The sequence below is a fragment of the Mesoplodon mirus genome, assembly GCF_964341445.2.
Source record: "Mesoplodon mirus genome assembly, chromosome: 14".
In the NCBI taxonomy this organism is placed as follows: domain Eukaryota; kingdom Metazoa; phylum Chordata; class Mammalia; order Artiodactyla; family Ziphiidae; genus Mesoplodon; species Mesoplodon mirus.
Window position 1 is genome coordinate 29788656 of NC_138990.1, and position 144179 is coordinate 29932834.

Genomic DNA, 144179 nt, shown 5'->3' on the forward strand with positions numbered 1-144179 from the left:
TCCAAAGCAGCAATTGGCAGCTAAGCCATTAGGATTTCTGCTCTTCACGTAAACCTCAATTTCCCCTTATTTGGTCTACAACTATGGGATATGGTTTTATGTTTTTCTCTAAAACTACTCAAGTAGGGGATTGCGACTCGGTTCCTCCATTTGGGTTTGGAGAACTTTTCCTTTTGGCTGGCATGATGTTGTGTTTCAGGTCTTTGAATAGATATTAGATCAATATCCTCTCTTTCATTCTTTTCATCATCCCTTACTTCTCCCAGGACTCATTTAGCACCTGCCTAATTCTTTTAACGATGCATAGGGTGATTGTGAGCACTGATGGGGAAACAGACATCATCAGCTAGGTGCTGGGAAAGAAAAGGAAGTAGCCACCAGTAAGTGGGAGGAGGGGTTGAAGCCAATGTGACTGTCAACTCCATTCAGCCCCATGTCTCTCTCTATGTAATATAAAGCATTTTGACATCTAACATCTCATTTTATCCTTGTAATGATAGGTGAGGTAGAATTTTCTATTGTCCCCATTGTACTGATGGAGAAACTGAGGCCCAGAGAGGGTAAGGAACTTAAGTAAAGGCAGACATCCAGGAAGCACTGGATTTGAGAGTTGTATGTTCTCTGGGGTCTCACTCTTGTCCTTCCTGCTCCATGTTGCACCTAATGGACTCAGTAGCAGAGACAGTGGTGTTGGGAGATTACTACTGATATTTCCACATCACCAATTTTGTGCAAAACACTCTCCTGGGCACTTTTTACTTCTGCAGTGTCAGTCAATCCTCACCAAAATATGGTCTATTTCTCCCCCCGCCCCTGTTTACAGACGTGGAGATATAAGACTCAGAAGGTAAAAGCAACTCATCTAAGGGTATATTGTAGGGTTAGGGACAAGACAGCCCCAGGCCTGCCTCACACTTTACCCCGTACCACCTGCCCAGTTGGGTTCAATGCCCCAGGGAGTGGTTCTGAGTGGAAGGGCTGCAGGAGACGGAGTCCCTCACTCCCCCCAGGGGCAGACTGAGCAGCGTCCCAGAGCAAATGGGGTGGACCCTGGCAGCCATCCAGCTCTGACAAATACATCTCCCGGGGGGTCAGTGTTGGAGAGAATGAGCACAATCACGCCTTATTTCCTCTGTCGGACGACTGCAAGAACAAGGTCTCCCAAACAGATTTCACCTAGGGCCTCAAGCACTCGACAGGAAGAATGAGTGCCTTGAGGGGCGTGCCTGTCACTGTCCTTAGGGCAGGGGTGGACATGCCTGCCCTCAGCTCACCGCCTTCAGAGGCAGTCCCGACTGAAACCCAGATCTGGCTGACAGCTCCCCAGAGCAAACGGCGCTCCTAATATTAAAGGTACTGATGTTAATTAATTAAGTCAGAAGGAGTCTTAAAGAACCCTGCCCCCCTGCCCCCCTCTCCCCACCTCCTCCCATCACCATAACATGTCATTCACTTCCTAGTGGCTCCTGAGTCACCACACTGACTCTCTGATTCACAAAAATCGTGTGTTTAATACAGCGGCAGCGATACCTATAATGGAGGGGGGGCGGGGAGACTGCACATTTCACCATTTCCATCTAGATGAGGAGCAAACAAAGAGATAATTATAAACTGTTTCTCTTATTGTTGCACTTGCATTAGACATGTGCATCTCTCTCTCTCTCCCTCTCCCTCTCTCTCCTTTTTTTTTTTTTTTTTTTTCCTCCACAGAAAAGTAATTCTGTTGTGGAGATGGTACCAGGTGCATGGGGTGACCTCACACACACCAAATCGGGAGCTGACATCCATCACACTTTGAAATTTTGGATTTCATCATTTCCTGATCTTTCTAAAGGGATCACAGCACCTGGCCCTCACAGCTGTAGTTCATTTAGAAAGCAATTTAAAAACCGAGAAAAAAGCAAATGACATCTTGCTGCCTCAGCCTTGTCATTAAGTATAGCAGAATGGCCTTCATTTATGAGGCACATGGCTAAGAATTAATATCTTTCAGGGCTTTCTCGAGGAGAGATTACAAAAGGTTTGAAAGACCACTAAATAATTAGTGGTATGACTGAGGCAAGCAAAAAAAAAAAAAAAAAAAAAAAAAGGGAAAGAAATCCCTCTTTTTCATTCTACAGAAGAAAATCGGAAATTACACTGACTTGAGTGTGTATCCTAACTTTGGGAGTCATCCTTGCAGCCCCCTTTAGGAACCACATTCTGTGCTTTCCTTTGCTTCTTTTGCCCTCCTAGGCATAATTGACACTCCCCAGGGATATGTTTTACTTCCCCAGATACTGTACATCCGTCAGAAGTAAAAAATTAATATTTTTTTCCAAATGCTTTGTTGTGATGGCTGAGCACCCCCTGAATGCAGACGCTCTAACCATGTTAAAGTCATCTGACAGATTTCCCCATTTCTTCCCTTCCTAGATCCCAAGCCCCTTTAGATCAGGGTGAGGAGGATCATCAGTCCTCTGCAGAGCCATGACAAAGTGGAATAGCACCAGGCAATGGTATCGGTGCTCCAGTTTTTCCAAAAATTTCACTCTTTAGCCACGTGAAATTTGGAAAACTGTTTCCCCGCTTTGGATCTCAATTTTCTTAGTCTGTAAAATCAACGTGTTAAAAGACATGATTTCTGGAATCCATTAGAAAGCTAAGATTCCAGTATACTGAGCTAGATTTCTGAGCACTACCCAGAAGTCAGCTCAAAAGTTTGGTTAGTACAACTCTAGGTGGTGGATCTTTGCCCCAGACTTCAGACACAAAGAGAATAAAGTGCTAACATGCTTTCAGACCTGGGCCCTGTTTTGAAAATTATTTGTGATTATTACAATATGGTACATGGTATAATTACATGATCTTAATCTTCCTTATCACTCTTCAAGGTGGGCATAACTATTCCCTTTTTGCAGTCATTGAAACTGAGGCTCCACCAGCTTCAATAACATGGCTAAGTGAGGAGGAGGTAAATTCCAACAGATTCTGTGGGTTCCGCTGGAGCAGTCGCCTTTTAGTAGCTTTGCAGGAGTCTATCTGGTTGAATTCCTAGGATGGTATCAATTTGGTGTGTCCCAAACCCTGGAGTTAGACAGCACCCCGACTCTCACTTGCACCCCACATTCACTCATACTTCTTTTACATGTTGGTTTTTAGCTCATCGATGTTGAATTGTCCTTCCAACTAGGTGTTTCCCACTGTTCATTAAAAACTTTTGGGCCCCTAAATGCATCAGAACATTGGCTGGAAGAGAAAAAGAATACATATTTTGCACACTGTTCTAGAAACATGAATGTGTTTAGATGCCATCCATGAATTATACCAATTTAATTCTCACAACAACAACATAGAGTGGGTTTTATAATTCATCTTTTAATTAGCAGAAGACAAAGCTGGGGTAGGTTAAATAGCTATCTAGCATAGACTGTACTGTCATTTCTGGCTGTTCATTGCCCTTCCTATGAGAAGAGTTGAGGTCCCAGTTCACTCTCGTGGGACTTGCAGTGCCTCCTGTGTAGGGGGGATGCATCCCTGACCCACAGGGGTTGCCCGTGGCCATGTGACTTCTTTGCCCAATGGAAGGTGAGCCAACATGTCCTATGCCTCATTCAAGACACAGCTTAAACCTATTTTGTGTTTCCCCCCATTCTCTCTTACTTTCTCTCTGCCAACAGATGGCCTGTTCCCTTGTGACTGCTCCTCAAGCCTGGGTCCCCAAACAAGGTGTGCAGAGTGGAATGCAGGCAAGCCACAGAGGTCATCCAGCAATGTAAGCATGAAGTAACTATTTAATTTTTCAAGGGAGATTCCTGGTGGACTTGTGGTTAGGATTCCGGGCTTTCGCTGCTGGGGTCTGGGTTCGATCCCTGATTGGGGAACTGAGATCCCACAAGCTGTGCTGTGCGGCCAAGAAAACAAAACAAAACAAGTAATTTTTCATAAGCCACATGCATATTTTTTTTTATTACCGCAACAAAACCCAGTGAAAGCTAGCTAGTATGTTTGCTCATTGTCTTAAGGCAGTGGCTGCTTCTGCTCTGATGTTATTCAAAGTACACGTTAAGTTCTGACTGGCCTGTGGTTCTATACAAAACTACAGCCAGACATTGTCAGCAAATTAAAAAAAAAAAGTATAAAATAAAATACAAGGATTGCTAGATCACATGGTAGGTGACTCCTAGCTCTACACACAAGGCATAAAGTGATCATTCATCCAGAAAGCAGATTTATCTTAACTTTTATGTGAACAAGAGGCATAGCCACAACTTTAAGAGATGCACAGATATGTGATAGCTTCTTAAACAGAGAGAGAGAAGATTGGCACTAATTCATCTCCAGCTTAGAGACTGCAGTCAACTCAGACTTTAAATACCTACTACACAGAGAGCTCTTGTTCTTTCCTTCTTATTTATTCATCTATGTATTTATTTATGTTTAAGGAATCAGCTGGTTAGTTTTAAGATCACCATGAAGAGATGTCAACAAAAGAGCCACTGGTTATGAGGACGCTTCTTATAGAGTCTATATATGCATTAGTTTAGTCAAAAGTATATCCAGTTTTAAAAGGGCAAAACCTTGTGTATAGGGTGACCAGCTACATCTGTTTACCTAGGAATGAGGGGTGTCTTGGAATGTGAGATTTTCCATGATTTAACCAGGAGAGTTCCTGGCAAACAGGAATGTATGGTCACCATGTGTGGTGTACAAATCTTTAGACTGGCATATTCTCCTTAGATGTATCAGTGGGTTTTTATATCACTGGATCTTTATATCTTCTATAAAGCTCAAACACTTCCTCATCTGTGAAGACTTCCCTACTCTGACCATATTCCAGAATTGTAGTGAATTTGTTCTCAAAATGGAGAAAAGCACTCAGAATCCCATCATTCATTCAAAGGTTAGTATTTGCATTCTATTTTATTCTTTTCTTTGTGTCATTTATCATTTTTACTAGCAATCTCCTTAGTGATACAGAATAAGAGGATTCTGAGTTATTAGCTCAGTATCTGGCCGTTAGAATCTCCTGGTAAACTTGAAGGAGCATTTATCCCCAGACTCATCTCTGATCAATTAAGTCAGGATCTCTAGGGATAGAGCTGGGGCCTTGACTTCATTGTTTTGTTGTTTTGGTGTTTGTTGGTTGTTTTGTCTTGTTTTGTTTTGTTTTAAGATTTGCAGGTGATTCTATGTACCTAGAGTTAAGAAATACTAATATGGCACAACTCCCTAATTAAAAATGACAACAACAAACAAAACAAACTTAAACAGAAGTTAACTATCTCATGCCAGATTTTTACAAATTGCTAGCAGCATTTTTAGATGAGATGAAAATCAAGAAATCAAACTGTCTAATCCCTACTCTTCTGGCATAATTTTTAAAATAGATCTATGCATCTATCCATCCATTTCAGCTCATGTGCTGATGGTATTTCCATTTCTCCTTTCTACTTCCCTCTTGTTGACTCTCTCCCCAAACTAGGGAGTATCCGTGGGAAAAGAATGGCTTGTCATGAACAATAGGATTGTTGCAAGTTGCTGAGTCTGATGGGCTGTGTATACTTTGGTAGAGCCTCTTTTTACTTCTAAAACTGTCATAACCACATCTGCTACAATGGACTATGATCACAGTTTAGGTCCAACAAATCATACAGAACTTCTCACTGTGTGTGCCATGACTGTCTATGGATAAGCCAAGGTATTGATTCCCTTAGCTCTCTGGCAGGCCAGGCAGGGTGTGGCAGGGGAGCAGCCCCTGTCTATCAGCAGGCTTCCTTTGTGCTGTAAAAAGATGGTCACTTTCTACATATACCATGATGTGAAACATTTTGCAATACACTGAAAATAGTCTTTATTCTCTTCCTCATTGTTTTTCTCTTCCTGCCAGTAATGTTAACCTTCATAATATTAATGCTTTTTTGGAGAACCTAGACTTCCAACACTGAAGATAGTGCTTTCCCTTACAATATTTTACATTATTTTATTTAATTTTCAAAGAAGCCCTGCTGGATTCATTTTAGAGATTAGAAAAGAGAAAATCAGAGAACTTGAGTACTGGCCCCAAATGACACAATTAGTAAGGTAGATATGTTATTTAAAGCTGTCTAACTGTTTTTGTTTGTTTATTTTTTTTTAACCTATCACATCACTTCTAAATTTGCCTTGTTATCACTTTCATGGCCAAACCAATGACTTGGACTTGAAACAGATGGGGTTTTTCTGGACTTAGGTTTGATTTTTCAGTCTATATTCCTCCCTTGAAAGTCAGAATTAACATCTAGAGAAAAGAATTTAAAGAATCAAATATCTGATGTGTGCAGTAAGGAATAATGTGGCAGGCCTGGGTTTCCCAAACCCTGCACATTCTAAAGAATTTCAAGACTGACCCTTGACCAGTTCCTGGGAGATAGCTCCCAGTCCTTGGAATATCCTGCCTGCTAAGAGTGTCTTTGTATACCTGAGATTTGGGGCCATGCCAGGTAATTTATGCTAACAGAGGGATTTGTGGTGGATGACAATGCTTGTATGCCTGAGGTTTTGAGCCATGCTGTGTCAGTTTGACATCTGAGGGGCTGGGGTCTGAGTAACTAAAGTCAGTTATATAGCACTGCATACCTACACAGCTGACCCCAATAAAAACCTTAGACAGCAAGGCTTGGGTCAGCTTCCCTGGTTGGCCACACTTCACTTGTGTTGTCAGACATAGTAGTTGGAAGAATTAAATGCCATCCATGCAACTCCACTGGAAGAGTATAACTGGAAACGTGTGCCTGCATTCTCCTAGACTCTGCCATATGTATCATTTTCTTTTGCTCATGTTAATCTGTATTCTTTCACTGTAATAGACCATAACCATGAGAATAACATCTTTTCTGAGTTCTGTGAGTCTTTCTGGCAAATCATCCAACCTGAGAGTAGTCTTGGGCATCTCCAACACATAGTGCTATTTGGAAACATATATGTTGAGAAAGCCTGAGGATTTACATGTGTCTGCTACTGCCCTCCATGCTAAGAGCAGGGTCAAATATCAGCTACAGCTCCAACTAAGGACTTTATAAATAAGCTCCTTAAAAAAGAAAGGGAAAAAATGACATTCTGTAAAAAGCTAGAAGAAAATGCTGAGTGTATAATCAAGTGCTTAATTGTGTGGTAGTATCTACCATTGCTGTAGCATTACAAGAAAATACTGAGAAATATGGTGGTCAAGTCATGTCTCTCTTACCATTAATACCCTTGGACTAATACAATCTCGTCAAGGGCATTTGCTCAGGAGTAGATTGACGTTCACATGCCTGGAAGATAAATTGGGCTACTGACATACTCTTATTAGTTTTTTCTTTTTCTTAACAGCCACAAAAATCTGCCAATTTCATAGAACTAAGAGGTTTTTCTTAGAAAAGATAGTTCTTAAAATCAAACCATTCTTGCTAATCAGTCTTTTCCCTTTTTACTTTGTTTAAAGAAGGAAAATGTGTCATAAAAACATCCATGTCTTTCTCTGTTCACAAAGCAGCACACTTCATGGGTTGATGACATCTTAATTCTAGCTTTTTAAGATTTACATTTCAGAATGAATTTTTACAATCTATCGGCGATCTTCAAAAATAAATGAGATGTATATCATAAGAAGGCAGTAAATGGCTGACCTAACAATATTAATGATGACTTAAAAAATCTTTTTCAATTATATTTTATTTCTCAAAAAAGAATGTAGATCTAAGAAATAGTACAGAATTTGAATACTGTCCTTTTATTTTTACCCACAAGCTTTATTCATCATAAAAATAAACATTACCCCAGGTTCACAAATACTTTAAATGAAAATACAGCAGACAGGAAATAAGGAAATGGGCCTGCAGAGAAATTAAGCCTTTGTTCTTTTATGATTTTGTTTTGTTTTGTTTTGTTTTCAGGGAAGTCTTTCTTGAAAGGGAAAAGAGAAAAATCTTTCCCATAATGCACATGTCCAAAGACACATCAGAAAAAAATAGTAGGGTCTGGGGATATCTAATGAATGTGACTTCATTCATGGACTGGATGGAAGCTGAAACTGCATATTTTCAAACAGATTGTCTCCACAGTCTAAGATAATAGCTAGTAGAGGGCTGTGTTGATGCAGGGGTTAGAGATGTGAAGCAAGTGGAGGACTAAAGGCATCAGACACATGGGCCACAGGATGGCATCCAGGCACATGGACCATGGGATGGCAGCCTTATCAAGATCCACGTAGGGAGAGGGTGATGTGTGACATTCACCAAGGCAACTTTCTCAAAACCATTCAGTCAGTTGCTTCTTAGCATTTTAAAGAGTAGAAAAATTTCAGAATTGTGTTTACTTTAAATGGGGTGTGTGCTGATTTCACTTTCATTCCTCAGGGTGTTGTGTTCTTCTGATGTAGCAACAGACACCCCTGATGGTCAATGGTGGGAGACCCACATCATCATGGTTACCTACAGGGCTCCTTTCTTTGAAAAAACAATCAACACACTCCTGGGAACCTCATATTGAATCTAGCTAAGGAGAGGAAACTATTCATAGCATTTTTTACTATCCTGAGTTGTACATTGTATGCTTTTGAATACCTCGGAAATAGTATTATACTACAACTTGGAATTGAGTTGAACTGTAACATTTGGGAGGCAGAAAATGTTAAATGTTTGAATAGATGCCTTGTATTGTCTACTTCCTCTTATTTACATCTTTTCATTCATATTAACCTTTGATGATATGATATATTCAAAGTGGGATCTAAGAACTCTTCAAATGCTTGTAGGGATTAACAGTTGTTGTGACTTTTTAATTTAATTTAATTTTTTACTGAAATATAGTTGATTTACAATGTTGTACTAATTTCTGCTGTACAACAAAGTGATTAAGTTATACATATATATATATACATTCTTTTTATATTCTTTTCTATTATGTTTTATCTCGTTATTGAATATAGTTCCATGCACTGTACAGTAGGACCTTGTTTATCCATTCTATATGTAATAGTTTGCATCTGCTAACCCCAAACTCCTAATCCCTCCCTCTCCCACTCCATCCCCCTTGCAACCACAAGTCTGTTCTCTATGTCTGTAAGTCTGCTTCTGTTTTGTAGATAGGTCCATTTGTGTCATATTTTAAATTCCACATGTAAGTGATGTTTATGTTTATGTCTTGATAGAGGTCCAGATCTTGGTAGTGATTTTATCATTTTCTCTCTGTACTAGGACACCTGTTTCTTCACACTCTCTGAAGGTGTACATGTGCTTTCCTCTTCGTGCCATTGTCATGTGTGAATGTCTTCTCTTTTTACCCCATTTTGTAATTTTTGATAGAAGAACTATTTTGTAAATTATATTAGTGTCCCTCCCAATGTGTCTAATTCAATGCCTTTTATATAATGGGCATTCAATAATTATTTATAGACTAAGTGATTAACTGAATAATATCAATGATGTCATCAGTGAATAGAAAGGTCTATTCCATTAACTTTGATATATTTCAGCAAGTGATTCATATTTACTGAGACAAAAATGTGATTGATAGTCACATGTTTAGAAGGGATTAATTCTGGTGACTTTTTCAAATGGAAATTTTCTAAGTGCCAGTAAATAGCATTTACATTATTTGTTGTGCTCTACAATCTCATCAAGATAATAAAATATTGTTTCGATATAAAAAAGATTGGACAAAACTAGCCTGGGTGGTGTCCAAACCATCTGTTTAGGTCCAAAAAAACACTTGTAGGGAATAAATATGTCTATAATGAGCTTGTGACTTTTAGATTTGAAATCTTAAGTGCAGAACTCAATAAGAGTCCTCAAATGGCAGCTCTCAGAGACATCTACCAAGGAAGAAAACAGGCAAGTTACCATTGCTAGTCAGATGTATTTGCCAAGAAAACCAAAACATTGAAATATAGGCCACAGATGGAATCCCAGTCTTTCATGGGTACAGCATCCTAACCACAAATCTGTAATCGTCACCTAATGCAGATCCTGATGAGATCAGCACCGAAGTTCCTCTTCAAGGGGTTGAGCCCACCCTCAAGCATGGCCTTCTCCTCTCTAAAGGATGAGCAGGAAAGATTTTCTTAATCCTCGCTTGATCAGATATTGTCAGCATCTCCCACTGTGTAAGTTATCAGTGATATAGCAGTAAACCAGAAAACTTATTTCCTCAGTGGAGATTTTTGTAGAATAAGCATAGCCTTTGGAATCGAATCTAGATTTGAACCTGATGACTTCTACCTAAGATCTGAGCAAATAGATAGGCTCTGAGAGAAATCAATAAAGCACTTATATCAGAGAGAATAATGCAATCCAAACAGCAGAATTTATATAATCTCTGCTGAAAGGATGCTGCTAGGATGCAGGCAAGGTTAAGAATATGTGTGGTGAAAGAGGAGAGAAAAATGTGATAAACATCACAGCCACATAGATGGTGAGCAGACATAATTACTCACTGTAATTAATTTGCTTAGGTCCTCTGAAGAATGAAAATGGCCCTTTACCTATTCAAAGACAAGGAAATATATGATCTCAGTCCTATTAAAATAAATGCAAGAAAAACTTCAATAGTTTCTAAAACGTTTTTTTTTTGGCAATGAAAATTAACCCCCAATTCAGAACCTTCCAGCTATATACAGATGAATTGTATTCTAAATGTGGTTTTAAAATTCTCCACACAAATAAAAACTTAAAAAAAGAAATATTGCTGTGCAATCAAACTGAAAAAAACAAAACAAAACATGGCTTTTCTTGTGGATTTTAACTTCTTAGCTCTTGTAAAAAGTTTTGAGAGCAAAGACAAGAGGGCAAGCCACGTTAATCTAGGTTTGGTCTTTCCACTAACAGGAATCAGAGGAGAGTTATTCTATTCAGGCTACAGATGACCACAGTTATCAGATTGATGTCAGACAATTTTTTGAACCATGCTGACATGCTCTTTGAAGTATTCCCTCCTGGTAATTCAATAATCATTACAGAACGCCTACAGCCTGCAAACGAGTGAGCTCTTCTAGACTTCGAATGCCAGACAGAACGAGGTACATATGGCTCTGCCCTCATGGGGCTTCCAGTCAAGAGGGGCAAAGAGAATAAGCAGTTAATAGGGTTCTTTTTAAGAAATATTTTATAGGAACCAAATGGGGGATATGAGAGCCAGAAACTAAATGGAACAAGCTTCTTCCTGCAGGACAAAATGCAGGGGCAAATCCCCAACAGACTGATCCCTTTGATGATATACAAAACACATTAATTACAAGTAAGAAAAAGGAGAGAGAATCAACAAGATTCAAGACAGAATTCACTTACCTGATCAATCTGGGCTTTCATAGAGCTCTCTGCAACACTTTAGAGTAAGGTTTGGCAACAAGAGTCCTGCAGGTACATGTGAATTGAAACGTTTCTAATCTACTTTCTACCACAGAATCATTGAAAATAATAGAACAAAATAAAAACAAACTATAATTTTCTGACATAACATTAAATGAAGACAGTATATAAATTTTCAAATATAGTATAATTTAGTGCAAAGAAAAAATTTCATGTCAGTAAAAATTCTGGAAAGAAATAAAAGAATATGCTTATAGTTCTATTGTCCTATTAGAGGAGTGAACCATTTCCTTAAATGATCTTTCCCTTTTAAAAATTAATTAATAGTTAATTAATTTAAATATTTATTCATTTAAATATTTTTTCTTGTAAGTAAAGGCACAATATTCATTAACTGTAATCATTGGTTTATGACACCACCATTTGTTTATGCATTGCTCTTCTCTGTTTGTTTAGTTTGTTTGAATAAGATAAAACACACCCAATACTCCAATTTTAGTATTGTTGACTTAATTAATCTTTGTTTAATAGGCAACCTATTTTGCTTTGTTTCAGACCAGGATATCTAAATAGTACTAACCTACACATTTTACTAATAATTAAAAGAATTTTTCTCTGTTAGTGAAAATAGCATTTCATACCTCTGAAATTAAATTTTGTTTATTGTGTGAAGATACTCAGTTTCATCTCTTTTTTACAATTTAATGTATTGACCAAATTCTTCTTTCCCAATAATCTCAGACACTACCTCTTTCATATATAAATTTCCATAAATGTATAAGCCTCTTAATGGACTCTCTGATTGATACACTGGTCAAATTGACATCAGTACATTGACATATAATTTTTCACAAATATTTTAGAGTTAAATTTTTAAAGTCTAAAAAGAAAATTCTTCTGGGATTTTGATTGAGAATGTAAGGAGAATTGACATCAGCAGTACTGAGGCTTTAAATACATGAATATATCTATTTATTTAATATATATTTAATTTCTTCAGTTATGTTTAATAGATTTTAAGTATAACTTGCACTTATTTTTAAAATTTGTCCCTAAGTGTCTCATATTTTTATTCTATTGTAAATGGTATTGCTTTTAAAAAATTCCATTTCTAACTGTATGTTGCTAGTATATACAATGACAATTGATTTCTGTATAGTGTCCTTATCTTGTATAATCTCACTAGTTCATTTACTAGGTCTAGTACGTTTTTTTTTTTTTTTTGTAGATTTTGCATAATTTGGCAAGTTAACTCAGATGGGTTTGTTGCTGTTTGTTTGTTTTACATAGATGATTATGTTAACTACAAATAAAAATTGTTTTACTTTTCCTTTTCTAATTTCCAGTACAATATCAAATAGAAGTGGGGAGAGTAAAAAACATTGTTATCGGGCTTCCCTGGTGGCGCAGTGGTTGAGAGTCTGCCTGCCGATGCAGGGGACATGGGTCCGTGCCCCGGTCCGGGAAGATCCCACATGCTGCGGAGCGGCTGGGCCTGTGAGCCATGGATGCTGAGCCTGTGTGTCCGGAGCCTGTGCGTCCGGAGCCTGTGCTCCACAACGGGAGAGGCCACAACGGTGAGAGGCCCGCGTTCTCACAGCTAGTAAGCAGGACCTTTGGGCCCTTAATTCAGTGTTATTTCCATCAACAACGAGTTTAGATGATTTCAACCTAGCTACAAAGCAAGGTGCAAGGTCAGAGGAAGATAAAAAGCTGACATGAAACTTACAGTTTTCTGAAACATTTCCAGTTGACAAGTTTAACACATCTTTAAATTCCCGGATGTAATCAGACTTGACCTGATGGTCCTTTAAATGGAGGACTTCATGTTTTGTACCACCTGGTGACCTACCTACTCAACCAGCACAAAAGACATAGAAGGTTCTCTAAATATTATTGTTTTAGTAAATTCTCAGTGACTTTGGATGCAACCAGTTGTCAGCACCTTCAAGTTATTGGTCCTTTTTTTAAAAAGAATTTTAAATCTGTGAAAGTAGATTGAAAGCGAAACTGAAGGAGGGAATCGCATTAACATTCATGAGTGGTCACGAGCTTTGAATGCATTAAACTAATTTCATCCACCAGCCCTGTCTGATAGTTCCCATTATCTTCATTTTACAGATGAGGGTCAGATTTTTTAAAAATGGTAGATTAATGATGTAATACTTAGTCACTTTGACACCATATTTGGATTATGTTTTTTTTTTCTTCTCAGATTTGTGTGGTAATGCACCACAGATGTTTTTAAAGAAAATATTTAATAAATAACAAAAATATCAGAAGCTTCCATCAAATTCTGCTCTTTTAGCACCACACTCAATAATGAACTGATTGAGCAAGAAGAATAAGAAAAAGTAGAAATAGCTGAAATTTAGCTACTTAAAACGTGCCAGGGACATTGCTAGAAGTTATACACATATTTATCATTAAATTCCTACTGAACTTTATGGAGAAGGTACTGATTTTATCTTCATCTTACAAATGAGAAACTGAGCTTTAGAGATTAAGTAAATTTTCCAAGATTGCGCAGCCAGCAGTAGCAGGGGCAGATTCAACCTAAAACCAGCTTACTCTTAAGCCTTTGTTTTCACACATGCATGTAAAAGACTGTACTGTGTGAGTGTAAAATAATCCTCAATACTCCAGCCTTCATAACAAAAATTTTAATCTAACTCTATTTCAACATGTGGAAATTCAGAGCACTGTGCTGCTTAGACTTCTGTTCTAGTGCAGCTCATATTTTAGTGAAGGAGAGATGGAAACATAAATAAATAAATACATGAATAAGATTTTCAGATAGTGGTAACAGCTCTTTACATAAAGCATGGTAATATGCCAGCTAGTAAGTGACTGAAGTTTTGACATATCAGCTGTGACCAGAATGACACAAGAGAGTCAGCTATGTGAAGGTCTGAGGACAGAGAGAGGAAATTAAGGGAATAGCAAGAGCAGAAACCCAACAATGGCATCACCAGAGCTTGGTGTGTATGAGGGAAACCAATGCACCAGACTGGCTGGAATCCAGAGCAAATTACAGAGTGAATAGTACAGAGTACAGAGAGACAGACAGAGTTTATGAAGACTCTTTCAGCCATGGTCAGGAGCTCAAAATTTATTCTAATAAGAAGGCTTTGGAAGGTTTGAAATGGGAGGAGTGTGAAAAATATAATTTTGCGTTTAAAAATATCAGTTTGTGTGCATATGGAGGATGGATTGTAGAGGGTCAAACATGGAAGCAGAAAGACCAGCTAATAGCATATACCACTAATCTGAGAAAGACATGATGGTGACTTGGACCAAGGTGGTGGAAGTGAAGAAAGGGAGGAGTGGATGGATTAGAAATTTTTTTTTTTAATAAATAGGCCTTACTGAGAGATGGGATATGGGGGAAAAAAAGAATTGGTTTCTCTTATAGTTTTGCTCGGCCAATTGGACATTTGTGCCGTTTCCTGAGATGGAGAATTTCAAACATTGGGACAGGGAGGGATATGGATTAGGGGAGAGGTAGGATCAAGTTTTGTGTTTGGGGCAGAGATTATTGACCACATGAAGTGTGAGACACCTCTGACACATCCTAGTAGAGATAGAAAGTATTTTACAAAATCTCTGCAGCAAGTCTTCAAGATAAAAAAAAAAAAGTTTCTGTTTTCCTGAATGTTTAGCGAGGCTTAGAGAGAACATGTAAAATTTCCAAAATCACAAAATGGGTAAATGCATAGCTGAGGGTCTCACCAGGTCTGAGGACTCGTGTGGCGCATCGTGAATCTCTGACCCTGATGTGCCTCCCTCCTCCCCACATGTCCAGATGGTGATGCAAACACACACACAGACTGTTGTGAAAGTTGAAGTATTGGAGTCCAGTGTGATTGCTGGACATGGAATTAGTCACTTACAAAGTATACAGGTGGAAGATTCATGGGCCCTCCTGGAGAGTAATCATTTCACAGATGAAGCACACAGGTGTATTGGGACTGGTCCATATCTGCACTGATTTCCCAGAGGAGCTCTTTCTCAAATTTTGAGTAGAGAAAGAGGACTTTAAGAGTGCTTCCAATTTAGAGTACCCAAAGGAGCACATCTCAGGCACACAAGTTACACAGCTCATTACTTAGGGCTCTGTCCACTCAAAACACCTTGGATAGCAACCACTTCATGGACTCTTCATACTGTTACCATAAGTCCTTGGCAGGAGAAAGAAACTTTGGGAATATTGAGATAGAAAGTGCTACTGGAGAGAGCTAGTCCAATATATTCCTTTTTTCAAGTGACTGCACAATAAGTCCACTGACTGTTTAAGAACCGAGAATGAGTACATGCAGTGCCAAGAATACAAAGATCTCCCGAGTCCCTGCCCAGCTCTTTCTGCCACCAGGATGCTTTTATGTCACTGTAATGACATACTTAACGTTCCCCAAATTAAACACTAGATTTCCCTTTTCTGTACAAAACACCCCCCATTTCACAACTGCATCCCTTGTGCCTGCTGGCCTCCTGTGCTCTTCCTCGCCACTCGATGGCCAGGCTCCTGGAAGCTGTAAACCTTGAGTGCTGCCACAGCCTGGTAAGCAGACTCAGACGCACTCCAAGTCAAGTTGCCTCCAGGGTACTTGGAGAGCTCGGGGAAGGAGACCGATGTGCACACAACGGGGGAAGCTCTCAGAGGATATTGGCAGCAATTCAGTTGCCAACCAGCTGCAAAAAGCTTTAAAGGACAGTATTGCATAAAAAATGAAAAATGTTGATTGAGGACATATTGCCCTTGATTGAATGCTGAAGGAAACCTGCTGGCAGAAAAATAGATATGGGAGAGAGAGAGGGGAAGGGAGGAGAGGGGGCAGGGAGAAACAGGTTTGCCCATTCTACCAGCTGTAGAGAAAGCTCTATGTGTCAATCCACAGCAAACATCATGGGGAGTGAAATTTTGTGTTGTCTACTAGAAATCCAATCCTAGGAAACAGTGGAGAGCTTGCCACATTTTGCTTCAGGACCGTCCAGTGCTAAGAACAGTTCTCAGCTCTTGTGAAAATGCCTGTGCCATGGGTCCCCATTATATCCCATCCTTGCCAACTTTGTCTAAAGTCCCCAGAAGGGTGGGGCAGGAAGAAGATGTATGTTTACAGCATTTGGAGCCAGGCTTTGGGGCTTTATAATCCACTGACCTCCAAAGAGGTAATTTGGTTATATTCTCAGGGGTGCTGGCATCTATTTCATTATTTATCCCTGTGAGGGGTTGGACTCACTACCAGCAAACAATGACGCTTTCTCTTTCTCCCCACAAGTTATGTGGTCAATGGTTTAAATGTGACTGTTCTGAGGACTCCCTTTTCCAAAGTACAGTCACTCATGGGTTATCACTGCCTAGGGAGGATAGATTGCTGAGGAATGTTCTGGATTTCTTGATTGTGGGAGGCTGTGCTGTGATCTGAGCAAGAAATAATTTTTATGTAAGATGACTCATGCCCACCATCCAGCACAATTGCACACCTCATCAGAGTTCCTGGCCCTACACTCGACAACTGACCTCATTTTCATAGAATCATGGAACATAGTCATAACAGGCAACTAGGGCATCAGCCACATCACAGATCAAAACAATGTGCATCCTTTGGCCCCAGGTAGGCACCACTGGGAGGGAGCCCATGCCAGGGATCCTAAGAAACTATTCTATCACAAGGAGGTATAGGGAGAATTTTCCAGTTTTGGGGATGGAGAGGCACAACATCCATTTACATATATTCCACTGCTTGATCTCGAAGACTGGATTTTTAAAAGTCATCCAATAAAATACTCACAGTGTTGATGAAGAGAAAGAGGGCCAAACACAATGGCTCTCAACTGTTAGAAAGTGGGTTTGTTGATAGCCTCCATCACTGCAGTATTTTAGTAATCAATACAATTGATATAAAAAGTACTCGATATAATGTTTCACCTTTCTGAAGTCTTGTGGAGTAGCTGTGCAGCACTGTTAATTAGAAAAGTGTGGGGTAATGGGTGTTGGTGAAGCTGAAAAATTATACAAATAATCCTTGATGATACATTCCCTCATTGTCCACTGGGGGAACAGAGGACCATATAACACCACTAATAAGCATTTGTTGGATTAACAACTTCAGAAGGAATACAACTTTTCTTGGGAGATATTACCAGGTCAAAATCTTTTGACCTATCAAATCTACTTTTAGGAAGATATCATAAAAAAAAGTGAGGATGGCCTTTAGACTTAGCAAAAATTATGTTCAACACAACATTGTCATAACAAGAAAAATTTCTAAGCAACCATAACGTTTAGCAACAAAAGCCTTGTTAAATAAATTTTGATCAACTATATAGTACAACACTATACAGACATAAAAAGTGATATTGTAGACGATAATTTATCCATGTAAAAAAACATTTTAAAATATTTGGTGAAAAAAGTCAAACAAATTTCTAAATTGTATGTAAAGTATGATCCATTTCAAGTAGTTGAAATATAATATACAGAAATATTTAAGATATATAAAATACAAATATTTGAAACATATGAACAGCAGTTTTTTTTTAATAAGAGGTGGTTTATTTTCTTCATTTAAGTTTTGAAATTATTCTAAAATGAACACATATTACTCTTGTAATAAAAAGTAATGAAAGAAATTTTAATAAAGAAAAAGCCTGCATAAGTTAGACATAATTTGTTAAAGAGAAACCACACGGTTTCTGCCCACCAGGCACTGTATGGGAGGAGAGGCAAAAACCCAAAGAAGAGAGCAGTCCTGCTCTGCAAGGACTCATGATTCTGGGTCACAGAATAGGACTACAGATGCAAAGGTTGAGACACCAAACTCCCCAAGAGCATCAGTTTTCTAAGGTGGCATTGTGGGGATGTCTCTGAGCCCTTGTGCCATTTTCCCTGTGTTTAATTGTTTCCGAATATATCTAGGCAGAAACTTACCAGCTGTCATCTACATATTGAGAAAGACAGTTTTAGGTGTGGCTCGTTATCTTTCCAGTGACCCACTGGAATCGGATCCCTCCAGGCAACTACTTCAAAGCATAAGCATTTTAAATCCTTCCTCCTGGGTCACACTTCCTCCTCCTAATATTCAGTAGTTGGTTGCCAATATATCTCACAGAGTTTTTGGGTCAGATATCTCTTATCAGAGAGGCCCCTCCTGACCATTCTGTCTAAAATAGCTGCAACCCACCCCCACCGCACAAGCACTCTTCATGTCTGCTTTGATTTTCTTCATAACATTTATCATCATCTGATGTTGTGGAAAGTGTGTCTGTGTGTGTGCGCATGTGTGCGTGTGTGTAAAGGGTTTATCTGCTTTGTGTTTGCTCTAGTTCAGTTGTCTACAACAAGTTGCCGTGGATAGGCACTTATGTCAATTTTGGGTGAATTAGTAAATAATTCTGATGTCCCAGGGTGAATTGAAGTATATATTCTAACACCAAGATTAGTTTTAGGCTCACATCTATGGTGTTGAGAAAGGCCTGGAGAGAAGAAAACTGTGAGAATTCCACCTCTGCCTGGAAGAGGATGAAATCACCTTTGACTTCAATAGTGCAGTAGACTAGGTATTGGTAACTCAGAGCACTGTGTTCACTAAGCTAGTGTTGTAAGTATAATTCCCATCTGGCATAGCTGAACGTCAGGCTGGTCTGGATCCGTTTTGTAGACCATAGCCCCAGGGGCTCTACATTTTGTCTGTTGTGCTCAGGGACCTGAAATTCCCTGAAAATCACTAAGTGAATGCCACTCCCCACCTCCCAGATCAGCACTGGGATGTTTGCCAGCAAGCTCAAGTGATAAACATGAAAATTTGGGAGAGTTTGAATGGTCAACAAAAGCCATCAGTACAACCATCAAAATAATTTAAATTCATGTCTCATTGGTCAAAGTTATCTTCATACACGGGGATGGGGGAAGATATGGTATAATTGATTTCAGTTGTCCAGCAGCCCTGGATTTGATGAGGCTCTTTCTAACCTTGAGTCTTCATCTCACCAAATAGCCTGTGTCATGATGTAGACCTTCCAAATTATGCAGCTCTTCTCCATGTTGAGTTTGAGCCACGCACTTTCCAACAAGTAACCTGTAAGGCACTCTTCCCAGAGAAGCAATGGTCTGATTGATTTATTATGTGACTTTAAGCAGTATGACTGCTTAGGGAATTTGCAGACGTCACAGCCAGAACTATTTCCTCTGGAAGAACAATATTTAGGGTGAGATCTTTGAGAGCAGAGATTCTTTCATTAATCTCTGCATCCACTCTATGTAGCAAAATGCTCTCAGCATAGGAGTCCGTTCAATAATATTGGCTGCTCTGTTAAATGATTGAATGACTGAGTGAGGGTTCTAGCCTTGAGGTTTGTCTCTTACACCTGCAGTGTCGGGATACTACCCAGGTTCCTACGTGGCCAAGGCACTTTCCAATACTTCAGATTCCATTTTAATGTCTCTTTAAGTTGTTTTATTGGTATCACCTACGAGTCATAAGTAACCCGTAGGGAGTCACGAGTAACTGAATGAGCTCCTGGGATACAACCTGATATTCGGGTTCTGGAAGTGATGATTTTCAGTGAAGCCCAAGGCTGATGGATTGGACAAGGAAAGGGGGTGAGGGGGTGAGAACTGCAGTCTGAGGTTCCAGTCCAGCCAGGAGAAATACCGAATTTGCGCCACAGCTCTGCTATGAATATTCTAACACAACTTCAAATACTGCAGTTGAGATGAGATATCAGTGGCCAGAATGCAGCAAAGTAACACAGTACAAAACAGAAATAGATAGTCAAAGAAATGTATTGACCCAGAGGCTGGTCTCTTCCAGGGATAAGACCTACCTTCCAGGGATAATCAGGTATCTATCTCGAGGCAAACTCTTATATTGAAACTTAGCTCACACCTCCCACTCTCTAAATGATACGGCCTTTGTCATGCCACTTAGCCTCAATTTCTGCCTAGGCAACAGGGTTGTGAAGATCAAGTGAATTAATGACTACAAACGGGTTTTATATGCTATACTGCACTCTACAGATGTGAGTTATTATGTTCTCAGTATGTGAAAAGAGTGAGTGGACCACTTTCACCAACATAATCAAAGCTGGTGCTTCCAATGCTTTATATATTAGGCATATAGGGGTAACATCAGTGGTGTGTCGGAACTGGTCCCCACTGGCTTCCAAGAGCTGATTGCATACATCTATTTTCAAGTCTCAATGTGGTTAATTTGAAATCAGACAAAGTTGGAGTATTTACCCCATGAAATTTGGCAAAAGCTATACATCAGGGCCTCTTTATCCCCACCCAAAAGACCACAATTAAAGTTTTACCAGCAACTAGATAAAATTTACAACTAGATAAAATTTGGGTTTTTTCACAGTTAATGTTGCTTTTATTTTTTCTCGTATCTAGCAAAGATGAGATTTTTCTATTTGTTTTGCACTGGCCCTTTCTGACACCGGCATTCCCATGGATTAGTAAAATAATCAGCATTTACAAGAGAGAGGGAGAAAAATCAAAGCTCTGAATCTGAAGCCTCTGTCCACCTTTCTCAGATGAATTTAAATTGCAAGGTCTATATATTCTTCAATTCCATATGGTACCATGAGGTCTCAGTAAGTATCATTCGACGGCTCTGATTTAGTAACAGTAACACGCATATGTATATTCAAGTCATCTGCCATCTGCTGGACTTTGTAAACGAGTCAGAAGTCCCAGTCAATGTAACAGTGTTCACAGATACTAACCTCCAACCTGATTGAGATGGTTCAAGTCGATAGTTTCTCTCTGATTGTTGAAAAATTAATAACATATTTATAGTCTTAGAAGTGGCACTAACCTATAAGTTGATGGGAAGACCAAGCTTTCCTGTCTGCTGGTCCCCACTCAAAGATGAGTCCCAATGCAGAAGAACTTCATGTACCTCCTAAGAATATGGGGGTGGGAAGTGTTGGAAATATTCTTTCATTCATATTGCTCTACATACACAGTAACTCTATCATGAACTTGACTCCCCTTTCAAGATTTGGTACCCCAAACACTAATACTCTCTTCAACCAAGGTCCTGAGACTAGTAAAGTATGGCTGTGCCCCAAGTCTGAAAGTTTGGTTTTCCACCATGAGGAAGATTTGCACCGGGAAACAAGCATAGTATAGAAAAAGCAAGACAGAAACCTGAAGACATTACAAGAATTTCAGGGTGATTTCTGACATGTTCACTTTCTGCCAGGGCATCCCAGGGTTTTTTTTGCCTTCTCAATTTTGAATAGCATCGCATTTAAACGATCATTTTTTCTGCCCACCCCCTGCTCCCCAATCGAAACAACAAAAGAAGGAATTTAACCTCATATCCTTGCTCTGAAATTAGCTCTATTGTCAAAAGATGACAGCTGTATCCTGATTTCAAGAATTTCATGTTGGAATAAAACAGCATTTTAAACCATTGTGTTACTTCAAACAGATCTGTAATGGTCCCTCAGCAAACCATTTTCAGAAGACGTGGGTAAGTAAGATAAAAAGACACCATTTCTAAAGAGTTGCTTTTATGGGCTAGGTCAGAGTGCTCTCTCCATGTTGTTCATTCCCAGTCGAATTTCCTAATAGTCTATCTCCTCAGCTAACAGATGCCCGGCCTCATGTCGGAACCAGATCGCGCCACCGCTGAGATGCTATCCAGCTCCTTTCTTATTGAGCCGTTTCCCTAGCAGATGGTGCAATGCTGCAGGCATACTCCTTCCTGTTAATTACCAGCCTTCGCTACAGATGGAAATGTCAGTCAGCCTCACAGGTCCTGGTTCCTGCCATTGCCTCAGCCCATAGCCCCTCTACCTAGGCAAGATGCTGCCAACACACACCATGTGTTTTGTGACTGCTGACTAGGCAGGCAACAAAAAACAACTTACTTCATGAATATTCATGGCGGAATGTTTAAAGTTCTGTTCATCTGCGATGCTTATAGATCTGCTTAAAGGGGGCTGCACCTTCCTAAGAACACTCTGCCCCTTGTTTATCTACACTGAAGAGATGTGAGTTACCAAAGTGAGTTGCCATGGTAACATAGAGAGGACCATTAAACACTGGCCATTTGGAGCATTCTGTAGGCACATCAATTTCTGACTAATGCTCTTCCCATACCTTTAAGTGTCACTTAATTATTCTTGTCCTGCCATAACAGACCAATAGTCACCAAGCTGAACTGATTAGTTAATAACAGTGGGTTTTTATTAAACCCTGATTATCTCATCTGCACAGACGTACCCAAAAATGAATTTCTTGATCTTTCCTGGTGTTTAAACATACTAAATGCAGATAAATGCATTTCAGCAGGCATTCCTTATTCATTAAGTCAAATTATTTTACCCTCTGTGGAAAACACTTTAGAAATAAAAAATGGGTATCTTTTCAGGTTTATAGAAGAAAGTTAGGAATCAGGTTTTGAGAGTAGAGAAAGGGAGGGGAGACCTGAATCAGGCACTTTATTGAAGGTAATTCAGATAAGACTTCCTCAATTAGTACCATCTCAGGGATGCTGTGTTTAAAGGTGAGACCATGTGGGTGACAGAGAATGCCACAGCAGCTCGGCACTGTGTCTTCCCAGCAGGCCTTCCTCTCTCCATGATTTAATACAGAGAAACCAACATTAAATGCCCCAAACACAGGCAAAAGAGCTTCAGGTGAAGAGAATCATTTTCCTCAGGATAAAGTAATCAGTATACTGGGATTGCAAGTGGGCAGCATGATGGGTGTATGAGTGAGAGGTAGAGAGTCCTGAAGGAATTTTTTTTTTATTATTAACAAAATGTGAATTGTTTTTCCTTACGTATCTCTTGTTCTGAAATGAAGTTCTACCCTATGTGATTTCTAGTGCAGAGGAGAGCTGCCAGAGAGAGTATGGGAGGTATGAGAATTCCCGAGCTGGAGAACTGTACATAGTAGGGCAAATCAGAAGATGCTGTTTGGGAGCTCCCCATGATAACTATGAAGCTTAAGTCTTCTTTCCTGTTTCTTTTTTAAGAAGATTTGACTTGTATGTTTTTCAGAAGAAAATGAAAGCATGGTTATATATTTTACAAACAAAAGAGAGAAAAGCTCATTCTGAATGGGGCATCCAAAAAAAAAAAAAAGACCTATGCCACATATATTTCATGAGGTACTAGGAAAAGATGCATCTCCATAGTGGGTATGAAGATGATGCCAGGAGCGTAGCCAGAGCTCTCCATTCCCTGGTTCAAAATTCACTATGATTGCATCTCTCAATGAATACATGCAATGGTGTACACATAAATGCTTAAAAGGCTCACCAAAAAATAATAATGTTGGTACATGTATATACATTGTATATAATTTCATTATAAACTTTACTCATATAAAGGATGTGTAGCACATCATATACAAATAGTAATAAAATATACAATACTCTTTATTATAGACTCTACATAAACAACTGATTCTTACAGAATGTTTTCATTAATTTTTGCCAACTCATATCTGTAGCCAATCTGTGGTTTCAATTCAACCATGATTTGAAATTTGAGTTGCATCCCTTTCTGATAGCTCTTTTCCCATTAAATTTATTATCATTGTCTGTTACGTGATCTATTGTTAAACAATTTCTCACTCTCACACCATTGTATTCATTAAACTGAAACCTCCTTCAGCTTCCTCACTGTGAATGTCAGAATTTCACTCATTGTTCAATGGTGTGAGTGACTTCTTTGCCTAATTGGATAACAATATTTAAATACTGAAGAATATTTCTTCAATTCTTTTGTGCTATTCACAAGGTAGTGATGACCTGTACAATGTACTTTTAAATTTAATAGGCATCACTTATATTTTCTCCATCACTTTCTTAAGCCTAGTCAGTCAACGATGCAATAAATCAAGCTTTTATTTATAGTGTTTGCTAATTTCTGTGGTATAAATAATCCAGCCACAGGCAATATCAAGCTACTGACATGATGTCACTGAATGCAAATTTGGGAAAAGATATATAGTAGAACATCTGATTTTTAGTAATGGCCACATTTAACAGCCAACTTACAAAGTTCCTGAAAATTCAGCAATAGACTCCTGCAGGCTAGTGTGAGTCAGCCCAACCACACAACGTTATAGTCTAATCTCTATGCTTTCTTCACCTCTCACCTCTTTCACAGGAATAAAATCATATTCCAAACATATGTATTACAAATTTGTAAAGTTACATAAATCTGTAAAGTTTTCTTTAGGAGGAACTTAATAAATCATTGAATAAATAGAATTGAATGGATGCAAACTTAATGAAGCGAGTTGAAAAGATGAAATGCAAACACATCGAAAGTTTAATGACGTTTGGCTGGTTTTTGCTTTGTGCCAAGGGAGCTTTCACAGGAAAATAAAACTTCAGAGGACAGCAAGACCTTTCTGTGTAGCCTGGTCAGGGCAGGGAGAGGACTTGACATGAGCTTAGAAAATAGTTAGGATTTGGACAGATGGAGAAGAAAAAAGGATATTTTAATAATTAATCCAAGGAATGCTTACTAATTGATTACTAGTCACCATACACATTATATTTTGTACTATGAAAAATCCTCAAAAGACACAACATGGTTCTAGAGAATGCCTCATCTTCTAAGCAATTGGAAGGACCCAAAATAAATCTCAAAAACTGGTTAAGTATTTAAATTACTAAGTTTACCTAAAACAGCTCCTAAAAATTAACCACTGTGTCTAAAAGGGAAGAATATACAATATATACAGTATCTTTGCAGTTTCTCTAGGAAGTAACAGCAATAAAAACTCATCAGTAAACCAAAATTTGAGCACAAGATCTTGTAGATAAATGAAAAGTCTGAATTTGGTCTTCACAGAGGAAAAGAGATGGAGCAGGTGTGAAATGACAGGTCAAAATGTTAAAAGCTTTGGCTACAATTAGTTTTCATTTGCAGATTGGGACTTGGAGGAATTTCCTACTTTACCAATGTCTGCCCCAAATGAGGGAGTAAAGCACTGGTTCCAAGGGTGACCATGAAGGGGAAGGAAAGTTAGCTCTTTTGTTTCTGGCAGTGGGAAGGAAGAAATTACAGACAGATCTATAGGGGAAAAGTGTAGACTTTTGCCATTAAATGAGAAAAGAGGTCTATAATTTTGAATATAGAAATATCTAAACCTTGAATGAATGAAAAATACAAATAACTCACAGAAAAGTAAATATTGGAAAAATGATCAAAATAATCAAAATTGAAAATTGTTTGATCTTGTCAGCAATGTAAAATAGTAAGATGAATTTTCTCCTTAAAAAATGAGCAAAGACCACAGAAGTTATTATATTGTTGCCTCTTCAGATACAATGAGATTGATGTGCTCACACTGCTATGAACTGCTGCTAATTTGTTTCTAGAACTCAATTTGACATCGGTATATAGAACCATAAATACATGCCTACTTTTAGCTAGCATTTCCTGAAGAAAGAATTACAAGTGTAATCTAAGAGTTGTTATTTGTGGAAGAAAATAAACCCCTAAATTTCTAAAAGAAGAATGGTTAAACATATCATGCTCCATCTATCCTTCTATCCTTCTATCTATCTATCTACCTATCTGTCTAATTAATGAACTACTTATCTAGGGAAATCATCCGAGAAAGAAAATATAATAAAATGTTAAGAGTGGCTATTACTAAGTAACAGATAAAGGGCGATTTGGGGACTCTGATTATGTTTTTCAAATTTCTACATTAAGCAAGTTTTGTTTATATAATCCATTCTGTTCCATCCAACAGAAATCAAAGTTAATTTAGAACAGAAATGTACTGCTTTCTAGGAGAACAAGGTTTGAATCCAAACAGACCTAGAATTATATCTTTGTTTGAATCTCTATTTTCTATGCAATATTGATTAAAATTATTTACTCTTAGGTCTCAGGTTTCATGTTTTTTAAAAGGAATAATAACAGGGTACTTAAAATGTTACCATGAGGATTATGTAGGCATACCTTAGAGTGCTTGACATAGGTATGGCCAGGTGCTTGATTTGTGCTAGTTTCCTTCCCCCAAATCAAGGCACTTCTGAATGGTGCTATCTCATGAAATCAAAGATCAAAAGAAGATCTTTTTCAATCTCATTAATTCTATCAAAAAGGCTCCTCCACATCGTGTCAACCTAGAGAGGGCCAAGCCCATGGAATGCTAATAAGCCTCTTGAACACAAGCCATCCTGGGTGAGCTTTTGGTGCTCTCCTAAGCATCTGCTAGGATGGGTCCTGCTCCTAAGTTTGCCAAAACTTCTATCATTCAGTTCATACTGTCTGCTCAAGATGTGTGGGCTGACCTGAAAACAGAAAGATAAAATTTTGGACAGCCATTCCTCAGAACTGTAACCCCAACAGATGTCAGTGTGGAGACCTGGAGCTTAGAGGGAGAAGTAAAACCACACCATTCAAAAGCATCACAGCATCTCTGCCTGAAAATTAGGTAGGAACTGAAGATGTGTCCCTGAGACAGAAAGCAAAATCAGAAGGTAGCAAAAATTCAGCATACATTTGAAAGAGGCAAAAGAGTGAAATCTGCTTCTGGCCATCAGAGGAGGCTGATGTAATCCAGGCTGACTCTGGGGACGGCAATGGTGCCAGCTATGGAGGCCACATGGCTTCTCATGAGGCCAGGCCCAGTTGCAGCTCACAAGACTGAGTGAGCAGCCAGGTTTCACCCAAGGACAGAACCAGCCTTAGCAGCTGGTGAGTGAATTAACTTAAGGCAAACCAAGTGGACCTACGTGGAGGGACATTTGAATCTTTCCCTTATGGGTAGAAAAAGAAGAAAACATCTTAGGGAACAGAGCCTCCATAGTCTCTTTTTTTTTTTCTTTTAATTTCTTCTGGCAGGCTCCTTTGGGGTACAAGAAGAAAAGGAGAGTAGAACAGAGATGCTTTGGGGCTTGAAGAATATGGATTAGTGACATATCAGAGTTGAAATCTAGTCGGGAGTCTGCGATTTTTCAATCACAATTCCACTTTTGTAAAAGGAGAGTTTACTAGGTCATGTGAACTCTTAAGAGCAGAGCACAGCTTTGTATCACCAGATTTTATAAAAATGTCAGACCGTAGTATTTGCACAGAAAATATTATTGACTTGTTACACAGTGCCTCTACTTCTGAGATTTACCTGGATGTAGAGCGGACTGTCCACATAATCTCCTGTCCCTGGATGTGCCCAAGCAGAAGCTTCAGGCTGATCCTGGAAGGATTCTTTTTTTTTTTTAATTAACTTTTATTGGAGTATGGTTGCTTTACAAAGTTGTGTTAGCCTCCACTGCACAACAAAGTGAATCAGCCATACACAAACAGATATCCTCTCCCTTCTGGACTTCCCTCCCATTTAGGTTACCTCAGTGTATTAGGTAGAGTTCCCTGTGCTATACAGTATGTTCCCATCAGTTGTCTATTTTATACATAGTATCAATAATGTATATGTGTCAATCCAAGTCTCCCTATTTCTCCCACTCCACCCCTTTCCCCCTTGGTATCCATACTTTTTTTTTCTATGTCTGTGTCTCTATTTCTGCTTTGCAAAGCAACTGACAAAGGATTAATCTCCAAAATATACAAGCAGCTCACACAGCTCAATATCAAAAACCAACCAGATCAAAAAATGGGCAGAAGATTTAAATAGACATTTCTCCAAAGAAGACATACGAATAAACACATGAAAAGATGTTCAACATCACTAATTATTAGAAAAATACACATCAAAACTACAATGCAGTATCACCTCACACCGGTCAGAATGGCCATCATCAAAAAAATCTACAAACAATAAATGCTGGAGAGGGTGTGGAGAAAAGGGAACCCTCTTGCACTGTTGGTGGGAATGTAAATTGATACAGAAGGGGCTCTTGAATTGAGTGGAAACCTGAACCACATCCAGTGGAATTCAGGGAAAGCCCACGACTGGCTGTTTGAACACTGTCCTGCCACCTGGTGGCTGGATCACTAAATTGCAAGGGCAGTTCTTAACTCTCCGCAAGCCTGTTAAGTGAATTTGCAAAACTGTCTCGAGGTGACACCATTTTGACAAATGCCAAAGAAAGATGTGAGCATTTCAGAAGGATGAATAGAAAAAAAAAAAAAAGCATATGTTGTGAGAGAAAATAACTTCCCTGATGAGAAAGAGACCAAATCACATGTGAGTGGACAGGCAGAAATAGAGGAAGCAAATACAGCATCCGGGGTGTGGGCAAGAGACCACGGCCATGACAAGTGCGTTATTCCAGGAAGATCTACCTCATTGCCAGGGGGAGGTTAACCATTCCTACGCAGCCCTAGGAGAGGGGTCTGGCAGCATTCTGTTACCCTGTCTCTGTGACATTCTACAACCCATATTTTAAAACCTTCCCAAGATGGCACAAAGTCCTTTGCTTTCTTAATCATCAGCATGCCTTATCTCTCTTTCTTTTCTTTCTCCCACTTATGTTTATTTCATTGTGCTCCTTTCTTTAGCCACCTTCTACATGTCACCAATTGCAATTGGTGTCTGGGATACACAGATAGCACGGGGAACACAGAGAAAACTGAGGGGGAAGAAAAATCAATCAGCAGTTACAGCCCAGAGAGCCACATGCAATGACAGGACCAGCCCTGGGGCTTACGAGAGAACAGAGGAGGGACCCCACCCCAGGAGGCCTGGGGCCAGGAGAGGCTTCTGAGCTGCAGAAATGTCCAGGTGATAGCCCAGGGTGCAGAGGAGTTCACAAGACAGAGAAAGGGGTTGGTGGGGAAGTGGTGTGGGAGATACTTCAAATAGAAGGAACAGGAGGTAAAAGGAGATTAAAAAAGAAATAGGCCCATGGTAATGCTAGAGAGACTCTTCCATGGGGAGATGGTGCTGCAGACACATTTAGAAGGCTTGCAAAGGACCAAACCATGAGACTCATCTGGTGGCTTCCATTTTACCCTGGCAATCTGGAATCATGCCAGAGGATTTGAGCAGTGGAGGAGAGGCCACCTGACAGATACAGGTAAACATTCTGGAAAGATCACTCACCTTGCAATAGGGAAGGAACAATTTTGGAGGCCAGGGCTGCTCGGGCCAAGGAGGCCTTTAGAAGGAGTGAAGCCCCTGAGGGTCAGTGTGGACAAAGGCAGATTCAAGAGCTATTTGGGACGCAGAACCGACTGGCCTTGGCATCTCACTTTCCCTGCAGGCCGCACAGGGGCCTAGGTTGGCTCCTGGGTTCGTTTTACCAGATGGCCTTTTTGGCATTCTCAGACTGAAAATACAGAATGGGAACCACTTTGGGGAGATGATCACATGAGGTTTGTACCTCTGGAATGTGCAGTCACTGTGTCCTTGGGCCCCTGGGTGCCAGGACCAGGGCCAAGAGCTGGAGATCGGCTGTTTCCTCTTGTCTTTTTTCCTCTCCTCTCCCTCCCCCTCCCCTCCTCTCCCCATTCCCCCTCCCCCTCCTCCTTCTCCCCTTCCTCCTCCTCCTCCTCCTCCTCTTCCTCTTCTCCATTCTAACCTGTCTTCACTCTTTCCTTTCTTTGTTCTTTAAAGAGAGACTTGTTTAGACTCAGACTCCAGAAAATAGTTTCAAAGGGGACATTGAATTGGTGTTTTAAGATGTCAACCAGAGGCCTGCTCTAAAAATGCCCAAATAGGTCCAAGGATGTGCTGAACCATCTGGCTATTTCCAGAAAATCATTTCACCCACACAGAAGCCTGGATGTCAGTCAAAACAGGCTGGAAAGTGATAAGAAAACACTTTTTCATGAAGTCAGGAGGGGTTCTGGCTTTGATCTCTGGAAGAATGTATGCAGAATTTTTCTTTAATGTATGTGCAGGCCTTAACTTTTGAGCCCAGCTAGATTTAGGAACTGTCCCATTTTTCAAACCAATCAATGGTTGATGACCAGGGAAATCTTTTACCTTGGGAATCTGACTTCTCCCACGGGTTAAAGAAGAAAGACTTCTTAATCCATTGATAGAATGACCAGGCTCTTCCAACCTGATCTCCTGCAAAAGTCCTACCTATGGCCAATGGACATCTTAAAAAAAAAAATACTCAGGATAGGTCCCACCCCTACTGAGAGCTAATCAATGAGTCCTTGATGAATATGTAGCATCACCAGCATGGCACCATACACCCTGACCCCTTGTCACTGCCCTCACCTCCACAAACTCTTTGCCTTCTCAAAATAAGAAAGAATGTGGGTAGGTCTTCCTAGTTCAAACAAAAGGATGACCTTCTTTACAACGGTGGAATATTCTTCCAGGAAGAATTCTTTTTCCCCAATGGGAAGGGACTAGAGAGTGTTTCTCCTAGGTGCAAGGAGAGCAGAGTGTTTGTTGAGGGATAAGTGAGCCCTTAAACCTCCATAGCCAGAGGAAGTTCTCCCTTTCAAGAATTCTTCTGGAAAGAGATCAGGTAGTATATTCAAAGCACTGGTTTAGAATCAGGAGAACTGGGTTTCAGGCCTGACTCAGATCCTTGCCAAGAGTGTGCCCTTGAATGAGTTATAGTGTCTCAAGCCTCTGTTATCTCATGTACAGTATTGAGCTGATGATGTGCACCTCACAGAATTTTGGGGAAGAACGATTAAGAGGGTATATATGAAAGTGGCCAGCTCACTTCCTAATTAGCCGTCACTTACTAATATTACTTGAATGTGATTCTGAAACTCCAGCTATAAAGGCAATTTCTCTGGCAAGGTTGTATCACCTTTCAACCCCAATTTTCACCCTGGAACTTCCATTTTTGTCCATGGATTTTGTAGTCCTGCCACTAGGTCATCCCTCCCTCACTCCCTCAATTCCTTTTTTTAATTATTTTTAATTATGTTAAACCTAAGAAATCCTCATGCTTTAGAGGATTTGCTTAAGGTGGTTTTACTGGAAAAATCAATTCTTTAACTAAAAACCGAGACTTTGCCAGAATGACAGACACACATAAGTAAGTGGTAGAAATATTAAAGTCATCCAATTTTGCAACATGGTCCACGGAATCGAATGTCGACTTTGCTGTGGAAGTGCCTGTTATTGTGTGTCTTCCTGGAACAAATCAGCTCCTACAGGGCTCTTCTGTGGGCTGAGATGGTCAATTCTGGCTACAGTACCCTTCCCTTACCTCCATTAGACGCCTGGACTGAGTTCTTTTGTGATTCTCTGTAATTTTAAAAGTGTGTCTTCAGCTGCAAAATATCAAGTGCCACTAGTCCTATTGGCTTTAATCAGTCTCCTGCCTTGAGTTTGGAGAAGGAAGTGGGAAAGTGTGAGCTCTTGGGTGGCAAGGTGTTCCCCAGATCCATTTTCCTATGTAGTGCTGTCACTGGCCATTTCTTTGTGGAGGGGGCTTTCATGGGCCTAATGGAGAACTCGCAATGGAAGCTGGAAACATGCTTGCTTTTATCTTTTATCTCTTTCTTTCTTCCTTTCTTGGATTGATGCCAAAATCATTTGACTGTTTTCTTTTTACAGTGACAGAATAGATAGAACATGTTCTTTCGATGTCATCTAAACTACCACATTCCAATAGAATGGAAAGCTCTGAAAGTCTATGAAAATGGTAGAAACACAATGTCCACAGCGGGAGCAAAGATGCTGAGATCCTGCTGGACATTGTAAACTTCCATGGCATCAAAGAAAGAGTCCAGACTCTGGGGTCAATGGCACTGATGTCCAAATCCCATCTCTACTTCTCCCAAGTTACTTATTCTTTTTGAGTTCTGATTTTCTAAATGGTCAAATGGGAATAAAAGTACCTACCTGTACTAGTCAGAGTTCTCCAGAGAAACAGAACCAGTAGGATATATATGTAGGTATATATAAGAGGAGCTTTATTATAGGGATTATCTCATGCAGTTATGGATGCTGAGAAGTCCCTAGATCTGCATTCGGCAAGCTGGAGAACCAAGAAAGACAGTGGTGTAATTCAAGTCCTAAGGCTGAGAATCAGGGGCCTGGCATGTAACCCAGGTCCAAGGTGGATGTCTCAGCTCGAACAGAGAGATAGGAGATTCACCCTTCTGCCTTTTTGCTCTATTCAGGCCCTCAATTGATTGGACGATGCCCACCCACATTGGTGAGAGTGATCTTCTTTACTCAGTCTACTGGTTCAAATGCTAATTTCTTTCCTGGACCTCCTTACAGACACACCCAGAAACAATGTTTCACCAGCTATCTGGGCATCCCTTAGCTTAGTCCAGTTGACACATGAAATTAACCATCATACTACCTTGTAGGATTTTCATGAGGACTAAGTGAGATGATAATAACTGGAAGAATCTTACCTCTTATGAATCCCCCCTCCTTCTCTTGCTGCAGCTAAGTTGCTTTTCTTTTATCAACGTGCCACAATTGATCAAAGAAATCAGGCCAATGCAGGGCATTCACATACACTGTAATCTTTGCCTAGCATATTCTTTTGTCCCCACTCTCCTATAGAACCCCTAAAGATTTCTCAGGTCTTAAAACCAGTGTCATCTTAGAAGTCTTCCACGACCTTCCAGAATGAGAGGTGTCCCCCAGTCATCTATACACATGGTTTTCTTGGCTTCTCTTTCTCCTACAGGATGTAACCAAAGGCCATAGCATGGCCACGAGGCCCTTGATGTGACCCTCCTGACTCTTTCTGGCTTGTCTCTCATCACTCCTGGTCCCTCTCAAACTTGCACCTCCTCCGTGGATGACTTAGGTCACTCTGACTTGAAATTCCAACTCTTCCCATGTGATTCCCTTAGCTGTCTCCTTCACTGGAGACTTTACCATTCTCCCAACTCTGGTCTCCCTGCTTCTGTGTCTCCTGTCAGAGAACTGATCCTGTTAGGTATGAACTATCTGCTCTCCCATCTATCTCATGAGGCTGGGAACTCCTGGAGGGCAGAGACTTTATCTTGTCCATTTCCATAACCTTATTTCCTATTTTCCTATTACAGTGTTTAATACACAACAGTGTGGATGTTAAAATAAATAAATGTGGCATATGCCCTGCCAGGCTGACACGTGGAATTACAAGCTCCCTTGTTAATTTTCTTCTATGGCTGATTACTGCCCTGACCTCACCTTTCCAGTCTCAACTGGGAGGTCAGAGGCTGACTTTCTTTTATATGACACAGTAGCCTTCACATTTGAAGGGGAATATCTTTAAACCAAGGAAAGTTTTATTACAAGAGGAAATACATATTTTCATTTGGCTAGCAATAGGGAAGAATTTGGGTGTACCTACTTTTGAAGGGTTTGTTAGGACAATATTTCTTGAGTTATTTGAATCATTGCAAGCGTCACAGATTCCTAGTACCCTTTGTAGACTGACAGCATCACAATCTCTGGAAATGTGTTGATGCACTTTTGGTAGTCTCCCTTCAGAACTCCTATGTAGTGATATATGAATTCACTATGCAGAGAGTAGAAGTAAGTGCCCAACTGGGCAGATGCACTGAAAATGCAAATTACCTAATTCTTCCTGGGTTGTGTGAAAATCAATGGGCGGTCTTTAGAAAATATGAGATGCAATTACCCCAGAGTTTAGTGTGTGCTGGTGAGATTTCAAGGAGGCATGGTGGAAAGAGCACAGATTTTGGAGTTAGAGATACTTATCTCTGAATCCTGGCTCTGGTCCCCACTGGTCATGTGTCTGTGGGCAAAATACTCCATCTCTATGAGCCTCTGTTTCTTTATTAACAAATACCAATCTTAGAGCAATCTATGAGAAGTCAATGAAATTATCTATCTATCTATCTATCTCTATCTATCTATCCATCCATCTCTTGATCAAGATAAAAATAAAGATTAGTCTAGCACCTGGCAAACAGTAGGCATTTAATAAATTATATTTTCTTTTTCACTGTATCCCTTTAATCTGAGACAAAGAGCTCAGACAATTACTCATCAACGTAAGAGTTAAAAGAATTGATGCCTCCAGTTAGACTGGAGGGTTCACTTTTCCCTCTCTCAACATTCAGGGAGATGGCGTAGAAACAAACTCATGTTTCTATCTTGAACCTGGATGCAGTCTCTGTGAAGTCAAGTCAGGACTTCATTTTCTGAGCACCTCCATCAGAGAGGAGGGGGCAGGTACTCAGAGCCATGGTGGGTTGGATTTCTCAGCACCCAGGTGGGAACAGGCTCTGAGACAGCTGCCATTTCATTTTTAAAAAGTGAAATTTGTAATTAGTACAATGCACGATGTATATATTAATTATCAGGTGTAGCATTATTGTCTCACTTCATTAAGGAAAAGTCTAAGGCTCGCAGGCAAGGGGACTCACCCGCAGCTTCTATGTGGTAGAAGCAGCTTCTAGGGGCTTTCTCTTACCACAACCTATGTTATTCTCACCATAACAGTGTATTCCAATGTTCAGTCATGTTTTTGCCATTCTTTATTTTATACTTACCTGTAAATTAAATCTAACTTGACTCATTTTCTTGATACAGAGATTGTGTCTGTATTACTTCTGATTTTCTAACGCTTTGGAAAAAATAATATGATGTTAGTGAAAAGAACATTTAAAAAAGAAAAATATGTGAAAAAAATTAGATTGGTTGGGTAATGTGGTCATTGTGGAATAAGCTATCATCAGATCAATCAACTGGATAGGTACATAGATACATAAATAGATACAGATAAATATTTGAAGGCACTGGAGAGCAAGCAAAGACAAGAAGATCTTACCCCTTGGAAGAAAGGAAGTGTACTGGGTGAGAATCACATGTAGAAGTCCCCTCCCCAGCCCTGGGTCCTCCCAAAGATGCTCCAAGGATTCCCAGTACAGGTGCTAGGGCTCAGGTACAAAGCTACTGTCTTTGTGGCTTGAGGTGTCTGAGGAATGGAGTTTTCTTCTGCCAGAGGGTTAGAAATTAAATGTATAATTAAAATCTGTGTATTTCACTATACACACATTATACCTCAATTTAAAAAAAAGATTTAAATCTGAATCTATGTGTAATTATATGATAAACATAAGCATACAATTTCACTGACCTTAGTTTCTTCATTTGAAATACATCACGGATGCTAGTTTTTGAAAACCTGCCTTGTGCCAGAATCTCTTAGGAACTGAACAAACATCAACTCAAAACTTCACAATAATCCTGCAAGGAATGCATAATTATTTGACTTGACCAAGATCAGGCCAACTGCCCTGTTCATATGAGCATAACTACAGGGGTTGCCACCTTCTGTATAAAATTGTTGGGCAGATCAAATTTAAGATGTGGTGTAAATTGGTGCTCGATGGTTTTATGTTACTCTTACTACTCAGAGGGACTTGGCTGACTCCTAATCATGAAGAAGAAACACTTACCCTGTTGTTGAGACCCTTAGGGCACCGACAAAGGCAGCAAAAGGCCATTTTGTCTCAGCTGAGACTCTCCAGTTTCCGAAGCTTTATCTCACCTCTTCTGATTGATTAGGTGACAACTCTGGGAACTCTCCACTTTTCTGCCCCGTTTCAAGAGTTTGACACTCCAAAAACTCAAAATAGGGAGGCAAGCAGCTGCATAAAAGTAAAGACACATTTGCAAGATGCTGTGTGTGGCGCTTTCCTTCCCTCCCTCTCCCTTAAATGCAGAGAGAGTGCAGTGTGACTAATTACACCGGGGAGGAAAGCAGAAGCTCTCAAGTTAAAGTATTTTGGTAATCATGTTTACCACGGGTAAAGTACGTCTGCATTAAATAAGTCAAAACACAGTGCGCAAAATTTGGAATGATTCCTTGAGCACTGCAAGGACGGAGTTAGATGTAGAAATGATATAATGTCCAAGTTGAAACACTATAAGAGAAGATAAACCATCTGCTTCAACTAACTCAGATCCACTTGAAAATGCTAATCGTATGGCAGTAGGATGATTAAACTACATTAAAAAAAATACTTTTTTGGTAAGACATACAACACATTTTTTCAGTGAGATTGAGCTGCCCACAGATGGAAGGAAAGTTATTACCTAAATTAGATGACCATCAGTATCAAAATGTGAGTCATAGGTTCTTAGAAGGCTTACTGATTGCTCAGGCTCTGTGTTTGCAGATGGTCCAGGCAAGGTAATTAACTTGTCCAAAGGCCAACAAAAATTTAATGAGAGATCGAGACCTGTTCTGAATTTGATGCCCTTACACTGACTCTTTTAGTGGAGAATTGAGTCCTACGTTGATGGGAAAATACAACCCAATATTACCCAATCATAGCCACATTGATGATAGGGTCAAAAGAGACCTTCACAAGTTTCTAGGTTCAGGGTCTGAACTTCTCATTTTGTGGGCAAATAACTGGGCAAGAGAAGTAAAGAGAAACTTTTTACTCCACCACAAAACCATGGAAATATGCAACACACACATACTCTTACAGATATCCTGCTCTTAAATGGAGATAGATGAAGGTCTTGGTGTGGGCTTCAGCCTAGGGCACAACTTTCCTTTCCAGTATCAATGATGAAGATGTCAGTGATGATATGATGATACAATAATTATGATAACACATTTTCGAGAGCTTCCTGTATAACTGTTAAGCATTTTACACCTGTGATTGCATTTAATCCTACAGAAATTTCTGTATTAGATTGCTAGGGCTGCTGTAACAAAGTACCAAAGACTGAAAAACTTTAAAAAATAGAAGGTTGTTGGCTCACAGTTCTGGAGGCCAGAAGTCCAAGATCAAGGTGTGTCAGGGATGTTTCCTTTTGAGGGCTGTGAGGAAAGGTTCCAGGCTTCTCTTCTTGGCTTGTAGATGTCCGACTTCTGCCTCTGTCTTCACGTCCTCCTTCCTCTATGTGTGTCCTGGTCCAAATGTCCCCTTCTTCTAAAGATATCAGTCATAATGGTTTAGATCCATCCTGAAGACACCACTTTGACTTGACTTGTAAAGACTCTATCTCCAAATAAGCCACCTACTGAAGTACTGGGGGGTTAGGACTCCAACATATGAATTTCATTGGGGCATAATTCAACCTATAGCAGGCTGGTGTTATGTTGCTATTATTTTCATCCTGGAGTTGAGGTAACTGAGGCTCAGAGAAGGTGCCTAATGAGCTCATAGCCACAAAGCTGGTAGGAAGCAGAACTTGCATGAAGGACCAAATGGATAGTTTTGTTTTTCTTTTTAAAAATACTATATATTTTTCTGTGTAAGTGAAGACTGGGTCAGGCTGATAGAAAAGACCTGGGTCTCTGGACAGTTCCTAGAAACATTCTCTCCTTGGTGGCTCCAGGAATCTCCTTCTAAAGAAAATAAGAAGCAGATTTCTGACTCTCACTCTGCACATCCTTGAATCCCCTGAGCTGTGCTCCTGTTTCTCTTGGTCCCAAGCGTGGACTGATGTTCTGAGTCTCAGCCATTACCAGCTCATCAGTGTCAGAACAAGAAGCTGGGCACAGCCTGTTAGGAAGCCAAGAGGATAGTCCATCTTCAACTGGGGGGAACTTATGGTGTACAAATGCACACCATTCACCCAGGCAAAGGATTTCATCTGACAGGGCAAATTCCTCAAAGAGGGAAGTGACTTCGCTTGGGGAGAGAGAAAGTCTGGGGTGGGAGGATCGGGAGCCAGCCCAGATAGATCTTCACCTGAAATACTTGAAAGCAATAAAATGGAGGAAAGATGAGCACCAACATTGCTGGTTAGAAAGAGGACAAAGAACTGGAAGTCAATCAGATCCATTAAAGCAAAATATGTCTGGTTATAGCATCCTTTTCCCAAAGATTTCCATATAGTTAGTCCTGGGTGAAAATCGCTTCCTTGTGAATCATTTCTATATGAATTCCATTGGGAATTTAAGGCCGGCTGAAACAAACAAGTAAACCAAGGCATAAATCATGGGAAGAAGTGAGACATGTTATACATAGGCAATGGGAATTAGGACTGGGTTTGCATCCTGCAATCCTTGGCTTTCTTACGGGTTCTGATTGACTCTTTGTCAATCTCTACCTCGTAATGCATGCATCATGATAGTGTCCGATTAGGTAGTGATAATTCAATGAGATAAATGAGTGGAAGTGTCAGCGAGCTTTGCATGTATGAGGTGCTCAACACTCGTTTTAGAATAATAAGAAATAATTGTGTGGTCAGGGAGAGACAACTGGAAACAAGGCTTCTGTTTGTAATTCAATCCTCCTTCTTCTGGACCACAAAGAGAAAAGTGTGTACACATCGTGAAAAATACCTCAAGAAGAGGCTGTGTCATGAAACAGAAATAAACCCCCAAAATCATAACATTGTAAGAAAAGCTCTTGTAGAGCAGGGTTCCAGTGAAACCGGTTGTGCACATGGACAATCAGCTATTTCATAGAGTGGCCACTTGACCTGTGGAACAATCGTGGACTCTTGTAGGAAAAACAGTGAGTCCCTGAGACCAAAGAGGAGGTAAACAGAATGGGCCATCCTGGTGGTTGTGACTTGTATTCACTCTTCAGATAGGGTGCTGAGCATGCGCAGTTGCTGGAGTTATTTTGCTGGGTACATGCCCCCCTTCAATTCCTTTTTCTGATGCACATTGTTCAGAAATGCCTCTGACAACTGGAAAATTCTACCATCCCTGGCCAGTAAATGTGAGTGCTCAAGGTTGAGTACAGGGACTGCTGTTTACTGAATTGCAACCCCTATCTCCTGTGTATAAGGCATGTTCAATTCTCCCAGCATTCACATGAGCTAGCCATCAGTCTCCTACTTTTCAAATAAGAAGAGTCTCTCCAAGTGGCTTGCCTGTAGAGATGTAGCTAGTTAGTAGCAGAGTTAGGATGCAAACTTTGGTCTAAAGCCAGTGCCCATGATCTTTACATTATAGTTATATTAACAACAACAAAAAAAACCCTAATACTTACATAGCATTGACTATAGGCCAGTAATGGTTTAAATATCCTCTAACCCTAACCAGTGGATAGGAGCAGGTACTCTTATCACTAATTTAATAGATGAGGATCCAGAGGAATGGATGGCTTGAGTCAGGCACAGAGCTATTAAGGAAGGAACTTGGATTTCATCCCACGTGGTCTGTGTCCCTTGTATTTCACCACTATGTTAAAGGGCTAGAGCTGTCATAACAAAGTACCACAGACTTGGAGGCTTAAACAACAGAAGTTTATTTCCTCATGGTTCTGGGAACTAGAAATCTAAGATGAAGGTGCCAGCAAGATCAGCTCCTTCTGAGGTCTCTCTGCTTGAGTTACACACGGCCGTCTTCTCACTGTGCCTTCACATCCTATGTCACAGGGTCTACCTTTTGTGTGTGTGTGTATCTTAATCTCTTCTTATGAGGACCCTATCATATTGGATTAGGGCCCACTCCCACGACCTCAGTCACATTCTGAAGTACTAGAGATTAGGACTTTGACATATAAATTTGGGGGTGACACAGTTCAGCCCACAGCAGCCACTATACCAGGCTGTCCTTCTTTCGAGTGGTACCATTACCAATTCCAGTCTTGTTGCTTTGCTATTATGTTACTTATGTTTTGACCCTGTTGCTACAATGGTCCATACTTGTGGTCTGGCATATCTTACCTTGATGTGTGAATGTTGAATGTATCAGACAATGAGGCTTAATATTCCCCAGAAATTCTCACCCCATACTTAAGATAATATAAAATAGCTATTGACTGATCTCAAAAGTGTTTTTTAGCCAAAGTCACCATTCCTTATTTATGAATTAAAAAAAAAATCATGTGAACAGATCAAGACAGTTGGAGAATGGCAAAGGTAGAGATGTAAGTCAGATATATTGCCTCTGGGTAAAATAAAACAACTTGCTGTGTACTCTTGAAGTTGGAGTTACAAAAATCTACAGTGTGACATGGGAAAATATTTGCTTTAACATTAAGACAAAATAGTGAAATAAAAATGGTACATAAACATGGCCATGCTTAAATATAAAACTACAAATAAGAAATAAAAGAGGGGAAAGGAGTGAATCAAATTGTTCACATTGGTTGTCTTCTAGCCATGGTGTAGGAGTGATTTTTCTCTTGAGATTTCTCCCTATTAAAAAAAATTTCATATTTATAAGTAGATAATACTTTGTAGTAGAATAAGTAATAATATTTAAAAATAACCAAAAGTGCGATAAGAGCGATTGCCTTATAATTAAACCTATTTTTGGACTGAAGAGTCTGTATTAGAAAGACATCTACCATCTTACGACAAGCAGGCAAAGCCTTAGATCTTGTTCATGAGGCAAGTTATGCAACTTTTTTTTTTTTTTTTTTTTTTTTTTGCTGTACATGGGCCTCTCACTGTTGTGGCCTCTCCCATTGCGGAGCACAGGCTCCGGACGCGCAGGCTCAGCAGCCACGGCTCACAGGCCTAGCCGCTCCATGGCATGTGTTATCTTCCCGGACCAGGGCACGAACCCGTATCCCCTGCATTGGCATGTGGACTCAACCACTGTGCCACCAGGGAAGCCCAAGTTATGCATCTTTAATGAACATATAGTGCTGAACGTTCCTGTCAAAGCGCTCTCACAGAACTCAGTTATTTGATTCTCAAAGCCATCTTATTCAGCAAATGGGACAATGATTAATATTATAATAGGACATAAAGAGATAAAGGGTCAAAAGGGTCAGAGGGCTGGGAGTTGGGGAGAGACATGACCATGAGGTCTGCTTTCTTCTAGTTTCCTCTGTGCTTTGGTGCTAAGAATATGTTTCTAACGTTCTCTCTAAAAATACAGGGTTAATTTTAAGTAGAACAGGTTCTATAAATGATTGCTTCCGGTTGTATAAATGGTAGAACAGAATTTCATGTTCAATATGCATATTTAGTGATTTTAAAATGGTGTAGTTCTTTACCAAATGTTAACACACTGGAGGTGACCAATGTATTAATTTGTACCTCCAGCTTGATCTTTTTTGGAACAGCTCTGAAAATTTTTTACACGCATTCCATCAATATATTTAAATTCATGTCAGATATAGCATTAAAGGTGAAGACTACAGCTCTACACCAGCCCTCAGGAGATTCAGACCTATGCAACGGTTTGTGCTTATCAGAAGTCCATATGTATACCATGCACTTCTGCAGCCTAATAAGAGCCTGGATTCTCAGTCAATGCCAGGCAAGGGTCAGGAGCCCCAGGGCCCTGAGTGGTTCAGTCTCCCATCTGAATTTTGTTATCATCTGTGGAATAATATAAGAACCTATGACAGGTCCCTGTGTGATTGCATTTTACTATCAATAGGTCTGGGGCTTAAGTAGTCTTTTGTTTGTTTTATTTACTTTAGTTAGGTTTAGTTTGTTTAGTTTTACTGTTTTTCTAGTTTTAAATCTGTGGTTTGGCTCTAAGAATATTTAGACATTGTGGTTCCACTATAAGAGAATTTAGATATCGCTGATAATTGATTTAAGTTTTAAACAAAAATTTTCTCATCTATATTTTAAACTTTTGCAACAGATTCATAAATTCAGTCCTGAGGATACAGGCCAAATTTAAAAAAATCACTATTTGCATGTTCTTGTCTGTACATATCAAGATATTTTCATCTTGTGCAGCCATAACAAAATACCAGAAAAAATGAGATGCTAAAGATGAGACTGAGCTATCATCAATAATCCTGATTTCAAATGCTTATGCCATTAAACAGTTTCATGTTGTAATTGCTTGCATAATAATAAAATATTATAAATATGAACTTATAAAATACATTTGTAGTAAAAAAAATACTTGGTTCATCTGCTTTATATTTTAGGGATCTACCTAACGGCTCATTTGAAAATAATATTTTCTTTTTTAAAAGTTTCTAAAACATTCGAGTAGACCAATACTGTACTAATTCTGCTTCTAAAAGCAGAAATTGCTTATACTGTAACATTGTTTTCAGTTTCCTGGAATTCATGTTCTGGTTAGTCACTGATTATTTTCAGCCTTTCCCATGCTGCTTGAGTTATTTCAGATAGAACACCAAGATATTGGATTTTCCCTGGGAAATAACTATTTATTCATTGCTTCTGTTGTTATTGGTTAGACTGATGATCAATCATGACAGTTACCACCAAGACATGTCTGACTAAGGCAAATGGAAACACAATTCTCATCTCCTGTAAACCACTTCACAGGGGACATTGCCATCTTTCTAACCTTCATTTCAGGATCACTTTCAGGAAAGTCAGATTCCTAGACCTGGAGGTTAAAAAAAAAAAAACAAACTTTCAATATAGGGAAAAAAGAAGTTGACTTTCCATTATAACAGTCATTCTGAATTCCATTGTCCCACCAGAGATCAGTGAGGGTCATACTTACATTTAGGAGTAATCTTGGAAGTTTGAGTGTCCCTGTCCTGTCACAGTTCAGGGTTGGGGTTTATTGGCATTTGGTAGGCAAGGGCCAGGGAGGCTGGGTGCAGATAAAAAACGTATCTATAGCTTGTGAAGCTTTCAAATCCCTCACCAGAAATTCATGCAGCTGAAAATCTTTTTTAAATTATTTGAAACTAGAATCTAATTTCATTTTACAACTATAAACACAGAGCTCTCTTTGCAAAGCTTTATTACATACTGAATGTTCCAAGAGTATAATTAAGTCATAATTGAAGGAAAGAGTATGTTTCATCTTATGGAAATTTTACCAATAGTTAGTCACATGTCCAAAAAAGTCACAGCATAATGGCATCACTGCTGGTGGTATTTGGGTGACCACTCAAACATCTGGATCAGTTCTCAATTATAGCGGTCACAGCCACAGACATTCTGTGCATAGAAGCAAGCATCTCCCTGCTTCATTATCCACCTTTATTATTATAGGAAGGGGAAATCTAGAACTATGTATAGTTATATATTGATTTTTCACTTCAAAGACAGAAATTCAGAGGATGGAGTTAATTACACTCTTCAGTTCACTGTACACTATCAACATCGGTTCATGAAAGTTTCTCTTTATTTATAATTATCTTTTATCTTCATAACACATTCCCACACCTAATATGACCATTTTGATATTATATAATGAGTATGTTTCTGTTAGTATGTGATTTTTCAAAATGGAAATTATTGACGTGGTTACCATTGTATTGCACCCAACACAACTTTTTCTTACATTTCCATTAAGCATCATGTCTTTAAGTCCATCCAAGGGGCTATGTGCATATCTAAGCATCCAGCATTCGAGTCCTGCCCAACTGCCACTTCCCCCTCCATGATGTACATCTGCCACAGTTTAAGCGTCTTACCCAGGAAGACACAGGTGGTTTCTAGTCTCCATGATCAGGAAAGTAACCAATGAGCATCCTTGCCCATGTCTTCTTAGGGATATGTGAGAATTTCTTAGGGATTGCCTGAGGATACTCCTAGGGAAAGAATTGCTGGAGTTATAGGATGCATCTATACTTGAGTTGATTGATTAGCATCAGATTGGTCTTCACAATAGCCCTTCAGTCTCTATTCCCCACTGGAGAACATGTGCCTCTATTCCCATCCCTGTCAATTTTGACATTATCCTCTTTTATGATTTTTTTTTTGTGGAGGAAGAGAAGCTAATAGTTTTGAAGTCATAACTTCTTGCATTTCTTATTTCTCTGATTAGTAATAACTGGAAACCTCTTCATACGCTTGTTAGGAGTTCCTTTCATAATTCAGATATTAATCCCTTGTCAATTATATCTTACAATTATTTTCCCCCATTCTATTTCATAACAGAAAACTTTAATTTTGGGATAATCAAATGATCAGGTCCTACCTCATATTTAGTGGGAGGAAGTTGTTAAAAGTCCTTAGCTTTCCTTAATCACAAGGACAATATTATATTTCATTTACAAATTCATGTAGTAGTTTTATCATTAGCATGTAAGTTGTGCTACACACAGTTCTGTGGCAGCCCTGGTGCCGCCACCCTTTTGACATCTTTGATTCCTTTGGCCTATCTCTCTGTTCCGGCACAAACACCACCCTGCTAGCATCACAGTGGCTTTGTAGTATGTCTGAACAGCTGGCCAGTGATAATGAACATCAGTGCAGGGAACCTGGGACAAACCCTAAGAGAGCTGAGTCCACGTGAATTGTAGGGAAAAGCTGGTATGATCTTCTGCTCATTGGCCCTGACCTGAGTTTTATAAAAACCTGTCCTGGGCTGGTACCGTTCAAGTCCAGGTAAGCTGCTGGCCCAAGGCCAAGGGTACAAGAGAGGTCTCCACGGGACTGTGCACCTAATCTCTCTCTGAGATGTGGCAGCTCTGCTGATATAAAATGCAAAACAGAAATGGACATGGGAGTTCTCGGTTCCCTAGGGTCACCTCCAGCTTTTGTAACAGCTCTTTTCGTGACCCTCTCATCCTCTCTGCCGTCGTTATGTCTTCAACCCTGCCTCTGAATCCAGGCACACTTGGGGACACTTTCTGTTACTCCTTGCTCTCTGCCCCGGGGGCTTCCCTGTCACTGCCCCTGTGGGTCCTAAGGTGACTACTCAGCTCTACCCAGATCTGTCTAATCACAAGCCTGAGGAAATTCATACCCATGGAGCAATGCTTGAATATTGGAGGATGGAAGATAGCTCAGAACTACCCCATCGTCCTCCACCCTTGCCCCTGCCTGAGGTCCTGAGGTGTCCCCAGCAGTGATCAGCTTGATCACATGCCCTTGGACGAGCTCTCCCTCCTCCCTTGTTTCACTCTTTCTTGACCTCACTTCCCTGCATCCATGCCTCTTTCTTAAGATCTGCTTTTCAGGGTCCACTGGCTAAGACAGAGAGGCACCCAATACTGACCTTCACATCTTATATTTATATTTATATCCTGCTTCCTGACTTATCGCTGATGGATTCCATGAGTCACATATAATCAAATTCAGCTGACAATTCTCCTGTTTAGTGCAAGTTAAAATCTGTGACTGATACTGAGGATCTAACAGTGCAAATTAAGCATCCTTATTCTCAATTTAGTGTAGAAGACAGACAATTACAGTGGAAAGGTACGCTTCTTTTTATAATTCAGCAAAGATCATGTTCTTACATTCTGAGCAGCAGTAAGTTCCAGCCAACTCTGTGTACAGAGAAAGATTTACACAAGGCTGTTTGTAAACTAATCAGGTGGAATAGAGAAACAGAACATTGGACCAGGTCTACCCTTGAACACTACCCATCAGGCAGATAGGCAGGTGTGTCCCCATGGCAGGCATCGTCAAAAGACCACAACACTTTTGTCCACTGCACCTCAAGGGTCTCACGAAGCATCCTTCTCATTTGAGCAAAACAAGCAGCCACTATAGCTGGTCACATTTCACGTTCACAGTAAAATCTATTGGCCTGTAAGAACTCCACATTTTACAGGTGAGAAGACAGGTCCAGGAAGGAGGAAGGACTTTCCCAAACTAACCTGGCATATTAATAGCAGAGTTTGGACAATAACCCAAGGTTACTGATATAGTGTTCTTTCTTCCTTTGTTCATTCATTCACTGACCCATTCACTCATTCATTCATTTGTTCATGCAGTGCTCTTTACCTGTTCATTTTTCATCCCTACCACTGGCAAAACCCTATGACCACTGATGCAGCACCCCCTTCTCCATTGGTTAATTGCTTGGCTGATTAATTCATTTGGTCATATCTTTAGCAAACAAAAAATTTTAGCAGACAGTGAGATCAGAGGTCACCTATCATTCCAATTTAAAAGTCACAGGCAGGGCTTCCCTGGTTGCACAGTGGTTGAGAGTCTGCCTGCCAATGCAGGGGACACGGGTTCATGCTCCAGTCTGGGAAGATCTCACATGCCGCGGAGCGGCTAGGACCGTGAGCCATGGCCACTGAGCCTGTGCGTCTGGAGCCTGTGCTCTGCAATGGGAGAGGCCACAACAGTGAGAGCCCCATGTATCGCAAAAAAAAAAAAAAAAAAAGTCACAGGCAAACAAACACATTAACATTATTCCTACTAGACTGTGAACTTCCTGCATGCAGAAACTATTCCCATGTCTACTGTGGTCCCACCACTACTCCCTTCTTATCTAAGTCAACAGAGGTTCTGAGGAGCTCTGAAAAAATTCTGTGGTATTGAGGGAAGAGCTTGCAAACCCCTAAAAAATGATGTATATCAGTCAGGGTTTAGATCAGAAAACTAACTCACTTTGAGTATCTCAGAGGTGACTAGTGTAGAAACTTGATTACACAGGTCATGGAAGAGAGGCAAATCCCAACGGGGTGTGATGTGGTAAATGAGTGATGGGGACTGGAAGACACTACCTGGCCTAGGACAGAGGAATAAAATAAAGATGCAATTTGTAGGAGCATGGGGACCAAGTAGAAATTCAGATTGTGGAACACGTCTATGGTGGAAGAGACAACCACCATGGGGACCGCCATCTTGGGAGAGAAAAACAAAAGGGCTTATGTCCTGTTTCTTCCCATCTTCCAGTTTCCCACTTGGGCCCCATATTGACCAACTGAGCTGAAATCCAGCTGCTCCAGGGGACTGGGAAAGGCAGCCCACAGGGATCAGCCTCCTGGGATTCAAGCAGAGCAGGAAAAGAGCAAGGAATGGATCTGCAGGAAAAGGTCCCAAGACCCACATGAAGCTCATGGTCCCTTCCAGCTCTGTCACCCTGTCTTTGCTCAGGCCTTGGTCAGACTCAAGATCAAGAGCACAGTTCACGGCTTCGTAGAAGTGCTTTTCTTCTTGGAAGAGATGCCAAGAATGTAGGATTCCAGGCCCTGATTTTTTTTTAAGTTTGCTAAACAGATGCAAATATGCTATTCTAGACAGTGCTGTAATATCCAAGACACGTGCCTACACAATGGAGTAAAATAAATATTTGTGTAAAGAAACAGATTTGAGTTTATAATCTTAAAAGGAAATTTTCTCATCAAGTTAAAATATAGGCTAACATATGTTATTAGGAAACAATGTACCTTTATTTAGTTCAGTGTCCTCCAAGCAAATTCTGGTTTCTCATGCATACAACCATTCTAAATCTACATTTTCGAAGGTGGCCCCACAAATCGGAATCTCAGAGAGAAGACATTTCATACAGGCATCCAAAGTAATGGTGTAGGTGGTAAAGAAAATGATATTCCAGAAATGGAAAGCAGCATAGTTGAGAAAACAGGGAAGGTTATATCTTATTACAGAAGCCGAGCCTTAGAAAGTTACACCAGTTGGATGCACATATTCACATAATTTCCATGAGACAGAGCTGAACTGGAGTGGTAGAAAGAATTGAATAACATTCACACTATATATATATATATATATATATATATATATATATATATATATATATATATACACATATACACACATATAGATATATAAATCATTTGCACTTATAAATATAAAACAGCATTTATTAAGTACCTACCATGTAGACTCTAGAATAGATAAATGATGTAACTTAATTTCTTCTTAAACATGTGCTATACCTTCCTCATGCAGATGTTAATGTAAATGACACATAGCTAAGAAAGGGAATGGCTTGTTCAAGGACACACTGGCAATAATTCCAGGACATTTTGCATGACTTCAAATTCTGTTCTTATCACTATACATCACTATGTTATAGGCATATATTAGGAACCAATTTAAATAAGACTTTAGATTAACCCAACATCTTGGCATTTAAATAGAACTTAAGCTAAATATATGCCACAACGTAGACATGTTACAACATCAATTATAATATTAACTGTTATTGTGATAATCTGTCAAGAAATACGGAAACTGAAAAGCCTCTTAGTTGGGCACCAGAAAGCATTCTATCTAATATCCTTGAGTTTTTCCTTGAACATTTATTGAGACTATGTACCAAGCACTCTGCAAAGTGTCCTCACACACACTATTTGATTTTGTGCTTTCACAACTCCAAAAGGTAAGTGCTATTATCTCTTTTTTACAAGTAGGACATCAGAGAGGGTGATTATTTTAAGCTTTCCCAAAGAACTAGAATCTGGAGCAGCCCTTTGACTCCACATCTGAGGGTTTTACCTCCGTCCTCGAAGCCACGTTTCCAGTTCAGGACCCTGTGTGTTGAGGCAACAGCTCGTGGCTGCTCCCAGAGGCCAGGTGTTCAATTCCCGGTCTTGCCTCCTCTGGATTATGCTTCCTGGAGGCTTTTTTTTTTTTTTAAAGGCGATCTCACATAATAACCCTGTTATTAGTATTATCATCATTATTATCATAATCCTTTCTCTGGAATAGTTTCCGTAAAATATTTTTACTAAAGGAGAGGAACACTTGAAAAAAAATGCTAATCCACCCCTACCACACAAACCCCAGATGGCCTTGTATTAAGTGGGGGAAGACACCACGATAATAACCACGATTACCATCAATTCCATGCAGCGGCAGATGTGAAAGAGATAAAGATGTCGGGATGCTCCCATAGAAGTTCAGAAAATCTTTCTGTCCTCTGAACAACACAAAGGCACGCATCCATGTTTAAAGAATAGGTTCTGCTCAGTCACATTTTAATCTTTCTCTCACATGTATGCCCCAGATGGCCCCGTGTTTAATGGGAGGAGAATAATCGTCACTTTGTGAGCAATTCGGGGGAAATTACAGAAATATGGAAACTGCCCTGTGTATTCGATTTTTTCCTCATTTCCCCAGCAGCATGAATAAAGGGAAGGGTGCATATTTTTAGCTGAGCGTGCCATTTTGACTTCGGAAAATGAGGACTTCCAAAGTGAGTTATGCTAAGACTCTTCTGTCCCACGTCGGCTCGTAAACACGGGAGAATAAAGTGAGCCTGCTCCTTGGCTACTCTACCTAAATGCAAACTAGTTAAAATACATAGAAATTAGAGATCAGATTTCCTCAGTTGCACTGGCCACATTTTAAGAGCTCAGGAGCCACACATGGCTATTGGATAGATATCGAATATTTCCAGTGCTGCTCTAAATGCTTAGTGCACTCTTTTTTTTTTTAAGTCACTCTACTGTCACTCAGAATCATAAAGTTTTTACATGCAAAAGACTTTGGACCACATGGAGCCCAACAGCTCATTCTGTATAAGAGAAGAAAGACTAGTCACTTTGCTCATAAGCAAGGCTGCCCCAGGAGGCTGTAGGAAAACCATCATGTCATGATGTGAATTCATTTCATATATATGTGCTTCATCTCCAGCTGTAGTCTGTAAGGTCCTCAAGGACAAAAGCAACTGTTCTCGATTTGTTCATCCCAAATGTCTAATACCATGCCTAACACATAGTGGACATCCAAGGAATATTTGTTGATATATTTGGAAATATTATCAAGTAGAGCATTGCAACCTAATTTATAATCCATTATCACAGTAATAGGGTTTTGAGAAAATGAGATACTAGCTAGGTAAAGATTGGCAGAGTGTCTGGAGTGTCACTTATTAAGCCACTGCCAGGCTAGACCTGATTTCCCAGAGCAGATATGGGCAGACTGTGAACAGGTGCTAGACATGTCCACCTGGGCAGGTGTTAGTGGCCCCTCACAGAGCCAAGAGAGAGTTCCTTCTGAAGGACAAGATACACGTTCAAAGGACCCAGCAACAGCAGTGGAAGTTCAGGCAAGCAGTTGGCAATGGGATTCTGAGATCATGGAAAAGCAGACCCGTTGGGGAAGGTCACACTTGGAAGTCCAGATCAGCAGAAACAGTTCTCATTTTTCTCAGAAAGGCAAATTTCCAGGAGCAAAACTCCAGTTTTTACAGTTTCTAGAACAGGAACTGACCAGAGAAAGTCAGGACCCTGACTCAGGAAGAAACCAGAGAAGGAAGCAGCTTTCCCCAGGCAGGAACTCAGGTCCAACCGAAGAGGCAGGATGAAGATGATTTCAAAAGTGATCTTAGATAATTATTTGTCACGTAGAACTAGCCTGACTTAAGGAATATGATTTTGTAGCTGCATCATCCCTGTCTTCCTCTCCTCCACCTCGCTCAGCACCACGGCAGAGCTAACGGGACAGGAGGAAAGAGGACAGAGAGCAGGGGGCAGGGGGAGGCTGGGAGGCTGGCCTGTGGGGTGCTCAGGCCAGCACAGGGCAGGGAGTTCTAGGTTTGGGGGCAGACCTGTTACCCAAGGGGCACCAATCTTGTGTGTTTGCAGCAAAATCAAACAAGACCACCAGTTAAAAAAATTGTAAATAATTATAGGTCAAGGGCATTAAAGTAGTGATCATGGGAAAAAGTAGGAATTCCTGGGATTCCCTGCCACGGACGTTAACATTTCTATTTTGAATTACATGTTGAGGATGGAGGTCCGGGCGTTCACCATGATACTGTTGATGCTGACCCTCTGAAGGGTGTCATCTGGCTTTGGGTGGGCAGAGCTGCCAGGAGATCGGTGAGCACAGAAACAAGCCAAGGACCTCACGGTCACAGAGAAATCAGGACAGACAGCAGGGTGTGGGATCCGCTGAAGCCAGTCCAGAAATCAGAGCCCTCGTCTGCCTCCTTTCTCTTCTCTGTTTAAAGCAGGCAGCAGTTAAATATTTAAATTGAGCTTTAAAGCCATTTCCTCCAAGAGCTAACATAATATAAACCATCATAAAAGAAAAAAGAGGGACCCATTTATACTCAAATTACACAGGAGTCGCTTTTCTCTATCAAGGCTCATGAGCATTTGCTCTTAAATGCTATTTTTTTCCTCTCAAACAATAGTGCAGGTGCATCACCGTCAGTGTACAATGTATTCATCCCAGGAGGCAGGAAGGTGATTTCACACCTGTTTCTTCTTTTTATTTGCTCCCAGCCTGGCTAATTTGCCCAGTGTCAAGATGGGTATGGCCAGAGTCTGTCAACAAGAATCCCTGCTTCAAAGTGTGGCGTCCTCTCTCTGGGAGTTGGGTGGTGTGAAGTGCCATGCACCCTCTTCTGGATGAACCACACTGTTTCCTATCACACATGAATGGAACTGATTGGTTAAGATACTTTAAAAGAGATTATGTGTTTAGTGAAATATGAAAGAGAGAGAGAGAGAGGGAGAGGGAGGAAAAGTAGTTTTAAGTGGTATTTGGTATAGCCACTAGTGGGGGGGAGAAAAAAATGAGACATTATTCTGTGCTCTGATTGGCTAAAGGTGATTTCCTGGAAAAGACATCTGATCCTCACTTCCAGAGGAAAAGGAGAAGAAAAGAAAACACAAATCCCTGAAAGCCTGCACTTTGTTGTGTATCCCGGATCAGAAGTGGTGGACTTTTCACATCTCTGCACAGTAGGATTTGTGTGGCAAACACTAGGTGATTTGTGTCACAAGACAGCATGCCAAGTTCACGTAAAAGAACACACTTTTCTTATGTGTGATGGCATCCATCCCATATTTTATTTCAACTTTCTATTCCTCTCAAGTTTACCTCCTACTTTGCTCTGGAATAGAATTGTCACACAAACTACAAAAAATGCTTGGTGGAACATGAAAGTTGAGAATAATGAATTATTAGATGCATATAAATTTTTAAAAATCATACTCTCTGCCCATTACAAGTAGTTGATATTATTCTTGTATTATATTTTTAGGTATGATTTGTATAATTTTAATAGCAAACCAGTATACTATAAACTTGTCAATTTCTTTTCTTTTTTATTGAAATATTTTTCTTTTTTAGTCTGACGCCAATATAGGTTACTTAGGAGCAGCTCAAGCTGTAAACTTGTCCATTTCTAAGTGCTTTGAGCGCTCACAAATTCCCTAATCAAACAAAAGGCTCTAAAGAAACACTTGATATTTTTGAAAAATGTGCACCAAATTATTGAATATAAACTTATTTTCATATTTTATGTTGCCGAGTTAAATATTTAGAATATGGTTTTAATTACCACGAAACTTTACTAAACATCCACCTGTCAGTAAAGAAAGTGATTATTTTTTTTAGATTCACGTTTTCCTAAAAGGGAAACAGGTGTGAAAACCTGCAGGTATTTATCCACCAACAAAAAATAAAGGATATCTGTGAAATGTGGAGGAAGAAGTAAACAGGAATGTAATCTTGAAGCTGCAAGCCATCGGTACGTGATTCCAAAGCCGAAATGCAGGAAGAGGTTCCAGATGAGCAGGGAAGCACACCTTTATCTGAGGCTGCGTTAACTCATCCTCTTTGGGACTTCGGGATCAGGTGCTGACCACTTCCTCCCAGACTGGATTAAGGTGACCTTAGGATACTATATGTGGAAATTACATCCCCAGGGCTTTGTAAGAACAAGATGGTGGCGAGAAAGATAGTCAAATAAGATCACCAAGAGTGTAGTAGATGTCAAAGTTGGTTGGGAAAAACCCAAGAGGGATTTGCTTTACTTTGTAGCCCCAAACACCTAGCACGGTGGCAGGTTTAGAGCAAGGTCTCCACAAAGGAAGGCAGGAAGAGAGGGAACAGGAGAATATTGCTATACAGGGCTGTAGTACAGAAAGAAACAAGACGAAGGCTCACCAGTGCCTGCTGGCACATTCAGTGTTACTGCCATGAGTGTTAGCTCTTGTAACCAATAAGGAAAGAAATTTGAATCCACCTCTGATATTTCAGCCTAGGCATCAGAGGCCATAAGCAAAGGAGAAAGAAACTAATCAGGGTGTCTGACATTCAAATGGAACAAGGCATCTCTCATCACAAGCTTGAATGTATAGACTGTACATTTGCAATCAGTGTGGCTTGGAAAATACCTCCTTCAGGATAACTATTATAAAAATACAGTGCCCTAGGAGTATTGATATGTGTGTTAACTTTCTTACAGCCAAAGCTGGGTAATGTCATAGTTCTTTACCTGTGAAGAACTTTGGTTGACAAAACTCAGAGCTCTGCCCCAGGTAAGGCTCTGCCCCAGGTAACACTGCAACATAAATGCCCCCAAATGGCTGCTAACATCCTAATCTGTGTATTTGCCATTTTGCATTCAGACCATTTTCATAGCCTTCCACGGGGTCTTTCTACTTCTGGGTCTACCCCTCGCCCCATTGTTCAATCAATCTCATTGAGAAATCTTTTTAAAAAATAAATTTCAAGCAGCAACATCAACTTTCAAGGTGTCATTGTCCTTTCTTTACTTGTAAGGTCAAGTCCAGACTCCTTATCCAGGGCTTCAGGTCATGTAAGAATGGTCCCAGGTGACTCACATTGCACGCACCCGAAACCTTCTACTCAAGCCAAGGGTCCCTCTGCATTTCTAATCATCTCACCTCATGCCACCAGGTACTCCCTGGTTGCGAACTGTCTCGGCACTCCTCTGTCTGGGCACCCTCTGTTGGCTCTTCCCTTTTGTCTCTTATCTCCATAGTCGTGTCTTTTTAAACCTCATTTCAGGCCCGCACCTCTTCTATGAAGAATTCGTGCATAATCTTCCCCTCATCACCCCAGTCCACCAGGGCTTCCTGGCCTCCTCTGACCCCCGTGGCAAGGTCCGCAGCAAATATTTGGCAGTTGTCAATTGTGGAACTGTTTGTAGAACACCGTTCGTAGATCAGATACCTCATTAAGCTTTATCCATCTATCTATCTATCTATCTATCTATCTCTGTATTAATTTAATCCATATAACAATCTTCACATGATTATTTATGGTAACATTATTTCCATTTTTTAGATGTAAGAATCAAGGTTAAGTAATTTTCCCGAGATACCAGTGATCGTTCATGGACTAGGCTTATTTTCTATTTAATGTTTGCAGAGTCTGTATTAATATCTCCCCTATCATTCCTGATACCGGTAAATGTATATCTTTCTTTTGCTCTTATTCATTCTTCCTAGAAGTTTGTCAATTTCATTGACCTTTAGAAAGAACAAGCTTTGGTATCATTGATTTTCTCTGTTGGTTTCTTGTTTTTAATTTCATTCATTTCTGCACTTTAAATACAAATAAAGTGCAGAAATCAATGCAGTGTTTGCTTAGTGTTTATTTTGCTCTTTTATTTCTAGTTTCCTGAAGTGGAAGCTTAGATCACTGACTCTAAGTCTTGCTTTCTTCTAATGTAAGTATTTAATGCTATAGCCTGCCTCTATGTTTCAGTCAGTGGGAGAGATAGGGTGGAGTAAGCCTTCTCCATCTTACCTAGAGCTAGAACCCCAGGGTTTGGGTTGAAGAGAAGGAGAGAAGGAGTAAGTGTAGTGGAAAGATCCTGGGCTTTGGGGACAAATTGTCTTGGGTTATAACCACAGTGCCTAACAAACTATATCCTTGGAAAAGTTCTTAGCCTTGTTCCTCAATTACAATTATAAAATGAGACAAAAGTCTTATTTCTGGTGCCTCCCTGAGAATTTATTTAAGATAATGTAGAATGCTCTATATTACCTAGTGTCTTGTTCCCTCCCACAGTTTAAACCACTAGTCTTGGCCATCCATTTGCATCAACGTAACTCACAAGCACCCTGGTAACTTTGCCTCTGGCTGTCCACCTCTGCTACTTGCCACTTCTTTAATATTCAGATCTAGTTAGCATTTATTAATCACCTACTCCAAGCCAAGCATTGTGCTAAGCATTTCCCCATATGTTGGTTAATAATTCTTGTGGAGGAGGTTATTATCCAACTTTCTAGAATTAAAGAAAGGCAAGTCCTTGTCAAGGTCACACAATTGTATGATGCAAAGCCAAGATTCAAATCCATGGTACCTTGACTCTCTCCCCAGCTTTCACCAGTGTACTGCAGCTATTTCTGATTTTCTACACTTTGCCAGCCTGGATTTCTCACCATCAGCCTCTCTATGTCCTCTAATAACTTATAGGTCTCCATACATGGATTGCTCATCCTGTCTGGATGTTTGTCTGTCTTTATTGCTCCAGCTTTGGCTCTGGGGCTCCAATGGCCCAGCCATTCACAGCAGCAATGTGTCCTCCAACACCAGAAGACTGACAGGACACAGGGAAGTCAAGACAGTGCCTAATTAAGCACATCACTCACTACTTAGGGAAACATATTTTTAAAAAATTCCCCAATACAATTCCCCAATGCAAGCTGTTTTCAACTTATTAAAGTATGGATTTATATTCATAGCTGAATGGAGAATAATTTCTCACTGACTGTTACCATTTCAATTTCTAGCCAAGGACAAATCTACCTTTTCTGAAATATAATGTCAATTTCTATAATTCCTATATGCACTGTGGGTTCATCATAGATACAGATCCTTCAGCATAATGGTTTCCTGAGTAATGAGTCTATAAGCCCCTTGACTCCCCTTCTCCTCAAAGTCTAAGCTCTAAGCCTCCTGTTTGTGTCTCATTTCCACTTTGGCCACCAATGCATGTTCTTTACCTCATCAAAGTCAAGATGCCTCAACTTGGAAGAGACTAGTAGAATTAGGAGAAGCTGAGAGTTATTTTTGTTTGAATCAGAAACAAGTATACAGAGGGAGGATCCACAGGTAGGGAGTAGGGTGCCGGGGTGAGGTTATTACTAGAGACAGAGGGTAGGACAGAGTGATGAATAATTTTAGGTGTCACCGTCTCAGGTACCCAGACATTTGTCAAACGTTATTCTGGGTGTCTCTGTGAGGATGTTTCTCAATGAGTTGAACACATGAATTAGTAGACTGAGTAAATCAGATTGCCCTCCCCCATGTGGGTGGGCCTCATCCAATTAACTGAAGACATGAATTGAACAAAAAACCGGAAAAAGACAGAACTCTGCCTGCCTGACTGTTGAGCTGGAACATTGGTCTTCTGCCTTCAGACTGCAACTACACCATCGACTCTCCTGTTTCTCAGGATTTCAGACTCAGATTGAAATTATACCATTGCCTCTCTTGGGTCTCAATCCTTTGGACTTGAACTGGAACTTACACCATCAGCTAGCCTGGTTTCTGACCCTTGGACTGAACCACTGGGTCTCCTGGGTCTCCAGGCTGTTAACTACAAGCCTTGAGAATTCTGAGCCTCCATAATGGAAGCCAGTTCCTTATATTCTGTGAGCTCTCTCCATATATACATAGATAGACTGATGGAGATAGAGGGTCTCTCTCTCCCTCTCTCTCTCTATCTCTATCTCTCTATACATATAATATGTATATTAGCCAGGGTGCTCCAGAGAAAGAGAACCAACGATATTATGCATAATTCTTTTTCTCTGGAGTACCCTGGCTAATACAGACAGGAAGTGCTATAAATTAAAGGATGCTTCATGGATAAAAGTAAAGGGAATCAGAGAGGGGGAAGGGTAAGCTGGGACGAAGTGGGAGAGTGGCATGGACATATATACACTACGAAATATAAAATCGATAGCTAGTGGGAAGCAGCCGCACAGCACAGGGAGATCAGCTCGATGTTTTGTGACCACATAGGGGGGTGGGATAGGGAGGGTGGGAGGGAGACACAAGAGGGAGGGGACATGGAGATATATGTATAAGTATAGCTGATTCACTTTGTTATACAGCAGAAAGTAACACAACATTGTAAAGCAATTATACTCCAATAAAGATGTTAAAAGAAAGAAAATACAAACTTATATGATACATGAACACCCATGCACATACAGGCATACACACCAGTGCCTGTGAAATCTGAATAAGGTCTGTGACTTCTATCAATATTGATTTTCTGGATTTGATATATTGCTATAGTTATGTAAGATGCTTCCATTGGGGGAAGCTGGATGAAGAGTACAGGAGATCTCTCTGTACTATTTTTATAATTATTTCAAATTACTTTAAAATGTCATAATTATTTTAAAAGAGAATGCTAAAAAATAATATGTGTGATAAAAATACTGCAATCTAAAATTGTTTCTTTAAGCAAAAGACTGGAGAAAGATGCCAAAAGGAACATTATTTTGTTATAATGCTGGGGTTATGGTTCTCTCTCATTTAAAAAATATACTTGAGTGTTTTATACTATCTTTTCCATAATATTTAAATATGATTTCAATGTTATTTAATTAACATTAAAAAATTTAGTGTAAAAACATATTGCCCTTAGAAAAGAGTCTGCTTTGAACAGTTTGTTGCTAAATATTAAGATAGAATATAAAAGTTTTTGCAAAAATCCTTTCAAAAGCTAACTCATTTCATCAAACTCCTTAAGCATATTTTCTCTGGCATGGAATTTCAAAATCTGACAGAAAACTGTGTTGAAATACCTGATAAATCATCATTTCAGCTTTCAAGCATTATCTCAAAAATCTAGGTCCAGCTCATGGAAATGAAGCCACAGGCTTATCTGAATAAGACACAGTTATTACAGTAACTGTCCTGGTTATTCCTCACCTGTATGCTTTGTGGTGCCAGATGTCAAAGTGAATATCAGTAGCTTACCATCTTTTTAGCAATTAATGGGATTATTTTATATTTTTGTTTGATCAGAGTAATTTTTTTCTTTTATATATTTATTAAGTATGTATCACATTGTTACTTTAGTAGTAAAGATCTATAATCAAAAATATCATTGGATTTTCCACATCCTTTTTTTTGTATATTAAATCTGTATTAGTAACATTTACTACTAACCATTCTACCACACATTTTATATATGCATTACTAATACAAATGTATGCTAGTAAAATATCAATTTACTTTTCCTAAAAATGTGAGTGTTTGTTTCTATCATGACCAGATCTTTGTTTTAACACACCATGTGCTTCTGTTAGAATAAAAATGCAGCTGAGATGAAGGAGCCTCATTTTCCTTATGCATATGTACACCAGCAGCCTAAAGATCTAGTAAAACAGTAAATAGATAAATGCATTGGGCAATAATAATAATAATAGTAACAACAACAGTAAATATGTAGAGTTTACTACAGCTCATGCACTGTTCTAAATGTAACTCATTTTATCCTTTTAACAGCCCTATGAGGTAGGTAATAATTTAGCCCCATTTTATAGATGAGGAAAGTGAAGTTTAAGAAATATGTTCCAGGTTCATACAAGTTGTGAATAAATAAGTTTGGATTCCCTATCACAATCTAGCTTTAGAATTTACACATTTAATAACTACATTATAGCACTATACTAGCCAAATAGAAAACCCAGCACCCCATAGACATGTTTTTTCCAGTTGCCTGAACTTGTCCACTGGCTTTCACTTTCCATAATGCCTCCTCATCTCTATTCAACACCTAGACCACCTGGGTCCGAGGCACCACCTTTCCTAGCAGCATCCAAAGTGTCCCTAAGCCAATGCCACTCAGAAACAGGCCTGCCAGCCTTCGAAGGACCATTAATTCCCTGGCAATGAACACATTGGTGATGCCCCCAGTGGTAGCAGGTTGGAGGCCCCAGCCTTACTTTAGTCCCCTGAGTATAGGTCTTCGACTCTAGCGCAGCCCTTGTGCCCAGAGGGGCACTGATTAAGAAGACTGAATACAATGAAGGCTCAGACGATACAATAAAATGAGACTCCTCGTAGATCTACCTTTGTGCATTGACCAGAGCATGATCACAATGTACCATCATAAAATTCTAGGAAAGAATGCCCTGGGGATTTATGGAACACCATGGAAAGGACTGTCATGGGAAGAGCACAGCCTGGGAAGACTTCCTACAAGGGGTGTTATTTGGTCAACATTTTTAAGACAGAAAAGGAATTAGCCAAAAATGATGAGGTGGGGTAGATTCATGTGTATGGGGAAAAGTCACTGCAGGCAGAGAAGGCAAACTTTTCCTAATGCATGAAAGTAGAAGCAAACGTATGTAACTGTGTGTAAATGCCTGTGCATGTGTGTGTATTTGTAACATGCACGTATGTGTGTGTATCCTGGCATCACTGTGACTGCGGCTTAGTTCTTCCTCAGTAAGAGTTTGTGTCTCCCTGCTTTTATCCCCACACCTCCTTCAGTCTCAAAGGATGCTTCCCAGGCTCTGGTTTTAGAACGTAGCATATGCTTTGTGAATGAGCTTTTCTTCTCTTCATGCAGACACCTTGATCATACCTCTGATCTCTTAGATCAAGAAAGCAGAATAATATGGATTCTTTATATCAGTCGTTTAGATGTTGATTCACATGCGAAATTTTAATCTAAACTATCCATAAACGTTTCCCTTTTCCAGTGAAACGTCATGCCAGCCCCACACCCTAGTTGCAGATGTCAAGGTAAATCCCAAAGGTTGTTTGGGATTTCTGATTGTTGTTTTATCTGATTATCTATATCCATCTCCCCACCCTTGGTGTGGTAGGCAGTATAGGATGTATCATCACAATTACAAATTGATAAGTTTTTACAGCACATAAAATAATTTGGTAGGTGCATCCCCACATAGCAGTTTGCAAAATGTATTCCACTGTGTGCTTTGTGAGACAGATCTTTTATGAACCAGTATAAAATGCACAGGCCTGAGATGTAGAATTGCTACAGTTGATTTGATAAATGGCTGCCATCTTACTTGGGAAAATTTTGGGGTTACTGTGCTCCACTGATAGCAGAACACTTGTCCAGAAAGACACACACTCTGCTTCTCCGGGTCAGCCTTGCAAAATAATTCACAGCAAAATTAATAAAACTTAAGAAGGAACTTGAAAGAAAAGTGAGAACCACCACTTTCTAAGAGTGAGATTTGCTAATCCAAAACACAGACAAAAACCCTAATTAAATGCCAGATCAAACCAGCTCATTTTTTTAAAAGGAGAGATTTTCAGCCTTTCAATAATTTGCTTATTCTTAGAAACAAAAGAAAGGGACTGGCAGAATGTGCGAGCCTTCCGACAAACAGCCCCAAACTTCCATCTTCTATTTAGCAAAGTGAAGTAGGAAAAGGATTTTTATTCAGCTAATAAATAGGTATTATTTTCTTAAACTCCTGGTGACTGCAAGGGAAATAACACACTAAAAGCTTTCTTGTGGCTTCCTCATCTGGAACCCTCTCCCGACCCATCAGATTCTTGTCCAAACACCCCCTGGCAGCTGTCACCCTCCAGATTTGCAGAGATGAGCTCAGGGTCTGTGCCACCAGTGCAAGTTGGAAGAAAGCTCATTTCCATGGAGAAAGGCAGGAAGATGACAGGTTTCTTTTGTTGATGTTTTGTGTTTTGTCTTTCCAGGGCAAGACAACTCACTTGGTGGACATAACAGGCAATCTGGCCTCCACATAAATGATCCAGATGGCTGTTAGTAGCTGAGAGGGGTTGCCACCAGCAAACTCAGTCCAGCTCTTTTATTGCAGGAGATCTTCTCCCCATGGCCTGCAAGCCACATGGTCTTGTCTAAGAAACTCTGTGTTTTGAACATAATGGGAGTTTTAAAATTTCTAACAAACATGCATACCACTGTTCATTTTTTAAACTTATGTGCTATTTGGAGAGATGCTAAAAGGAAGACAATGAAATAGTGTTCTTTTTTGACATCTTAAAACAAAGTGCTCATGAATCTTGAAGCATGTATGTTAAGAATATTCCTATTAACATCTTAATTAATGTAGGTGTTAACTGATATAGAGCTGATCCCAGCTCTGAATTAACACCATGGACTGGCTCTGGACCAATATCTTCTCTGGATCTTGCTCATCTCTAAAGGTAAATTGTCTCAGGTCCCTTCTAGCTTTGGAAGAAAATGATTAGTTTAATTAAATTGAGATTGATTCAGTTCAACTCACCAGATTTTGAACGTGGATCTATCTACACAATGTCCGAAACTGACAGGTAAATGGCCCATGTTCTCAGGGAGTCAAAATAATACTTTATTTAATTTTATTATTTCATCTTGTTACTGTAGGGTTCAGAAGTTGGCATCCCCAAGATGTGCCACTTTGGCTTGTGGATTACTTTGAACTAAAGGCAATTGAGACCCCGTGGCCTCAAGAGAAACTACTGCTCCTCCCATAACTACCTGGAAGAATTTAAGTTGGGGAATTTTTCCAGAAAAAAAAAATAGTTATTACCATAATTGTTAAGATAATTTTTTTCTAAGTGGCCCCACCTGTAAGACAGGGCAAACATCTAATTACCTATCGTCTGCTCTGCTTACTGTCCTGTGACTTACCCTCCTGTCCTTGGGAGCCCAGGCCCTGCCCCATTCCTTAGTTTGGGATGATGTATGTATCCCATTTTACAATACCTTTCTGTCTCTGAACCTCTCATGTATGTGGGATTCCTGAATATATGAAATTAACTTCAATCTTCTCTGTTAATCTGTTTCATATCAATTATTAGACCAACTGAAAAAACCTTTGAAAGGTATAGGAACATTTTCTTCTTTGCCAGTAGTAATAAACTCAGTTTGCAGAGAGTAGATACTGTTAAAGAAGAGGACTTGAAATAGCATAGATATTCTGAAGCACTAATTAGAGGACTCAATAAACACTTAGAGAAATAACTAGAACATGATACAGCACAAACGAAATACAAAATTTTATACCAAGTCAAACTCTGCTCGGCCATAGATAAAGGAATAACCAAAGATTGTGAAAGGGTCAAAGAAATTTTGTTAGAAAATTTGAGAGTCGGACTTACTTGGACCTTCCCTTATAGGAATAAAAGTGGAAAAGTATCTGACATTTAGATGTAAGGCATGGAAAGAGGGAGAAGAATAATCCCCAAAACACTGAGGGCTTGAGAGTCAAACCAAGGAAAGTCAAGAACAAACTAAAAATCCAAAGATCCAAAGATGAAAAGAAAGTAAGAACGGCTCTGCTGTTAATGAGAGGAGCCCACCCAGATTTTCTAAGTCTTACAGCCTCTGATGGCCCATGTCACCTCAAAATTCATAAGTTGAAGCCTCGACCTCTAGTACCTCAGAACGTGAGTGAATTTGGAGATGGCCTTTAAAGATGTGATTAAGGTCAAACGAGGTCATTAGGGTGAGCCCTAATCCAGTATGACTGGTGTGCTTTTAAGAGGAGATTAGGACACAGACACACACAGCGGAGTGACCATGTGATGACAGAGAGAAGGTGGCCGTCTACAAGCCCAGGACAGAGGCCTCAGGAAAACCAACCCTGCCGCTACTTGATCTCAGATTTCCAGCCTCCAGAACTGTGAGGAAATGCATTTCTGATATTCAAGCCCCCAAAGGCTGTTATGGAAGCTCTTGCAAACGAATATGCTAACCATGGGTCAAAAAGCTGACATGGCCAAGTGCTGGCCCCCAAAGCAGTACCAGAGTCTCCAATGTAGGCAAAACTCTGGAGTCCTGGAAAGACACATTGGAGCAGAAACAGGACCAGGATGAATGAGGAGAACCTGGGTGCTTGTTTTTATTGTCAGAAGTTCATGTATACAATTATAATTGTCAATTATTCCTCAATAAAGCTGGGGAAAAAAAGAAATATGTGTGGGTGCTGCAGTTCACTTAAAATAGGTTCTCACCCATGGCCTGTGGCTGCCTATTTGAGACCTGGAGAACTTTTTAAGTCCCTGACACCCAGGTCACATCCCAGACCAAGGAAATCAGAACCTCTGGAGGATGAGACCCAGGCATCAGTAACGAGTTAGTTCTTCACAGGATTCAAATGTGTGGCCAAGATGGAGGACAACTGACTTAAAGAGGTTTAAGTCTGGTACCCAGTATCTCAGTATGGATTATTTTTCAGTTTATCTCTCTGCTATTACTCTTATCGTCTGAAGTGTGTACACCACATAATAGCCACATTACTTGCTCTGAAATTTATATAATATACATAATAAGTTCGTTGCTTGAGTTGTAGAGATAGTTAAAGCTTTTCTTGTTTTCAGTGTAAGATGAAAGGAGAAAATGTCTGGATCAAAGCAGAAATAAATTAACAATACAAAATAAATAATGCAGGCGGCATGACATTTTGTTAAGAGTCTAAATTTCTGACAGCAACACAAACTTATTTTTTGGTGATGAATTTCACCATTTTTCCTACCAAACTCTTTAAGCCAGTAGTGGCTTTAAGCTAAGTCTACAAAAGTGTCTGATTTGTTTCCTTTTCAGGCTGTGTCAAAATAACTTCAAGTAAAAAATATGTAAAAGCTGAAAACCTAATTAAAATAATGGCACAGTTGCAGATTTTACATGTGGACAGATTTTAACGCATCTATCCACATTTTTTTCTGATACAATTGATTCCAAGGATGGCCATAAACAAAGACTAGTCTGATGTTAGACATCTCTTTATAGCACTATGCAGTTTTTATCAGAAAGAAAAGTTTCAAAAGGGGGAGCTAGTTAGCTAATTGACTACAGATTGTCAGTGAAATTTTGCAGGAAGGAGACACTTTAAGAGTTTAAGGAAAACCCTAAGAAAGCAGGGTTCCTAAGTCCCATTTCTATCCCTGCTTTCCCTGTAAAGCAGGCTGATTGGTGAAGCTCTCATGTAAGCCCAGCATGGTAGCTGACAAGCAAAAAGCAAATAGGATTTTTAACCATGCATATCACAGAAATGGAACTATGAAAACCGAAAGAACTGCCCTTTCACTCCAAGTCACACGATTCAGAGCAGCTGAGGTTATAGGTACGCAAGCGAGGCCTGTGACTGTAGCCTTTGGACCTGGTCTGATCAAAGCCATCAGTAATGTGACAATATCAACTGCAAAGCCAGACTTCTAACACCTCCCATGTCTGCTAATGTCGTAAGATGAGTTCACAAGCTCGCAACCGCTAGACTCATTTGTGCTGAGGGGAGTGTGGAAAAGTTATTTTATTACTTTTTCTCTTTTTTTTTCCATTCGATTTCCTCTCCCAACCTATTCCTTAAACCGTCTTATAGACTCACTTCATCCCTCTCCTGTCTACATTTTTTTTTGAAACAAGATCTGACATAGTTGCTTTTGTGGTTTTTCTTTTCATTTTGCCATTCTCTAACTTGTTTAGAAAATAAATTTCCACCCACGCTGACACCTGTACAAGGGGCCCCGCCCTGAGGCTCAGCAGGAGGCCAGAGCCAGCCTCTGAGCAAACATTCCTGAGAAGGAAGAACAGCACAAGTGCGTGAGTGTATGTGTGTGTGCCAGTGTGTGGGAGAGAGTGTGAGATATGAGTAGGGTATACTAATAACTTGTGTGTAGGTATCTAGATCAAGATAGATACCCCAAATACATCCAACATGTATCAAATATTTCATAGGAAGCACAGTGTGAATTGTGGGAGACGTGCTTGCATTTATGTGTATGAATACATGAACTCTTTATAGAGTACCGTATACACCTCACTTCCCATGGACTCCCTTCTGCCAGGCTGGTCTCCCAACTAAGATGGGAAGATGGGACATGACAGTTTATGTTTGTATCTTGGCTTGGCAGAGTTAAAAGCTAAGATGTAGAGTCTGAATGAGTCAGATCTGAAGCCAGCCTGCACCACTTCCTAGACATGGTGCCCCTGGGCACACTCCTTAATCTCTCCATGACTCAGTTTCCTCATCTCTGAAACAAGGAGAAAAGCTGTCTCTTGGAGCTGTTTGTGTGGGTTGAGGTACTATGTGCAAATCGTAGCCATTCCTATGTGCATGTAAGTGTGCCCTATGTAATAAAACATACTCTTTGTAAAGGACTTCCAAGGACACATCATCTCGGATTCCTAAGCCACCTGAGCTATCCCTTGCAATTCCTCGAGTCCTTTTCTAACATTGTTACACTACGGAGGTAGGTTAATGCAGGTGGATTGCACTGGGCTGGGGAGAACACAAGGTCGTGACCACTGTACAGCTCTGATTCTTGGGCTCCCACCTGAGATTCACTGCAAAATATTGAGCACATTTTATAAGTCAGAAGCTAGAGAATAGTGTGCTTGTGGTCAAGAAATGAGAAGAAAGGTAGAAAAGGTAAACAGAGCTCTGAATTCAAGAGCAAACATGGTGGTTTGGAGGGCAGAGCACAATGCAGGGGTGTGGACCCTGTTAACTGATGCCGAGTGCACCTGGCAGAGTTGTTGTCTTCATGTGTTTAGACTCGGACCAGATTCACCACAGCTCTAGACACAGATTTTAAGGCAAAAGAGACAAGACAAATCACTTACTGAGCCTGAGTCTTTATTTATTAAATGGCAAATAACCACATCATGTTTTCTGAGGGAAGTGGTAAAAGTTAAATTAAATTGAGGAGATAAACTACCACAGTGCATGACACAACATGATGTTCAGTAATTGTTAGTTTCCTTCTTACCCTCCATTCTTCTTCTTATCCGTTTCCTCTCTCTTTCCCTCCCCCCTATCTTCTCATAGCTCTGGACCGTCCTAAGCCAAAGACCTGGATAAATTATCCTAATTGTGTTTCCTGTGCTGGTTCTGAGCATGATGCCTGTCACAAGGGAAGTGGCTGGGTCAGTGCATGTGTGTGTGTGTGTGTGTGTGTGTGTGTGTGTTGGGGGGGTATTCATGGACTTTATCATGAACCACTCAGGTTGCCCTTCAGTGAAGCATAAGCTGCCCCTGGGGCTGGCGGTGTTGGTGGACAGCCCTTCAGAGGTCTCCTTGGCTACTGAGAGCTGGCCCAAGATCATGTCTACTCTGGGGAGATCTGCATGTATGACTGGTCCACAGGGGTTGGGGATGAAGGCAAGTAATAAAACTCTAGCCATCTCAACCCAACTCAGAGACTCTTCTGAAGGGCCATGGTCGCTTCCCATAAAGGAAGGTGAGGCTGTCCTAGGCATCCACTGAATCTGGATTCTCCTTCTGCCTTCTTCTGCTTCCTTCCTCTCCCTTCCACAGGTGTTGATCCCAAGACAGTCCTCAATAAAACTCCTTCATACTAAACTGTCATCTTAGAGTCAGCTTCCCCAGAACCCCACCTGCAACAGGACATCCCAGGGACTCAGCCCCTCTGCACCTACTGATCCATAAACAGTGTGTTGATATAATGAGGGACATATATGCAAGGAGGGAGAGTCCCATTGGAGAATTCTGAATGCATTCTGTGGAGACTGACAGCTACACAAAGAATTCTTCTTGCAGAAGTCCTGGTGCATCATGAGGCTGAGAGAGGACTTTGAAACTGTCCTGTGGGGTAGCTGTCACTTAATAGTTGTCTAGTAAGACTCATTGATGCTAGTGATGACTGGCCCAAAATGGGTAGATGATGGAGATGAGGACTCTGGGGTCTTCATGCCCTTTTCAGCTTTATCTGGAGGACAAGGATCAGGAGGCTTCAGCTTACTTGCTTTTCAGATGATTAACCCTTGGTTTTGACAGGTTTTTCTCAAGGACAGAACAAAGACAAACACGATGAGGGTGAGGTTGAGAATCCAAAATGGCTCTTTATAAATAGAAGTAGGTCAAGGTCATTTTTTAAACATTTTTATTGAAATATAGTTAATTTACAATGTATTAGTTTCAGATGTACAACAAAGTGAGTCAGTTATTCATATATATATTTTTTTTCAGATTTTTCTCCATTACAGGTTATTACAAGATACTGAATATATCAATAGTTCCCTGTGCTACGCAGTAGGTCCTTGTTGTTTATTTTACATATAGTAGTGTGTATATATTAATACCAAACTCCTAATTTATCTCCTCCCCCACTGCTACTCCTCACTCTCCCTTTTGGCAACCATAAGTTTGTTTTCTATATCCGTGAATCCAGTTTGAATAAAGATTGTTTTACTTTGTTCTTTCCAATCTTTATGACTTTCCTTTTTTTTTCTTGCATTATAAGACTGGCTAGTACCTTCTGAACAATGCTGAATAGAGCCAAAGTCCATTTTGAAGATGGACTTTAAAAATGAGTTGATTCATCACCAGGGAGGTGCCTCTGAGGAAGCTGGAGAAGCACTCCATCTACTACCACCTTACTGTTAAAATGGGATCCCAGAAGAAGTGGGCTCTAAGCTTGAAACTGAGAAGTTATACAACTTTATTCTTTGTCTGGGAGAGACATGGAAGCTATAGGAGTACAATGATTCTTCATCTTTCTGAACCCAGCCTAATTTGAACAATGAAGATAAAGGTAGTGTTTATCATGCTCTCTCCATGTGCCAGGCAGTGTGATAGGTAAGGCAGTCCTGATCACAATCTAAGTAAGAAGTGGATGATGGTATCCCCATTTACAGATGAGAAGACTGAGGCTTAGAGAGACTGTGTGACTCATCCGAAGGCCCATAGTGAGGAAACGGCAGCATTGTGACATCCCACCCCTCTATCTGGTTCTCACTCTCTTAACCCCCCTGATACAGCAGCTCTCAATAATAACAGCGCCTACTACACAGGGTGCTGGTGAGGATTGGAGATAACACATGTGAGGATCTAACAGTGCTTGGCACATAGAAAGTGTACAGAAAAGGGTAGCTATTGGCTGATCCTTTTGTCTTTGTGGAAACTCCATTAGATAACACTGTTTAGCTTATTTGGCCTGGTTTGGAATATGATTTTGAAAACTGAGTGGTACCCTAAATCTAGTAAACTGTAGCTCATCTTGGGCTCCCAAAGTGGAATTGTGTAAAGGCTAACTTACTGCCGAACCACGGGCAGCTCCCATTAACATGAACAAGAGTGGCTCATGTGTGAGTGTGCTGTGCGGCCCTCCAGAGGGAAAAGGAGTCTAGCTGTTCCAGATACTAAGTCCTCACAGCTGAGCCCTCGCTGGTCATAAACCAGGAGGACGAGAAGATGCTGCTGAATTAGGGAAATACACATTATATCACTCCATGGCCCTGCCAGGGGTACAGACCCAAGATGTATAAATATATCCAGATATCCTCTTCTAGTATCTATCCAATGAACTGAAATGAAATTAAGAAAGGAATGGTAATCACAGGTTACATTTACTCCAAAATATACACTTTAAAAGCTTACTGCCTTTGCTAATTTTCTTCCATTAACATTGTTAATGAACTATACTCCAATATAAAAAAAAATTAAAGCCCCTATTTAGGTATATTGTTTATTATTTAAGCACTGATTAATTTACAATTTTCTTTTGTCTTTGACTTGTAACTGCTAAACCGAAAGCACACTCTTAGAAAATGCAGCATTAACTAAATAGGATTGGTGTAAACATAATGAACCCACTGAAAATGGTTTTACTGTTTGTTCAATGAATGGTCTTCAGTATCTCTAAATTAGATGGAGCAATGTCCATGACTTTGGGGAGCATTTAAGGAAATCAAAGGCAGAAATGAGTGTATTATTTTTGCTTAGATCCAAACATTTGTCACTGCTTTCCTGTCTTCCCTTGTTATCACTAAATTCAACCTGATCTTTAGAAATTGTTGCCTCTAAAAGACAAGGAAGACAGATGATTTCCATATGTCGTGCTTGTACTGGATGCATACCATGAAGTATTTCACTGGGGAAAAATACCTGGGCCCTTTCCCACGGTAACTCTCGGGACAGGGGGCTTGGAGTGGAAAAAGAAGCAGCAAAGATGCGCTATAGATGGTACCTGTGTGAGAATGTGTAACATGGCTGTTATTTAATTCCCACTTTATGGATGAGCAAGTTGAGGTTTGCAGGAGATGAGGAGCTTCCTTGTGTCCCACAGTTAGCAACTGTCAGAGAGAGAACCTCAGACAGCTTAACAAGCTCACATTTGCCCTACACCACCCCAGAGCTCACATCGTATGGGGATGAACAGCAGAGATATCTAGCTGCTTTGATTGTGGGAGTAACACCATTCCTGGGTCCTGCATGAGTGCAATTTTAATGAGAAATTTTAATTTTCTGTTGTTGTTTGTATTTAAGCCATCAGTGTCATTGTACCATCAGCTTCTCTTAAGTCAGGAATGCTTTTCCACTCTGGATTTCAATTCCCAACATTTTAATTTTCCACCAAGACATCATTCCAGGGATTGAGATTTCCTGATTATTCTGCCCACAGGGGAAACCTTTTCCAGTAGAAAACAGTGAACTTACATTGCTCCTCTTGAAGTATCCATTCAATACAAACCGTGCTGACTGCTACCTAAGACATGCTTTGAGACATTCTCAATACACTTGGAAAATGCACAAGTGACTGCCATCTGACCACTCAGACTGGCCATGGATTTCCTTCCCTGTGAGCAGGTCTGGACCTAGGAGAAATAAGAAAAGCTGGGGTTATGCTACAGAAGGCCAGAGCTGAGAAACGGGGCTTTGGAGGCACTGTCTGGCTGGACACAGGGACACCTCTGCCCCGGACTAGCCCCTCCACTTGAGTCCATTACTTACTATCTTTACTCTGGGACCCTCACCTGTAGTAGTGATAACAGTCCATGCCTTAAACATCTGTGGTGAAGATTGAATGAGATGCAGTGACAAGTCCTGGCACCTTTCTATGATGTTAGCTGTTATTGTTGTTGCTAGGAAACAAGAACCTCTCATCACTCAGCATTGAGTAAATCAAGACTAAGCAGGGATCATTTAAAAAGAACAAAGGTATTATTTCAACTTGATTCTTCTTGCCATGTGACTAACTGGACCATGATTTCACTTCTAAGAAAGGGCAGAGTGTTGTTTCAGAAAAGAACTAAATGCTATTTATCTGTTTTACCAAAGTTTCCCACCTGGAAGGATTGCCGTATAGGCAAGTGGCATGGCCTGTGGAGGGGAACAGGTCTAACTTGATTGACAGCTCTGTTGCTCAGCAGCTGTGCAGCTTATGTAAGTCACTCGGTCTCCCTGCAGTTGAGTGCACTGTGTACAGAACCTGTAACAACACCACCTTACAAGATTACTGTTATGACTAAGTAAGATAAAAGTTGTGAAGTTATTTAGTGAAGTGAAATGTCTTTAACTTGGACTTCATAGAATTCACAAAAAATAGATTTTAGTCATCTACCAAGAAATCAGCTAATTAAAACATATACAGTTAACAATTGTATAAAAGTTTATATTTTACTCAGTACTTAGGCTTATGTTATCATATTTAATCTTCTTAAAATGTCTGATAATTCAGCAGGTGATAAATTCTTTGTCATTAATATTATTGTTCTCAATTACACAGTGACGATTAAGACCTCTCAGGTAACAAGTGGAAGGAAATGTTATCCAGTCTTCCAATTTTTTTTCAATTTAACATTTTTTCAGTTTAATAACAATTTAATAATGTTAATAAAATACATGTAATACTAGTGAGACAATGGTGATTCTAAAAGCTTAACCAAAGAGGTTTTTGTATAATCTAAATCTGCTAAAGAAAAGAGAGTATAAAAATGAGAAAATATACACCAGCAAGGAAACCATAACCAGAATTTATGCTTAGCTGTAAGACAGCAATATGATAAATATAGGGAAAATTTTGTGAATTCAATTTTATGGTGACCAAAGAATGGATGAAATAAAGAATCAGTGCTCTACATACATAATAATAATAGGAGATCTCATAAACAGTAAGATTTGTTCAGGATACCTCTCAGGGTTCTAGATGTTCAGATAGGGGAGAAGCCATACCTATTATTTGGGTTTGGGCAGCAATAATCTGAATTGAAGCAAGCCAATATTCACTAACATAATCTGGTGGAAATTAATCTTTCAGAAGATTTAACTTCTTTATTTAAAGGCTACCTTAAACCCTTTTTATAAGCATGAATCAAATAAACAACATGATTCCTCTAATTGTAAGCATCCATTCAAACTATAATCTGGTTTCCTAGATAGATGTCAAAACTGTCGGGTTTATCTTCCAATTAATATTCCACTGTAAATTAACTATCACTTCGCATTCTCCTTAATGAATTTGTCACATTTTCCCACTGCCCCAGACCACTTGTCATTCAATATTTGTTTCGTATGCAACATATCTCAGACACTGTTCTAGGCATTCGGAGTAAAATGTCTTAGAAGACAAAATCAAATTTGGGTAAGTGTCACAAACCACTCAACTACTGGGCAACTCAGAAATCTGAAGGTCGTCCTTGATGAATTCCTTTCACCCTCCCTTTCACCAAGTCCAATCAGTCAACAAGCCTCACCAGTAATATGTTCTAAATATCTCTTGAAAAACTCTGCTTCTCTCCAGTGCCACTTCTACTCTCTTTGTCTGGACATCTGTGAAATTTTGAGTAAAGACCACCTTTACTTCTGACACCAGTTTCATATTTAGCAGCTCCCAAGACCACCTGGAGTTTCACTAATGAATTAGAAGGACCCACAAAACTTACTGAAAGTGGTTATACTCATGGTTACAGTTTAGCACAGTGAGAGGTTACAGATTAACATCAGCCAAGGGAAGAAGTGGGCAGGGCAGAGTCCAGGAAGGTTCCAACATGCAGCTTCCAATTATCCCTCCCCCACAACCCCAGTGGGGTTGTGGACAAGTGTGTCATAATATGCAAGGTGTGGACATCCAGGGAAGATCACCCAAGCCTTGAGGTCCAGTGTACTTATTGGCCCCAGTCATGGAAACCTGGTTGGCTGCCACATGGCTGACCTTGCTCACCAGACCCTCTGGAGGTTGAGCTGACACAATGTGGTGCAAAGCCACAACCTTAAGTCTCTCTGGGTATGAACCAAGGCCCCCATGCAACAAACACCCCTATCAGGCATGACATTCCATGGCTCAGAGCTTACACTCCAGGAGCCAAGGGCAGATTCCAAACTTCACTTTGGGAGGGTCCGTTCTTTACCATAGCACCTTATTCCCTCACTTGGAGTCATGTACTGTTCTCTCAACCAGTTTCCCTGGCTCCAAGCTTGCCTCTCTCCAATCCATCCTTCATCCTCTGACACAGAGCTATTCTAAAAAGGAAATGTTATTAGGTCACTCACCTGTTAAAGTTTGCTAAGGGATTCCTCATAATCCTTGAAATAAAGTTCAAACTGCTTAACATGAATTAAAGGCTCTCAGGAAGAAAGAGATAAGCACAGAGTACTTGATCGAGACAGAGGAATTAAAAACCACTTTATATTGTATTAATTTTTTAATAAGAAGAGTACTATCTAGACAGTTCCAGAAGAGAAACTACATTATCTCCACAAAATACTGTGGTCAGGAAATCCAGTATGTAGGAAGGCTGACACCAAATGAGAAAGGAATGAAGCAATGATGACAAAAATAAGGCCTTTGTATATGATGTTCTCCTTTGTCAGGACCAAACATGACTATGTGAAGCCACTTACCAGTATATCAAATGCACTGTCTGGGAAATGGCAGAGTGATGTTGTACGAAAAAGATGGGCTTTGGAATCAAACAGTCCTTTCAGTGACCGCTGTGTGCCTTATACTGTAAACTTGGGAAGCTCCCTGGACTTTTCTAAGCCTTGGGTTCAGATCCTTTAATGTTTGTCTTATGGATTTGTTGTAAATATGTAATGAATTGTCATAATTTTTAAATGTTACATTATGTTTGAAACAGACCTAGGTCTTAAGGAAACAATAGTGAATGGGAGAGACCCAATCCTAGTTTTCATGGAGCTTAAACCCCCTTGTCAAAGTACTGGGCAGATAGTGGTTAATAAAAATATATTAATTTTGTTTATTCTCAGAGATCCTCCAAATAAAGTCTCTCCTCCAGTCTGGGAACCAACTCCTGTTCTTGACATAGGAGTGACCTGTGGGGTAATGGGGGACAGCCTTTGTTGAGGACTCCAAAGGAAGCAGAAGTCTTTCAGGTGCTTTGATTACAAGGAAGCTGCAATCTACAGGTGACATTTCAAATCACGTGGGCTCTGGTGCACTTTTGAATCCTCTCAAGAGCCAACAGGGGCTGGAGAAACAGTGTCCTCAGTAAATGGTCGCTGATTTGGGTGATCTGACATCTCTGCTGTCACATGGGCCACTAGGCTTCATCCACCTTGAAGCAGAATGACTTGAGCCTGTCTGAACTGTGAACAGGTGATTCATACTTGAAAGAAGCTATTCTTGGATTGAGTTACTGTGAGTGATCTTTTTCTACTTTTCTGCACTGTCCATTTTTTCCCTTAAATTTGAGTAAACGTTGCTTTAATATCAACAAGGATAGAATAGGCTTCTTGGTTAAAAGCAAGTAAAGGTGATTATATTGATATACTAATTTTGGTTTTAAGGAGGTAAGTCAGTAAGATTTGTCAGTATCACTTATTTTTAGAAGTGGCATTTGCGGCTGCATATTTGCTAAGAGATGATGTCACCTGGCCCTGCCTTGGTGGTCACAACATGTAAGAACAGGAGCATAAGGCAGCGCTCTGGCAGAGGAAACAGAACAAGAAAGTGTGATGTTTAAAGAGAATGGGCTTCAGAGTCCGAAACCTGGGAATCTCTGCTCTCCTCTAAGTCAGCTCCGTGAGCAAAGTTGCATATCTATACCTCTCTGCCCTTGCATTCCTCTATCCTTCAAATGAGGACAATAATAACTACCTTTCCACTTGTCATGAGGATTGAATAAGATGATGCATACATAGGTATGCCTTATACCTGACATAGAATAGATAGTTGATAAACTTGAAGGTAAATTTGTCAGAACGGAGTGAGGAGCAATGCACAGTCTCCCTCTGCAGAGAGCAGGTGGGGATGGGCATGCAGGAAGGGTTCAGAGAACTTCCTTCCAGCTCAGTATCTGGAGGGTATGAGCACAGGACCAATGCTGATGCCCTGTGGACACAAGATGCTGGGGCCACTGTGCAGAATAGCGTTCACATGGTTGGTTAAACATATTTGAAGGAAATAAGAAAAGCAACGCAGCTCCTGCTTAGGAACAAGCTGGGAGAGCCTGGAAACAACCTGTGCCTGGATGCTCTACATGGTGATTGATTTTTGTATCTCTGAGAATGGACTTCAGGTTTGCACCCAGATGGAAGGAAAGAGCCTTTGGTCAGACTGTTATGCCACTTGCATCCTAAATATGTCTCATGACTTGAATGCAACCGGAGCCTCCTCTTGAGCCCTTGCCCTTGGGACCTGAGTCACAGCCACTATGGTGCAGAGTTTTAACCCTTCTAGCTCCTGTTGGTCTCAGAGCCCAGAGTCAGTCTGTGGCTTATTGAGGAGTGTGTCTGTCTCATGCTTTCCCTTCATCTGCTACTTTTGTTGTCTCTATTTTGAGTTGTAAGGAAAATAGAATGGCTTTTGGAAATGATGCTTTTTTAGGAGGTGTGCATAGTGTTTGATAACAGGAATAAAGGATCTGATGATGAACAAGTTAAATCAGCTATAGACATCTATTTCTTTGTTCTTTTGCTATTTTCTTCCTTCTTTATTTTTTGCTTATAAAACTCCAACTCTGATAATGATTAAACATATTTTGCTTAAGGAGAATTTTCTATCTTAATTCAATGAACTTGTAAGTGCCTTCTACGAGCCAGCCATGGGTTAGCCATCCCATTAACCATCAGTTGGATGGATTCTCTCTCCTCAAGTAAATTATAAGGTAGGAAGGAAGTTGATGTATTAGCTGCGATGCACTGTAAATGTGCTGTTATAGAGGTTATGTATCCGGTGCAATATTAGCACATAAGAGGAAGGGATTTGTTCTATGTGTGCAAGTTGGGAAAGGTGCACGAGCAGGAGAATCCTGAGTTAAGTTTTCAATGATGAGTAGTTGCCCCTGCCCAAATGAAAACTTATGGATCGGTGGACAGTCTGACCACGAAAGGGTAGTTCAACATGACCTGTGTGTAGAACATGAGAGAAGACACAGAGAAATGAGGCTGAGAGGTGCCAGATGGCAGCCCATGGAGGATCTTGAGTATCAGCTGAAATGATGTGGGTACCATTTGTAGGTAAAGGGGAGCCAGGTAAAGGTTTTAGTTGGGTAGGACTGTGGTCACATTGCTGATGAAACAAAAAGCAAACATGTCATATGAGCACCATAGGTGTCTTCTTAAATTTAAACTCATTTTTTTTAAACTAACATCAACTTACTATTTCAGGACCTCTGAGTTAGGCCACAAGACATAGGAAAAAGCAATAAAAATGGAACCCATTGTCTTGGGGTCTTACTTTCCAAATCTTGAGGGATCTGATAAGGGAAGAGGGACAGGTTCCCAGGAACTTTTTTTAGTTGGCACAAAGCCCATCACTGACCTTTGCGAACAGCCAGGAGGAAAATCACTTTGTTTCTTCCTGAAAACCCACCACTTCCTGCTCACAGCACAGGTATCATGAGTAATGGCCTCCCACCTGCATCTGTGATGCAGCCAAGCCTCACAGGCTGCAGCCAGTTCCCTAGTTCCTGGTGGTATTTCCCACACCCTGGGTGGTGTCACCTTAACTTTGACTTGGTTCCCAGAGCCCAGAGACAGAAGAAGCTATGCAGCCTGTGGTTGGTGAAATCAGACCCACAACCAGACCTCCTGTGGGAACAGGTCACCAACCTGGAATTCCGCGTTTCCACAGCCGCACACGGCAAACACTCTCAGGACGTGGAGTTCTGAAGGATTAATGACTGTTGAGAACAGTCGCAGTTACTGAGCCTGTGTCTGCATGTCTCACTTCTCTGCCCTAGTCCAGGATGGCAGTGACCTCCACAGGCTTGCTATTATGTCTAGAATGGCATCAACTTTCATCCAATTAACTTTTTCCTTTGTCTAATTAACTTTTAACCTAAATGTCATAAATGTACATTTTTCAATCAGTTATGAACTGTGAAAAACATTACAGAAGGACAATGTCGCCCCATTTAGTTTATCCCTCCATGTCCCCTCCCCAGTTCTGGAACTCAGACTAATAAAAAAATGTTTAAAATGAGCAGACATTTTTCTTTGTTTTGATCTGTAAAGAGCCGAAGTTTCAAACATTCCTCTGATTTTTGTACAATTCATTTTCCTCTTCATCTGTCCGTTTAGAGAAACCAAAACTGTGATTTGTGTATAGGATGATATCAGAACTAGGTAACCTCAGTCTTTTTACCAAGTGCTAACCAAAATGGCAATAGTAGAAAGTGAAAAGGATCTCCCGGTGGCAGTGACAACAACGCAGCTTCACATGAGAGCGTGAAAATGCGAGGACTGATGAGCACTGTGGACTTGGAGATGGGATTTCTTCATTTCTGGCTGCAGTACTAGGTCCCATCAAGGAGCCATAATGGACTGAGCATCTACCACGCATCAAACACTTTGCACAGGGCTTTAAACATCTTGTCTAATTTAATTGTCATAAAACTCTGCAGCATGAGCATTGCTATCCCTCTTTTAAAGAAGGGAAAACAGAGGTTCAGAGAGTAAGGAACTTGCCCCGGATTGTATTTGAGTGAGCTAGGATTTGGACTTATAGCTATCTGGCCCCAAAAGTCATAATTTTCCACTTGACTGTTTTTTCCTGAAGCCTCAGAGATAGCACTCCACATTTCCAGGCAAAGACATTTGGTTCTGATGACTTAGGGAAGTCAGTCAGACTAAGGGAGTTAATTAAAACAACAACAATGACAACTAAAGCAAATAAATAACCAAGAAAGGAAAATTTAGTTTAATACCTCAACTCCCCAAAGACTGTCACTTTCCTTATTTATCAGGGAGGTCAAGACACATGCAATATGACTTTTGGAGCTCTGAAACTCCCAATAGAATGGAGAAGACAGATGTACATGTACATGACTCAATCCAGTTCATTCAGTCATTTGCTCATTCATTCATTCATGCCATCACTTAGTTTTAAGCTAGGGGTTGTAGTAGGAACTGAAATAAAGACATTGAGCAAGTCTGACCCCAGGCAGCTTACAGAGTCGTAGAGGGGATATATATTAAATAAATGTAAACCAGATGTCACCTGGGGTCACCAGTGCTCTTAAGATCCAGGGATTCTGCCCAATTTCCTATCTCATATGCTATGGAAATCCCTTCATTCTTTCCAAGATCTTTGTAAATCCCTGGGGATATATAATCCTAATTACCTATTTTTCATTTGGGTGCTTATTCTTTTACATGTCCTGAAAAGCAAACACAGACATATCATACAGGCTTGACTGTTTGTAGAATAGCAATGCCTCTCACAGAACTCCCTTGGGGCCGCCCGACACAGCAAACATACAGCCTTCCAATGATAACTGAAAAACTCGGGCTGAGTATTAGATTTCCCTGTAGTTGGAATATTCCTCTTCCTTTTCTGCCATCTCCAGCTTGCTCCTAGAGATTACCAGGACCTTTGCCTCTCTCTCTTCTTCCTTTGCTCTCCTAACTAGTGCCAAATTCCAGTTCATGGTTTATAAAAGCCCAATTTATCTAACTTTTTCTTGTCCCTTCAATTCACGTGCTTAGGGTCCTACCTGCTATTCCTAGGTATCTGATCAAAGTTTGTGAACAAAAAGCATACTTCATTAAACATATCTAGCTGAAGAAGTAAGGCTATTTCTCACCCAAATGTGTAAAATGTTACAAAACTAATGATATACCTGATGGTGATAGAAAAGGAACAGGATGCTATCAGAGCTCTAACAGGAGGAATCAGAATAGGCATGGTTCTACGGGGGGAGCACACAAAGAACCTAACTGAACTGGCTTAAAACAGTTTATTTCTCATTTGCCTCACAAGTCTATTGGTGGTCCACAAGGGGGCCACTCTTAGTAGCCACTCAGGCATCCAAGCTGATGGTGGCTCTAGCTCAACCCATAAGCATAAGAGCTGGGATGAAAAAGAGCATAGCTAAGCACACACTGGTTCTTGAAGTCATTACTGATCACTACCATTGACCAACAGAATGCTCACTTTCTCTTGCCCAGGTCTTTAGTCAATGGGAAAGAAGTGTCCTCCACTCCAGAGGGGCAGCAGATTGCTATAAATAACAATGCAGTCTCCCACAATCAGCCATTTGGTCACAAATACTAATTTCACTCCCCTTTTTTGCTTGCAAATACACTTATACCTTCCCCAAAGGAAATAGTTCCTCTTGCTCTGGAAATCTATATACTGAAAAAAGAAACAAAACGAAACAAAAGAAACCTTCCCTCCCTACAACCAATACAACAATGATGGAAGAGGGGATGCACAGTTTCAATAAACACTCTGAAACCCCACTGACAGGCAACGCTTCATCAAGATCCTGTTCTGCTCCTTGGTCCATTGATCAGATTGTTCCGTCGTCCCACTCTCCTTTTAATTATGCTACTTGGCCACATTTGAAGAGATCAATGGATAATATCTGTCTTTAGGACTCAGCAGATATCTTAGTATGCTTCCTTCTTCAGAAATGTTGGAGACTTAAGCCTCCATTTAAGTCTCAAGCATTACTCTGTTTTAGTTCAGACTAATGGTTCTTTTGACAAAACAACTCTCTCAAACAAAATGTCAATCTCATACCTACTTTATTTTAATAGCCACGCCCAAAATTACGTTTTAGACATGGATTTCTTTTCCCTCTAGACTTAATTGCTTGTACTTGAGTCAGATTTCCATGGAATGAAACATGTTCATTCTCTCTACCTGAACCATTTTACCCAAGTGGAGATAATTCAATAAAATTTTACATGGTTTAACAAAGAGTACAGTGATCCCCTGAATTTGGTCCTTTTCACATGGCTGAGTTTTCATCAACTTATGAGGCTCAAAGTTGGGAGACTAAGAATCTGTCCCATCTGTCAATTCTTCAAGTTGTTGATTTATGGAGTATGGAGTTTTCACTTACTTTTATTCCTGCTTGTAAACTTGACCATTCTTTCTTAATCTCATCTCTTTCTCATGGATCTTTATCAGATACAACCATTACCAACAAACTCATGCCACCAAATCTGAATTTGCATTTACTTGGGTAAAGCTAGGTATGATCGTATTAGGAACACGTTTGTCTTCCAAGTCACCGTGCCTGGCAGTTTTACTAAGTGTTTCACTGTGACCTAACATAGATAGCCATCCTTACAAACCCCGTTAAGAGTTTCCTTACTGCTCACTGTTCAACTCTGAAGCCAGAGCCACATGTTCCACTCATCATAGTAATCAGAGTCCCAGACTGACAGGTTTTACATCTTCGGCACATGCTTTCAAAAATCTCAGAGTGAAAAGAAAGAGAGTATGGTGAGTAAAGTGCCAGCTCTTAAAGCTTCCACTTGGAAGTGACAACTGCCTGTTCCATTCACAATTCATTGGTCAAAGCAAGTCACATGACTAAGCCATGAGATATTTTTATGGGGTGATGAAGGGTAGTTCTCTCCCAGGGAGAAATGATAGATATTTTTTAACACAGAGGGGAAAAATATTAGTAGGAAGAGTTAGGGAAGATCTTTTTATGGATATGATATTTAACCAGGAAAACAATTTGGTGTTAGCATTTTATGTAAAGGGCTTAACATGTGTTACATACTGAGGACAAGAAACATGGACCAGTGTCAAAGAGAAAGCCAATGTGGAATGAAATTATGGGGGGATTGTTGGCAGTGCCCAGATAATGATGAAATGTCATAAGTGCTTCAATCAAAACATACAAAACTGCTATTGGGAGGGGGAGAAAATATTCAGATTTCAGGATTTTTGAAGTTTTCTAGGAGAAGTAGGACAATAGATACTGATTACAATTTTTCAGATGAAAATTTATTTGGGAACTTTTGGAGTAAGGACTGGCATCCTCTCAAGAGCAGCACGCCAAAAAGCCAAGCCCAGCTGTCCCAGGGCATGGAAGGAGTGCCAGCAAAGTAATAACTAACTCAAGAGGCTTGACAGTGGGTGGAGTGACCCAACTGAGCCTCATGTCAACATATGGTAAGCATCACTAATGACTGGATTTGCTTTCCTCATCACAATTGTTTAGTATGATTTTTAATCCATACCAGCAGGTTTCAAATAACAGGAGTAGATTCACTTTAAATTCATAATCTCCAAACTCTCGATACTAAATCTCGGCAATACAATTAAGTTTTCCCAGTATTATATTTCCATATCTTCTTGTTACTGAAATCTCTACCATCCTCCCACATGTATCCTCATATCACTGAAATTTTTTTTAAATCAGGTTCATAAACCCTTATATTCCTGCCATTAAACTAATGACCTGTCTGTACATGCACCGAATTTTTCTTTCTGTCCAACAACTAAAAAGGAAGTCATGTTCATTCTCTTATCATAGACCAATCCTAGCCATTCTCAAATTCCATCCTCACTTACTTTCCCAGGGACTTCATTTTTAAGTGGTTTCCTTCTCTCTCCCACCTCATTTACTTCTTTTTCCAATGCATCATTCCAATTGATAGACAGACATTGTCCTAGAATTTCCCATCTTTGACCTCATAGCACTCCTTGGCTAACAGATTATTTTCCTACTCCTTTTATGGGTATCTTGAGATTTGTCTACAATGCAGTCTCCATTTCCTGTACTCTCATCAATTTTTAAAACAATATTGGAGTTTCCTGCCCCAATTACTCCTTACTTGTCAGTCCCCAGTGAACTCCATGCCTTCCTGGTAATTCTTGTATGCCCCCTTGGCCAGATACTTTCATTCCACCAAACCTCTGCATCTTGGAGCTTCTCCGTTCCCAGAACCATTTTCTCTTCTTTCCTTATATCTTCCTCTCAGATGACTACATCAACTCATATTTTCTTAATTGATATAAATATATGTTCACCAGTTATGTGTCCAAAATACATTTTGAATGTGGTCTCTGTTTTCCATACCAGTTCCTACCTTCTCCGTTCAGGTTCCCATAGCTTTCACTTGGATTATTGCAGCAGCCTCCCCACAGGGTTCCTAACTTACTCTTCTCTAATTCATTCTCCAGACAGCAGTAAAAGTAATGTTTTTAAATTATAACCACCATGATGTTACTGTCTTGGTTAAGTCCTTCCAAGGTTTCCTTACACTTCTTAACCACTGCCCATCCCACCGTGGCTTACAGTGCGGGGCATGACCTGGCCCCCGCCCACCTCATTAACCCCGCCTCTTGCCACAATCCTATCTGGTCACCACTCGCCAGCTAGAGCCGGTTATCTTTCTGAACCTCAAACACATTGAGTTGTATTTTAATTTCCTTCCTCTGGGCTTTTATGCTCTTATGTGCGACTTTAAGGATTTCTGTCTACTGTTCATCTAGTTCCTTCTACCACACATGGTTTGGCTCTCAGTTTAAATACAACTTCCTTGAAAAAGACTTCCCTAACCATCTCATCCAAAATAAGTTCCTGTTCATTATTTTTTAATCTTAGCTACTTTAAAAAATTCATCGTACTTAATGGAACTTGCCAATGTTTTTATTCAATTGACAGTTTTTTTACTAAATTTGTTGCTGCACTGTTTTGTTCCTTTAGTCTCCTCACTAAGACATATACCCTAAAAGGTCAGAAGCCATGTGTCTTTTTGACCATTTTATCCTCAATGATGAGTACGTGACCTGGAACAAAATAAATATTTGTTGAATAAATGGAATCTAAAAGCACAGTTGAAGTCTCAGGGTTGCTCCTGTTTCACCATCTGTGCCAATCAAATTAAACTGCTAGTGCAATTATAAGACTTTGAAATATATTGAATTTAGGTGCTACAAAAAGATGATGATTTCTCTTCCATTCCTCTTTGCCCCTACCCCCATCCTGGTTTTAGAGTTTATCTGAAAAACTGAAATGAATCATATAACAACAAAGCAGGTGCTTCTAATCAATAGCAGTTTCTACCAATTCTTTGTGACACTCAACATATTAAAGAAGACTTCTCTTTAGCATGGCAGATGATGTTTCCCTCATTAAAATACATTAAATAAAAATATATTAAAGTAGAATCTCTCAGCATATTATACTGAAGATAGAAATGGACAATACGCCCAAGAAGAGGCAGTATTCTCCTACTGTACTTTCTATTGTGTGTGGGTACTGAGAAATATGTTCTTGGACTAACTAGCTGTGTGCTAAAACAAGTCCAATGGCTCAAAAAATAGCAAGAAAACACTGTTGGACACTCTTATATGGCCTGCCCCTTCTCAAGGATCCCGGGACTTCAGCTGACTGTGAAATGAGCCAAGATACGACCAAGAAAATAAAAATAAATGAATAAGAATAAACACAGACCTAACTCCTCTTACTCAGCAGAGGTACTGGCTGAGTAACCAGGGGTCACATGCTTGCTCAATGTGTACACAGCCTGGAACACCATAAATATTTGAAGTTTTTATTCCCCTTCACCTCCTTCCAATTCAGAGACTTCCAGTTTACACAGTGGTAAAAAAACAAAACAAATAACAACAACAACAAAAAAAACATATAGAGCAGCCTTATATCTTGGGATATTGGCTGTCTAAGAAGATTTTGTTTTTTAATTTAAAAACAAACAAAACTAAGCAGTGGCAGGAAGAGTTCAGGCAGTTATGCAGTTTGTGTTAACTTCTCCATAAAATTCGTCCCAAAAAGGAATTTCTTACTGCTTCTAACTCTCTGCTATGGTCAGGGCTGACCAGTTGGAAGATTCAAACTCATGTTAGTTTTCCAACCCCTCTGTACAAGGGGGAAATGCGGACACAGAGGATGCTGATGACCTGGGTGCATCACAAGGTTTGCTGTGCATCTGTATGGGTTCTCCTTGCTAAAGCATCCTGGAGAGGGCTGGGAAGAGAAGGAAAGGGTGACACAGGGAGAAGCCACCCATGGGCAGCAGCCCACTCAGTGCTGTAACTCAGGAGTCTGGAGGACCCTTCCTCAGGAGATGGCTGAGAGACACAGCCGCTGGTCCCCGGCTGAGCTCACCTTGCTCTTGAGACTGAGCAGGAAGCAGCTGAGTAAATGCTGACTTACCAACTCTACCCTCTTCCGGTTTAGTCATCCAACAAGGAGGGGAAAAAATGAAAATCTGGCAATGCTTTATTCTTTTTATTGAAGGCTTTTTAAGTCGATAATGAAAAAGCTAGAATAAATGTTAAGCAAGTTGTATTATTCCGTATACACCAACTAAGTTATTTTGAAAAACTGATAGGTACTAATATTATGTGTTTAATTTATTCTAAAGGGGGGAGTTTACCTCTAAACACTGTTTACCTCTGAAACACCTTAACTATTTTTAAATTATCTCATATGTGACCAAGTGAAGATTTCTAAAATGAATTTAAAATCTGTATTAAATCTTCTCAATGTGACTTTATCAAAATAAAAAACTGAAACAACCATTAATACGTTTTAAGTAAAAAGTTTTTAAATGGGTCAGAATGTTCCCATGAGTGAAAAAAGACAGGAACAAATATAATCCAAACTATTTGAAACAAAAAAGAAAAACAGTCCACATATAATTCAAAGACTGTGCTCAGATGATACCAATATATATACATATATATACCAAATTATACTGAAATATAATTCAAAGATTATGTTTAGATTATACTTTAGATATCCCCAGATAATAAACTGAAAAAACTATTACACCCCATAAATTAGTTAAGTAAAATAACCAAGTAAAAAATCAAATACAGAAAATTCAAAAATTTTCTTAGAAATTAGCCATAAGTTTTTAGAAAATTTATTTTTTTAAATAACCACTTTGAGAATAAGAGTAGAAATATGAAGTACCTAGCTATAAATTTTGCAGTGTTTATTTATAAAGTATATAAAAACCAGTAAACTAACAAAGCTACTTCAATGATCTGTAAAAGAAACATGAATACACTGAGTGTAACTATTTGGGGGATGGGAAAATGGAATACTATAAGCATTTTTAAAAAATAAACCTTTAAATATTGTTCAATTATTAATTATGTGATTAAAATAAGTCAAATCCAATCTTTAATAAAAAAACTAGCTATGAGGAGGTGATAAATCACAAGCTGTGGTCTTTGCCACCAAATGGAGAGCAGGGCAGAAAATGAGGAAAAGACTTAAGATTAAAGAGGTAACTGGTGTGTGTAGGGTGGAGCTGGGGGTGGGCAGCCACAGTTCAAAATAAATATTAAAACATTCTTGAATTTACTTTTATTTTTAAACAGTTTTGAGTTATGTGTCTGTGTCTGTCATTTACAATTGAAAGTGGATAATAACTAATTAATATATGAAAATAAAGTCTAGTCTCTCTAACAGCAGAAACTTTCGCAGTGTTCTGTACTGTCTAATATGATGCGGTTATTGAGCACTTGAAATGTGCCTTGTGCAGCTGAGAAACAGAATTTTTAATTTTACTTAACTTTAGTTAATTTAATTTTAAATTATGTGGCTAGTGGCAGCTCTACCTTAACAAAAACAATAAAACACTTTTTTGCATAACAAGTTAGAAATATGTTTGAAAGCATGTTAATGATGGGGAGCATGTACTGTAAAAAGAATTGTCAGAATTTACCTGTTAGAGCTCGAACTGGCCAAAACTGTCCTTAAAATAATTTGTCAATTTGTGCCAAGTTCCTAACATTGGCCCAATAACTTCAGAAACTTCTAGGAATCTATCTACCAAACTAGTCAGAGATATTGATAATACTTGTGCATGAAAATTATTAATACTGTGGCATTTATAATTTTGTTTTTAATTTGAAATACATTTAAATGAGTAACCAATGGAAACATGGGTACTTGAAGAAGATTAACTCTTATACATGCATTTAAAGTTAAGTGTGGGGGAGTTATTCATTAAATTGTAAAATATTTACTATATAGCATATTTTATAAAAAGATACAATTGCTTCCCCCCTTTGGAATAAATTAAACACATAATATTAGTACCTATCAGTTTTTCAAAATAACTTAATTGGTGTATATGGAATAATAAAACTTGCTTAATATTTATTCTAGCTTTTTCATTATCCATTTAAAAAACCTTCAATAAAAAGAAATAAATTACAATAGCATTATGAATGAAAATAAGCTTTCAAATATTAATAGCAACTTACAGTTCACAAAGTATTTTCATATTTTTTATTTCTTTTTATCTTTCTGTAGCCTATAAAGATAAAGCTCAGTGGAACTAATTTATTTGACCAAATCATACATTTTTTAAATAGTATAGCGCAAAAGAGACTTTAGCTGTTATATTTGTTGTTATTTAAACTAATGTTAAGTTTAGTAAGGTCTCAGAGGTGGTATGAGTCTTTCCGTTCCTCAATTTGAATCTTCTGATAAGCTACAATCACCTGGTAAATAAACTCCTCAGAAAGGAATCACACTGTCAATTTGGAAAGTTGAATTCATTTTACAGCAGAAAAGATTCTCTCTAATTTCATGTCTTTGGAGAGATGTTCAATTAATCCACACAGGCCATGCTTTGTGAATGTTTTCTAGCCTGTCACCACACAACTTCTCTAAGATAAAATGATTAAATAGATAAAGATCCAGACGTACAGATTGTCTCACGCAAACTGCACTCATGTTTATTAGGTGGACATTTTTTTCATAACTCAGCCAGAAAATTTAACACTCTCTTTCATGCAATTAAATAGAAACTAGATTAATCACCTGAATCACATTAATATCTGAGAGGTGGGCAACATATATTTAGGAAGAGATTTACCCCTATTAGTTTACCATGGGAACAAGCTTACTAGTAAATAAAAACTTAGGACTCTTATGGTGCCTTACTAAAATAACCCAAGATATTTGATGAAAATTGTCTCAGGAGTTTTCCCAGATAGTAACACTGTCTTCTTTTGATGTTAAGTCCAATTTCCAGATGGAGATTTGTTTAAAGGCTCAACTTATTCTGTCATTGACTGTTAAGATTAGGGGAGATGATGAAGAGCAGATGGCCTAACCTTGCCACATCACAAATGAGAACACAGGTAGAACAATGAAGTGACTGCCCAGGTCATCCGCTTGGTGTCAGACATGACACTGAAAACCAACAGTTCTAAATCCCTCCTTGATCTTTGTTACTGAAATCCACCCACAGGAGCAAAGGCAGACCAACCCGTCTTTCCTAAATTCCACACGAATGCATTTTCAATCAGCTCTCTGATTAAATACACATCTTAAAATAAAATGTGGTGACTTTTTCTCAGCCCTGTTGTAGCATGCCTTTTGGGGAGATGCAAGACATTGAAAACCTCTGATTAAATGTTCAGGTATCACAGTGCAAAAAATCATTAGACAACGTTAATAGATTGATATTCACTCTCTTTCTACCATTTGCATGGAACAGAACAGTTTTTTATATCCTCAGATAGAATGTCTTCTTAAATAATAAGACAAAATATTCCTCAAGTTTTAGAGTGCTTTCCGTAGTTGTATATTATCCTATTTTAGGGTGCTTTGTTCTGATAGATAACTAAAACAGAAAAGTGGTTTGGAAATAGGGCACTGCTGTCAAAAAGGCCTAATTGTTGATGAAGGCTGCAAGTTCAGTGATACAGCTAATACGGGAGGCTTAAAAGATGATGCTCCGTGTATTGTAGTAATGAAACAAGTGTCAAAACCGCTGCTTGCATTTACCTGGGAAAAAAAAAAGAGTACCAAATTAACCTACGTATGCAGATAACATATCTAGGCAGAATACTGAAAGTGCCAATTGGCTTCTGTTAGTTGCATATGATAAGATATGGAAAGATGAAATTGAGCTAAAGAGAGAACTATTCAGTATGCGAACAGAATTTCCAATCCAGACTTACTAAGTTGAAAAATAAAACTGTTTCACATTTCCAGGCTCTCCAGCTGGCACAAGACTCTCAAAATAAAAAATGGCCCCAGGGTAAAGAGTAAATCAAGGATGTGGTCATAAGACAGACCCTTTGTTAAGACCCCAGAAAGACCCTCACCTAATAGATTCTCTCAACTAGGAAAAAGCACTTCTAAAAATCTTAAAAGTGTTATTTCACTGCAGCTGTATACTTGGACCAAAGTGGAGAGAGTTCACTCAAAAAGAATTATGACCATGGCTTTTGGGACATGGAATGAATCACAGTCAGATTTGTAGAAAGCCCACACAAATTTTAAAGGTGTCGTCCAAGTGTGGACTAAAAGGGGCATAAACCATTCAAAAAGAAAAGATACCTCTGGGGTTCTCAATTTTCTACAGTCAAGAAGGAGCCTGAGAGAACTGCTCTGGTGAGAGCATGGGCTATTTCTTATGGAAAAGAAAAGATGCTTCAGAGGGAAGAATCCCAAGAGGGTGGAACCCAAAACTATAGAAAATCATGAGTTGGAGAATTACTTCTGAGGGGCAGAATTGGGCTTAATCAATGAAGATTCCCTGCTACCAGACATAGGCCCTGACATGTGATGAGCTAGATTTCAGAATTGCTATGTACCAGTGACCTCTGTGCTTCCTGTCTCTACCCTTTCTATTCAGTGTCCATTGCAGTTATCTTGTCCCTATCTCACCACTGTGTATAGGTGTGTGAAAGGCGAATTGCATGTCTTTTTATTTATTTATTTAAAAAAATTTTTTTAATTAATTTATTTTAATATTTGGCTGCACGTGGACTTTCTCTAGTTGTGGCGAGTGGGGGTTACTCTTCGTTGCGGTGCACAGGCTTCTCATTGCAGTGGCTTCTCTTGTTGCAGAGCACAGGCTCTAGGCACACGGGCTTCAGTAGTTGTGGTGCACAGGCTCTAGAGCGCAGGCTCAGTAGTTGTGGCACATGGGCTTAGTTGCTCCGCGGCGTGTGGCATCTTCCCAGATCGGGGCTCAAACCCATGTCCCCTGCATTGGCAGGCGGATTCTTAACCGCCACACCACCAGGGAAGCCAGTTGCATGTCTTTTTAATTCACAAATCTCTAGATCAAAAAGAGGAGCATCCACAGAGCCTGCTCCATATCTGGGCCTGATATAGGTCATAATGTCATGAATTTCAAAGTCACTGCTGTGACTTGATGAGTTTAGCATGGGGGTCTTGTTAGGGCGTGAGTGTGTTTTGCATATAGAAGGGTGTGAATAACTGGGGCCGGACTGTGGACTACTGTAGGTTGTTACATAAATGGTGTACCTGGTGAATCAAACCTCCCAATAACCACACCTTTGTATAATCAGCTCTCAAAGTCTCTGGGTTTGGCCATGGCACGTGTTCTGGCCCTCAGGCATCAGCAAATATGTTTCAGGCATATGCTTAATAAGCTGCTATTGTGTTGGGGTCTTGCCTTTTGGTAAAACACCTGCCACCACGTGAGGAAGCTCAGTCCAGACCAGTCGTCTTAAAGATGGAGTACTAAGGAGAGAAAGTCCCAGCTGAGCCCAGTCCCAAGCTGTACCCCAGCTGAATGCCATCATATTAGATAGCCCATGTAGAGGTTCTCTGGTGGTGCAATGGTTGAGAGTCTGCCTGCCGATGCAAGGGACACGGGTTCGTGCCCCGGTCTGGGAAGATCCCACATGCCGCCGAGCGGCTGGGCCTGTGAGACATGGCCGCTGAACTTGTGCGTCCACAGCCTGTGCTCCGCAATGGGAGAGGCCACAACAGTGAGAGGCCCACGTATCAAAAAATAAAAAAATAAATAAATAAAGATAGCCCATGTGAATCCAACAAAGGAACCACCAGTCAACCCAGAGAATCATGACTAATGATAAATCCTTATTTTAAGCACTATATGGGGCAGTTTCCTTCTCAGCAAAAGGTGACTGAACCAGATTTTCAACAGCAACAGAAGAAGATAGAAGAAAATGAGTAACATCTTCAAAATCATTGTGGAAAAAATTATGTTTCACCTGGAATCCTATTTGTATTCAAACCATCAATTAAGCAAAATTGTAAAATAATGCCTTCAGATAAACAAATTATCAAAATTTTACTTCCCATGCACTCTTTGCTGGAGGATGAACTCCAATAAATGAGGAATTAACCATGAAAAAGAAAGAGATGGATTCCAAGTAAAAAAATATTTAACCCAAAAGAAATAAAAAAGCAAATAGTCAAATTCCCAGGATGATTATAAAGGGAATGTCATGGGAACCCCTATGCACAGACCTAGCATAGGTGAAGGAGGAAGAAAATAGAGACTCCTAACAGATGTCTTCCAAAAAAAAAACAAAAGACAAAGCAAAAAACCCAATATGTTAAGAGGAGATTTACCCTTCAGTTAGGGACGAGTAGAATGCTATGACTACTTAGAGATCTAAATGGATAAAAGAGATAAAACATTAAAACAAAACAAAACAAAATTTACAGAAAGGAAATTGATCTTCATAATGTACAGAAACCATCACTATTGGGGGAAGAGGGCTGTGTGAGTGAACATGCATGTGTGCACATGTCTGCATTAGGGGTGGGGCTTCTCAGAGAGCTGATTCCTCATTTTACACATTAGAAAGTTGGTAGATAATACCTAAAAAGGGAAACTCAAGACATAGATGCATATGGATGCCTTATAGAAATATATGGGTCATCACAGCAAAAATCAGCTAGACCAGTTGGAAGTGGCCACCTCTTGGAGGTGGGACTAGAAGTGAGAGAGGTGAAATATAGTCTACTGTTTTTGTTATAATCATTACAAAGCTACTTGACTCTAAAAACAATGTGTTTGAACATCTTTGACAACATTGAAAGAAAATTTTATTATCTGAACATCTGTGTTTGTGATTAAAATTCACTGTCACTACAGAAGTTAACCATTCCTATTTTTCTGGATTAGCTGATAGTCCAGGGATGCTTTGGGGAAAGGGATAAGAAATAACAGGAGGGTCCACACATGGCCCAAAAAATGGAAATTCTGGAAAGAGTGGAGAACATTATCTTTAACTTACCAACTCATTTAGTGCATGTCCAGGTTGCCAAGAACACACTGCAAGGCATAGACAATTCAGTGCAAGTTTCATAACCTTCCGTGAGCTAAAGAATGTAGGTGAGCAATGAGAGAGGTAGCGCCTGGCTTCCCTTCCATACAGTCTTTTCAAAGGATGGCTAAAATCAGATCCTTGAACAGAATTTACGTAAGTAGAATACATGGACGACCATGAGGTCATGAAGCAAAGGATAATTACATTTTAACTGCTGGAGGGAGGAAGACAAGTAGTCTTGAAGGCACAGGGGAAAAATGAAGAGGGGAAAGGCCAAGGAAGCAGAAGAGAGATGAACAGAGAATGATTCATGTAGCTCAGAGCCAGGTGAAGAGCCCACAGAGGAGAAGAGCAGCTGCCACTCAGGGCTCGTTCCCAGTTTGCAGGCTCTATTACAAATGAGATCACTTCAATTAAATAAGTGTATGTGGCATAATCATGCACTGCTACCCTTTCATTTTCTAAATTGCTGTCCCCAGGACAGAGGTCAGAGAACAGAAAGAACATCTGCTGTAAAATAAATCGGAGAAGCTCTGGTTCACTGCTCCTGCATCCGTCAAAATATATGCTGGTTTCTGCAACCTCCTCTCAGGGAGAACAGCCTGCCTGGTTCCCCGGGAACTTCGGCCAACGTCTCAGGTATTTCCAGGTCATGCATTGATTTATTCCCATATTCAACAATATTATTGATCACCTACTATGATAACAGGCACAGTTTCTGCACTCATGGACATATTCAAGGGGGTGGACACAGACCATAAACAAGTAAACAAACAAGGAGCACACCTGATAGTGATAAATGTTACGCAGGGAAATAAAATAGCAGAAGCTGTTACAGAGATGACAATGAGCTTTGTCAGGCAGCCTTCCAATATTGCTTCCAGGGTTCCTGGGAGCCCCAGCTCTTGGTATTCACACCCTTGTGCAGTCCTCAGTCCTTGAGTTTAGACTAGTAATTTAGTGCTAGAAATAAAATAGAGCAAAAATGATAGAACATCACTTCCGTTATTAGGTTATAAAAGAATATGACTTCTGCCTTCTTCAGACTCTCGCTCGGCCTCTTCGCTTGGGTTTGCTCTCATGAAGAAAGCTGCCACATTGTGAATTTCTCTTTGCAGAGGGAAGGAAGTGAAGGTGGCCATCAAGGAATGGAGGCCATCCATGCAACATCCCTGAAGGAACTGAATATCTCAGTCACCACATGAGTGAGCTGGTAATCTGATCCTTCCTAAACCCAGCCTTCGGAAGAGACAGTCTGCAGCCCTTGTCAACATTTTGTGTGAAGTCTTGTGAGAGACCCTGAAGCAAAGGACCCAGCAACATCGTGCAGACACAAAACCCAGTCCCTTCTCAACAGAATCACACCCCTTCAAAAAAAAAAAAAAAAAACAATTAAGGATTTATATTACATATACAATTTTTCCTTGGGAATTTTAATATCTTCATAAGGATGAGCCTTCTTATTCAAAAATATAAGCGTTTGTTCCATTTGGCATACATGTATTTTTTTTGTCCCTCAGGAGTATGTTTCAAATTTTCTTGCTGTAGGTCACATACATCCCCAGTTTATTCTTAAGAATTTTGTTTTGTTGTTTTTGTTCATGTGTTTATATATATATATATATATATATATATATATATATATACACATATATATATGTATATATGTATATATACATATATATATGTTTACATATGTAAGCTACATATTTCATTATTTTAATAAACCCCTTCTTTATTATAAAATGTACATAACCCTTTATTAGCTGTATTTTCTTACAGTTTACTATATTTTTTCATATAGTAATATGAGCATATCATCCACAGTCATCAACTTTATTGCCTGCTTACAAAGTTGTAAGTCTTTGGTTTCTTTCTCTTATCTAATTGTGTTGGCCAGAATGTCAGGAAGTAGTCATCAGAAGATATCATGCAAGGTGCAGGGGATGTAAAAATAAATTAGATCCTCTAGGTCCCTGTCCTCACAGGGTTGAATGAAAGGTTGAAGCTTAAAGAGAAAGAGCCTGAATAAATGTGAACACTCTCACTTACCCAGCTTTCCTTTTCTTTAGGGCATGTTGCCCTGGCTGTCATCTATTACATAATTGTTTAGGAGTTTTGGTCTCTGTCTCCCATAAAACATAAACTCTACTGGGGCAACATTCTGTCTTTGAGGTCATCAGTTCATCAGTGTTTCCTCAGGGCCTAGAACATGTAGGTATTCACTCAGTATTTGGTGAAGAATTAAAGCAGGAGTGGGCAAATCCAGGTGCAAGCCAAATCCCACTGGTGCTGCTTTTATGAAGGCAACTTCATCAAACACAGCTTCTCCCACTGGTCTGAACGTTCTCCCTGGTTGCCTTTGCACAGTTCAGTAAATTTGAATGATTTCAGCAGAAACCCTATGGCTCACAAAACCTAAAATAGCTAGTATCTCACCATTTATGAAAAATGTCTGGTGACCTCTGAGTTAAAGGATGAATACCCAAAACCAAGATCTTCTTTCATAATAGTTCTAATCTGGTAGAATTATCTGTTTAACTCCTGGTGGAATTGGAGGTGATGGACCCTGCTTTCTTCCTACCAAAGGGTTCTGCATTTTTGCTGCTCAACTTAAGGGCAGGTGTCATTTTTTCAGGGAGCATGTTGCCGCTCATGCACCATGACATCTCAGGGTGCGCGCTGAGGGGTAACTAGGGATGGCGGAATGGCAGGATCGGGGCATCAGTGGTGGCAGAGAAAGCCCGATACCCCAAGGTGGAGGAGCACCAGGGCCAGGGAAGGCATGGCTCCCCCCAACTCCCACCCCCGGGAAATGGGCCTGGCTCTCTGTCTCCTCGGCGCACTACCCCCAGTGCCCCTCCCCAGGTCCCCATGGCTGTGTGCTCTGTGTTAGCTCCACAGAAGATCCAGTAAATGTCACCCTGCAACGCTCCCCATTACCAGATTAGCCCTCGCCTCTGTCAGCTGCTGTCTGGCAGCCGTCACAGCCTCCCAGCGGCTCCCAGCCCAGAGCTTGTTTACTGGGGAGCAGCACAGGCCTGTGCTCCTGAGGAACCACAGACCCCGAGACAGACTTCAGAGGGGACCTTGGAGCAAAGCATCAGGGCCCAGCGTTGCTACCAAATAAGGCCACTCTGGCCCCTACAGCTGGTCCACAAGGCCGCAGGGGCTTGCTCTCCCAGAGAGCACGCATCTCCCTCGGCCCCTCTCCTGCTCATGATGTGGGGCCTGGGGCGCCTCACCGGCAGATAATCCATCACAGGCCCTGGGCTCCGGCAGGCCATTTCTCTGGGATGCGCAGGAACCACCTGTGTTTGCTGTCAGACAGTGGTGCATCCCTGCTGGGCAGCTTGCACCATGTGACCACTGTGATGCTCCCGCTGGAACCTGCATCATCTGTGGGAACAGGCAGCAGGGCCTCCTGACCTTCACCCACCAGTGGCCTCTGGATTTGGGGGTTTGACTCCCCTGAGCACATCATTCCTCATTCCAGCTGATAGTGTTTATTGAATAAATGAATTCCACTGAGCGTGATTAAAAATTTGCCGAAAGTAATAAAACCTATTATATGAGCACCTCGCCCACAGAACACACATGCACTTGACTTACATATGCCACACAGCACGCCCCCCACACACAGATCATACACACCACACATACACACACCACACACATCACACACACATACAGCTCACACACATACAACATACACCACACACACATACCACATACACACCACACTGTACATCACACATACATATAATACACATACCACACGCCACACACATATTCACACACATACAGAGGCATGGATAGGAACCTCTGTGCCTATCAATCACCCCACTAGGCCATGAGGACAAGGGCTCCAAGAATAGGAAGAGTGCTGAGTCCAAAGGCAGAAGAATGTCCTGGTGTTATATTTCGCTCAGTGGGGCTCCACCACCAGCGAGAGGTGAGGGGCACAAGTGGTCAGAGTTGACACGGAGACAACAGCGCCTGCATTTCATAGCACTGTGCATGTTGCCCGCAGACAACATTCACCGTGAACTCTGCATCCAGTGGGTCATTCCGCAGTGTGCCTTGGGTGCAGCAGGGGGTCAGTGTCTCTGTTAAACAGAAGGATGAGTTGATGACAAGATGAGCAAATGACTGGACAAATACTTTGCAAGGAGGATAGTTAAGGTGAAGGCAAAGATTTGATCAGTTTGCCCATCACCATTTTAGTTAGCTCAGGGAGAGAGGTACATAACCTAACAAAATACCCTACGCAAGAAACATCAAGCTCTCAAATTAATTCCCCAAAAAACAAAACATCAATGGCGTGACAGCATTCAAGGCCAAAGCTAAGACACCTCTGCCGAAACAGATGAAAAGTTAACTTGGTGATGGCGGGTGAGGTGTAGGCTTGCATCTGCCAACTGTTTTTGTTTGCTCAAAGGCAGAGAAATAGACAGAAGGCCCATTGTGAAATCGTGAAAAAAATTAACTAGATGACCAAAGCTAAAAACTCAGATTATGTAATAATTTCCCTTACATATCGGTGACACTGCCACTGCCAATGAGCAACACTGCCTGTAAACATTTTGCATTTAGACACTGCTTGAATTCAGCTTGCAAGGGAAAATTAAATTATGTCAGTGACATTTTTAAAATGAAAAAATGAAGTGCTGTGTAAGAGGCTGAGGGAAACTGTGGTTACTGCCCTAAGGACTTGTGCTTTTTCTCCCAAACGCTATATTGAAAACAATAGAAAGAGAGACGTGAAATGTAGGGGAAAACCTACATTTCACACGAAAATATCCTGGCAGCAGGCATGAACGTTACTCCAGAGCACACACCGTAGCCTGTTCATTTGCCATCCAAGGAAAAGTGAATGAGATCCCACAGGGAGCCAACCATCCTAAGAGATGTTTCCCCACTTCAGGAAGCTGCACAAAGCCCCACCGTGACCAAGTGCAGAAGCCAGGATTCCAGCCCACCTCTCCCGAATCCAAGTCCTGTGCACCTTCAGTTCCTGGCATGCTCCTTGGAAAGGTGGGAAGGGAGTCTGTCAGAGGCAGCCCTCATCACGCAGCCCCTGAACAGTCTCCTCACAATAATAACTCCTTTTGAGTTATTCCAAAGGTATTCCAAAGTTTGAGTTATTCCAAAGTTCACTTGGCCTTATAATTTATATTGACGTTTAACTAAGTAAAAACGTATAAAGAAAAATAATAAAATTATTAACTCTGTATGGCGCCAAGCATTGTACTGGAGAGCCCAATTCAGTGCCTTCATCGTGCACATCTGTTCTGCTGGAGCATTCGTACTCGTCCCCATTTCCCTGATGACAAAGATGAGGTGCAAAGAATGGTTATAAGTTCCAAATAAGACTTGAAATTCCCAAGCCCAGGCTTTCTCTAATCTGCCATGTGGGTCTCCTTTCACGTACTCTTTTGAGATATATTCCTTAGACATGATTTTGTCATATACTAGTTTTCCTTTGTTGTCTAAAATATTCTGAGTTTTTATATCGCCCCTTGAGATAAACATTCTGGAAATTGGCAAGAGGAGGTAAGGTTTAGACATAGGGAGGGCAACGTGGTCAGGTGCTCACCTCCCATGGCTAGGGCTTATGGAGATGAGGAATAGGGCTAGAAAATCCAGGAGGCTGCCCGTGAAGAGACATGAAGTCAGCACATAGAAGAGCAAGTAATGAAAACCATAGAGCTTACAGAAGCATGATTAAGGCTCAGTCAAAACCCTTCAGAATACCAGTGTTGCTTTTAATGGATTTGGAGCTAGAAGGCACTTCAGGCTTGATATTTTACAGACAGAAAACCTGAGCCTTAGAAAGGGAAAGTGACTTGCCCAGGTTTGCAGTCAGTTAATACAGAGATGGACAAGAGCTTGGGTCTCTTGGTGGCTCCTCATGTTTATTTTATCCGTACCTGATTTCATGGAGCAAGACTGAAACATGTAAACACCCTGCCAGGCAGGTAACCAACACCTGGTGGAGGAGTTAGGCAGGGCTGCTGTAGCCCAGATAACATCCAGCCCTTCACCTGTACCTGCTCACACTTTAGTCCCATCAGAGTGTATGACTGCCATGCTTTCCCTGCCACACACACATACGGGAGTCTCCATCTATCCAGAGTCTAGTGAGTCTTTCAACTTTTATGAGGTGCTTTAAATAAATCATAGATGTTTATTTCACAGAGGAAGAGACTGAAGTCCAGAGAGGTTGATGGTCTTGCACGAGGTCCTCTAACTGGAACTGACACAGCCAGGATTTGCACCTAAAGCTGCTGGACTCTGAGGCTTGTGTTTCCTCCACTTCCGGGATGCTTCTTTAAGACTTGAACAGTCAGGACATCTCACTTACCCACCAGTATCAGAAAATGAGAAACTTCTACACAATAGGAATTCTCTCCCTAACTGAATTTTAAAGTTACAAGCACAATATATCTAAAATTTTATTTTGATGATTTATTTAGTGAACAATACAAAGTGCTTCATTCACTACCTGAGTGTTTATTTAGTAAACGATATATTACACTGTGCCATTCTAAACATTTTACATACATTAAAATCTTTTATCTCCTTAAAAACTATATAATATAGGTATTCCTATATGCCCATTTTATTGATGAGGATACTGAGACCCAAAGACATCCTGTAAGTTATCTAAGAATGTACAGCTAGTAAGTGGTAGAGCCAGTATTCAAACCCAGCCCAGAGTCTGGGCTTTTAACCACCAACCCATACACCCTCTATCATTCTGTGGAAATCTTAATAACATAGAGTATGCATAACTTTGCCTTCCTAAATTGAGAACAGTGAACTGTGTAGAGCCTTCCCCTTATAATTCCAGGGCATGTAGGTGAACTTAGAATATTACATCCACTAGAACATGCTTAGTAGTGCCCTCAGAGTAAATTGCAAAGAATAATTCCCTCTAGACTGGCTCAAGATCACTGTTGTGGGGAAGCTCTCTCTGATCCGTATTGCTCTTCTATTTATTTATCCTGATGTCTTCTGTCACTTCCTCTGACTATTATATATTAGAATATATAATATTATTCATAAACTTGTTCTATAAATAATTACCTGGCTGTGTATCTCTGCAAGATTCTCTTATACTCTAACACAGTAAAAGGCATGAGTTTCGTGACAGCAATGTCTCTCCCGTAGGATTTATTTTTTTGATAGCTTCAATGGCAAATCCCAGGTAGATGTGGCTGCAGGAGGGCACAACATCGTTTAGCATTCTGCTACCAGGGTCTCCTTGGAAGAGAGAAATGTCAGCCTCCTGGGGAGGGAGACCCCAGGGAGCTTTTCTGATGGAGGAAGTCACCACATACACAGGTGCGGCATTGTGGTGTCCTCTAGGTCACAGTCAACTCATTACTGTGGAATGTCCCTCCCTGCCAAGCCCCAAACACTACAGCAGCTGAAACTTTCACATATGGAGGAACGGAGTCTACCTCAGAAGACAGGAGGCAGGGCCAGTGTCTGATGCTGACTTTTGACACTTCAAGTTGGGCAAAGTTTTCGGTCGCAGCAACACCACTAAAAACCACATTCTCCACGGTCTGCCTGAACTTTGACTCCGAGCCTAAATAGTTGGCAGTGGTGTGGTTGGCTCTGAGATTTCACTTGGCAGTAGTTTCACTCACCACTGGGTCTGCAGCCTGCTATCCTTTTAGGTGTGGGGTTTCAGGCCTGGTGTCAAGAATCATCCAGGGACCACTGTCCTTTCCTCTGGGTCACAGTACAGCAGCAGTTCTCAAAGTGGGGTCCCCTGACCAACTGTAGCAGTGTCATGTGGGAATCTGTTAGAAATGCAAATTCCCAGACCCACTGAACCAGAAACTCTGGGGGTGGGCTCAGTGAGCTGTGCCCTAACAGCACTGCAGGGGATTCTGAAGCTCCCTTGGGTTTGAGAACCACTGCAGTACAGGCAAACCTCCCTTTACTGTGCTTCACTTTACCGTGCTTTGCAGGTACTGCTTTTTTTGCAAATTGAAGGTACAAATTAAACCTGTGCTGAGCAAGTCTATCAGCGCCATTTGCTTACTTAGTATCTCTGTGTCACATTTTGACAATACTCACATCTTACGCTTTTTCATCACTATTATACTTGTTATGATGGGCTGTGATCAGTGGTCTTTGATGTTACTGTTGTAATTGTTCTAGGGCACCACAAATTGAACCCATAAAGATGGCGAACTTAATAAATGTGTGTGTTCTAACTGCTCCACTGATCAGCCATTACCCCATATCTCACCCTCTCCTCCAGCCTCCCACTCCTGAGACATGACAATATGGAAATCTGGCCAATTAATAACCCTACGATGGCCTGTAAGTGTTCAAGTGAAAGGAAGAGTCACATTCTTCTCACTTTAAATCCAAAGCTATAACTGATTAAGCTTAGTGAGGAAGGCATGCCCAAACCTAGACAGGCTAGGCCTCTTTCTCCAAATGGTTAGCCAAGTTGTGAAAGCGAAGGAAAAGTTCTCAAATGAAACTAAAAGTGCTACTCCAGTGAACACATGAATGATAAGGAAGCAAAACAGACTTATTGCTGCTATGGAGGCAGTGTGAGTGGTCTGGATAGGAGATCAAATCAGCCACAACATTCCCTTAAGCCAAAGCCTAATCCAGAGCAAGGCCCTAATGCTCTTCAATTCCATGAAGGCTGAGAGAGGTGAGGAAGCTGAAGAATAAAAGTTTGAAGTTAGCGGAGGTTAGTTCACAAGGTTTAAGGAAAGAAACTCTCCATATCATAAATGTGCAAGGCGAAGCAGCAAGTGCTGACATAGAAGCTGCAGCAAGTTATCCAGAAGATCTTGCTAAGATAATTCATGAAGGTGGCTACACTAAGCAACAGATATTCCATATAGGCAAAACAGCTTTATACTGGAAGAAGATACCATCTAGAACGTTCATAGCTAGAGAGGAGAAGTCAATGTCTGGCTTCAAGCTTCAGAGGACAGGTTGACTCTCTTGTTAGAGACTAATGCAGCTGGTGACTTGTAGTTGAAGCCAGTGCTCATTTATCATTCTGAAAATCCCAGGGCCCTTAAGAATTATGCTAAATTTACTCTGCCCATGCTCTAGAAGTGGAAGAATAAAGCATGAGAGCACATCAATTTATAACATGGTTTCCTGAATATTTAAAACCCACTGTTAATACCTACTGTGCAGAAAAAAAAAATCTGTCAAATATTACTGCTCATTGACAATGCACCTGGTCACCCATGAACTCTGATGGAGAAGTACAATTATATTAATGTTCTTTTCATGCCTGCTAATTTAACATCTATTCTGCAGCCCATGGATCAAGGAGTAATTTCAAAATTTTAAATTATTATTTAAAAAATACATTTCATAGGCTATAACTGCCATAGATAGGGAGTCCTCTGATATCTCATGGTAATACTTTAACAGATGAATAGTTGCTTCTTATGCATGAGCAAAGAAAGTGGTTCTTTTTTTTTTTTAGATGGAATCTCCTCCTGATGAAGATGCTGTGAAGATTGTTGAAATGACAACAAAGGATTTAGAATATTACATAAATTGCTAAGCAAGACAGGGCAGTCTCTGCTCTGTGTGAGTGTTTGTGTGTACGTGTGCGTGTGTGTGTGTGTGTGTGTTTTTAATGAGGGAGATGTTAGGGGGAACGTACACAAGAAAGAACTGCAGCGGGCTTCCCTGGTGGCGCAGTGGTTGAGAGCCCGCCTGCCGATGCAGGGGACACAGGTTCGTGCCCCAGTCCGGGAAGATCCCACATGCCACGGAGCGGCTGGGCCCGTGAGCCATGGCCGCTGAACCTGCGTGTCTGGAGCCTGTGCTCCACGACGGGAAAGGCCACAACAGTGACAGGCCCGCGTACCACAAAAAAAAAAAAAGGAAAGAAAGAACTGCAGCAAAATTGTGATAGTGGTTGTCTTCAGGCTCTCCAACTGTGGGACTCATTTTTCTTATATTTTCATCATTCAAAATTCCCTACTCTCATAATTAAGAAAAGCAAATGTGATGTAAAATTTAAAATAAAAATTTATCCAGAGGGGCTTCTCTTATTCCAGGTAGGTGATGCCAGGAGCCCCTGTGTCTGCCAACACAAAATGCACGTCACTCTTGGCTGAAAGTCCTCTTTGCAGGCATGAATGTTCACGTTCAGAAGTCCTTACATACTTGTAAGGCTAGAAGCCTTTCTTTCATCTCAAACTGTTTCCTGAAAATGCTACAACCATTCTGTCCAGCTGTGACAAACTCAGATGGTCAAGAGGAATATCAGAGTCTGAGGCTTTAAGTCCCCAGCCAGCCAAGCACACAGACTCTTCAGGGCTTTTCTAGGATCTGCAACTGGACAAGGCAGAGTTTAGAATTTTCTGGCCCCTTCGGAGATGCCAAGCCCTAGGCTAGGTGTTTTACATATGATTCTCACTTAACTGTCACCACAAACTAAGGGGACAAATATAATTTTCTTCCACTTGAAAGAAAACAGAGGCTCAGAAGGGCTGGGTCACCTGGGGGATAACACACAGCTGACCCGAATCCAGGTCCGTCCTGACCCAGAGGGCCCTCTTTCCCTGGTGCTGACTTTACCAGACAGGACACTTGTTCCGGCAGCTGCTTTCACATCGTTTCCATGGCCTGTCTCTCTGAGGAGCTTTCCAATAGTGGGTGCATTTGTTTTAAAGCAAGACAAGAATCCTTCTCTGAGTACTGCCCTTGAGTGTGAAGGCTGAGAGACTTAACAGAAGGCTGATTCTGTCTGTGTGGTTAGGAGTTCTGACAGTGCCTGGACCAAAAAGGGGCTGATGTTTTGCAGGTCTTGTCTTTATTAAAGCTGAAATGTTTGGCTATCCTTTTAATTTTCATCCATGGCCAGATTTCCGAAAGGAGTTTTAAACTAATAATAATTAATAGTCCTGCAAATTTGCTCTCCTGCATTTTTGACTAAGACCCTGTCTTCACCTTAGGCTCCCTGGCCTGGGGTTGAAATGCCTCTCTCTCATCTTCCCTCTGGCTTCACGGTGCTCACATATTCCTCCCTGATGTCTGAGATTCTATGTGAGGCAGAGGCTGTCCAACTGGGGGCAGAGCTGTGTCCACTGCTCAGTTCTCCCCAGATCAGGATGGCCGTGCATGGGAGGGGCAGGACACCTGAGCATATTTCGCTGCAGGGGTTGGAGACCACTTAGAAAGCTAAGCTGAAGAGGAGGAGCCAGGCAGAGAAGAGTCCCAGCTGGGGTCTCTCTCTGGTCTTTGAGGAGGAAAAGTGACCAAAGTGCCTGCTGTCTGATTTTGTCCCAGACCTCACTTTGCCCACGAATTGCGGCAGCCCTGGACAGACATGGAGTGTGCACCCAACTAGGTCCAGAGCTCAGGCAGTGTCCTCCTCGGTGGGAGGAGCAGAAAAGGCCTTGCAGAAGCTTTTACCTTCTCCGCTTTGCATCCTCACAGGCTGAGGAAATGTAGGAGGGAGAAAGAGAGCCTCTGCTGGACATCAAGGAAAACCAGCATGGACGCTGAACGAATGTTATTCCTCAAAGAGAGATCCTTTCTGCCACCTCTTAATTTGACCTTGGATTAGTGTGTGAAAAATGCTTCTCACTGATACTTGGGGAAAATAATCAGATCAACTCAGCCAGGCCAAGGGGTGAGTTACTGAAGGCCCTTGGAGGATGTGCTTTGGTCCTGGGATGGAGGGAGAGGTCAGGGTTCATTTAGCCCAAGTCAAAGGTGTGCTAGTCTACACAGGCTGATGTAACCAAATAGCAGGCTGAAACAGCACTAGGATTTTGTTTAAAATTTGGGAACCTGAGGGTCCAACATAAGGGCGTCAGCAATTTCGGTTTCTCCTGAGGCTTCCCTTCTTGGCTTGCAGGTGGCCATCTTCTCCCTGTGTTCTCACGTGGCCTTGCCTCTGTGTGTGGTCCCCCTGCACCCATCCTACTGGATTAGGGTCGACCCTTATGACCTCATTTAATCTTAATTACCTCCTTAAAGGCCCCATCTCCAAATACAGTCACACTGGGGGTCAATGCTTCAACATATGAGTTTGTGAGGGACACAATTCAGTCCACACAAGAAGGAGAAGCTAGTGAGAAAATGGCAGGCATCCTGAAATAGGACTAGAAAGCAGAGTCACTACATGAGCTTAGGGATGAGGGGGGAGTGGGAGAGACTTGTTGTCCACATTCAGCCACCATACCTGAATTCCTTCTCCCAGGACTAGCCCCTGCTCTGTGCCAGCAGGAGCACCTCAAATAACCTTGGCCACAGCAGAGTATTTCAGATATTCACATTTAAGTCAACTGTGCCACACTGTCCTAAAGATAACTTAAACAGATAACAGGAAAATACACATAGAACAACCAAAGATAAATATTAAATATTAGCGTGAAGTGAAAATAAAGGAAAATAGTAAAGTAAGGCTGTGGAGAAAATGATCATAGTACAGAAAAATTAATGCTGAGAGGTTTTACATAATTACTGACAGTTTCCTCCAAAGTTCCATGTCCCTAATAACCAAGGCAATGGGGAAACGGTCAGTTATAAAGTCTGGAGCATCCACAGGACTAGCTGTAAACGCTTTGAGGATTTATCACGTTGGCCTCCCAGCACTCTTCACAGACTCTGACACACAGCTGGTGCTCACTAATGTGCACTGAAAAAATTAAATCCTTGGTAAGCATATAATTTTATGTGCCAACTTGACCAGAAGATGTGATGCCCAGATACGTGGTCAGATGCTCTTTGTTAGTCTGGGTGTGTCTGTGAGGATGCTTCTGGATGACATTAACATTTGAATTGGTAAAAACTGAGTAAAGCAGATTGTCCTCTTCTAATGTGGGTGGGTCTCATCCAATCAGTTGAGGACCTGAATAGAACAGAAGGCTGACATCCTCTGGTTAAGAAATAATTCCTCTTGCCTGACAGCCTTTGGATTAGAACATCTGTTATTTTCCCGCTTTCCGACTGAAGCTGAAACATCGGCTCTCCTCGGGTCTCAAGCCTGCCATTCTTCAGACTGAAACCACACCACTGGCTCTCCTGGTGCTCCGGCCTTTGGATTTGGACTGGAACTTATATCATCAGAACCCCTGGGTCTCCCTAGACTTACCCTACACATCTTGTGACTTGCCAGCTGCCATAAATGCATGAGCCAATTCCTTATAATAAATTTCTTTCTAAATAGTCTAGTTAGATAGTGAGATAGAGAGATAGATAGATAGACATATCCTAATGATCTGTGTCTCTGGAGAACTCTGACAAATAGTGAGCTAATTCATTTTTTAGCACCAAGGAGTGAGGGAAATTTCTCTTGCAAGTCTAAAAGAACACATAGTAATGTAGCGAAATACATGTCAAAAACATTGCTATAGTAGATTAGAAAGTATTAGGAAATGAGTTTCTCAGTGTTTACTGTGTGTATGAATCACTGGGGGCATATGAATCATATAAGGACTCTAATTTGGTAGGTCCAGGGTAGAGCCTGAGAACCTGCATTTCTAAGAAACCCCCAGGTGCTGCAGCTGCAGTTTTCATGCACAGTTTGAGCAGTGAACTCTTGGAGTATCTCTCAATGCCAATTACGGAGATGAGGAAGGTGAATTTATCATGGTACTCATCCTACTGGAGCTGCCATCCGTCCCACCCTCCCTGGAGGATCAGAATACCCAAAGCTCTGCTGTACTGGGCTTCAACTGGCCCCTTTGTTCTGAATATAGTTTTCCCTTCTTTCATGTATCCCTCTAAAGACTGCCCATGGATCACTCAGCTCTCTCTATCCCATGGCTATAAATTTGCGGGTCCTCTGGAGCCCCCTTGGACCACATTCACACCTTACCTCTATAATGCGGATGCCATCTCTGCTTCTTTCCTCTTTTCCATTAATCCAATCCAATCTGCATTCTGTTTCCCAAGATACCTCAAAATATCTGGCCCACTGATGGCTCTCTTCCTTACTTTTAAGCAGTTTCATGTTTTCTGCCAATTCAATGGGTATTTGGGGAAGAAGTAGTTACAATGTTCAGTCCACTTTCTGGATCCAGAAACCTGGGCCATTTTCAAAGGCTCTGCATGTGGCTCTTAAACATTATGCTGAACCAACAAAGAACGTGTTGCCAAACTGAAAATCTTGTGCAGCTGGCTGCTTCTCCACCATTGCTCAGAACTGGGGTACACAATAAAATGATAAGACATAAAAAATATTTTTAAATCCTTTTTTTTTAATTGAAGTATAACATGCATTTAGAAAAGTTGTATAAAACCAGCAGGGCTCAATTGTAGAATTTCATAAACTGAACACACCCATGTATGTAACTAGCACCCAAATCAAGAAATAAAATATTAAATAGGAGGTCGGAAGGCTGCCCTGTCCTCTGTCTTCACCACTCCTTTCCTCCTCCCAAAGGTAGCCTCTATGTTTATTACACAGGTTAGTGTATTTATGTAAAGGAATCAAACAATATGTGCTCTTTTGTGTCTGGTTTCTTTTGCAAAACATTATCTTTGTAAGGCACACCCATTTCATTTGTAAATTTGTTCATTCTCGTTCCTGTATGGCATTTAATGTACAAATCAATGAGAGTTTATCTCTTTTTTAATAGCTTTATTGAGATATAATCCACGTACCATATAATCCATCCATTTAAAATGTACAATTCAATATTTTTTTGAGTATATTCACAGGATTGTGCAGCCATCACCATAATCTAAGTTTAGAACATTTCTGTTGTTACTAAAAGAAACTTGGAAGCCACTAGTAGTCACTCTTCATTTTCCCCCATGCACTTCTCCTCCACCCGGCCCTCAGCAATCACTAATCTGCTCTCTATCTCTATAGATTTGTCTATTCTGGTTTACATATAGATGGTATCATACAGTAAGTGATGTTTTTTGACTGGCTTTTTTCACTTAACATAATGATGTCAAGGTTCATTGCTGAATGTATCAGTTCTTCATTTCTTTTTATCGCTGAATAATATTCCATTGTATGGATATACCATTTTTTATTTATTCATTCATTGGTTGATGAACATTTGGATTGTTTCTAACACTGTAATGAAATTTACATACAAGTTTTCATATGGACATATGTTCCATTTTTCTTAGGTACATATGTAGAAGAGGAAATAATCGGATATTTGGTAACTCTGTGACAAACTCTTTGAGGAATTGTCAAACACTTTTACAAAGTGGCTGAACCAACCAGCAATGTATGAGAGATTTTGACTTTTCCTCATCCTCACCAAAACTTGTTATGTCTGTCTTTTTGATTACTGCATTCTAGTGGGTATAAAATGGTCTCTCACTGTGTATTTGGTTTGCATTTTCTGAATGACTAATAATGCTGAGCATATTTTCATGTGCTTATTAGCCATTTTATATCCTCTTTGGAGGGATGTCTATTCATATTCTTGGCCCATTTTTAATTGGTTATTTGTCTTTTTAACATTTAGTTATAAGAGTTCTGTGCATATTCTGATACAAGTCCCTTAGCAGTTATATGATTTGCAAATATTTTCTCCCATTCTGTGGGTCCTTTTCTCGCTTTCTTGATGGTATTATTTGCATCACCAAAATTTTAAATTTTCATGTAGTATGATTTATCAGTTTTCTCTTTTGCCACTCATGGTTTTGGTGTTATATTTAAGAAACCACTGCATGATCCAAGGTCATTAAGATTTAGTCCTGTTTCCTTCTAAGAGTTTTATAGTTTTAGTTATTAGATTTATGATCCATTTTGAGTCAATCTTTTATTTTGTATGGTGTGAGGTAAGTGTCCAAATTAATTCTTTTGCATGTTGATATTCAGTTTTCCCAATACTGTTTGTTGAAGAAACTATTTTTCCCAAATGAATGGTCTTGGCACTCTTGTCTAAAATCAACTGACTACAGGTGCATGGCTTTATTTCTTGATTCTCAATTCTATTCTATTGTTTATATGTTGATCATTATGCTAATAGCACACTGTCTTGATTACTGTATCTGTTGTAAATTTTGAAATCAATAATTGTGAGTCTTTCAAATTTATTTTTTTAATACTGTTTTGGCTGTTCTGGGTCCTGTTCATTTCCATATGAATTTTAGGAAAAGCTTGTCAAATTTTGCAAAAATTGCAGGTGGGATTTTAAGATGTTGAGCTGAATCTATAGATCAATTTGGTGAGTCTTGCCATATTAACGATATTGTTTTCTGATGCGTAGCTTATTATGCATCCTCTATTAGATCTGTAACTTACTTCATTGATGTTTTTTAGTGCTCGAATACAAGGTTTGTCCTTCTTTTGTTAAGCTTGTACCTAGATATTTTATTCTTCTTGATGTTAGCATAAATGGTATGGTTTCTTTAACTTCATTATCAGAATGTTTATTGCTAGTGCGTAGAAATGCAACTGAGTTTTGCATATTGATCTTATATCCTGCAGAAATGCTGAATTTACTAGCTTATTAATAGATTTTTAGTGGAATCCTTAGGATTTTCTATTTATGATATCATATCAACTGAGGAAAAAAAGGTTAGACTTCTTTTCCTATTAGGATGTCTTTTTTTTTTTTTTTAGCTTAATTTCCTTGTCTAGAACATCCAGTACAATGTAAAATAGAAATTGCAAGAGTAGGCATCCTTCTCTTATTCCTGATCTTTACTGAATTTTAAATTTAGGTTATTATACTTTTCAACTGTTGGTCTTTTCATAATTTCTATCTCTTTACTTTTATGCTCTTTATGAGACAGTGTCATCTTTCTTTCCTTGAATTTAGAGCACAGATTCCTTTGGTTGTTATTTGAAAATATTTATAATAACTGCTTCTAAGTATTTCTCTGCTAAGTTCACCTTCAGGGCAGTTTCTAATGCCTGTATGACCCTGTATATGGGTCATACATTCCTGTTTACTTTCATGTCTTACACTTTTTTGTTGGAAACCGGTTATTTTAGATAACCTACTGTAGTAACTCTGGATAGTAGCCCCCCTTCTCAGAGGTGGTTGTTGTTTATTTCTTTAGTGATTTGGCTGAAACTAAATCTATCACATCCATTTCCCTTGTAATGCGTAGTTTCTCTTATTTGTGCTCAGATTTTTCCCCACGATTTTTTTATCTTTTAGCCTTGCTAACTAGGAGTTACTCCTGGGTCAACAGGTTGTGCTTAAGCTCCCTCAGCCAGTTACATCTTTACCCTTTCATCACTGAGTGAGTGTATGCTTTGAGATTGCTATCACAGATTAGGGAGTTCACGTGGTTTGTTTTATTTTGTTTTGTTCTTTGTTTGTTTTGTTTTGTTTTTTCCCCATGTTCTTCCAGGGACTGGTAGCTTAGAGCTTCCCTCTGTGGCAACCCCTGAGAATGTGCAGTCCTGGGCTTACACACATTCCTCTGATCTTCCAGGGCTGAATGTGACTTTTCATCTTAAGAGTTTGGCTTACTACAAGTGGCCCCAGGTCAGAGTTTCTGGTTCGTCAGCATGTGGACAGAATTTGTGTTTAAGCCTCTTGTGCCAGTGAGCCTTCTGCCATGTGTTGATGAGTCTGGGTGCCATCTGAGGAATGCTTGTAGGTCTGCCCCACATCCTGCTCTGACTGCTCCGGAGTGGGTGTAGTCTAGCACACACTCCCAGCTTCCCTGACCCCCCGAGTTGCCAGTGTTCCCAGGAGGGCTCTTCTTGACCTCTCTTCTCCTGGTTCTTTCTGTTCAACTTGTTGCTGCTCAGCCATTCACATGCATCTTAGATCCACCATCCTGCTCTTCATTAGTCTCCACCAAGGTCTCCATTCTTTTTGACAACACCCTTAGGGATGAATTTTTCCCATCCTGTTCCAAAGAGCCAGTGTTCTCAGGCAGAGCTATGGAGCTCTTCATCCTTGCAGCGTGATTTTCCCTTAGGCAAAGCCCCTGCGTCCCTGCAGCAATGTTGAAGGTGGGGGTCCACTTTTCCCAGAATGACACCTGTCTCTATGATAGGCACTAGGAAAACAGCAACCCCTGGTTTTCTTGGCTTGTCCTTCCAGATATGAAACCCCTGCCTTAGAAGCTAGCTGGGATAGGGACCATACAAGGCCCATAGTCTCAGCAACTTCAGCTGGGGGTAGAGATCCTGTCCTAGCACTGGGGGCTGAGTAGGGAGAGACAGGTCATCTATGCCCACCTGCTAGAACAGAGCTTCTTCAACACAGGGCTGGGGGTGATGAAAAATGCTGCTAACTGTGCCCCCTGCAGTCAAACCACAGCTCCAGAGTTGGGGGAGAAGGAGCCCCCTCTTGTTGCTCTCACCAGAGAGCAGAACTCCTGGAGCTGAGGCAGGTTAACGGAGCATGTTGTGGCTCAAATACCACAGACTCTTGATGATTATATGGAGAAACAGTAGATTTTCTTGAATGAATGTTTTCCCATTTGCTGTGTGTGCTTAGAACATTTTCCAGAGAGTTTAAATCATGTTTTTTTTTTTCTTTTTAAAAAAACAAAACAAAACAAAACAAAAAAACATCAGGACTTCCCTGGCGGTCCAGTGGTTAAGACTTCACCTTCCAATGCAGGGGATGCAGGTTCGATCCCTGGTCGGGCAGCTAAGATCCCACATGCCTCACGGCCAAAAATCCAAAACATAAAACAAGCAATATTGTAACAAAATCAATAAAGACTTTAAAAATGGTCCGCATCAAAAAAAAAATCGTTTAAAAAGACAAAACAAAAAAAAAAAGTGATTCTTACCAGTTAGTTGTTACTTTGCTGGGGAGAATTTCTGCCAGGCTCCTTGTCTGGTCAGTCTGGAAGCTCCATCTCCTACCTGTTCTATCCTTGCTAGATATTTGGGTCGCTTCACTTTTGGTTCTATTACATAATAAGGCATCTATGATCAGCCTTGCATACATTGTCTGATGAGCAGATGCACACCTTTCTGTTGAGTATACTCCTAGGAGTGACTTATTTAGTGACAGGGCTGCAAATGTTCAGCTTTAATTGTTGACATTATCAAAATACTTTCCAAAGTAACGGTACCTATTATACTCCCAATGTATCCCCCTTATCAATCTTTTAATAGACAGTATTTTAGTGGATTAAAAACGTTTGAAAATTTTAAACACTCAGTTGTGAACCAAAATCCAGCAAGTGAATACAAGGATATACTTCTATTTTTTAGCATATTCTATTTTTAACGTGAAAAAATGGTACTTGTAGTTTCTACATCCAAATACCTATTGCCATATATCTAACACAGAGTGAGTCTAGGCAAAATAATCCCCTTCAAAATTCAGTTAATGATAAAAACTAAACATTTATTGAACAATTACCTCCAGAGTTCTGCATGGCCTCACCATTTTAGCACCACTTAAGTGCCTACAAAAAAAGAGCTGCAATAACTCTGTCCCATACACTCACATCAATAATCCTGGGCTCTCAAGCTTCTCCCACGTCCTCACTCTTCACTTTCTTCCATGTTACTTCCTCTTTCCAGATCCTGAAAAATTTGGCTTTTTGTGTCTGAGCTATTTTCTTCACAGGATATGACAAGATCCACTTCCTCAGTTCTAACTTTTGAATCTCCTGAGACATAGATTAACATTCTGGTTCTTGCTACTCTTGGCTGTTATCTATAGAGGGTACTGTGGTTGACTCTCCAATATCTGGACTCGTGTTTCCCTGATGCAATGTAAGTTGGAGAACTGAACTCAAATCAAGTTGTGGGAATAACTGATCTAAGAGTATTGCCAATTAATTAACTCATACTGGGCATATGACAAAATTTGGACTAATAAATTTTGAGGAAAACGTTTCTAGAGGCATCTTAAGAAAGGCTACAGTGCCTCTCTCTCTCTCTTTGTCTGTCTCCCTCTTCCACTGGATGGGAACAAGAAAGCAGAGCCCTGAGTGTTACTAGCAGCCCTGTTTAAGAACACAGTGGATTGGGGTTTGGGGGTTTGGGATGAAGTCAATAACATAGAGAGCAAACCAAGGTTGCCAAGAACTCGAGCCTTATTTACAATCGCTGAAAACACCAACATCAACCCCTGAAGTTTCCCTTATCTCTGAATTTAGTTATTTGACATAAAAAATTATGTTATTGTTTGATCCAGTATAAGGTAGATTCTTATAGCCTATAGCCAAAAGAATCCTTGAAGATTAGTTAACTTTTTTGAGTCTTATTTTTTTTCTCCATAAGTGGAAGAGAAACAGTGGTTTCCTCATAGAAATTTTGTAAAAAATTTCATTAAATTGTACATGGGGATCCCTCACTAAAATACCTGGCACATGGTAAAGACATGTTAATTTTTGTTATAAGAATGAATGAATGAGGGAATGAATGAAAAACGATGTTTTGACAGAAAGAGGTGTGGGAAGGGTTGAATTATAATTCTGCTGGAATGTAAGCTCAAAAGATCAGGGGTCCTCCATGTATCCCAAGCCTCTAAAAATACTACATGATGCATATCAAGCACTAAACACATATATTGTGTTTTCTAAGCTCGTGAAGTCAAGAATAAAGGTAAGTTTTTTGAGTCACCAAGTACTAATGAGCACCTACTGTGTGTCATGCATTGTGCGAAATTGTGACGGTGTAGTGATGAATGAGGCAGTCCCCGCAAGCTTATTCCCAAGTGGGGAAAGGTGGATTGGACCATAGGTCAGTAGGAGGGAGTGTACAGTGCAGAATCGTACAAGGTGTAGTGCGAACATGAAGGAGGAAAAACCAAGCTATGTGCGAGGGACTGAGGAAAACAGCACAGAAATGAGATCTGAAGGATGAACTGGAGAAGATGACGGAAATGGAGGCTTTTGTTCATTTCAGACAGAGACCCAACAGGTACACAATATCTGCTGGTGATTGCTGAGTGAATGAGTTGCAAAGACGGATCAAGCCTGTCTGAGGAGTGGCAGGAGGTGAGGAATGATAGGGAACTAACTAGAGGTGAGGTCAGGGATCCCAAGCCAGTCACTTAGTTTTTCTCCTGTAAGAAAGGTGGAAGATTTTTAATAGTCTCATAAATTCTCTGATGATCAGATGTGCAGAAGAACATTGTTCTGGATTCTGCAGGCTCTGCTTAGGTGTGGGATGATCTTGGAGGGGTAATTAGGGTTCAATCCGAAGTAGGGCAAAATCAAAGCAAACTTGAACCCTCAACTTTGTTCTCAGAAGAAGAGGAAGAATTGGGACTTCTGCAGGCAAATAAAAAGCCAGAGTTACCCGTTCCCTGTGAGACCCACTAGCTGGCTTAGATAGACCAACTTGACTCTCCTGATATATTAAGAGCTAGTTTTTGCTCTTACGATTTTTCATTAGAGCCACACGCCTGTGTCTCCGACTAAACTTTGAGTTCCTGGTAAAAAGGGGAAGGTTTTTTAATGATCCTAATCCCCCTCTCTCTTAGCCTAGAGCAGCACCTCTACTGAATGTTGGTGCTTATTAAATTACTGATGAATTAACAAATGAGAAATTGGAAAGATGGAGTATTATCTTCTAATGATTATTACCATATATGATGCGACCATTTATATTCATTTAGCATGAAGACAGGAAGTGCAAAGCTATGGTGTCAATCATATGAAATGCTATTATTAAACATATATGCTATTGATAGACGATTATGCTAAAATAGATATTATTGCACACTAATAAAAGGAGTTAAAACATGCCACACACTCCTCCAAGGACTTTGCAAATATCAACTCATGTAATCCTCACACAGCCCTATGTGGCATATGCTGTTATTGAACTCATTTTTCACATGAGGAAACAGGTACAGAGGTTAAGTAACTAGTACAAGTTCAAAGAGCTAGTAAGTGTCAGGATTCCAGTCCAGGCAGCCTGGGCTCAGGACCCTCACTCTCCACAGCTAGGCCAGAGACCCATAGAGGGTTCTTCTCCTTGGCTTCTCGAACCTTATTGACGCCCCCTTTGGAAAAATTGTCTGGTTTTATCAAAATTGTTCATTATATTAGATTTTGACTAATCAAATATGAGTTCTTTAAGAGTAAAAATCATATTTCCCAGCACCTTTCAGAGTGCCTGGCATATAATAGGTGCTGATTTTTTGTTTGTTCTTGTTTAATCAGTAGAATATTGAAAAGTTACTGAGTGGTGGTGTCACCTCAGACCTCTGTTTTCAGGATCCCTGGTGTCCAGTGAGATAGTCAAAGGTGTTTAACAAAAAATGGCTGTCCTGTTGAATGCTTAAGAAACATAAAATGTGTTATTTATGGTCCCCTTTCATGTTGTGTAAATAAATTAAGTTATGTTATGGTCCACCCACCAGTGGATATTTATATTCGGTTCTATGACTACAAATTAATTCTTAGCAACATCCTCACCAGAACCTCCTTATAGAGTAATCTTATGGAATATAAAGGTGATTTGAGCTTGCCTCAAAGTCTGTAATTTAAAAGTCATTCTAGGAGTAAGAGAAAGAAGAGAAAGAATGGAAGGAGGGAGAAGATAGCCAAATAGTTATTTGAGTAAAGGAAAGTTTCCTGAGTCTGGAGAGGGTTCAACAAAAGAACAATCCTGCAAGGGATGAATAGAACAAGCACAAACTATAATCATCTATATAGTCAGCCTCTAGGTAAAAAGGAAGAGAGCAGGGGAGGCCTTCTCTCCCTGATTCAGGTTAAAGTTTCTAAAGCCCCCTGTGAAGAGACTGAATTCCCAAACCTACACTATGTTAGAATCTTCTAAGCCTTGCTTTGGCCGAGCCTTTGATTCCCTTATGAACTCTGAATTTAGTGAATTTAAATCCACATGGACTTTAAGAGGCTTTGAGCTGGGGCCAAACTTAGGTTATCACACTTCAAGCTTTTTGCAGATGCATTAATTTATCTTAAAATGTAGACATATAAACTTTCAAGAGACCTAAATGGTTGTATCTCATCCAGTTAGGGTCCAATAGCCCCGAGGAATCCGTGTAACTCAGTCTCTCATGTCCATGTAGATTGGTTTCCAAACCATCCAGGGCTGAATATCTTTAAAAGTCAGTTGCCATCAAAAGATAGAACAAAATCCTTCCTCCTGGAACCTTTTCCATTTTCTCTCGGAATATCAGGGTTGGGCTGCAATCTCCGTGCTTATCCCCTGGGTCCCTGGGAGGGGAAGGAACGTCCTCACTGAAATTCCTCCCAGCATCCTTATTCTCTCATCTCTCCACGCCTGCTGTCTTTTTTTTTTTCCTTCTTCTTTTTTTTTTTTTTTTTTTTTTGCCATGCTGTGCGGCTTTCAGGATCTTAGTTCCCCGACCAGGAATCAAACCTGTGACCCCTGCAGTGGAAGCACAGAGTCCTAACCACTGGACCACCAGGGAATTCCCCACATCTGCTGTCTTTATTTTCCCCCAACCCTTCTCCCAATTGACTCTTTACCTGCTACAAGGGGAAAAAGACACAAAAATAATATTTACCAAATATTTTCTTTTTAACTAAGAAAGACGGTAATAACTTCAGTTCAGTAACTATTTGTGAAGTCTCTACTAAGTGTCTGACACTAGAAGAATAAAAAAATTGACAAGGCACAGCCCCTGCATCAAGTGTAAAGAGGTAAGAACAAACATATAGAAACAAGTAAAATAAGAATAAGGGGCTTCCCTGCTGGCGCAGTGGTTGAGAGTCCGCCTGCCGATGCAGGGGACGCGGGTTCGTGTCCCTGTCCGGGAAGATCCCACATGCCGCAGAGTGTCTGGGCCCGTGAGACATGGCCGCTGAACCTGCGCGTCCGGAGCCTGTGCTCCGCAACGGCAGAGGCCACAACAGTGAGAGGTCCGCGTACCACAAAAGAAAAAAAAAAAAAAAAAAGAATAAGAACTGTAACATTTCTAATGGGAGAGGATCCATAAATTTACGTTGTGTTCCTCAAAGCTTGGCCCATGGATCTTCTGCATCAAAATCATCTGAATGTTAATTCAAATAGATATCTGGGGGGTCCACTCTAGACTGGGCAAATCAGAATTTCCAGAGGCAGAACTCAGGAATCTTCATTCTAACCAAGAGGGGGAACCCGGCAAAACTGAGTATGCTGTTCTCTGAATGACCTACAAGAGTCAGAGATCTGTCCTGAAGGCAGGAGAATTAAGGATGCTTAAAACTTCAAGAATCAGAGATCTGAAAGGCATTCTTTGCAGAAGGAACAGCATGACAAAGGCAACATGAAAAGCCTTGGGGAGCATATTGGAAAACAATCCAGTCGGCGAGGGCACAGGATATGTGAAGAAGAACCACAGGCCATAAGCTGAAGCCTGAACTTCTGTCTCCTGACCTAGTCAAGGCGAGTATCATTTGTTTGCAGACTGCTGAAAGCGAAATCCCCACATGTGTTCATTTTTGTTAAACCTCTTATCTCTGAGGGTATTAAATTTTTAATTTCTTTTTTACTTACGTGGGTTTCCTAGCATGAATTTAGTGAAAACAACTTAAGTTTTTTTTGTTTTTAATTAAATCAACCTTATTTAAATTCTGGCTCCATCACGTATTAGCTCCATGACCTTGTGCTAAGTCAGCTATCGCCAGTGAGTCTCAGTTTGTGCCCCAACAAAGAGACATAATATCTCATCACTGTAGTGAGTGCTTAGCAGGGGCAGAAAGGCACAGCCGGAGGGCGGGTGGCACCGAGCATGCACTCCGGGAAGGGAGGCCCTTCTAAGTGTTACTGGGCTCCCAGGACGCTGGGAAACTGGTTTGCTTATTCTTGACTTCTCCGTGGATTTAATAACTCACCCTTTTGATTCTAATCTTCAGATTCAACTGTCTACCTGGCATATTTACGATCCCACTGAATTTCAACTTGTGAAGCTCTTTTAAGGCGCGTCAGCCTGGGATAGCACTGGGGCCTTGTGTTAGCATGGCCTGGTGCCAAAGGCAAATGTTTAGACTTGGCTGAGGGCTTGGCGTTCAGTTAGCGCTCGATGCTTTAAAGAAAATGCAAACCCGGGAGCTTTTTTGGGAACAGAGGGGCTGGCTTCTCCGCCTTACAGCCACACAGGTGCACTGACTCCTGGTGACAGGGAGCAAACGTTTGACCCAAGAGCCCGAAGCCACGTCCCGGGAGCCCCTGGAACCGGTGCAGCCCTGACTGCGGGGAGCCCTGTTTGACTTGGCCGAGGGCCCCGCGAAGCTGGCAGTGGGTACAGCCCAGAGGAAAACAGCCTTGACATTGACTCTCATCACTGCGGTGCTCAGGGCCACCTGTGGGTTTCACAACCTACCTTCCCTTTCCCACAGCATCCTAGCCAGTTCGTTTGCGTTCCCAGAAAAAAAAAAAAAAAAAAGAGAGAGAGAGAGAGAGGGAGTGAGAGAGAGAGAGGGAGATCCCATTGCTCTCTTTGCTCCAAAGCTCAGTATCTGCTCTGGGTCACTGCCTTAAGGCACTCACCTGTGCACACCTCTGAGCGCAGGCATGGAGCCAGCTGCTCCATCAGAAGCCTTTGTTAATTCTGGGTCTCTCTCCTGTTTCTAAGCATCTATAAATATACACGTTCTGCTGCAATGAGGAAGAAACAAACATTCATTAAGCACCTGCTTCAAGCCAGGTGCTTTCACACACAGAACCTTGTTTAATCCTCAAAGCAGCTCCATGAGAAAGGAGTTAATATCTTTAGGTATTGGGTAAGGACAGTCAGGTGACACATTGAGAAGCCACGGTTTGGACCTGGCCTTCTGACTCTAAGTTCATGATCTTTCTGTCCAATGTGCTGCCTCTTACCCCGTTATAGAAAAAGCAGCATGCAGGGATAAGAGACATGGATTCCAGCCCAGGTTCTGACATTGGCTCGCCAGAGATGAGCCCTCCTGCCATCTCAAGGAGTCTGACTCTTTTTATGAAATGAGGGGCTGGGACAAGCTGCCTCTAAAGTCCCTTCCAGTTTTAATATGTATCTTGGGCTTGCATACAGCACCAGAGACCACAGGTGGGGAGTGGGACCCTTGGCCGCCTTGAGCCAGTCCCGGCCAGAGGAAGCTCTGTGTGTCTATGGACAGCAGTGGTCTTGATGGAAATCCATCCCAAAGTGGTGACGCAGTTGGGTGAAGACTAAGGCGTGGATGAGTCCTTTTCTGTCCCAAGACAGACAGACAGTCAGTCTTCAATAAAGGCGATCTGAACAAGGGGAAGAGATAACCCACAGCTGTTTCCAAGAACAGGGACTGTGGTTGTTGGCATGTGCCTGACACTGCTGTGTGTGTTTCATGTATGTATACTGATCCGCGTCACCTTCATGACACTAGGAGAGAAATACGTTTATTTTCCCCATTTTGCACATATGTGAGGATACAAAAGCTCAGAAACTGCACACGCAGCTAGTACGGGAGGGGCTGGGATTTGAACCCCATCAGCCACTCTTAACCATTGCATTCAGTGGTTCTTAGATAAGGGGGTACAGATGGGAGCTGCTCATTAAGGAACTTGCTCTGTATTTTGAAAGAAGAATAAAAATAATGGTTATTGATTGGCCAGACTTGGCTGGCCTTGTCACCTGTGTCATTTCACTTAATTCTCACAGCAGCACGTCAGGTAGGTGACATCTAGAGGGAACCATGACCAAGAAGTTAGAAGGGATCTGCTGAGAGCAGGGCAGAAATTCTTGTCTCCCCGTCACCTTTCTGACCAGACACCTGTTCTCTTTTCACCACCATGCTGCTTGGAGCATGGGAGGATCTCTGGCTAACCCTCCCCCCTGCCCTGTGTCTGCCTCTCTGTCCCTCATAGGAATTAGGATGTAGAATGGACTGGTCACTAGTACAATCTTCCCTACTCAGTCTTATTTGGGGAGGGTCTTTCACCGACATAGTGGAAATCAAGGTTGTTAAAAATAATCCTGCAGAGCCTAGCATTTATAACTATATATTTAATTATTGCTTTATACATCAGTGTCTCCATTAACCTGAGGTGTTTGTTTGCATGCAGGAAACACAGCTTTCACCTCTGCTCTCCAAAACCTCGCGTGCAGGTCACTGCACCAGGCGCAGGGTCACATTTCCCTCCTTCTGTGTTGTGAGCAGGTGCTTATGACGCCCCAGGTTAAATATGAGAAAGCAAAACAGAAACTGTGTTCCGCTGCCAGGTGGGAGCCTCAGGCTTTGATTCTTCTCTCTGAGACGATTCGGAGCAGAACTGACTGTTTACCCAAAGGCCGTCTGGAAAACTCTAGAGCTGAAGGTCCAGTATCATTGTCTGTTTTAAAATGTATTAAAGAAACAGAAAAGTGGATCGAGTTAGTTTCTGAACATACATTCAGACAGCCTTGTGGTGTGGATTTTATTTATGGAATCATCTTGCTAATTAAACAAAACTAACTTTGACACAATTGTAGCTTAATTTTTTAAGGTAACGAGAAAGGCAGAGGGAGAGAGAGGCTGTTACAAAATAAGGACACGTTTCTCAGTGTTCCTACCTTCCCTCCCTAGGTGCACAGAAATGGCACATGTCTGCTGCTTAACCCTCTTTTTATACATGCTTTGTCGCTTCATTTCCCGGAATCACATGTGTCTCTAACCTCTACTTACTCACTAAAATGCATGACAATCTGTTCGAAGCTAATCCTACTTGAAAATTAGGCAATAGCCGCATTGTTTCAACCTGAGAGAGAGGAACAAATTCATCTTCTGGACTGTCTGAGGGCCTCAAGATAGGATACCAACTTCGACCAGAAACTATTCACCTTCTTCCTAAATCATCAAGACATAAACAAACAACAACTGGAAAATGCCAAGCATCAGAGTTGAAACTGAGATCTCAACGTTTCTCACTGATGTAAGAAAGCACAACATGCTTTTGGAAATTGTTAGAACACAGGTGCACAGGAAACCCAGCGGCTCTCCCTCACCTTTTGACTCCTTCCCGGGTCCTGTGTCAGCAGGGACAGTGGCCGCCCCACAAACGAGGAGGCTTCTGATTTCAATGAAACGCGCAGCAGCGATGAATTTGGGGTGGGTGTCTCCTGGAATACCAAGTAGCCTCAGGAAAGATCGGTTTAATTCAAAGTTTTTTTCCCCATAAATATGGAAACCCAGGACGTAAGGAAAGCTGAATCTTAATGGTGTGTGTGTGTGTGTGTGTCTGTGTGTGTGTGTGTTTCCCCAGAACTTTGGGTATGAAGGCAGGATCAGGTTATTGACTTGCAAGGACTCTTACACACTAACTCCGAGGTGCCCTTATGTCAGCCCATGGAGCCCATGCTGCTTCCCTGTAGCCTGACTTGCCTCCTAGAATCATTTTCCTGGGTCCCACTTCGGACTTGTGGAACCAGAATCACCAAGGAAACATTTGAGGATCAATGTTTCTAAAAAGCTGCCCAGGTTAATTAATGCTTATCTTGGTTTAGCAACTCTTTATTTAAATCCTTTATTTTATAAATGGGAAGGGTAAGATCTTAGGACCTCGGCAGAAGTTGCCCAGGGCCACCCACACGGTGAGCAGCGGAGCCCCCGTCCCCACCCAGGCCTCGCCATTCCTGCCGCAGCTGCCTGCCCACTGTCCCTAGGAAGACACAGACACGTGGTTTGCCTGATTCAGGTTTCACTTTGAAACCTTTTTGTTTATACAAGAGGAATCTCCTCTCCCTTGGCAGGGTGCCTTCTCCTGCACCACAAATAATGATTCCTTTCAAACAAAGCTAAGCTTTTCTAAAGCTTGGAAAATCTATCCTAATCACAGTGTAGTTTCCTTCTTGTAAGTTCTCTGAAGAGCCTAAGCCATCTTCTGGCTGGGCTGTGGGGAAGGGAAGTTATCTATCTCACATCTCATTGTCATTGTAAAGTATTGATGGGGTAATTTTATGGGCATTAATCCACTTAATTTCTTTCATTTGTCTAAAATAAAGAATGTGTTTTATGACCCAGGGCAGGGCCTAGCAAATTTGTTCTGTAAATGTCAGAGAGTAAATGTTTTCTTGGCCAAATGGTCTCTGGAGACTATCATTTCTGTTATGGCAGGCAGCCACAGATAGCACCTGAGCAAATGGGTGTGACTGAGTGCCAATAAAACTTTACTTACAAAATCAGGTGATGGGATGGATTTGGCCTGCAGGCCATGGTTTGCTGACCTTTGGTCTAGGAAACCTAAAGTTCCAAAAAAAGGAAACAAACAAACAAAATGGTTTGTCCCTAAGCAACTCACAGTCTAGGTTAGATGGCAGACCTGAATTTGAGGTAACCAGTGCAGAGGTTTGAAAGAACTGCCTAGGGCTTCCCTGGTGGCGCAGTGGTTGAGAGTCCGCCTGTCGATGCAGGGGACACGGGTTCGTGCCCCGGTCCGGGAAGATCCCACATGCCGCGGAGTGGCTGGGCCCATGATCCATGGCCACTGAGCCTGCGCATCCAGAGCCTGTGCTCCACAACGGGAGAGGCCACAACAGTGAGAGGCCTATGTACTGCAAAAGAAAAAAAAAAAAACAGGACTGCCTATTTTCATGTTATAAAGGTCATGGAAAATTCATTGCCAAACCAAGGTCCACAGGTGACAGAGGGAAGGCAGGAAGGGCTGGGGGCCAAGCCTGGGGTTCTGGCCTCTCCTGGGGGTCCTCACACCGGCATGGCCAAGACCTCCACCCACTCAGGGAATTTCTGGAAGCCTCTTCCCCCTGCGGTGCCCCTCCAATGCCCTCTGCTGAGAAGGCTTAACATGGAGGCTCCCTTTAAAAGAAATACCTAGGGCTTCCCTGGCATCACAGTGGTTGAAAGTCCACCTGCCGATGCAGGGATTACAGGTTCGTGCCCCAGTCCGGGAAGATCCCACATGCCGCGGAGCGGCTGGGCCCATGAGCCATGGCCGCTGAGCCTGTGCATCCAGAGCCTGTGCTCCGCAACGGGAGAGGCCACAACAGTGAGAGGCCTGTGTATGGCAAAAAATAAACAAACAAAAAAATAAATAAATAAATAATACCTAGAGGAATTCTGCTGTTTACCGAAGAGCATGTATTGAAAAGGTGCATTTGGATCTGAGAAGCAATACACTGATAATGGACATGGCCCTATTTCAGAGACTCTTTGTTAAATTTCTCCATAATTATTGTTCTGTTTCCTTTCTCTTATTGAGGCAATTTTTTGATAACTTGGAAAATGATTCATTTCATGTGATTTCTATGTTTCTTAAGTCTATAATTATTCTTTGATTAATGTAATTTTCAATGAATAATTTCTGTTAATGTAATCATTAATACCGTGCATAAAATCATTTTATAATTCATTTAACCTTTGTACACGCAGCCTCTCACAACCTACCTTTCCACCAGTAGCCACCAACTCACCAGTTCCCCTCACTTAAGGCTCCAGCTGATGCCAAAATCTCGGCTCTCTGTGCGCCAGTCCCAAACAGAAATACAGAGACAGAGTTATGGAGGAGAAAGACAGAGTGGCTTTATTTCTTTGCCAGGCAAAAAGGGAACACAGTAGGCTAGTGCCTCAACAACTGTGCCCCCTCCCTGGGGAATAAGGAGAAGTCTTATAGTCAGGGAGGTCAGGAGTATGCCATAAGGTTCAAGGCAGTAACAGTCTTGCATTCTTCTTTCTTCTGCAGGGTTTCAAAAGGGTGGGGCTGCTGACAAGATGAGGGCCTCAGGTGGTCTCCTAATCTGGATGAGCTTCTCTGGTCCCTTTAATCCTGCCTCAGGTGGTCTCCTGGCTGCTCCTCCCTTAATTAGCAACTGTTCGAATCTGCCCTTTGGAGCTCAGGGAAGGTCATGGAGGCTGGAGTCTTGCCTACAAGAAATGGGGGACAAAAAGACCTCCCTGCCTGGGAGCCCCATAGGACCCCGCTCGGTTTCACATCCTTGCAGGCCTGACTGTTCTTCAGACCTGCACAGTGGTCTCCAGGCTCAGGGCTTTTGCAGCGCTGTCTGCTCTGCCTGGAACCCACTCCCTGCATACATCTGTGTAGCCCTCCACTCAGTTTCCTGCAAGCCTCTTCTCAAAGTCCACCCAATCAGACAGAATGTGCCTGCCTAACCTGATTAGAACAGCATTCACACGACTTTCTCTCCCTTCATCCTGTTTTATTGTAATCTGCAGCACTGATCAAGCTCTGATATTGTATACATACATTCTTCTTTATTGGTTTATCTTAGTTACCTCCCATTACTAGGAGGTATGCTAGAAAAAGCAGGGACTTGGCTCCTGTTTACTGCTGTATCCTCAGCACCTAGAACAGCAGCTGGTACATAGTAGACTGGCAGTCCATTTCTGTGGTTGGACGTGTTGTGAGAATCGGAGTGGAAGCCACTTAACAATATTTAATGCAGTTAATTGCCTGGTGAAATTCATGAAAAATCACAGGCATAAGGTTTTACATGCAAAATGGTCTTGATTTTGCTGGTGATTGGAGAGGAGCTCAGGTAAGGATTTGGTGTTGATAGATGTCAGTCCCTTAGTAAAACCTGTACATGCGGCTGTGCATTCCCCCCCCCCTCCTTACAATCTTCTTTCTGTGTTTGGGCTCATGGCAAAATAACATGGGAATCCCTGGTCCAACCTCCCAGCCCCCGAGTTTGAGTTCTCCACAATCCTTTCCCTGCTGCCGGCTCCCAAGCCCTTGGGACACCCTCTCACCTGTGTGGAGTCTTCCCTGTGTCCCTCATTCCTTGTTCACCCCTCACAGTGAAGACTTAGCTTTTCTCTCCAAATACATGTGGAGCTACCAGGGATAAAAGTGCATACTCTGTTCTTGAGGGTCCTTGGTGTTGGAGGAAACTTCAGAGCCCATGCTGGTGTATAATCTCCCTTCTGCTGGTCCGCTTCCTGAGCCTTGCAGTCTGCAGTCTGTGTAAGAGCAGGCGGGTGGAGAAGGTAGGACATTGGTCAGATGGGCTGTGAGTAATTCAGCCACAGCGCCAGGAGGGCAACATTCACGTGAGCACTTCTCCTGGCCTTCACTCCCAACCACCCAAGGCTTTAACTAACGTGATTCTGGAAGATGCTCTTGTTTCACAGTCCAAAATACTTGGGGAAAAAGGCATAAAATTGATGCGGTGCCTTGTTATTTTCCCCCCCAGGAGATTCCTCTTTAAAAACTTACATATGTTCCCTTTTATTGGCTTACTTGCAAAGAAGGGAATTTGAACCTATGGAATTATTATAATTGTACATCAAGAAAACCCAACTCTGAGAACTGTTTCTGTACACACATTAAACTAATTTCCTCACTGAAAGGCCCTGACCAATGGGCTTCCAAAGTGGCCCAGAGAAATGCTGATCATTCCTGCCTTAATTTTCCTCTCACTAGAGTATATCTGTTTTCTTCTAGGCAGAACAATTCTGACAAAACTATCGACAGTATTTCCCAGACCCTCTTAATCAATCACACCTAATTTTCTATGTTCGTTTTCATCTATTTAGAAGCATGATACAGCTGTGAACTTTGTCAGCGTCACAAAACTGCCCAGTGAATAAAATATGATCTGTATCAGGTAGTCACACGTAGACCCCTAAGTAAACTCTAGTATGGGTGTTATAATCTTACAGAACTTTAGAACTCAGTGATAAATGCCAAAAAGGACTTTATTTATAAAAGGAGATAAAGAGGAGATTAATGTAAATACTTCATTTCATTTAAACAAGATCAAACAACCCTGATGGAGAAATAAAGATCAGACATCCCTTACAGCATTATCCCAATGGGCATGAGTTTGCTCTCCAGATCTAAAAGAGGGTCCTGGGAGCCTGAGTTGGGCATAGGTGTTGGGGATACAGGAGGGGTTGCATGGGAGGCAGGAATGTTTGGTCTGCATGGTTGGGAGCTGAGGGTCCCCCAGGAAGAAACTCAGCGGCCAAGTAGATGAAGCCTGGTCCATGCCTGTTAAGGAACTCCACAGCATACTTTTAGTGATGTTGGACCCGCACTGGGCTGCTGGAGTATCAGCATGGCTCAGATCTCCACATTAGCACACACAGAACACACACATAAACTCCTGTTCTCCTGCTCTCTCTTCTATCCACTGCTTTCCATACGCCTCTCCAGAGGACTCTTTCTGGCCTTCTGGAAGTTGCTGCAAAGGAAGGGTGGCGAGCAGGGACTGTGAAGATTTGTCAGCCCAGATGTCAGTGGACAGAGGACAAGCTTTGGTGGCTTTGGCCAGAGGGAAGAATAAGGTGGTCAATGGATTCAGAGAGAGAGGGCAGGAGGCAGGGTCATGGGTAGAGGTGGGCTGCGGAAGGGTGAGAGGAGAAGAGAGCAGCGGTGGGGATGAGGGTCATCAGGTCCATCCCTGCAGCCTAGTGGCCAAAGCTGAGGGGCTCCCGCCCAGTGGGCAGAGGCTGCTGGTCCTCCCTTCCCTGAAGGATTACAGCATCAAGGTCCAGGGTCGAAGACTCTTAAATATGTGCTCAACTCCCTGGCTTCTCTGCAAAATGGTGCAGGAGCTGGAAGGGGCTGAGAAGAGGCACCCACATGCCTTCTCCTGTAGCTGGATCTGGGGGAAATGCCAGAGGGCAAGGGCACTGCCCTCGAGGCAACCAGAGTCTGCTCTGGAAACAAGGCCACCAAATCTAAGTCCAAGGACCCTCTGGTGAGCAGAGTACTTTCTGAAAAGCAGACCCTGGGGAGAGTAGGGCTGATGGGGTCAGCCTGATGCTTGGAGAGGTAAAGCCACCAGCCCAGGGGTTCAGAGCTGATGAGTGGAAGCCTGGATCCCACAGATGTTAAAAGTGATGGACAGTGACTGGGGAGGCCCATCCCTAAGTTTACAGGGTCCAGGGCAAGAATACACAGAAAGGCCCATTAGTCGAAATATTTGAAAGTTATGAAGCAAACCAAGGAACTGTTAAATAAAACATTTTTTTCTGCCACTTTGACAAATAAAACTTCAAAACACAGATCAAAAATTATGTTTTTTATGTAACTAAAATTCAGCAAAATATCAAAGATGATTACATTTAATTATTACTACACATGTCTAGGTATTTTGTTGATGGGCTAATGATGCTTGAATAAATGATAAGATAAAGCTGGACAATTCATATATTATTGTTAAAAATTTTCCCTTCATGATGGTTACCTCAGTTTCCCTTCCAGTTTCCCTTCCAGGAATATATGATGATAAAACTCACTTACACCCTGAGCGATGCTGAACCTGTAGACAGAGGCCGTGCACCACTTAATCTGGCTGCTGTAAGTATTTAAATATTTGATCAACATGCAGATTTTCTTTGCACTTAATTTATGGTACTTTCAGATGTGGGAAAATTATCTTTAATTTTGAAAAGGGAGAAGAATGCTAAATGTCAACACATAACACAAAAATACAGACTCTAAGTGAGCACTGATAGGTAGTCAACTTGACAAATATATGAATGGAGGAAAATGGTGGTAAAAACAGTTTTCGTGTAAGAGGATATTTTAAGCAGTGAGCAAAGGGGTGATGTATTCGATAAATTATGTTGGGACAAAAAAACATCAAATTGGGAAAAATGTCACACTCTTGCCTCATGTTGTATTCAATTTTAGGCACAAGGAGAGATTAAAGGGTTACTATCCCCCCCAAAGATTATTTTACTCATCGTTTTGAACTTTTTGTACCTTTTTACAATCTCTATAGTTGATGCAGCCAGTGATTCTGTCAAATGACATTGATGGGGCAGCACTTGATTGGGTTTTGGCTGATTTTAACTAGAATGCTTCTAGTGTTTCCCCTATCAAGAAAAATGTTGGCCTTTAGCTCGAGATACCTGTCATCATTTGAGAAAATATCTTTCTATTTCACTTCATCAGTGCACTGATAAGGAATTATAATGGTCATAAAATTTCTTTTTAACATCTATGAAAATTCTCTGTAAAATGAATTGTTGGCCCCTTAGAGTATATTTATTTTTAAGGCTTTTGAAATGTATTTTCAAACTATCCTCCAGAATCCTTACCTCAATTTAGACTCATGCCAAGCGTATATAAATCTAAAAGTTTTAGATTTCTAAAGTGTATTAGAAGTTTATATCTTGGTGTATTCCCTCATCTGCTGGCCCACCCAAGATCAAGTAAACACTAAGTCTGCTGGGTATCCTTCCAGAGTTTCTTTAAGCACAAAGAATACAAATATATAATTTCCCTCCTTTTGTCTGCAAGGGTTAAATGTGTTGGAAGTATGTTTGTGTGTACCTATAGAGCACTGTCATTATGTTTCCTAACAGCTGGATAGGATTTCATGAATAGAGGCAGCACCCAATACTCAGATAATACCCTACTGATGGGCACTTAGCTAGCTTTCAGTACTCTGTTATTGCCTCAGTGCTGGGGGGCGGGTAATGCCGTACATTCATCCCTTCACATACCTGCAAATATACCCACAGAAACCTCCAAACTGCGGTGACTTTGTCCAAGCCTACATGCACCTGTAATGCTCAGAGTTCTTGCTGAATTCTCCTCCAAAAGGGTTTTAATGACAAATAACCCCATCACTTTCTTTTTGTCCTTTTCTATCTCTTATTTCCAGCCTGTCCCTTGGTAGATTTTGTGAAGTTACACACTTTACTTTTATAACGATTTGGTTCCTGTTTTCTTACTTTTGTTCTTGAGTTTTGCCACCAAATGTTTCAGCCTCTTCATCAGCTTGCAGTTTCTTCCCTCAAGTCATGCATTTCTGAGCTGTGATCTTCCCTCTCGGAGTTAACTGTTTCAATGTCTTCTGTATTTGTTTTGTTGGTGTTGGTGGTTTTTTTTTGTGTGTGTGGTTTTTTTGTTTTTTTTTGTTTTTTTTGGCCCCTGGTACGCGGGCCTCTCACTGTTGTGGCCTCTCCCGTTGCGGAGCACAGGCTCCGGACACGCAGGCTCAGCGGCCATGGCTCACGGGCCCAGCCGCTCCACGGCATGTGGGATCTTCCCGGACTGGAGCACGAACCCATGTCCCCTGCATTGGCAGGCGGACCCTCAACCCCTGCGCCACCAGGGAAGCCCTGGTGTTGGTGTTTTTAAGCGGAAACAATTGGGAGAAAAATTTATTGCTACATGGCAGCTGATCATGTGCTGTCAAGTTTTTTGCATTTATTTCTTAAGTCTTTTTACATCATCTAGCAATGGACTGTATTTTCTTACATCCTATTTATGGGAATTTCTGAGAGTGATGGGTGTTGGGGAGAAACTAGTACAGCAGAGTAGTAATCCAAGGCTCAAAGATGAAAGGCTCCCTGGATTCTGCTGCCACAAAAACAAACTTTTTCCTTCTAAGCCTACATGGGAGCTGGTCTGTACCCTCCCTTACCTCGTCCCTGATTCAAACCAGGTTCAGAAACAATTCCACCACCATCCTTCCTCTTCACACTGTCCAAACCTATTGTTGCTACACCAGCTGCAAAATGTTTCCTTTCAGGGTGACCCTCTCACTTTCAAGAAACATATTTAGCTGGTTGATTCTAAGGTCACTTACAGCATACCTCTCAGGCATTGAACTTCTCCTTTTCCCTTCCTCACACCAGAGTTTTGCATGGTCTTGGTTCTTTTAGACCAGTTTTACAAATGTTTTAGAAATCTGTGAATTGTATATGTGACCAAGTTCCACTAAAGATGGAGATTGTACCCTTTTTTTTTACATTCTCCCTTTTGCTTTGTATAGTTTCCAGGAGGAGAAAAGGAAGAACTGCTGACTCAGTAGCAACATTCACATAGTTTCTCAAGTCCTTTGGACCCAGAATGTTCTTCACTCATATCTTCTGTGTGTCATGCTCCATAGATTTAAAAATCTGAATTCCTCTTGTCCAGAAGAATTTTTTGACCTTGTTTCAAGGTAGGTAGTATAAGTCAGTTATACCCTCTGGTTCATACAAATGCAAACACATGTACACATCTATGACAACAAGGATAAGTCAATATTTCTCAACTTTACCAACTATACTGCACTAATATTTTCTTGTTCCATTCTGATCTACTTTTTTTTTTTAATGTTTGTCATGGTCCACTAATTCAGCATGGTTCATTAGTGGCTTTCTATCCTCTCTATGAAAACCTCTTATCTGGAAAATTTATTCATTCTGCACCTAATATTTTTTGAGTGTTTTCTATGGGCCATGCACTGTGCTGAGTGTTTTAATATGACTGTGTATAACACATGCATTCAAATATGACATCTATCCTCATGAAAGTTTACAGAAATGCCACCAAATGGTCATGAGAAATAAAAGCAATTGTACAAAGGATGATAATTGCATCATAACTGCTTCACACATATTATCTAACAGTTAACAAATAATTTGAAATTTTTACCTAACTTTTCTTTTTTTTATAAATTTATTTATTTATTTATTTTTGGCTGCGTTGGGTCTCCATTGTTGCTGCGCACGGGCTTTCTCTAGTTGCGGCAAGCGGGGGCTACTCTTCGTTGCGGTACACGGGCTTCTCATTGCGGTGGCTTCTCTTGTTGCAGAGCACGGGCTCTAGGCACACGGGCTTCAGTAGTTGTGGCACATGGGCTCAGTAGTTGTGGCTTTCAGGCTGTAGAGCTCAGGCTCAGTAGCTGTGGTGCAGAGGCTTAGTTGCTCTGTGGCATGTGGGATCTTCCTGGCCCAGGGCTCAAACCCATGTCCCCTGCATTGGCAGGCGGATTCTTAATCACTGCACTACCAGGGAAGTCCCTACCTAACTTATGTTTTAAAACATGTGTACCAGTTAGGCAGAGATTACACTGTTTTTCAAGTAAGACATTTTTAAGTGTCAGTGATTTTGTGACTCACTCAAGATCACACAGTCAGTAAGTCACAAAACTAGACCATAATCTTTGTGCTTTAATTCTTAGTCATTGTCCTTTACATCACATTGAATGTAGAATCAATTAAAATTAGTAGCTGTCAAAGAAGATCAAACAGAGATAAAATAAAACTTTACTTAAAAGAATGAAATATCAGCACTACATAAAAATAACTTTCATTAGTAGTCAAACATAAGTTTTAGGGAACATACTACCTCAAAATGTTTGAGTAGTAGAAACCAAGAGCAGCAAACACAGCACATACATATTCACATAACTCACAACTCATGGTGCCATTTAAAAGGGGGATCTTGTTAGTGACTACGTTCTCTGGAGCATTGCTGCCACTTGATAGTGTACATGCTCCAGGTCAGCTGAGAAAGTTGACTGAAGGACTCCTCATTATATGGACATGACTGTATGGAAGGCAGATTGGGGGCTGTGGGGAGTCATGGACCATTTATAACACCTGGAGTTTGATGTCAGCAAGAAGCACGGCCCCAGTCGCCTCTTCCAGAATCCTCATCTCTTGACAGAATGAATCTCTGGATGAGGATCATCTTTGTGGAGACGACTCAAGACTCAGAGAAAGCTGACTGCAACTCCTCCAAGGACAGACCTATTCAGAAGACAGCAAAGGACCCACATTTCCAGGAAGAGGGTCATTGTGGAGGAGGGTATTTGACATGAGGGAATGAGGTTGGCAGAGCCAAGATCCCTCCATGAAAAATAAAGCAGGAGGAGGCAATGGAACAATTTCCATCAGAGTGATAAACCTCCCTCAGAAGCACTACACTCTGACATGAGTATTTGCTTCTTAGGCCTTCCAGAAGCAACTCTTTACTAACCGTCTCATGGGATCAGATCAGCAATGTGTGCTGACTGTCCATGACTCGGCCTCTATCCTATTTTTGCCTAAGACCAGTATCAACCCCTGCCAAGCAGACGCTCTTGAAAACTTGTAGCTGGTGTCCTTGTAGCGGGTGTCCTACAGTCAGTCAATGGCAGTCCGAGACGGTCAGATTCCAGCCACATCTGCAAACTGAGCTGAGGGTTTGAACATAAAAAGATTATGAAAGAAAACTATAAAGCAAAGGTTGATAGACTCTGCAGAAGGAGAACAGAGAAAACAAAGGCTAGACACAGGTTGTGTTTTCCTTCAGAGAACAGCATAAACAGTACAGTCTTCAGTAGGAGGGTCCAGATGTAGCTCTAGGAGAATACGCCCAAATGCAGCTGATGAACTTGGTCACGTTTCACTCTCCTGCAGATGGGACCCAGAAGTTAGTCCTAAACTCTGTCACTGTAACTTTCAAGGGAAACTTTAATGTACAGCTACTGGTCAACAGCTTTTTGCCAGTGATCCAGCAGCACCATGGGGTGGTCCTCTCAACATGGAATTTTTTTATTTAATTAATATAATATATATAACACTCCATGCAGAATTCATTCATTCATGTACTAATTCATTCATAAATTAGTTTCTTCTTCTAAAATATAATTTCACTGCTATATCTCTAGAGACAAAATCGGGGTCTGGCACATCATATGCATGCAATAAATAATTTATTGAATAAATGAGTAAGCAACCAGAACAGATTATTATAAAAATGTGTATGTGAGATATAGGCAAATCAGCAAGAATCCATTCCCAGCCATCAGGGCACTGCATGTAAGAGGCAGTCACGCAGACTGTATGACACCGAAGGTAAGTGCCCCTCCCCTAGCAATGCCCTTCCCCTTGATCTCTCCTTCCCCCCTTATGTTTTCAATTAATGTGAATTTGCTGGTGCCTCTAAAGTCTATATCAGGGAATTGTCTGACGGTACAGTGGTTAGGACTCTGAGCTTTCTCTGCCAGGAGCGCGGGTTCAATCCCTGGTCAGGAAACAAAGATCCCGCAAGCTGAGCGGCCAAAAACAAAAAAACAAAAACCAAAAAAATTACCAATGTTTAATGTGAAATTATTTTAAAAAATATATATATATATAATAAGTGAAATCTATATCAGAGCACAGACCACTTTTGAACTCTCAATCTATTGTTCAAACTTCTTACTGAGTTCCTCCTCTTAGGGGGTCACGCAGGCTCATCAAACTCAAGTGCATAAAATCTAATGTGTCTTCTCACCCCATCTAACTGGTCACCGAACTTAGTTATTTCTATTTTGTTTAATTCTCTCAGATCTTTACCTTTCTCTTCACCCTACAACTACTACCTTGGTTCAGCCTCTATGATGTCAATTTTACAGCTGTACCAACTGCTGATCAAAAGCTTCAGTGTTTTTCTCAGTTATTTAGCTAGAGATGGAGCAAAATCCATGTTCTTTCTGTAGGACATATTGAGCACCTGTGAGGGGCAAGAGAGGGTGACAACCTGAGAGTTTCTCAGGGGGCTCTGGTTCTTAGGACTGGGTACTGCATGAGAACAGGACTTGCTTCTGGAAAACAAACGTGAGTCCAGTTTTGTGCCCGTAAAGTGTGGGAGGAGGGAATGTCTGTGGACCTGAGTGAGGCCAGCCGTCTGGTGGAGGCGAGTCTCTGGTAGCATTTTCTGCTTCTGTCTCTCTTTGAATCCCTGCTTCATCCTTCCCGCTCTCTAGAGGGCTCCGCACAGGTCAGGGGAGGTGACAGATTTTCTCTTTCAGGGCTGATCTGAGCCTGCAGAGCCCCTGTCTCTGGTTTCAGTCTCCCCCCGCCCATCTCCATCTGCTTCACAGCCAAGAAAGAAAACACAGTGGGGCCCAGGCTTCCTCGGGATGCATTTGAAGTGCATGCAGAGCCCCTTCTGCTCTGGGGCCTCAAGGCAGGTTTGCATCACTCGGCGCTATTTCCCTAAGAGAATCGGTAGGCAGCTTGGGGACCAGCCACCTGTCTCTGAAAGCATGACTCCACCCTGCCGCTCGGGACCTCAGTCGGTTTCCTGGATGGAACATTGGGGTGAAACTTAGGGCACCTCTAAGAGTGCACTGTGCACTGGATTCAGCTAAAAAGCAGTAAACTTTAAGCTTGAGATCCTGCATCCCTTCCGACATAAGCAAGAAGACACCAACATCTCTTGCTGAAGTCACACCCAGCCCACATCCTCCCTGTCCTCCCACTGGAAATCCTCTTGTCCCATCTCTGCTCTGCTCCCACCATACCTCAACCAGTCACTGCTTCCCAATGGCCATTTGCCTTTCATATGTAAATGGAGGATATATGCATATATAATAAATAAATATACATCTTAGATATATAATGCATAAATATGTATGAAGCATTATATATATACACATATATCATATATGTATATAATGCATGTTTTAAGGGAACAAGAGTGGAAAAAAAGGAGACCACTTTGAGGTAGGAGATGACAGATGAATCAGTGTTAAATTGTGTACACACATACAATCATAAGTATGTATATGTGAACATATATTTTATTTTACTATTTACAGAGTATTTTTATGATCCCATTTGACAATTAAAACATCTTTCGAAGGAGGTGATAGTACCATCCCCATTTCGCAAATAAATGAATCTGTAACTTCACAGAGGTCAGAACTTGGGCAAGATCACATAACCAGTCCATGAAAAAATTGAAGTCAAAATGTGAGCTTCTCGCCCATGCCCTCTTTTGCCCCTATGACATTATGCTGCCTTTCTGCATAATTTTTAACTCTTTAAATCCATAAGTTGTTTTCTAAAATGAATCATGAACTACTTGGTGGCTTATTTTTCAAATCTATTTCTATGGAAAATATGGGATGCAGTAGAATGATATTAACCAGGATCCAAAGATCTGTTCAGCCTCAGTCCAGACTGTAAATATCAGCCCTCATCTACGAGCCTGGTCATGGAGAATCACTTCCAATGTGGAACATGCCAAAAACTCATTCACTGGACATTAAAGCTCCAGAAATGCCCATGTTATCTACTATCAGAGTTTTTGTCAGCAAAAGCTAACCACTATTGTCACCCTAAGATGACACATTTTTAACCAAAAGGAAATATATTTAAGCCTCCTTATTTACAGATTCTGTATTTATGAATTTATCCAATCACTGAAATATATTTGTAACCCTAAAAGTCAATACTCATAGTGCTTTTGTGGTCATTTAAGAGCGTGTGCTGAGTGCTGAAGTATTTGAGTCACTCCGCACGCACATTCCCAGCTGAAGTCCAGCAGAGCTAGCCTCTGCCTTCTTGTCTTAGCTCTCACACTGTTACCAGGTATCCTTTTCATGGTCTATTTTATGCTACATTGTTCACATTTTTGTGCTTTTGTTGGTGATTTTGCTGCTTAACGTGGTCCACAACAGTACCACCAAAGTGCTGTCTAGCGTTTCTGACTGCAGGACGGCTGTGATGTGCTTAACAGAGAAAATGCATGCATTAAGTCAGCTTCATGCAGCATGAGGGATGGTGCTGTTCAGTTATATGTTAATGAATCAACAGTTTGTATCAAATAAGGTTTCTTCAAACAGAAGCACACATCCAACAAAGTTATATATTGATCAGTTGTTAAAAATGTTGTGACCAGAGGCTTTTAGGAACATAACCTGACATTTCCCCCAGGAGCAATGACTCCATATTTGCTAATTCAGTGTTGGTGGGAACTTTTTTTTTTAACATTTTTATTGGAGTATAATTGCTTTATAATGGTGTGTTAGTTTCTGCTTTATAACAAAGTGAATCAGGTATACATATACATATGTTCCCATATCTCTTCCCTCTTGTGTCTCCCTCCCTCCCACCCTCCCACCCTCCCTATCCCACCCCTCTAGCTGGTCACAAAGCACCGAGCTGATCTCCCTGTGCTATGCGGCTGCTTCCCACTAGCTATCTATTTTACATTTGGTAGTGTATATATGTCCATGCCACTCTCTCACTTTGTCCCAGCTTACCCTTCCCCTTCCCCATGTCCTCAAGTCCATTCTCTAGTAGGTCTGTGTCTTTATTCCCATCTTGCCCCTAGGTTCTTCATGACCTTTTTTTTTTTTTTTTAGATTCCATATATATGTGTTAGCATATGGTATTTGTTTTTCTCTTTCTGACTTACTTCACTCTGTATGACACACTCTAGGTCCATCCACCCCACTACAAATACCTCAATTTTGTTTCCTTCTATGGCTGAATAATATTCCATTGTATATATGTGCCACATCTTCTTTATCTGTTCATCTGTCGATGGACACTTAGGTTGCTTCCATGTCCTGGCTATTGTAAATAGAGCTGCAATGAACACTGTGGTACATGACTCTTTTTGAATTATGGCTTTCTCAAGGTATATGCCTAGTAGTGGGATTGCTGGGTCATATGGTAGTTCTATTTTTAGTTTTTTAAGGAACCTCCATACTGTTCTCCATAGTGGCTGTATCAATTTACATTCCGGTGTTGGTGGAAACTTTGAAGACTGTAACTATTGCAAATAATGAGAATCAACTACGAGTAATTGTGTGTGTGTGTGTGTGTGTGTGTTTTTTTCAATCTATGTTGTTTTATCATGAGTTACTTCTAAGAGGCAGTATAGCAAGTACTTAATAAAATCCCGGTCTTGTTATTTCTATTTGTTATATATATTTTTAATACTGAATAACTCATGGACTCCCAGGAACAACATCAATTGTCTTATAAGCAAAATTAATATGCACCAAGCATGCAGGTTCCAAGCATCAGCCCAGGTGCTAGAGATTCAAGGGTTGAAATGCCAGACATCATCGCTGTTCCCTGTGGTATACATGCCTGTGAGGGGAGCAAACCCTAACAAGGATTCACACAAATAAGTAAAAGAAATTAAGTTGTGCTAAGAGCCAAAAAGAAAGAACAAGGAGCAGAGATAGAAATCCATTGAGAAAGAGCTACTTTGAACATGAGTAGTCAGAGAAGGCCTCTAAAGGTAAGCTATCAGTTGATCAGGTAAGAATGACAAGGGATTAGCCATGTCGCATGTGAGACTGGGAGGACCATTTCAGGCAGGGAAAACAGACAATGCAAATGTCTTGAGGTTGGAAAGAAATGTAGCCAGTTTAAGGGAGTGAACGACGTCCAGGCAGGTGTTGGGAAGCAAAGGCAGAGAGGGGTGTGTAAAGAGGTAAGACCTTTCAGTATTCCTGGACATAAATATTACTGCATATTCAACTGAGGTGCCCACCCTTTATCATAAATACTTTATTTCCCTTTATTTGTCTACACAGCTGAGGAAAGTACCTCTCCAGTGCATGCACCAAGAATTCTAAAAACCCATTCTCCTGCTAGACACCAAGTCACACACAGAGGTACCTTTGGAGAGAGCCAGGGCATGGGCACTGCCTCTCTGCTGTGGGTGTCCCCAGATTTTAAAGACAGTATTTGGGAAAATAGGTTTTTACTCATGGCTGATACAAAGGCCCTTAACCTTTTTTTAGTTTTGTAATCTTACCCTTTTAATCTTTTTTTTGTTTGATATTATTTCTCTTTGAGTCATATAAAGAAAAAAAAATCACTTTGGTTTAACCTGTTCGGTTGACCAGTTAGCTCTATTTTTGTTGCAGTAGTGTCTGTCTTACTGAATTATTTGATGAAATAAGAAGCTTCCAGGCACCAAGCAGCATGGCCCAAGCCCCATAGCTCTGTGTGTGTATCTGTGTGTAGTGAAAGCTACTACTTTTTACAGGCTTATTGTGTGTCAGGCATTGTAGTAATCATCTTTATACATACTGTCTAATGTACACATACATATACCTTTGTATATACATTATGTACATATACATAATAACATTATGTCTAATAACTACTATACAAGGTTTTGTTGCCCACATTGTAGAAAATGAGGTCTATTTAGTAACAAACTAGATGAATGGTAAGTGACTGAGAAGATCTGGCAACAAAATCCCAAGCACTGTTCTATCCATCTTAAGATGCACTCACTTGCACTGACAGATAGATAATGTTGATCATAATAAACAAGTATACATCTATTGATATTCTAGGAAGAGTTTTGGGTATTAGTTTCCCCAAGTAAAAACTTACCACAAACTGGGTTGCCTAAAACAACAGAAACTTATTTTCTCACATTCTCGAGGCCAGATGGTGTTGTCAGGATTCTACTTCCTCCAAAGTCTTTAGGGGAAATTCTCTTCCTTTACCTCCTCCAGCTCCCAGTGGCTGCATCTCTCCAATCTCTGCCTCTGTGGTCACATGGCCTCCTGCTTTTGTGACTGTGTATCTTCTGTGTTTCTCTTAGAATGACACCTGTCATTGGATTTAGGGTCAACCTGGGAAATCCAGGGTGATCTCATCTCAGGATCATTAACTTCCTTCACCTGTAAAGACCCTTCTTCCAAATAACTTCACATTCCCAGGTATCAAAGATGAGGACATGGACATATCTTTTTGGGGACCACCTTTCAGCCCATTAGATTTTTAAACATTTGTCAACCTTTTAAAAATTCTTTCCATATTTATTGGTCCATGCAGATTAATTGCCTCCTTAAATCAATTTAAACCTATGTTTTCCTAGAAAAAAATCAAATTCTAGCTTTTCAGAAATATTGAACAAGATACTCACACATATACATATATTTCTTATAATTAGTTTATTGTCCTCAGAACATGTTGTTAAATTCTTATAATTGATTCATTTTTTTCTTCTTTTGCTCAGTGTTACTGGCCAAATACATCGATTTCGTATTAGAAGTTTTTCTTCACTTTTCTGATCTGGGTTTTATTCTTGTTAACATTTCCTAAACTACCTCTTCTTAAAATACTGTATTTTAAAGTAATTCTCTTATTTAGGGTCAGTAAATAAGCAAGGAATGCCATTCCTCTATCATTTTACTTTATTTCTCTCAGTTAAATTTACTATAAAAAACAGATACCCTTTAAATTGGAATTTGCAACAAATGAAATCCGTTTTCTTCCTTTGAACGTGGACCCCCAGCCCAGCCCCATGCAGTCATGGGAACCTTTATCTCTGCCTTTAGCCTTCTCACCTCCTCATCCCACCAGAGGCATCGTTAACATCTCCATTTCATAATTTCCACTAACAACCCAGAACTCAATTAACATAATAAGCATTTCCCATCTGCACTGAGGGGGCTTCTCATCACAGGCTGAAAACTAGCTTCTGTACCGGAAAGTCACTGGGAATGATTAGAATGGACGTGTGAGCACCCCTCAGCCTGATGTTCCTCCTGCCATGGGGTGGAGTTAGCAGGTTTTGCAAACTTGGCTGTTGTCACCTCTGCACAAACTCGATCCTACATCTGGAAGAAAGCCTCTCTGGATTTTGGATAACAGTCCTCATGCTATGATGAGGACTTGTGTGGGACGGTTGAAAAGTTGATGGTCATCTGGGGGGAGGCTCAGGCTTGGTGCTGACCAGCTGAGTCACCTGTCCCCATCTCTTTCCCACTTGGAGCTTTAGGATCCTCATCAGGAAAAGGAAAGAGGAACCGCAAGGGACTGAAGGCTTTTCCCAGCCACCTGGGAAAAAACGTGTAAAGCCCTGCAGTCAGAGGGACACCGGGGCAGAGTCAGTGCCCAAATACAGTGCAGTTGCTTCTTGGGCACATTTACTGCCACTGACTCTGCCCCGACAGCTCCCAGTTCCTCCCCTCCCTTCTGTGGAGCAGCTGCTCTTTCTCCACAGCCCTGAGGGTTTTCCTTGTCCTCCTGGACCTCCTCTGAGGAAGACGCCACAGTCTTCTCCTGACCTGCATCCTTCCCACCTCCCCATCCCTGCTTCCCAACCCCACCCTGTCCCTCCTCCTCTCTTAGTGTGCTCACCTGGATGTCTCAAAGGAACCACGAATCCAGCTTCAAAACCAAGACTAATATTTGCCCCCCAGTCTGATATTTTTAGTGTTTCCCATCTCTAAGTGTTGCACAGGACAGAAATCTAGAGATCTTCTTTGACCTTTCCTCCTCCCCCATGCATAATTCCTCAGAATGTTCTGTCAATTTTATCTCAATTCCATCTATTTCTTTCTGCGCTCTCTATAGATTCCTAGTCTAAGCTCAATCCTTTTTCGTCAGCTTTCTAACTAGCCTCCCTGGATCTACACGGGCTTCCTCCATTCAGTCCTCCACGCGACATCTAGAGTGGTCCTAAATGCATGTTGGATCCTGCCTGACACATCAGCATCCTCCTCCCTCGGCTCGCACCATGACACGTGACCTCGGGACACCTTCCATCCTCTAGCTCACTCCTGCTGCTCCTCTGTGTTTTCTCTTGCTCTTCGTGTACAGCTGCCCCAGACTTCTTTCAGCTCCTTGGAAATCTGTGCTTCTTTCTGCCCTGGTTTTGGTCAGGCAACACCCTCTGCTTACAATGATACTCACAGGGTCCCATTGTGCTTCACTTAGTTATCACCTAAGAATGTTAGCTCAGGATGACTTCTTCTGGGCATCATCCCCTGACGAGTCTGTTTTATATGCTCCCCAGAACTACAGTAATTTTCTTTGTCCATATTAGGCATCTGTTAATGTGAAACTTTAAGAAATATCTTTCACTCCCCAGGAGTTCCATAAAGGTGGGGACAATATCTGGTTTTGGACCCTGTTCAACTCAAACCTGGCCCATCATAAGAATTTAAGAAATACTTATTAAATTATTATACTCCAATATCATCTTACTTTTAAAAGAAATGTCAGGGATTTTTTTTGTCACTTGGTGTCACTGAGTCATATCAAACAGCTCTGCACATATATGTTATAAAACACTGAAAGTAAGAATACTGGGGGTGGTGGGAAGGTTGGGAGGCATTTGGTGTGGTTTCTGAAGTAGGTACTGGAAAAATACATGGCAGAATGAAATTTAGAGACAACTCGACCCATCAAATCTCCATCACTGCATAACAGTGTTCCTCTCTAAGCTTCAGTTACTTCTTCTATAAAATGGAGAGAATGCTACAAGAATTAAATGACAGGCAACACTTTCTGGTATATAATAGGAGTAAAGTTAGTTGCACATGGGAGACAAGATAGTTCTGTGTATCTCTTGGGTCCAATGTCACTGTGATGGTGGGGAAAATGAAATCGGTCCATTTCGTCTCTAATTTCTCTGTGGAAAAGGTGGGAGAAGATTTCATTGTTGAGATGCACTACTGGTAAAGAGCACACTTTGTCACATTACATAGTTTGGTATCAAATTTCAGTGCTGACATTTTATTTGAGCATCATCGTCACCCAGATCTGATCTACCTTATACATTTCTACTTGGGAACTTGGATGGACAGTGCAGCTGAGCTTAAGTTGAGAAAGGAAATAGAAGCAGCTGGTCAGCTTAATTCAGAGTGGGCTTTGTGGGCAAACTTCAGCAATGTTTGATCCTGACCTATTTCACAAGTATGTGGCACTAATATCAAAGGGCCATTCATTCCCAAAGTCCTGGTCGACAATGCCCAGGCTTTTGAGTACAAAATTAATAACTAAATAAAAGCAGAGTGTGATTGAAGAATGTTTCCATGGAGGTGACTGTAGGGTTTTCTTATATCCCAGAGCCCTTCTGACCTAAATGAGGAGAATAGAAGCCTGGCTGATACAGCCTCTGGCAGGTAAGATGAGCAGCACAACAAAGGAAAGAATGAAAATGCTGGAGAATGTTCATTAGAACACTGCTTCCCCAAGTTTTCATGTTATGAAATATATAGAAAATAGTAATGTTTGTAAAATATACTGTTTAAAAAAAGAGTAAGGCCCAGGCATTCCTATCTTGAGTGTAAAGAGGGATCAATATCTTAGCAAACCTGCATCCACCCTAGAGAACCAGACTGGGAAGCTCTGATCTAAAAGGAAGAGAGCTCTTCTCTGGGGCTGTTCTCTGACTCCATCATCAGGGAGGAGGAGAGAAGATATAAAATTATCAAGTTTGAGAACATTCACTGAGCCCTATTTCTAGGTGAACAACAGTAGCATGAGGGCTTTAAAAATGCCATTATGGGAGGAAAGACTCTTGCTTCCTGCTGGCTGTCTCACTCTCCCTTAAATTGGCCTCCTTGCATCATGGAGAGGTGAGAAATCAAATCCAATGTTGGGAGGAGAATTAGGGAAAGAACAAAGAGTCTCCCTCAACCTTACACCCACTGAAACAAAAGAAACCACCTTGTGCCACTGTAACTCATTAGGTGTTTGAGGTTGAAGCCTCATCTAATCACAAAACTTGCCCTTTTTCAGTGCCAGATCAAATGTACCAGTGGATGGTCCAGCAGCACTGAGGCTAGAGACCCGTGTCCTCATCTCCTCACCAAGCTGGGCCCTTTGTGAGTACACTCACCGTTGGGGTGGAGGGACACAGGAGGAAGCCTGACACCTATGTAACCTCAGCCTGACTCAGGGAGGGGACCTGATGTGATTGCTAATAACAGGCTCCTTCAAACTGTGAGCCCATAGGATGCCACTGTCACTGTCAATTGCCACTGGGGTTTCATAGCTTGGAGAAGATAATTGCTGTTTACTGTGCCTATTGAGCAGACAATTTGCTGGCAGACAAGGAATTGTGTGGATATACCCTAGACTTGATTATATATATAATACTTTTTTTTTCTTTTAAATTACAATGGTCTTCTTTGAGCCACAAGTGGCACTTCTGTTATTATCCTGCAGGAGGTTCCTCTGAGTCACCCTCTAGGACAAGGGCTTGTACTGTGTGCAGACCTCCCCCTGTGGGGAGTGTTCTGTGCCCCCAGCTTCCAGCTCTCTCCAGGCACCCAACAATAAGGTTCTGTGCAAGGCTTGTTCAATTTGTTAAACCAGGACAGAAGGGATTGAATTAGAGGAAAGCATGTGTTTTCAGAAACAAACAAAAAAATAAAGGTCAGACTTGGGTGTTCCAATCCATTCCCTTCAAAGCAAATAGACACAGGAACAAAGATCTCTCTCTCTCTCTCTGCACATGTGCACACAGACACACACACAGACCACACTTAACGAGAAGCAAAATTAAAATTGCTAGAGAGCCTTCTACTAATTTCTGTGACATGTTCTGAAGCTTTAGGTCATTACACTCGTCCTTAGCCTATAGATATTTCATTTTCTTTCCCTCACATGTAATTTCAGTAGGTGTATTCTAAGTATACCTCCACGCATTTCTATTTTTAAATTCCCACAACAATCCTATGAGGTAAGCATCATTCTTCCCATTTTAAAAAGCCTCAAAAAGGCTTCATGACATCCCTGAAGTCACGTAGCTCATAGGTGACAGTCCTAAAATTCAAGTTCAGTGTTTTCCCATTTCACCGCAGCTTCCTGTCACAGCAAATCTCCATAGCCTCTATTCTGAAATCTCCACACCCATGACACTCTGCAAAACCCATGAAAGTGTGGGGTTTCCTGAAGGCAAATGTCTCCAATCCAACAATCCTACCCTTCTCAGACATCTCTTTTGGAAATGCACATCCCTCCTTAGCAAGGATGATGGGCTTGCATCCTCATATCTGCATTTTCCCTGAGCATGTGTCCAGCTTCACCCATAAATCCTCAAATACCTCTGAACCTAAGAGCAAAGCCCCACTGCCTCACAGGCCCGAGTGGGCACCAACATGCTTACTGACCTCATGCTCAGGGTGACCACATTAGTTATTATCTAAAAAAGGGCTCTGAAGAACAAGAGGCTCTATAAATCCCTATACTAGGACCACAGATAAAAACAGTAGCACTCCTGAGCAGGTGGGAAAACAGTCATCTTACTCATAAACTTAGTCCTCTGTTCAACACCATTAGCCTAAGCCATGGGTTTAGAGCCTTTAAAGAGAGGATCAGCACATGCTGGTAATTGTCCCTCATATTTTCCCTTTGTCCACCAAAATAGTAATATACTAAACTTTAAGTGGTATTGATCTAAGGACAGAGGACATTTTTACAGATCCAGTCAAAATTCATATATGTTCACACACATGCACACACACACACATATACACACTTGGCTCTTCAAATCACCTTCAAGTTCAAGAAAAGTGCTATACCTAAGGCAGTTGGTTTGGCTTGTTAGAAAATCATCAATAAAACATAAATGATCAGGGAGGAGATTTCAGGTTTTGTCCATTGAGGAAATCAAGTATAATTCTGTGACCCCAAGACTTCCTGTGGAGTTAATGTCTTGGTCATGCTCCCAGGGCACCTTTAAAGACTCCAGGTGCCCTGTGTCTGAGGCAGATTTGGAAAGATTTGCTTGCACACCATTTGTTATCCTGCTTTTGAATATGGGAATAAACAGGCTGAGCCCAAACATCAATCATTTCTTTTAAAGATTTCATTTTCACAAAATTCATTGACTCACTAGAAAGAATTCTGGCAGTGAAAGAGTAAACTTTTTTATATACATTGCATGGAGAAAACAAAACTGAATATAATTATTTTTGTCAGCTCCAAAACATACTTCAACAAAATCAAGTTGAAATATTTTTCCATAATATTTAAAAGAGTGTGATAATAGCACAAGAATGGAAAATAGGTCAGTTCCCAAGATAGAGTCCAGATAGACTCCATAAGTTTTAGTATGTGATCAGCTGTGGGGAAAGTAGAAGCGTTCTGTAAATGATGTTTAAAAAAGGATAATTTTCAATTTGGAAAAAAGTAAAGTAACATTCCTCTCCTCCATCTTCACCTCATCCTGGCCCTGCCTTTAGCAAACAGTGACATGGGCACTCACTGCTCTCATAGAGTCTGTTCACGATCTGAAGAGGTTCTCAGGACAGACCAAGGCTGTAGAATTCCTCCTGAGTGACCACTCCAGAGGGCGATTGCCAGGATGCTAAGCCCTTCCTCTACCTGGAGCAAGGAGCACATGGTGCCCACACGAAGGCAGCTGAGGCTCCAGGATTTATAAGTTAAAGGGGATTCGGTGCTTGTGCCTTGAAAATGAGTCACCCTTGGCTCCTTTCTTTCTATGACACTCATAACCTAACCATCAGGAATCCCTGTAGCTCTATGAAACTTATCCAGAATATGACTACATTTATCAGCTCTACGGCTCCTACTCGGTTCTAAGTCCCCATCACCTGTATCCTGGCAATGGCCTCCTGATCAGTCTCTCCACTGCAGTCCTTCCCCCCATTGATTCCATTCATCCAGTCAAGGACTTGCAGATTCAACGGCTTCCCTTGGCTTCCCATCCCTCTCAAGTGCCAGAGACCGTCCTTAGAATGACCACGGGCTCTTTCGGACATGCCCCCGCTCCACCCATGGGATGTTTCTCTGACCTCATCTCTCACAATTCTTCTCCACACTCTAGTCCAGCCACACTGGCCTTCTGGCTATTTCTTGCACATCTCAGGAGTGCCCCGACTCAAGGCTTTTGTACTTGCTGTTTGCTCCAACCTCTTAACAAGAATGGCTTTCACACACCCCTCATCAGACCTGTTCTCTAATAGTGTGTGTGGAGATGATCTGTGTATTTATTTGTACTATTAGTTAAAGCCATTCCCTTCTGTCCCCCACAGAAATGCACAGAAGTCTTGCATATAGCTTCATGGACTTCAGAGAACCCTAGAAACTGACTCACATAACCCCAAAGTTTCAAACTGCTGCAGTAAAGCATTATGAAATCATAAAGACAACTACAGTCACAGAAACATATACAGGTTTCCTGTGAGACTGTCTGAAGCCTTGTCCAAAAGTACACCACCCTCATCCTCATAATGAAAGTCCACGGGAAAAATCTGACTCACTCCCCAGAAACTCCTTAGAGACAACTTTTCTGAAATACCTGAATCAATAGCAACCTCAGTGATTAGGTAATGCTCCTCAGTATAAGTCTACCTTGTTTCCAAAGAAATTGTCTTTTTCAGTAGCTCTCTGCAGCTGAGCAAATGCTAAGACCATTGGGGAAACCTATTACCTGGCATTAATGGGGCTTGAAAAAGAAGCCGGCACTGTTACTAATACCCTCATTCTGGACTCAGAGATAAGAGCCCTTTCTACGCGGAGCTTTGTTATAAGTGAAATTTTGCATCCTGGCTTCAGATAAGATGTCCCTCGTTGTTGAAAGCATTCCCGGGCTTCCACTGAACATGTAATGAATGGAGCAGTCTGTGCTGCAGACTCTGAGAAGCTATCACCCCTTTCCCCGACTCTCACTCACCTTTCATTTTTTCATCTTCCCCAGGCCCTAAATCAATAGTGATGACTCTTCTTCAACCTCTGAAAGCCCAGCCTGTAGGCCAGGACACTCATCCTAAAGTTGCTCCATGTGAGGCTCACTCCCCGTGGTCATGCAGGAGAGTCTGATGCCAGTCTCTGCATGGTGCCTCGACCCAGGCCCCACTGTGAAACAACCAGAGCGCCCAGACCAGAAAAAGTGACCATGAACTAAAGTACTAACCGACTACAGGATATTACACAGCAGATGTGATTAAGCAAATTAAACTGCACGTATCCCCACTGCGATCCATGCTGCTTTATGAGACTTACTTTGATATGCACAAGAACAATATTCCCAAGAAGCAGTTCTATCAAAATGAATTCTCATCTTTTGGTTCCTACACTCCATCCTTTCCCACATCCACTGGCCTCTAAGCCTGTCTCCTGCCCCCTTTCTCCATCCTTTCAAAAGCACCCACTACTCAACTCCAAAGTGTGTCTCACGCCACGGTGTGTTGGTGGACTACCACAGGATGACCGTGCAGGACCAAGGTCCATGATCAAGACTCCCTAGAGAGGTCCCTTCACCCTCTCAGGAGTGACTGGGTGCACCTGCAGCCTGTTCCTTTACTATAGCCCTTCTCCTAATGTGCTGTATTCACTCTTTACACCCTCCTCATACACCGTTAGATCGAGAACCTCAAGTTAGAGACCATCATAATCATTTTATCCACAGGACCTACCTTCTCCATAATGGTGTCTCAATAATTGTTTATTTTGTGGATGAATGTGTATCCGGTTTTTTATACTCAATGAGGGAACAAATATAAAAAGCTTGATTTCTTTCTTCAATCACTGCCATCAAGCAGCCTCTGCTGGGTCACAGTGCTATATAATGATCTTAGATAATTAAGAGTCATAGTCAGCTATTTGAAACGACCAGTGTTTCTAAACCAAACCTTCAAACTGACATCTTCCTGCTCCTCTCTTGCCATCCCTGGTGGCCCTGCGCCCTCTGCTTGGTGGCTGTCTAAGTGCTGCTCCTTCTTGGGCATGCTGTGGGTTCTTTAGAGGCCTCTGCACTGCCAGATCCCCCCGGGAGTACTGGCAGCCTGGGCTGATCTCAGGACATCTTCCCATCTGTACCTTCTCTGTGAAGCCCACAGGAGGCCAGGAGCTGCCCTCCAGCTGGGGATTGGGTCCGTGAATCAAGCTGGTTCCAACAGGTCACCGGTGGGCAGTCTCTGTTTCCCAGTGGTGATACACGCCTCCTGCCCTATCAGGATTGTGAGGACAGGCCACCCACTGCTCCCAGACATCCTGTCCTACCACGCCTGTAGGCTGTGTCCCACTCATGCCTGCAATTCTCCAGGCGTGATGCAGAGGGCAGGCAGGCAGACCTCATTCTCCCCACTGGCCATCCGTATTACAGATAACACAATTCCTGCCTCTAAAGTGCTTCATTCACTCTGCTGGAGCACCAGGCATTATATGGGCCATCGTAATGCACTGTGATGCACCTAATGATAGATATATAAACATGGGGTGCTTTGGGAGATCATGGAGGATCACTTAACCATGATGGGGATCCAGTGAGGACACTCTGGCTGCCAGTGTATCGAGATGCTTTATACAGGTTGACAGTAGCCACTTCTGCCCAGCATACACCTCCAGCCACACCTTCCCTTTCTCCTCAGCCTCCCTGGGAACCCCAAATCCAACAACTAAAGTTACATTCCTAGCGGCGAGCCCTTGGGACCCAGCACCAGCACCAAGGCCATGGTCTTTTCTGATTATTGGGCTCCTGTGTGTAAGTGTCTGTAAAAGATTTTGGATGTTGCACTTTTACCTAACTTTACCTTGAGGGGTTAGGGAGTGTGCTAATTTTCTATGATCACAGATTTAGCAGCTTAGACAACACACATGCATTCTCACATTTCTGTAGGTTGGAAATCCAGGGTCAGTGTGGCTCAGCTTAGAACCTCACAGGGTGAAAGCAAGGCGTCATGGGGCCACATCCCTTTAGGAGGCTCTGCTTCCGTGTTCATTAAGGTTGTCGGCAGGACTGAGGTTCTGGCTTCCTGGCTGGCTGTCAGCGAGGGCTGTTCACAGGTTCCAGAAGCCACCCACGATCCTCAGCTCGTTGCCCCCTCCCTCCATCTTTAAAG